This window comes from Perca fluviatilis, chromosome 11, assembly GCF_010015445.1.
Source record: "Perca fluviatilis chromosome 11, GENO_Pfluv_1.0, whole genome shotgun sequence".
NCBI classification, from domain to species: Eukaryota; Metazoa; Chordata; class Actinopteri; order Perciformes; family Percidae; genus Perca; species Perca fluviatilis.
The window spans coordinates 15,479,389-15,615,595 of record NC_053122.1 but is presented as its reverse complement, the minus strand read 5'-3'; the positions used below and the strand labels follow the sequence as shown (position 1 = coordinate 15,615,595).

Genomic DNA, 136,207 nt, shown 5'->3' with positions numbered 1-136,207 from the left:
CCAGTCTGCTGCTCAAACACCAGGGAGCTGTACGACGGGTCATAAATAAAAAGTTTATATTTAACTTGTTTATCCAAAAAGGACAAACAACAAAGACAATACAAAATACGCAACTAAGATGGAGAAAGACACATAGCAAAGGTCCCCATCTGGACACAAACCACGATTTCTTACAGTTACATGGTCATGGTCAGCGCCTTAAAAGCCTGGACCACCAGGAGGATGATCCTCCATATTACATTATTTACTGTTCAAAATTCATATAGAAAAACTGTGTGTTAGAAATACTGCAGTTACTTATTTGACATATTTGCTGGTTATGTGCCACAATAATTTCAAAATAATTTCAAAATAATTTCAAAATGCAACCAGCACCCTCTTGCTTATTTTATTCCGAGTTGCTTTGTGCAACAGTAGATTGAACAAAAGATTGTATTTCTTCATGAGAAACAAGCACCCAGTGGTCACTGTACAGCACAGCACAGTGTACATGGTCTCTTCTCCAGAGACAGAAATATGATGATAGAAACTCATGTTGGAGCAATGGGAGAGGTGAATACAAATCAAAGGAAAAGCAAAATAATCCTTTAAGATATGTGCTTTTACATTAAGTAGACTTCATGGTAATATTAATAACATCTTTAATCTTGAAGTTAAGAATTCCTGTTGTTGTGGTGTCCTCATACCTTAGGGGTTAAGATGCTGACCATGACTATAAAAGACTTTCTTTTGTCTGTTTTTGTGGTATGCCTTTTCTAAATGCATTTCTGTGGGATTTTAGCATAATGCAGCTGATCCCATTGAAGTTCTCATATTTCGAATCTAGGCTCATCTAACTGTAAATGACACTGCTTTATCATTTTGATGTACACCAAAATGACATTCATATTCATAAAGAGTGAATTGAAAAGCACTTAAAGAAGATTTACAAAATTTAAAAATACAAGCTACAATGTAAATATATTATTCAAAGTGCAGTGTTAAACAATGTTATATCCTTTATAGAACATATCCATCCTTTATATGATTCTTCTACGTAAATTTCAGAAAATTACAAGAGAGAAAAAATAAAGTGTAAACTTTGTAAGCAAGTGAAAAGTGATCGTGTGTGGCCACCAGAGGACCACAGAGGCCAACTTTTGGATCAAATTCTCAACACCTGACATGAAACTCAGGAAATTACAGAACACCAATGAAATAAATATATAATGTAATATGAAAGGTATACACATAAAAGCTATTATCAACACCATCAATGACATGTTAGACAAAAATTACAGACAGATAATGAGATTATGAGGTTTGTTCTGAGATATATATTATATTTCTCTGAACTGTTACGCTTCTACTTTGTGAACCATTTCGAATTTATATAATCTATATGGCTCTGACTCTCGCTCTACTTAACAAAGCTTTAAAAGCTGGTGGTCCAAAAACAATAGGCTCTTCTGTTGTTGCACTGTTGCTGGTCAGGGTAACGAGGAGAGTCAGAGCATCTTAAATATACATGTTTGGGATTCTTGGAGTAGGAGACTACGAGGTCTAAGGAGTAAAAGAAGTATGCAAACAATAAACTGCAGTGACCTACAACATGTACTCCATTTGACCTTTGTTCTTCTGCGCACTTTACCCCCAGAGAGCCTTAAGAACATTCCTAAATGAACATAATTACTCATATGCTATTTGCCCAAAGTTAGGCCTACTATATACACAGCTGCTCCAAGCAGAAAATACTGAAGGCATGTTTGTATGGTAATCTGCAGCACCAATGCTATTTTATGTTTAATTTGCATTCCAGCAAATGGCCCATGAAATATGAGGATATGCTGCAGTAAAACCCATTCAGAATGACACTTTTATGATCTTTGTAAAACATTTAGACGTTCAGACTAATGAAGTGCAACAACAGAAAAGCACTTAACTCAGGGGCTTCCCCCCTATTATTGGCTCTGGATCTGGACCAAACTCTAACTCAAACTGCGGTAATCAGCAGAGTGCAGCTGCCAGACATTACAGGAAAATCAATGAGCGGGTACAAAATCAGAAAAACAGAAAACTGAACTGCTGCTGCGAAAATCATTTCTGTTTTCCAGTATCGTCGGTGGCCTCTTGAATGTTACAAAAAAAAAACATCCTGAAAATCAGGGGCGATTCTAGGATCAGACCCTAATTAAAATGTGACACGGATACGTTAAACTTTACAACCGCACTCCTGCTCTCCCTCTGACAGATTAGATAGAGACTCAGCCAAACGGGCGGGTTTGAGCCCCCCTACAAACAGTCTAAAATCACCCATGCTGAAAGTACTGAATGAAGTGACGTACTCATCTACCGTCAACGCTAGAGATCAGCTTTATCTCACACTGCAGAAATCCAAACCTTGTTGTTACAATTTTACAATGACTAAAGTTACTGTAGGCTACACTGACTCTCCCTTTGGATCAAGAATGTTACCACTTTTGTATAGAGAGATATAGAAATAACTGTGTGCTACCACAGTCTGAATCGCAGTGAAGTGTTACCTATTTAAAATAATCACATAAGGGACATATAATGAAGATTTGTGTTAACTGGATAATACTGTACTGTCACCTCCCGTTTAACTGTCCATTTTTATTCAACGTTGCACTGTACAGCACCTTGTAACACTGGTTCTTCTGAAAGGTGCTTTAGAAATATAGTTGACTTACTTACTGACTTACTGTACTTAATGACATGCTGACAATACGTCTTCCACCGCTGTTTATTAGAGCAAAGTTTTCCAGTGGCCAACCAGCAGAGGTCCCCTCTCACTTGATTTTAAACTCTGTCAGTATAACCTCCTGCAGTGTGGGCAGAGATCCCCCAGTGAAAGCTGCAAAGCACAGTAGCTTCCTGATCTATTGATCCACTCTGCACTCAGTAGCTGAGACACCACAGAAGCACTGCCTGTTACCCAGAGACAGTCTGGGACCTCTTATCATATTATATTGTGAATGTGGAGCAGTTTATTGCAGTGGCCAGTTTGATTAGTCCATATGATTTTTTATGATATAAAAAAAAGAAGAACCTGTCTGTGACATATTAAATACACTATAAGAACTGCCCCTCTGTCCCACTGATGTAATTTATCTCATGTTCACCTCAGGGGTTCCACTGCTGCATACACTAGACAGAAAAGAAAACAACCTGACTGCTGACTCACTTGTCAGGATTATTACTGCGCTTTGGATATTTTGAATATATTTTCTCTTAGTAATAAGTCTTTGCTTGTGCATTTATTGCCCTGATGAGTGGAATTGATTCACACACACACACACACACACACACACAGAACAGTGCAAACAGGGACACAGATATACACCCAGGCCAGATGATCCGTGGAGCTTAACTTAATGAGATCAGCTTAACTTAGAGGTTTTTTCATTCAACTCGGCAGGAAGTCTAAATCTTTCTTGTGTGTGGCTGTGTACCAAGTATGTGTGTGTGTGTGTGTGTGTGTGTGTGTGTGTGTGTGTGTGTGTGTGTGTTTGTGTATGAACGTAATATGGATGTGTGTGCGTCAGTTCTACTTAATTAACTCTCATTGCAACTCATAGCGGTGCAGCTCACAGTTCAATAACACTTATTCAGACACAGCTGACCTGCTCCAACACCTGGATCACTTTCTGTACAAAACAGATGAGTGTCTCCATGGGAACCATGGCCTCCTCCTCCATATTTGTCAGGGGTAAACAGTGGTTTTAATGTCTCCACTCGCTGCACCTCATGAGGAAGAGGGAGACGTATGTACAGTGTGTGATGCTTGTGATGCACATATGTAATTAAAATTCTTGATAAAAGTTGATAATTATTGTCATATTGTAATCCAATGTTAAGTTAAAGTGTGCATATTATGCTTTTTGGCTTTTCCCTTTCCTTTATTGTGTTATATATCTTTTGTTGTGCATGTTATAGGTTTACAAAGTGAAAAAGCCCAAAGTCCACCCCAAAGGCACTTACCATCTCCAACAGAAAACACTGCTCCAAACAGCTCTATTGTAGTCCAGCCTTTACTTCTGTGATGAATATGCTTCACTTTGTAACACACGTTATAATGCTCGCCTAGCTGCTAGCGTGGCATGCCCTCATACTCTGCTTCTGACTGGCTAGCAGTGCTTACCTAGGTACTGCGCATGTGCGACTCCCAACAAAGATGGAACAGAAGTGAAATGCCTCACTCACACAGGATGAAAGAGAAGCTGCAGCAATGTGCAGTGAAACAAAAATATATATATATTTTTTTAATTAAATCACATAAACCTATTCAAGTCAGCAACAACAAACTCAAGGCCTTTGTAGTCGAACATTTACATGAATCTCAGTGAAGTAGAAAGTTGAGTGAGGGGTTGACCTAACTCAACTTTCAACTGCAAAACATTTTGCAAATTTCCCTCTCCTTGTTTCTCATGACTATTTGACCACATTCTCTCTCACTTTGGCAGTTGCAGATTTTGGATATCTCGTGTCTCCAAAATATCCAGTGCAGCACAGCCAAGATATGGATGTAAGTGATTTAAACACAAAGACACTGCCAGGCGTCGCTGCTCTGGCTCCCTGCCTCCTCCCATCTAATGAAGAGTGGGGATTTTTCTTTGCTCTTTTTTCGCCTTGACTTTTCTTTTTTTTCTTTTTCAACACCAATTATTTCCATTTATTATTTATTTTAAACAAACAATCCATGGCATTCATTTATCAGATTCATTGTTTTTTTTTTTGTTTTATTTGTTTTGTTTTCTTTCAATGTAAACTGTGTAATAAATAGAACTCTACCAGCATCCCAGACATAATTTGAAATTATTCGTATCCACATGTAGCATCCGGTATATTTCTTAACCACCACATATATTGTGTTCTATGTGGTGTTACTCAGTGTGAGCTCATCCCCCAGAAAGATATTGAAATGTTTCTCCCTAAGCCTTAACAAATACAGCAAACTCTCCACGTGGCGGACACATGGTTCTGATCATGAGACACGGAAAGCCAGAAAAGACATCTCTGTTACAGACACAGGCTGACTTTAGCACTCTCACTATTGTGAGCTGGTGGCTTGTGGATTTTTTTTTTTTTTTGTATTTAGTATTTCCTATAATTGCTGCTGTATTGCATATACATTTGAATAAAGTGTTCCAAATGTGCCTATTAGTCTGAATTTCTGAATATTGCAGTTAAAGGGTGGTGTGCAGGAAAAACACAGCAGAGAAGTCTAATAAATGGCAATGTTTCAAATTGTTTACATTTATCTCTTCCCTGTGTTGCTCGATGAATGTCGCTCATCCCTGTTAACTATGAGTGGATGTTACAGTAAGAGGATGCTGAAATCCATGGAATGACCCCCTAAGACATGTATGCCTGTATTCTGTCTCTGAACAGTTGACTGTAAAGTTTGATTATAAAGAAAATAAAAAGAAGTTCCAAAAAAAAAAAATTGAAAAAATAATTGGCAATGCTCAGCAGTGGGAAGCCAGCATGGGATCATGTCAACTTCCACTTAGGGGCGGCTGTTGCTTTTAGAGGTTCATAAGTGAAATAGATTAGGATATGCTCCATGCAAAACACCTGCTGTTTTCAACAACCATGTTTCCATCAGCAGCAAGCAGCAGTTTTTGATGTTTCATAAAATGCCAGAGAGTGTTGGGAGAGACAGGGGCCGCTGAGGAACTGATGGAGACTTTAAGTAAGTAAAAAACCTATTGTGGCCGTTATATGTATTGGAGGAAGAGTGTCTGTCCACACACTCATCAGGCCACAGAGGGAGTTAGGAGTGACATTTCACCCGTTTTAGAGCAGAATATTGAAAATGAAATAATAATATTAATAATAAAACATCAATTTTCCAGGAAAACTAACAATCTGAGAGCCCTAAAATGATGACAGGGGAGATGGTCTGAGGGTTAAAAGACTTGCTTTTGCAAACTGGTTACAAAACAACGTGTGTGTAACGACTTGGCCTGACCAACAGCATTACCTTGTGCTATCTGACAGTCGCTGCAACGCATTCTCATGAACAGGTTCGTATGATATCATACTAAAATGTATGCACACCAAAACATAAGAACACACACACACACACACACACACACACACACACTCCTTCATGACACTCTGGTCACAGCTGTGGCACTCACATTGAAAAAGAACTACATCAGTGTGTTACATAAACATCCTGATATAGAGGTTTCCTTTGTCACAGAAGTCTGAATCGAAGCAATTCAGTCCAGTCAAAATGCTGGATTTCCACCACTTGTTGAGTTTTAATAGATATTTAAACAGCCTATGAAGTGCTCTTGGCACTTTTGGCAATTCCTATTGTCATTCTGCCTTGAAATATGAAGGAACTCTTGACAGAAAAAGACAAGTGTGTTCCATGTGAAGAGATCTGCTCCCTGTTGCACAAGGACCTGTGAAAAAAGCAATAAAGCTCCATTGTACAAGCTGTGGTGCTGACTGTTAGTGAAATATCCTGAGAATCCCCTTAAAATTCAGTGGTGGAAGTACATTTACTCAAGTACTGTACTTAAAGGTCCAATGTGTAGGAATTTCTCCCATCTAGCGTTGAGATCATATATCGCAATCAACTCTCTCGCACCACGCAGTTCAAAGTACGTATTACAGCTACGGTAGCCTTCACGCTTCTAAAAAAAACGGTCTCTTGCTCTTTTCAATATCCTTTTTCTTTTCAAGAATCCTGTTTGGATTTTGAATACGTGTGGTCCTCCATGTTTCCCTCTTCGAACTTGCCGGGGCTGGGAAGTGACGATACCCATTAGCAGCATTAGCAGCACCTGTGAGTTTATCATGTGACAGCGAAAACACAAAAGCGGAGCAGTATGTCCTGTATGTCCCTTACCGGCTAACGTATTTCAAGATGGCGCATGAATATGGAGCGACACAGATTTTGATAATGAACAACTAAACATGTTACACACTGGACCTTTAAGTACAATTCTGAGGTACTTGTACTCTACTTGAGTATTTAGATTTTATACTGCCCAATAGTGATATGACACTACACTACACCTGAGGAAATGAACTTTTTATGAACACTACATTTATCTGACAGACTCCTACAGCATAATGAGTATATCAAATAAATTACATTGTCATACAGTAAATTGAACTAGTCAACAATATCTAAAATGAATAGTTTCATCTCAACCAGCCACAACATTAAAGTGATGCTTACAGTACATGTTAATGAACCATAATAATTATCCAATCACATAATATATAATATAAATTGTATGCTTTTAAGTACATTCTGCTGGTAATAATTGTACTTGCTGTACTTTTACGAAAGAACAATTTCGATTGTGCTTGTAATTAATAATAATGATAACCTTTGCTTATGTAAAGGATCTAATACTTCTTCAACCAGTGTAAAAAAAAAGTGACTTTAAAACTAAAAACTAATTGCTGTTTCCATTGTGCAAGCACATTGGTTGTGACATTTTAAATCTTGTCAATTACAAAAGCCATAATAGTGGAACTTACATCAGTGCTGCACAGGTCAAATAGTCATGTTCTGGCCCCTGAGAGATTAGAAGGAGGTTACAGATAATCATTCAGCTTGCGTTCCATGGAAAATTGAACAAATTACATGGTAAAGCTTAAGTAAATGCGTAATGTGGCATAAGTAAGTGTCTAAATCAATCCCTCTCGGCACTTTTGGGTGCAGGAGATGCATATATAAAGTGTAGCAAAAGCAGTTAGTAAAGCAGTAGTAAAGACAATATCAGGAGAGCAAAATTAACATCCACCAATGTTAAGAGCTAAGAGGAACACCACATGTCTAAAAGGAACAACAAAAAAGAAAACTTTGAAAAGCAGGAGGGATGTGACATGCAAAAGACCATGTCCAAATCCATGTGTAGTGAACTAAAGTGCATGTCCAAAGCTTTTAGCGTGCCAAACACAAAGAGTCCATGATCAGTGCAATGGAGGGAGCCATTACCAATTGGTAACAGTACAATAATGATTCTGGAGAGTGTTGCTTTCCAGCTCCATGACAACCTACTGGAGGGCTTTCAAGGTGTACATGAGTTCAGGAGGGTAGTTTAGGTTCAAACAAAATGGCAGGCACAAATGCAGTTATCCAAATATTGCAACACCATCTTGCCCTTGAGGACAGTTGTTCGCTGGTTTATACACTGGCATCCAGATCTTTGATGACAATAATTCCCACTGTGGTCTCCTTAATGGAGAGTCCCTGGATGAGAGCTTCATGATCTGCACCCTGTAGACTGCACATTCACATAATAAAACCCAATGAGTTAAAATAAGAAAAAATCAGGGGCAGAAAAAAAAATGTAAAAAAAAAAAAAAAAAAAAAAAAAAGGAAAAAAAAAGAAAAAAAAGGCCCCGGCAAAAAAAGGGGAAAGGGTTAAAAAATGAAGGGAGCCACTTTAAGTAATATTTTCCCTAAGCATAGCATGAAACACACTCACATGCCATACGCAGTTTGAAAGAGTCAGGGATGTGCACAGACATTTTGGGTGGCAGGTGCTCAAGCGAAAAAAAGGGCACTTTAACAGAGATTGTATCGTTTTAAACCCGTGTTATTGAAAAAGTATCAAAGCATAGATACTTGGGTGTCCAGATAGCTCAGTTGGTAGAGCGGGCGCCCACATACAGAGGTTTACTCCTCGACTCAGCGGGCCCGGGAATTTGTAAATTAACCATTCACCATCTCCTCTTTTTCAGTGTGGTCGTCTGTGAACACAGAGCCTCTAACAAGGCTGCTGCTAATGAAAAGAATTCTACAGACAAAACTATCAATTACAATTAGTTCTAAAGTAGTCACGGGAAGCTTATAACATCTCAATTCAAGCCGGGCACAGTGTGTACGCAGTGTTCCCGTCTGATTTAATTTACAAGGAACATGTGAGTGTCACTCAGAGGACAGACAGGAAATCACAGGAAGATGACAACAGGAAGCTGTGAGCACACTGCTGCTGTTACTTAAGTCTGAAATTTTCCAAAATGTTCTATCTGTATCTGAAGCTTTGATTTGACTCCATCCACCTCCAGTATGCCTCAGGGAAACTCACTTTAAAGTGTATGTCTCTAAAGACTACAGAAGATAACTTAAAAAAAAAAGAAGGAATTCAGTAAATGGAACATTTTGGAAAATACGCTTATTTATGTTCTTGACAGTTAGATGATAAGATCAATACCGCTCTCATTTATTTTTTAATCTTTTCATTGAACTTTTCCAGCATATGAATTTGCTCACATCACAACATGACACAGATCACAACACACAACACCATATCTTCCATGTACAGAATATACCACTGATCAATTGCACAAATAAGGACACTTTTTAATTTACGCCTTTATTTTTTCCTCGTTTCCAGTCTTTTTGATAGACTAAGCTAACAATTAGCTTGTGGTAGAGTGGAGTATGTATTGATCTTCTCATCTAACTCTCAAAAACAAAAGCGTAATAAGTGTATTTCCCTATTTCCCAAAATGTCTGTGAGCTCATCTGACTGTCCTAATTTGTGTTGGTTACTGGTTGCTCCTTCCGGGCTGTGGACAGGACGATCAGGGGAGACAGCTCCTGTAAACAGCATGGTGTTCGTTCCCCAGCATTGATTATGGACCCCAGAGAGCGGTGGTTGCTAAGGCTAATCTTGGCCTTTAAGCCACGTGTCACTAAGTGTTCATTCGAAAGTGATTCATCCTTTTGTGGAAACATCTAAGTGGTTGCTGCTGTGCTGGCAGCCTGTCTTGCTGGTTCTGCAGAGCCAGTGGAGATATTGCATTAGGAGACCACACACATGCAGCATGACACACTGGATGGAACTTGTGTTAAGCAATACCTGCAAGCATTAGGGGATACAAAGCCAACGGCTCACTTTGAGGGGAGATTAATGAAAATCTGTGAGCCTGTTGAGATGTGATGTCATGGTCAGTGAGACTCCCACTACTACTACTTTCTCTAACATCCAAACGCTGTCTGGATTTCTCTGTGGAAACACACACTTGCGTAAGGCTTCTTTAATAAATGCCCATAGTTTTTGGAGTCTAGTTCAGTTCAATAACTTTTTATGAGGGAGATCCTCTATAGTTAATGTTCCCCCAACATATTTTATTTTTACTTTTATGCAACAGAATAAAGGATAAGATGTTCATGCACATTCATAATTTCAAATAAGGAGACAATACATTCATTTGTATTTTATGCTGAGGACACAAAAATATTGTTTATATAAAATATAGTGCTGCCATTTTAATCTGATGCATGTTCAGAAAAACAATACCTCTACGGTTTAAACTGCTATAATAATTTTATATTAAAATGGATCAAATGACTGTGTAACTATAGCCGCTTTCCGACCGGAGGGATTTTTGCAGTTCCTAGAACATGACGTTCCTAGAACCCTTTTTTTCTCGTGTTCCGACTGGACCAATTTGGGGATTATTAAGTTGGCCACAACTTGGCCACAGTTCCTGTAACTCTTTCAGCTCCTACTTCAGGGCAGGGTCTTTTCCCTTTTATGCATAGTGGTGGTTGGATGGCTGCGTTATAATAACAAAAGGTCAGTTCCTATGGCCACTTGGACAGTGTGAATGCAAATGGCAAAACCGGTTTTGGGGGAGAGTAGTTAGTAGAACTGTTTAGAAGTGGACTGTTCCCATAACTACGTTCCTGTAACTACTTGGTCGGAAAGAGGCTATTAACACCAAACTGCTGTTCTCCTCAGCACTATGGGGCGTTTTAGCTTTTTTACGCTCATTGTTTTGGTCATACAGACCACAGCGTTACTGTTTTGGTTCATTCTTGACGCTCTCATCAGCGGCATTTCCAGCAGCAGAAGGCAGCTGTTTTCATTAAAAAATCTCTGATAAGCCAACTGTACACAACCTGCTAAGCACCAAACAGCTGACAGACACGGTTAGTGACTAGCTGGTGAGCAAATTGGAACATTAAGCAGCTAAAGAGACAGATACTTCCCGCAGGAGTTGGTAGAGACTAACAACGTCATACATCATCTACTGCAGTCTTCAATGTCAATGTCAGAGACTTTGAAGACTTAAAAATCCACCCGAGCTTGTTCTTAAGAATTAAAAGTTCAATTCTCGTCAAGAAACACATTTAGTTTGAAGATTTTATACACACCTAAAACCATAGATAACATTGAGAAAATGCAACAATGAGAGTTGATCGAGACAAATCTGCCAGGAGCCAACTAGCGCTAACTTACCACCAACACTATGCTGCAGTGCCCCCCCCCAGTTGATTCTCCCCACACCTGACACCCATTCCAAATCAGTACACCTGCCATTCATCAGCTTCATCATCTACCTTTAAAGACCAGTCTGACTTTCCTCTCCCTGCCAGAGCGTTTCTTACTACCAGTATGCTATTTCGCCAGCCTTTGTTAGTTGTTCCAAATCTAGTTTCCTGTTCTTGTTCTGACCTGTCTGCTCTGTGTTCCAGAAATAACCCATCTTCAAGATCATCTCCCAGCCCGGCCATTTTCGGACCCAGCACCTCGACTGCCAGCCCAGCCCTATTCGGACCCAGCACTCCCCACTGCCAGCTCACCCTCACTATCTCAATAAACAAGATTCTTTTGCACCAACTCCAGTCTGCGCCTGAGTTCTGTTCCCAACCCTGACAAAGTAAAGCAGTGAAATTGTTCTTTCAACCAAAAAAAACAGATGAGTTTTATGTGTAAAAACATAGCAAGTGCATGAGTGCAACAGAAACTTGAGTGTTAAGGCGTTAGCGATAAAATACTCATTGCTTTGCATGTTTGCTCAGTTGTCACGTTAGAATGCAGTAAAGCACATTGTGTCTCATTTGCTCTCTTAAGGCAGATTAGGAGCTTCAGCCTACAATCAGGTTGGACAGGATTGTCTCTATTATAACTAGGGAAGTTGCTAAAGGGGTTTGTGCATTTAAGTTTGTGTTGATTTTAGCGGCTGCTTTGGACAAAAGTGGTAGTGTTTTATTGCACCTGCTGTTGTATAGTTTTTTTCTTTATTGTGCCTTTTTTCCAACTGTATTACTGAGTTAGCGTTATGGGGAGGTTGTCTAGCTGCAATTAATGTTTTGCTCAGACAGAAAAATCATTCATTTACTATAAAAGAATAAGTTTCAGATTCATTGTTGCATTTCAAGTGTTGCATTCAGTAACTTAGCCTACTTTGGATGTCTCATGAGCTAAACTGGATAACGTTATCACTGTCTCTGTGTCACGAGCCAAAGCAATAATAGTTTGTTGTAGCAACCAACTCTTTAATAACTCAGATTAATATAGCACATTTCATGAAACCCACAGACGCTTTACACAGGTACAGGGGGACAAGGGGAGAGAAAAGAGTAGGCTAACACAAACACGGACTGAAAAGGACTAAAATGTCCACGCTAAATGGAAGGGGACGTAATTTAATGTTGGCTACTGACATACAACCACATTGCACATTGTAAAGTTATTTTATGAATGAAAGGGACATATTACATATCTGAGGGCCAATTCAGGGTGAGTTTTGAATAATTTACAATCTCGTAATTGTCTCCATCTGTTGATAGCCCGACTGAGAGTTAGAGTTTCTGAATAAATAAACAACGCAGTTAACAGGCTTCGTCCTTGTTGCATTACCGGTATTTATTAAGATAATTCTAAACAGATTTCTGTAGTTCCAACATCTCAGAATTGTAGTTGAGTACGTCAGTTATAACAGCCCATGTATTAAAATGTCAGTTTTAAATCGGGCTCGGGCTCAGAATTACAGTTAAGGTGTCGGGCCGGACCGGGCTCGTACACAACGTGCACGGGCAGGTCGGGCTTGATTTTTTGGGCCCGATCTAAGCTCTACCGAGTGTGACTCGCATTATCGCCTGTTGGCTTTCACTTTCCCCTTTTAGCATTTAGTTGTTCAATTTCCTTCTTTCCTGTGATGGCCCTGCCCCAGTATCAGCCATAACTACAACTGATAACTTCTAAATAACATTAAAATACCATAAGGCCTAAACAAAGAAATCGCCTGCTTCCTTTTACCTGGCTCAACTGGCTGGATACGCTATCACAGGCTTTTCAAGTGTTCCAAAGAAATCTGTGACCCATCAGAATGTGTTACTGTAGCGCCATCTATCTGCCGCAAATCATTCTGTGACTTCGCGGGAAAAATCAAACCCGGGCAGAGGCCTTACTAAAAAAATATATACAAATGGCGTTCTTTTCAATGTAAGTCTTGTTTGCTGTTTGTTACAGGCCATTTAAGACCATTGTATGAAAAATGATAGAGCTTCAGAAACATAAAAAGGTTACATATAGTCACTTTAATGGAGCACACCATCCACCAGAATGTATCACCTTGACAAATGTTGCAGCAATGACTTTAATGTGATCTCACACTACTGTAAACTGCATTTTCTACAGTCTCACTTTATAGATACAACCAGAACAAATGCCAGTATAATATAAAGTGTGTTTTCAACCCATCTGTCAAGCAAAGCAAGGCTAAATGTGATGGTTGCCATCCTCTCTTGTGTCCTCGCATAGGAATGTGATCTTTCAATCCACCCGCATCTCCTGGGGCAGACTGTGAACTGTGTGCGAACTGTTTGACCTGGACGAGGATCATCAGCTCTCACAAGTCTCACAGGACCCAGATCAAGAATGGACCCTCAAATAAATGTCTTAATTCCAAGCAAAAGTTATAGTTTACATCTAAAAGATTCAAAGAATTTGTTTCACCCATACCTGTTGTAAAGATAAAGTTATGTATATTTTTTTGCAAAAAAATCACATTATTACCCAAATATTCAACCCCATATTACTGTAGGAAAATAGTCATTTTAAAACACACTACATATTTAATCAATATTTGCATTTAGGAGTTACAGTAATAGATTAACACCAGAAAATGTCTGTCTGTGATGCCTTGATTCCAACCTGTGGATTCAGCAGTAAACAGTGAAGATTACAACCAGAGGCCACTTTGTATGTTATTATATTTACTTCCTCTTGTCTGTCGTCTGTGTTACTGCAACTCGTAGCAAACTGATCCAGGTGGCGGACACTGACTAGTCCTGGAAATCTGTCACCTGCAAGTGTCCAATGCAGGGCCGAGACAGCGGACCCTCCTACGACATGGCCAGTACTCAAATAACCCCTGATGATTTGTCTCATGCACGGGGCTGCCCTCTTTCACACCTCCCTGTCGCCCGTGTGAAGCAGTTGTTTACCTCTAGCTCGGGTTACACTTGTGGTTGTGCCTTGGCGAGTCTTGTGAAACCAAAGCGATGACCTGGAATTCTATTCCTTGACCCCTGTGTGAAAGGTGTGCTTGTGATGAGGCTGCACTCACATGATTGGGTTCTTTCTTTCGTTTTTTCTTAAACCCCAACCCATATATGGGCAAGGAATACATGCAAAATAAACACATATTACAAAATAAAAACACAGTATTCAATACTATAAACATCTTGTAATTAAGAGAGAAATCCTTCATTCACCACTTCAGGGCACTGCTATATTATATTTCAGGTCATACGTCTCAAACTCGATTTATCATCACAGTGTAGTCCAACCTTAAATGGTGGGAACGTGTGTCATAGTTCACACAAGGCAAACAGATTGCATATCATTCAAAAACCAGGTGGCCTGTGAGCAAAGGGTTACATCAGTAACCAAAAAATAGCCTGTTTACAGCACCACAAACAATCTGCTACATTAAGAGATTACAGATAAAACATATTTAAATTTGTATGACCACAACAGGAAAAGGGACAATTATAGCACCTTCCAATTACCTTAACGCTTTGTTTATATCAGAGTGTGCAGGAGCAATCCAGGACAGAGTGAGCTGAACAGAATGTTTAAGGTCAAACTACCTCACTGCCAGACAGTATTGATGCAACAATAAATATTTGTTCATCATTGATTTTTTAACATAAGAACATCAACTTCAAGTACATTTCATGTCACAATAAACAATAACTTAATGTGCCGTGCCTCCTAATCCACAACATTGGACCACAGCCTGCATGCTGCACAAGTTGAATTTCTTTTGGTCATGTTTACTTCATTGAGGTTTTTGGTTGCTGGGATCCAATTCTTCAAAGTGCTATGTTATCCATGGCTTCGGTCTGTTCAGATTTCCATGATTCTTTTGGACCTCACTTAGGCTTTTTTCATGCTTACATGATTGTTATTTTGGCTTACAGAAACAGTGGACTCATCACATCACTGCAAAACAACTGCAAGCCTGGAACTCTGATGATAGTTTGCTGAAAATGAATGTGTTCATGATGGTGTTACATGAAATAGTGAAATATAGAAATTGCTAAGAGGATTGAGTCTAGTGCACCACAAAATACAACATGATTAAAGGAATAGCTCCACATTTAAGGAAATACGCTTGTTGGCTTTCTTGACGGCATTTAGATAAGAAGATTGATACCCTTATTGTTGTCTACTGAATATGAAGCTACATCCAGTGCCGGCTAGCTTAGCTTAGCCTTAAGAGTGGAAACAGGGGAAACAGCTAGCATGGTTATGTACAACGGTAACAAAATCAGCCTACCAGCGCCTCTAAAGCTCACTAAATCTGTTTTCCACAAATGAATTCCGGACAATGTGCAAGGAATCAGGTCCCAACATTGTTCCGAGATCCCCTTTCACACATTTCACACAAAGAGATTTTCTGTGTCAGACGCGGTCTCATTTACTGGAAATACTCAGTTTGGTTTAGGCGAAGGGTGGTGCCGGAGAGCGTGCAGAAGGCAGGACATCATGCGGATGACACCGCATCACGTAGCCGGTTCGTAATTTGGTCATAAACAACCAAGTCTCTTGCCTTTCTTGAATTTGTCTGACGATTTTGGGGTTGACCCTTACCGAATAAAGTTCCTGAATCTTGTCGTCTTTGCAGTTAGACATTTTTATTGCACTCTTTCTTGTGTAAATCACCCTTGTTCTTAACCCTTGGATGTTTGTTTTCTTCCGGTTTTGCGCGAGCCGCCTTGAAACAGCATCACTCGCTTTGTGAATTCTTGCTTGCTGTGAATTCTTAAACTTTGGGCTCAATCGGACATTACACAGACTTTGTATTAGGGAGCTGGCAGGGTAAAACCTCATAATTCCAGGTTTGCAGTGCATGTGTGAAATGGGATTAACCAACACATTATATCTCTTTTGTTTAATCTTACAAAAACAAAGTTTGAAAACGAGACTGCTAGCCTTTGGTCTGAGCCAGGCCAGATTTTTTTCCCTGTTTCCAGTCTTTATGCTAAGCTAAGCTAAACGGCTGCTAGCTGTAGCTGTAGCCAACGTACAGACATGAGACAGAAATGGCAAAAAAGCGAATATTTCCCAAAATGTCAAAATATTCCTTCAACTGATGTGAAGAGAAAATTGCAGAGACAAATGTAAAGAGACATAGCAGTAGTAATTGCAATAAATACAAAATTGTTAACAAATTCCACTTTTCTTTCAGTATTTTATTTAAGTTGTTACATCAATAAGCTTGTAAAAAAGTCAAGCTTGGTTTTACTAAATAACATAAAAAAAAAAATATATATATATATATATATAGGCCTATAAAGCAAAACACCAGGATGGATTTACCTTTATGATCCTAGTAACCTCAATTTCATCAAGTATATATGTAAAATGCACTCAGTTTCCTCTGCAGCGCATTTCTTTAAAACAAGTTGGAAGATAAAAACACAATGGCATTCGGTGTGTAAGGAAGAATCCAAGTTCTAAAACATGAAAAGCTTCAGAGCAATATGGAAGATTAAAAGCATACCATCTGCTCTGTGAGTGACACTCCCTTTTTTCCACGTTCCACCAGCATTCCTGAGACTAACAGCACATATATTTGAACTGCCAGACAAAATAACAAACCACGTGTATCTCCCACACAACCCTGCAGAGAGGGGCAGACACCCACTGCTGGGGAATATCATATTTTCTGAGCTGCAGTTAAAAAGTTTAAAATACCCATCTGTCTGACATTAACACAGGTTATACAATAACCCGTTTTTAAAAAATACAGAACCAACGTAGCGTTCTTTTTGTTCCCTCACCTGTTTTTCGTGGCCAGATTTTTCCCTTTTAGAACATGTAATAAATCCTCAGTTGTTCGAGTGTCCAAAAAGGTTGAACCAAACAACACTCATATTCCAAATGTACTTTAGTGGGGGATAATGTACCGTCTTTGGGTAACTAAGAGACCCCCCCCCTATAATACAGTTGTCCAACATTAGCATGTGTCTGGACTGACCTCCTGGAGACATCCAATGACTGGATAGCTTGCACATTAACATCATGCAGTGATGTTGTGTGGTTTATGCTTCAAACGCAAACCCCTGCTTAAGGTCAAGGGCGGATCTGTGGCATGAACATGCATGAAATGTTTCCTCATGGTTACCAGCAGGCAGCTGAATCTGACAGCGATTTCCACAGACAGCAAGAACAGGGGAGATGTAAAAGATTATATGTGGAAATGTCAGACATTATGTTGAGGTAACACTTGGGGAACGATTGCTCCGGTTACAATGTAATTTAATTTTGTTTTTCTCTTCTTCTCAGAATTTCAAAAGAGAAGCTGATGATGGTTATGGTTATGGATATTACATTTATCATTTGTGCAATACTTCTGCATAATACCTTGTGTTGCACACTTTTTTGAATGCAGAGAGCATGTATTAAAGAGATTTATTGAAACTTTACGTTAGGGACTGTACAAAAATTATTAGGAGGGGAGAGGGGTTGAAAAAGCAGATGGGTTTCTTTTTGCTGAAGGGAGGGTTGTCTAAGTTTTTTGGGAAGAGAGGTTGTTTGGGAAAAACTCAGGAGCAGGAGTCTGGATATGTAAAGAAAGTTTGGGAGACTTTAATGACTTAAACAGAAGCATTTAAAGAAATATCGATCAAGAAGATTTAGGATTAAGCAGTACAGTTTAACTACATAGTGTCACATAGTGCCATCCCAACTCTTAAGTTCCTGTCTTTCTAAAGGAGTACTATTTTTGAACTCATGCTGGACATACACGATTAGATAAGGTCTATCTTCACTCATCTATGTGTGAAGATGCTACTGGATCTTTTACAACAACTATTCTTACCTACGTAGTCTATATCTACGACGTTTCATTTCCGGGTATTCAGGTGCCCCCTGAAATTCCGCCGGATGTCCCTCATTTTCAGCCAGATGTCCGTCACCTTCCTCTTTCTTTGTGTTGGCATTCTAAACTCTGGTGGATTTCTGAGGACTATGGTTAACTGCTCCTCAGATCTCTGCAGGCTAAATCCAGACAGCTAGACTATCTGTCGAATCTGAGTTTTCTGTTGCACGACTAACCCGCAATTTCCACCAACTGCGGAATGGCGGCGGAGTCAATAGGTTTCCATTAAAGTCAATGTGTGTATTTTCACTGACTGCAGAACGGCTGCGTTCCAACTCCGTCCCAGCTCCGGCGATCCACAGCCCTCCGGAGCAGATACGCAGAGCTTCTATTTTTGCTGGATGCCGGAGAGCTCCGCAGCAATTCAGCACACGGCAGATTGTGTGAGACAGGAAGTCCAGCACAGAAACAAAATAAAACATATGGTTAATTTTCTAAATAAAATACACCGCGCTCATGGCGGATCATATCATCAGCAGGTCAGCACAGAGTTGTTTCCCCTCTACTCTTCTGGATGGAAACAAACTGTTGTTGGTTTTGTGGTTCTGTTTATAGAAACTACATCCTGTTATATCGTGCGATCATACGTGAATTCGCGAGATCTCGTTGGGTACTGGTGACTTCAGCTGTCAGTCATGGCCGCAGCCGTTCCACAACAAATCCGAACCTGGTGGATATTGAAAGACGGCGGAGCGGAGCCAATCTGCAGCCGTTCCGCAGATGGTGGAAATTGCGGGTAAAACAACTTTTGAATGTACACACGTTCCACTAAAACAAGTTCCTTCCCTACGCTTTTTTGATTGGTTTAAAGAAATAAACCAGAGCATGTTTTTCTCCCATCCCGGGAAGGTTTTGTGGACTAGCCAGACCTACCTCTGGAACGCTGTGGAGGAAGGTCTGGTAATGCGGGACTACCTACGTAACAAGTCATGTTGTTGGTAACCCAGATCACATGCAACACATTCACCTGTGACCGTCTGGGTCAAAGAACACCTTATCCAGTGTTTTTATGTGTGCGTCACTACTGCAGTTTCTGTGTGTATGAAATGAATGTTAGGTGTGTGTGTGTGTGTGTGTGTGTATGAATCTGTGAGAGTGTGTATATAACTTCCTGCACTGACCTTGGGGGGGATGGGAGCGCTTGAGGCAGCACTGTCTTATCATACAGCTGTTACATCTCCCGTCATCTATGGAGACAGAGTTGAACTACTACTCTGCCTGAGACAAGTTATGACCTACTGCAGTTGTGACAGTAACCAGAATGAGACCAATCAATAAGATTAGTATTAAGCTTGTCAATGCATTGTCATAAAATTAACAATAAACAATATGTCACAATCATTTTTTATTGGAAGCTTGAATTTTTGAGTGGAGCTTTTTTTTCAGTACTGATACTTTTTTTACTCCTACTTTTTTTCTGATTAAAAAGGTTTCAACGCCAATGTGTCCTTTTTCATTTCAGGTTTTTTTAATGCTACATTTTCTTTTCAATGCCAAAATGTAAAGTCACTGTCCTGGCTCCTTATATTTTACGATTTGGTAACTATATGAAGATCATTATGCCATTAACATGTTAAAGTTTGAATTGGATTACACCATCATACATTATTTGCACATTTTATGTTATTAATGCAAAATGAATTGTACCAATTCAATAGTGTTATATTATCTTGAGATATTGTGTTGCAATGTTTCTCTTAATCACCCCAATAATTTCCGTACAGTTCCTTACCTAAAATTGCCTGAAGTAACATAAGTCTTTGACTGACAATAAAGGCAGAAATAGCTGTTGTATAACCTTAGCAAATCTAGAATAAAGGTTTGTTTGTCCTCGGAGCTCTGTGTTCCCACTTTTCCTCTTCTTTGGTATGCAGACTTCTGCCAACTCCATTCAGATTGTCTGCTATTTTTCACTGACGCACCAGCATGGGACAAGATGAGCCTCTGGCTTCTTCAAAGGTATCTTATTCACATATCACATCCGGATTAGCTGCTAATCAGCGTGTTGGTCATATGACAATTGCCCCAGTGGCTAAGCTATGCAGCCAGGCTACAACTAATATTATTAGCTCCTTGCTCTGAGTAAGCTCCTAACCTCAAAGGTACAATCAGCAACTTCTCTGCCTTTAACTGGATTGAGTGTGCTCACTTTTAATACAGTGGATAATGTAACATATTCATGCATAATAATAAAAATGATGTCAAAATAATACTACTTACTATTATGTGCTGTAAGTCCATGAAATCCAAATGTTTGTGAATGGGTGTAAATATTTTATATGAATGAATCACTGCACAGCAATTACTGTACGTCTCAAAGGAGGGCACCCACCAGACTTACACACAAAAAAGGACGTGTGTATTTGCAGTCTGGTGAACTTCTTCAGGGAGCAGGCACAATAAAAACATCTCAAAAATATCACAGCGGGAATACAATTTAAGCACTCCTTTGTGAAGCTTTTACAGTCCACTTTTTTGTTTTTGTCAGAGGAGCTGATTTAACGCCAGTTTTTGATACCATTGTTGGGTTTCGCTCATTCTAGATCTTATTTTATTATTAAAGGAATTCTTGTTTACACTTAGAAAATAATAAAATCCAATATAGCATCAGAACTTATGGCCTCTTGTCATGAAGCTCCATACAATGGAACATATTTAAGCTCTCCTTTTGACACGTGACCCATTTTATTATCAATTACGTCTGATATCATGTTTTAAAATACCCTTATCTAAATGAAATTATACATTTATATTGATATTGAACATAAGGCCGTACATCAACTAAATACCTTCTGCCCCTTAATTATATTTTCTCCTCATTCACAATAATTTCAACTTCTTCTTTTCCTGCAGTCCCACATTAGTGTTTCTCCTACATTGTCTTCAAAATGTTGAGCATGCATGCACAAAAACCATCAGACTGCCTGCCGACATCATCCAGAGCCACTATTTATACTTCAGTGACATTCAAACAACTGCCCACTTCAGTTGGTATTGTGCTTTTACAGTATATCTGGAAAGTAGAGAGTAAACCAAACAGGTTTTTGCCATTACAATGAGCAAACACAGCACATTGTTGAGAAAACAAAAATGCAATCAGAAGAGAGTCACAAGAAACATTTTCTAAATAGAAATAATAATCATAATGCATTGAATGTGCATGTGATTGGTTGGTTGACTGACTGCTGGCACTTCCATATTACAATATGTAGCAGATAAGGAGAGTGTATAGAGGTGGGTATGTATAAAACAGATACACACACATAAACAAACACGCACTGCAAGCATTGTTTTTGTTACTCCTTTAAAATGTGTGCAAACTTTATTATAGGAAGATTGCTAGAATAATTTTTAAATGAAGCTACAAATAACAAATTAAAACTTTTTCATGACTGAAACAGAGGCAGTCTGGACCCCCTGATCTGCATGCTTATTTCAGAAAATACACCTTTTCAGTAACATGCCATCTCCATATACTTCCACATTGATGTCTGGGAGGTACCCATTGCAACAACAGTCTTCTTCTATTACCCCGCCTGGACACTCTGCACTGTTGGCCCTGAATTTCTACTTAAACAATTTAAGTACTGTTTGTAATGTCACAGTTTGTTAGAATATTGATGATGGGATCGCCAAGATATGGCCCAAAACCTGGCTTATCCTCAACTGAACCCATTAGAAGCAGGGATCATCCTGGAAGGCAGTGTTCTCATGGATAAACCGAAGAACCCACCTCTGGCAATGTGGCCCAATTTATTAACTTTTCCTAGAGTACCCAATGTGTATCAATAACTTTTTTTTACTTTATTCAATAGGTGATAAAAAACAATGTGTGTTTTATTGCTGGTATGTCATTTTAAATATAATGTTCATACATGGACTGCATTGTGTACACATTTTGACACACTTCTGAACTTAAATATTTTACTTGACACAAAGAACACTAAATGAAACTGGAAAATGTAGTAATTGTAACTTAAAATACTGAGTTGAGCAGTCGGGCAATAAGATGATTTTCACTGCAGAATTTTAGTACAAATGATTTGGCTTTTAGTGTGGTACTTAATTTGTTACTTTCAGTCTATTAGCATTCAAGTCAGTTTACCTCAAATGCATTAGTTTCTCCATTCAGTTTTTGAAGTAAAGTCAACTTGTCTGGGTTAACAGTGTGAAGGTATTTTTGAGGTGAAAGACATCATTCCCCATTAATTGTCCTCATCCAAATTTCCCCAGCTGCTCTATTGTGAAAGTGAATTTCCAAATCTAAACCACTGGAGAGGCACACACAATCACATCAATAACGTCCCTCTTTCTCTCACATGCATACACACACACAAACATACTCTCATAACCCCCATACACACACACACACACACACACACACACACACACACACACACACACACACACACACACACACACACACACACACACACACACACACACACACACACACAGCCCTGCCCCCTCCTCATCCTCCTCTATGAGGCTTAGCTGTAAAACAACAGGGGAATCCGCAACAGTGACACGGTGTCCCCTGGTACTTTTCCACAGAGTGTTGCAATATGTTTATATTTACTTTGCACATTTATTGCCTCACATTCTATATATGTTCAATTCTTTTTAGGATAAAATAGTAGAAATTAAAGCAAATAAAGATTTAAAAGCAATCTTGTTAGGCCGGTGCTGTCAGATGAGTCTTATGGTGACAAATGTTTGTCTGTCCATTAATATATTTTCAATAAACTCGGACTACACAAGTGTGTGTTGCCCAGACAAGCCCCAGGCAGTGACACATCACTTTCCATATGTTTCAATGAACAGTGGTCCTCAGCGCTGACCTTTCCTCTGCATGTACAATCCATTTAGACACCTACAAATACAAGGATGCATTCTTTGAGGTGCAACAAAGCCACCATTCATGTATCCCCTCTGAGCATTTTATTTGAGGTCGGATCACGAGTCCATGAGTCTCTGTCCTCATGTGACCTGAAACCAGCGAGATGATCCAAAATACTGTGATTTATATTTTGGTCAGCATTGAGAAAGACTGCAAACTGGCCTGTTTTTGGTTCAGCAAGTTCTCAGGAACTCAGTGTAGAGTGGAAATGTTGAACTTAAATGATGTTTTCAATGTTATTGAATTGTCTCTGTTAATAACTTGCTTAATGTAACATAATTCACTAACTTTTGCTCTTTTTAATTCATTGCTGTTATGATCTCGATGGAACAGCAATGCTCTGCTAAAATTCACAGCGCACAACAACAAAAGCTCCAGTTTTGACAAAAAATTAAATGTGGTGAAGCCTTTTAGCAATAAAAAAAAAAAAACATACCAAAATAAACTATGATTATAAAATAAAGGATTTGTATCACAAGCACTGAGAGGCCTAATATGAAACTCCCCATCTCTGGTGCCGAGACAGGCTGTGGAAACAACAGATATGAAAGTAATGAAGAGCAGGGTTTCCTGTTTGATGTTGAAGGAGCAAACTGTACTTTTCACGAAACATAACTTCAACCCCAATACGCCACATCAGAAGACACACAGGTGTGTTCTGAAATATTGACATAGACTGAACCATGTTTCACTTGACAGAAAGCTGTCAGTCTGGTCCATCAACATTAAATCATGTTTTAATGTTGTCAACTGTATGCATGTCAGAATGCTGCCTATCTAAAATCACACTAAATTGGTGACCAAACCATAGACCAAGAAGTCATCAGGTTTTTGGAAGATCACTGATATGAGTTATTTTTACATTTTTACAGTGTCTTCAGGCAGCAATTAACAATTATTTATAATGTTATTTCCCCAATTATTTTTTAAACGAATCAATCATTTTTGGGGTTCATAAAAAGTCAGAATGTATTTAAAATAAGTTACCACCGCGCCCCCCCCCCCCCACCACGCAACAACAGCTGCTGAAAAATGACTCTAAACTTTGTGCTATAAATAAATGAGTCAGTCATTTCCATGCATCTTGTTTCACCCTTACACACTTTTATCACAAACAAGCTTCATATTATTGTTGTTTTTTTGCCTATCTGTGGCACTTTTGTGGTATGGAAAACAACATCATTATCTTGCCTTTTTTTTTCCTCTCACACATGCTGCTCCCCAAATTCAAGTGCATGCTTCTGGTTCAACAGAAATGAATACTTCCCTCTTTTTGCCCTAAGGCTATGTGTCTGCAAAGACTGACCTAGTTTTAGTTTCATATTTTACTGACGTGACCTTTGATCCCTGCCAGGCAACCATGTGCCTGGGTCTTGTTGTTGGACAGGCACGTTGATATCCGTCTGCTTCTCGGCCCCGGGTCAGCGGAGTTCATGAGAGGGGGTGGGGGAGCGCTTGTTAACACATAGCACAGCCTCTTTCGCCAGCCCGAGAAGCAGAGGAGAACGGCAACAAATTTGTTTCAGGGTCAGTTGGAAAAATCCCATGCAGTGTTGTTTTCATTACATGCATTCTTCAGATGGGCCCTGTAGAAAGTGACAAAGGACGTCTGTTTGATGTAAAGGACACAGGCACACATTATCAGAAACAAATAACGTGTTTTTTTTTGGTGATCTTTCTCCAACGTTTGTGTTTTAAAATCTTTTTAAAGGGGCATTCCACCAATGATATCACTGATATTAGTTTAATAAAGGGGCTTAATAAAACATCCATGGGCTTTCAAAAGAAAATAACCCTGATGATGTCATAGTGATGGCATCAAATTTAGAGGAAACTGTGGACTTTGAAATAAGTGAGAATTTACCTGGAAAGGAGTGTCTAACTGACTATCGAGTTGCATTATGGAAAAAATGTAGGATCCAGTATTTTTGGAACTTGACCCACAAGGGATTACAGTAAAAGCCTGGATATCTCAGCCTCTGCTGCTTTGATTTTTACCATTCTTTTTTACTTTGTCTCTTGAAAGCCCCAATACATTGTGGAAGTACAATAATAAATCACTGGAGTGGAGAGTTTAATTGACACATTTTTTTCCGCTTCCAGCAGATTGAGGTGATATATTTTTTTGTGGTCCAGAAAGAATAAGACCTTCCTTGAAAGGAAAACAACCTGGCAGACATTCATTCTGCAAATCAAACTAGAAGCACCATGTTAGTGTGATTGTGTTGATTTGAGTCTTAAATGTTTCACATCTGCTCTAGCTTATCTACTATTGCACTGCAGCTAAACCCTAATGTGACGTAAATATGCTGCATTGATATGAGCAGGGGAAAGGCTGACTGATCCTCTTGCCTGCAAATAAACAACTAAACCAGGAAGTCAAGGCTCCCCTACTGACTGAACATGTTTCGTCTCTCTTCTCATTTAGATCAGAAACCATTGCTTCTTTCAAAGGATGTGAAGATGAACAACCCACAGAAACTTGGGCCACTAAAGATAACCGCAGGGGAAAAAACATCTAGAGTGAAACCATTAACTAGAAATAGACCTCTTTGTTTCCATAGCCACCTGAACAGCTGTAATTTAGACCTGTTGAGCTGCATTGCACATTTATTTCACAGGGGAAAATTCAGTCTGAGCATTTTTCTTTTCTGCAACATATACAGTAAAAATAATGATGGGAAAGGTTGCTGTTTTTCTCCTAAAAGCTCATTTTGGACAGTTTTATGTGTGGCTGATAATTATAGCAGTAATATACTATATGTCGAAGATTTCTATGAACAATAGGCTAAACAAATATAATTAGTATTGTTACTTGTGTTTAATGTTGCTAAATATGACCTACACATTGTAAACACTTCTGGCCCTGATGATGTTTCTTGTAGGATTTTAAATTTTTTTTATTGAAACTTGAATTGGAAGCTAATTTACCAATGCATGGCTACAAACAAAGGTGTTTGCAGTGTAACTATGAGCTGTTGCAAATATGCATGCACAAGACCACTGTTGATAATAGGCATGCAGTAATATTAGCAAAGCCTCACTGCAGCTCACTGTGAGGGTGAAAGGGGATACCAACAAATTGTAATGCTAGCCTATATGTTCAAAAACACAGAAAACCCTTTTGTTTTTCACCAATAGATTAGACTGAATCAGGAAGGTAATGTGCTCGCTTGAAATGTGCTATAGTAATTCAACACAAAAGTACTTACAGAATATGTTTTCATTCAAACAAAAATTCATTTGAGAAACATAAATAATACTTCATACTTTGTTAGATACCGTATGATAACATGCACTTGGCAAAAGAAAAAGCCTGCTGGCTGAATTACCAGGTACAGTTTAACATACTGTGCAGGGTAGCTGAGGTTATATGTACATTTAAACAGGTTACAGAATAGATTAAGGTAACACTTTGCAATCCTGTGTAGTTACCAAGGAACTACTAAGGACCACACCATTTTTCTTGAAGGACACAAAAAAATAGTAAGACATATACAATAAGTACTGGTTTTGTGCCATTTAGCAGCTGCTTTGGTGTTAATCAGGAACAAGTCATTAGGAAAGTGGTCAGATATCTAGGAACATTTCATTACACACTGGTTCATTATAGCTAACATAGCAGTCTGTTCTTCATCATCTTATTATATTGGTTTACATAATTTATTACATACATTAGATGTTGGTCAGGAACGTCAGTTGTTCATTAAAGAGCAGTTAGTTCCTGATTTGTTGCCTCATTCATCAGTAAGTATACTCATATAAGCATTCTGTTACCCAGATGAATAGATATACAGCTGTGATGTTAGACAGGAAGTGGTGGGAACACAAGTGCAAGTGAGCCTTTTGGAGAATTGAGGACTTTACACACACACACAAACACACACATACACACATTGCTATCTATAACCTGCGTGACATTAAAAATAGGACGCACATACTCTCAGACGTGAGATCAATTTTAACACAAAGTTAATTGTCAGTATTGCAGAATTCCCCAGGAGGCTAATCAAATGTTTACTGTAAACGTAGGCTATATAGGCTACTTTAAGAGAACGTATTCACATAAACATGTTGCCAGGGAATGTATTACTTTTAAGTGTTCTTCTTAATCAATTTAAACAGATGAAGCATGGCTCCAGGCCAAAGCAGAAACTATACAGTTAAATCAGCATTGCAACTTTAACTGCTAAAAAATGCAGCTGTCAGAGCGAGCAACGTTTAAATCAAGCACAGACGTACTGGGGAGATGTTAAAGAAGAAAAACCTAATATGGGGGCATTCTATTTCAAATTATTAGAAGATAAGATGACTGACTTTTCTCAACTCTTTATAGCACCTCAGGTAAGTTTACACATGGGTTTTACAGCGACAACATGCTCTCATATTCCCCACGGTATTTATAACTCGGTCAGCTGACCTTGCACTTGGACCCATCCACTACAAAGGGGAGATTAACCAACTAGGATACAAACAAATAAACTGCTGAAATCTCAGACATATTCTGTACCAACCCTACAAATATGTTTAATTAAGAAGTATAATTGAGCAGCCATATATTATGCCGTACAATACTGACGCCAGTGGGTTGAAAGGACGCAGATGGCGGTGAACAGCTCCCCCGCCCAGCAGATAATGGTACGGCCCTCTGTTGAAATTCCGAGAATTGAGCTGCTCTGTTTCTTAGAACTGGATTCTCAGAACTGGTGATGCACAGAGTTTCGAGGAAACTTTTACAAGGTGACTTTTTTTCCTTCCTATTTTCTCAGCATTATGTCAGAAGTGTTGTGAAGTAGCAGATGCTCATGTGGCTGCTCCCGGCCTGGACTATTTTTTTTTTTTATATTTTGTGATAACTTTTAGCTAGAAGTGAACTAACTTTAACAGATTTGAACTATGAGAGTTAAATTTGACAGATGCACAGTCTTTGATTGTGTTTTAGACGGAAGTGCGGATTAAATTTGATCACTTGTAATGTTACATAGCTGCCGTTAGACTGAAAGCAGCAGTTTTGCGACATTAACCTTTACTGTTCGTTAAGGCAGCAGTTTTTAGTTAACGTTATAGCTCAATAATATTTAGAAATGTTATTTGTATAGCATTTGTCAAGTTACGCTACAGAAGTGGCGCAACGGGACTCTTTGGTCTGGTTCTGTCACATCAAATTTTCTCTGCGCATTTCTTATATTGAGAAACAATCTTTTCACTTCATGTCTCTAAAACAGAGCCGATGACTTTACATGCTTATTTCCAATCTAGCCAACACTTTTTAAAACACATGATTAAAGTACCGAACAGTCCCCAGACATGGCAGCTTAACACCGTTTCTAAACTTGAACGGACTTGTGCTGGCCTGCTCGGCGGTTTAGAGCCAAAGTTACGCAGCAACAAAATAAATAACCACTCCTTGGAGTCACATCCGACGAAATCATGCTGTCTCAGTTTAGTCTAATATTTGAAGTTAAGGGATAGCCTAACTCGATCAATTAGTTGAGTAGGAGGAAATACATGCTAATGGGTTAAATGAGATGAGTTCTACTTATATCGGGGAACAGGAAACCTCTCTGTGTACTGGCAACCTAATCTGAACAGCCAGGACGGAATGTGCTCAACGTCAAACACGTTTACAACCTACAGGCTGCCAGCACTTTGGTCTGCTGTTACACGCTGTGACACTGCAGCGAGCGCAGACATGAGAACATTATAGCTAGGCTACTCACATTATTTATCCTTATGTCAGCAATGTAGGATCGGGTTTGCATATAGCCTATATATGTGTATTATAATATTGTCTGTGGCTAAGATTTGTTGTCGCCTCAAAATTATGATTAGCGCCGTTTTAAATTATATACAGATGTTGACCAACTAAATAAACATCACTGTTTTCAATAATAGCATGTTTAAAATATTAATCATAGCCCATGTAATAACGCCATCATTTAAGATGTAGTGTAACTCCCTTTCACTTTTCTCTTTGCAACGGCGCCACTCTCTGATAAAATACTGTCAAGACACTTAAGGTTCAAAGCTTGTTTTTTAGTATAACCTCTGAAGGCAGATGGCTTGTATTAGAGAAGCTTATCATTTTATATAATGAGTGTTCATTGATGTATAATTTACTGACTGTTAAATAGGCCAACTATGTGAGTTAAGTTTGGCTTAACTTCTTGGGTCTTAAGATGATCATCCTCAGTGTACCAGGATTTAGCAAAGTTAAAGCCCATATAGGCTGCAAAATAAAACTTACTTGTAATGTCTTTATTACAAGTAATCCTGCACAAATGAAAGGGATCTGAGTTGGAGTTAATAACTACATAATTTTGTCATTGCATATATTATTTTTATCTATAATAAAGTAATGTGACTTAATTTATTTTTCTGAAAATCTGATTGAGTTATGCTTATATTGGTGCCAATATGCAAAACATCCACACAAAAAGTGGAACTCCATTCCATAATAAACTTCATGAGATTTGTTTTCTTTTTTCATGATGCTAACAAGGTGGTAAAAGTAGATTCAAGAATGAAATCATCAATTTTAAACTAATCAAGCAATCACAACTGTAAATTCCATATACATCTGGTGACAAATGAACAGTTATTTATGTAATGTATATACTGTTTGCATTATTGTTCACCTGCCCAGGGACAGGGGATGAAAATAGCTTTTAGCTATATCTCTTTATAATGCATCATATTTCAAGTATTGACATGTATGTTTATTATATGTGTTCCCTGTTAAATAAAAAAACGTATATAATAAGTATAATAAATACAATAAAAATACCCACATTGTTATTTTTCTACTCTGCCTACAGTATGTGCACCTCTCTTGTGTGCCTGTATTTAGCAGTGGATCAATTTTAGAGTCATCGAAATGATCTAACTATTTATTATTTTTGCCCTTGTTAAGATTGTGACAGCATGGCCACGACTGCAGATGGCTGTATTCAATTCACACGCCATGCAGGTGACGTCCTACTCAACTTTAACCGCCTCCGCAGCAGGAACATCCTGACTGACGTCGCCATACAGGTGGACGGGCAGCATTTTCATGCTCACAAGGCCATCTTGGTGGCCTGCAGGTATGCACCATCACAATATCTGACAGTTTGGCAGTATGATTACCTATAGATTTTATTTTCTTCTTTTTTTAAATTTTGCCTTTGGGACCATATTATATATAGAATACATATTTTTTTGTGAATCAAGTAAATCACGGTCCCTTACACAGCCACACCCTATAAGCTATACCTCCTACCAAATTAATATTTTTTCTCATCTGTGCAACCCTCTCTCTTATTGTCTTACAGTGGCTTCTTTTATTCTGTGTTCATGGACCCCAAAAACGCAAACCTTAGTGCCATCAGCTTAGACCCCAAAGTGGACCCCAAGGGTTTTTCCATCCTGCTGGACTTCATGTACACATCCTGTCTGGACCTTAAGGACAGTCTGGTCCTGGCCACCATGAACACAGCCATCTACCTCCAGATGGAACATGTGGTCGACACCTGCCACAGGTTCATCAAGTCCAGGTAAAGGAAAATAGAAAATGTGACAAGACACACTCTAATGTCTCGGTAAAAATGAAAGGGATCTGAGTTGGAGTTAATAACTACATAACTTTGTCATTCAAAATGTTTCTGCAGGCATCCGATTGAAGAGGTACAGATCAACTCATCACATCTGGCTGAGGAGATCCCTGCTTTGAGGCCTGTTGATGAGAAAGAGCCAGACTTTAGGAACAACCACAAGTCATCCTCATCCCCTCTCCAGGAATGCAGGAGCTACATCCCTAACGTTTTCAGGGGGATCAACACCTCTGGTTCCTATCATGTCTATGGTGACCCCCACGTCCCCGCTGGGAAGCTAGAAGATTTCCATAAGGTCAGTGACCTTCCCAGAGAAGGGGATTTGTCCCAGAAACGATGCTTGCAGGTACCCAGCGCCAACATGGCTCACAATGAGTCCACCACTATCATCTCCCACCCTGTGCCATTCCACCCAAGTTTCCCCACCACTATCATCCGACCAGATGGAGCACACAGGAGCCTTCAAAGGCCTGTCTCTCCCATGGAGGAAGATAGCATTCAGCACCCACAAACCAGCTACCTAACATTGTCTCCAGGGTTTAGCAAAGGTGTGATTTGCAGCCCTCAAAGCCCCCTCAGATCTGACTGCCAGCCCAACTCGCCCACTGAGTCTAACAGCAGCAGAAACGCCACGCTGAGCCTCAGACAGCTCTCAGACTGCGCCAAAGACGCCAAGGCCCGCAATTGGAAGAAGTACAAGTTGATCGTTATGAACCAAACTCCTGATGAGAATGAAAAGGAGGCTCGGAGTGGCAGCGCTGAAGCTATATCCATGTCGCCCTCACTGAGCCCCTGCAGGAGTGGTGTAGCAGGTGGACACAATGAGGTCCAGGGAGAAGAGGGAGTCAACGAGCATAGAGAAGAAATCCTCATGTCTCAGAGTGTCGACAGCTGCAGTAGCAGCACCTGTAGCACCATCAGGTAAAACTCCAACTCATTGTGGGATTTATTTTGGTTTTTGGACTAAATTTCTCTATCATCACTGCTCTTCTAAAACTCACGAATGATGTGTTCTCATCCTTAAAAAAAGCCAACTCATAGTCATAATTTTTATTGGCTTTTGATATGGTCGATCACTATCTCCTTCTGGATAAGCTGTACTCTATTGGTTTAAATTAAAATGCTCTCCTGTGGTTTAATGCCTATCTTAACAATAGACGCCAGTTTGTTGTTTTTCAAGGTTTTCAGTCTGAATAGCGATTGTGGAAAAGGGTGTACCACAAGGTTCCACCTTTAGACCCCTCCTTTTTTATTTTTATTAATGACTTACCTCAAATATGCTCTGTCATGTTCATCTTTAGACTAATGATACTGTTATTTACTCTGATTTATTACAAATCCAGAATTCCTTACAGTTTGACTTTAATTTGGTTCAAAACTGTTTTTATAACAATAGACTCTTATTGAATAAGAAGAAGTCCCGCAGCATGGTTTTTGGTACACGACACAATCGAACATATCCTTTTGATTTGCATATTCATTTTGATGATTGGGTCACCCCTGGATAGAGTTCATTCGTTCAAGTATCTTGGCCTTTGGATTGACCCTGAACTCTCCTTTAAGCCCCACATTGATTTTATTATTTAAAAAACATATGGCTGTCTGAGTTCACTTTATCGCTCAATTAATTGCTTTACATTTCAAGTTAGATAAAGCATAATTTCCCAGTTGATACTGCCTATTATTGATGACGCTAATAGTGTCTATCAAAACACCTCTGACACTAATGTTAGACCTCTTAATGTTGTTTTTAATTCTCTATGTAGATTTATTTTGAGGGGTCTAGAACTCAGCATTGTTTTATGTATGAATCACTGAACTGGCTACAGCCTAAATCCAGAAGGCAATTTCACTGGGTTGAGCTCATCTTTAAATGTATTTATTTCAACTGTCCTTCTTGAAATGGTTTTTGTGGGTGAGAGAGTGTGAGCAAGCTGCCTGTATCTGTGTATTTGTAGTGTACGTTTGTTATGTAACGCTGTTCTGTTTGTACGTGTTTTATAACTATGTATTTGTGTTTATAGGACCCCCTCGAAAATGAGATGCTACATCTCAAGGGGCTATCGTTTCAATAAAGTTAAACTCTGTGGTCATCTTTTTTGTGTGCAGCTATCACAGATGCTCCTCTTGTGGCTGCGACAGCCCTCAGTGCATGGAAATGGGCCACCTTTCTCCTGACTCTTACAGCCGAGATGACGCCACCAAAATGCACTCAGAGTATTCCTCCTCCAGCTGTGGTAAGTGGACTCCACAAGTGCCATACTATATTTAATTATAACAAATGATTTCACAGGATTATTTTAAACAAAACCACAGAGGTATGTTAAATTCACATTGATTTTGTTGCTTCTTTGTGCAGAAAGCACCATATACTTCTGCAACGGGTGTGACTCCAAGTTCACAGATGAAGATTCCCTGAAAGAACACATGGCCCAGGTGCACAGTGACAAGCCATACAAGTGTGACTTCTGCCAGGCTGCCTTCCGCTACAAGGGCAACCTGGCCAGCCACAAGACCGTTCACACCGGTAAGATTAAAACCTCCTTTATAAAGTACGATCAAGTTGACTTCCTGGATGTGACTGTTTTGGTCATTGCACAACCTGCTGATCTTCCTCCAGGTGCAAAGCCTTACCACTGCAACATCTGCGGCGCTCAATTCAACCGGCCAGCCAACCTCAAGACCCATACCCGCATCCACTCTGGAGAAAAGCCATACAAGTGTGAGACGTGTGGTTCCAGATTTGTCCAGGTGAGAAAAAAAAAGCTTTGCAAATGTCAAACCACTGCTTTAAGTGTATGTGTTTTAATATATGTTTTAATTCTCCTCCAGGTGGCCCATCTTCGCGCCCATGTGTTAATACACACAGGAGAGAAACCGTACCCTTGTGAGATCTGTGGAACTCACTTCCGCCACCTTCAGACGCTCAAGAGCCACATGCGCATTCATACTGGAGAGAAGCCTTATCATGTAAGCTTCCTCGTCAGTCCTTTCCTCCTTATCCACTGTGTCTGCTGGCTAAAAAGAGAGTAATCCCTTCTCCATATGCCTATCAATAGTTATAAATCCTGAGTAGTAATCCTGGATAGCTATGAACGGTGGCTGTGGGGGTTGGGGGATGAAACCGTCCCTTTAAATAGTGATTCTAAATTTTGTGTCTCTTATCCTTAGTGTGAAAAATGTGACCTCCACTTCAGACACAAGAGTCAGCTGAGGCTTCATCTGCGACAGAAGCACGGCGCAGTCACTAACACCAAGGCTCAGTATCGCAGGATTCCCAGCAACATCAACACAGGCCTGGTGAACTCCTGCTGAGCCCACTACAGTCTCGCTGTGTGTCATTTTTGTTTTCTTTTTGCATCGGCTGCCAAGTTGTCAAAAGATGTTTATATTTTTCAAAGAGAAACAAAGTTCTCTCTTCATGCATTCGTAAATGATGCACATTACTTTATGTAAGCTCTTTGGTATTTCAAAGATTGTAGAAGTTTATGCTTTCGTTGTGATTGTCTAACAACAAAATGTACATTTTGAATGTGAAAATTTGAGCAGGCATTTCTCTTTAAATGCAAATATCTTAACAGAATATCAGCATTGAAGGACAGTCCTCTCTCTTATTGGATTGTGAGTAACTGTTACAGTTTTGCTTTAGATATTGGTATGCATTTTGCCCAGTAATGTGGTCACAGTTTATGCAGTTATTTTTCATTAGTTTATTTTTTTGTAAATAAGATAATATATATTTTCAGATTGCCATCTGCTGGCAGAGTACGAATATATTTACGTTAAGTTTGTCATTAACACAAGGGCTTGTTATTTTTGCCATTTCATAGTTTGTGGTACGTATTGTAATATGTACATATTGTCATTCATTTTAAAAAATTGCTATGTAGATATTTTCTTTATTTCAATCATTTCTAGCCTGATGGTATTTTGCACATATTCATAATGCTGTAATTCATATATTTTCATACTTTTCATTCAAATATTTTTACTTAAAATGTTCTTGACATGTTGAAAATGTTTGTTAGAACCCATGCACAGCACTTGCCATTCTTTTATTTATATTCTACATTTTTCTTTGCTGTATTCTATTACCTTTTGGTGCTGCAATGATGCATGTCAGCTGGATCATTAAAGTTTGACCGTATTTTATTTAACTATATGTATAGTATGTATAGTTGTATAGTGTGCACTCATACAAACCAGTGTATTAATAGTGCCTTACATTCATACTCCTCTATTTGTTACCTTCCCAGACAAACTATTAATGTGTTATAACTTGAACTATATGAAAGCCCCAGTAGTTATAAACTGCTGTTGTGCTGCATTTCACATTTGGTACATTGCTCTGTTTTCAAGTGCACGCATGTCTGGTACTGTTTTGGAAGCTGATTATCTGTTGAGTGTAGCTCTTAAAATGCAGATTCACCAGGCCTCAGGCTATAAAAAAACACTCAGGAATATTAATGTGTAAGGAAATATCTTACTGCAGATGACATACGGTGTGTGTATATATATATATATATACACACACACACAAATTAAACATAAGTTACGTAGCACTTGTTGCTATAAATGTGTTCATTATTTTCAAGGAAGATGTGTCCCGACTTGACTTAGCATTAGCATTTGGAGAAGCACCGATGGTTTAGTCAGCCAATCGATTAGATTCTATTTGTGTGTGTGTGGGGGCGGCGGAGTGGTAAAACTATAATATAATAAAACTAATATGCCTTATTCATCAATAAATACATAATTAAATAATACATTAACACTGTATACACAAATATATGAACTAAATAGCATTCTAAATATATGAATAAATGCTGCCATAAATACAGAAATGCTTCACTTCCTTATACAGTCAATATTTATTTCAGCATTCATTTACTTGTTTACTGAGGAGTCATTTTCCATCCTCTGTAAAAAGAATCCAACTGACAGTTTTTGAAGAAAAAAAAACTAAGACAAATGTGCTCGCATTATATGGTGATGTCTAGCGCCCCCTGCTGGCTAATAACGTTGAAAGCTACCAAGTGCATGGGGTTTTGTGAATTTGTAAATTCTTGCGTAGCAATTAATAACTTGATCCAAATCTTTGTAAGTACTGGACTGCAGAATAATACTACACAAATAACAAAAAAGCACATAATATATAAATATACAACACATAAATAAACAAATGTTTTAGATTAATTGAGCAAGACAAAGGAAAAAAATATTTTTTACTTTTGAGGTTTTTTTTTTTCTTTATGTTTTCTCTCTGATTAGTCCCAAGTGTCATAGCTCTGATGGAGCATGTCGAGACGTTCAGGTACAAAGTCAAATATGCATTGAAGAATGGGGCATCTACCACAGAAATATATACCGGATAACTCTAAATAGCACAAAAGCAACAGCCCCTGTAGTACTGTCCATTAAACATGAGACAGATGTTTTATGCATTTTATTTGGAGGTTATTGGATGTTCAGTCAGTCTTAAATCAATCCCAGCCGGCCGTCATCAGGTCAAACTATTTGGTCTGAAGCATTATGGCAGCTTCCAATGACATGATACTCTGAAGACATTAGTGATACGCTATATACCATTTTTTTTTTTTTAAAGCTACTTCCACTACTAGAAGTGATACAATTTGTTCCTATGCAAAGGCCTCAAACTATGATGAAAGAATGCAGACGAGCTGTGAGCTCTTCTGAACATGGCATGTTGATCTCAAGTAGCTGCTAGGCAACACTACTTCTCATCCATACCAATACATATTGTACACATATTCACAAACAAACAGTGCAACATTTTACAAAAGAGATGGAAAACAAAAAAAATTAACCTAAAGTAAAAACGTATTATAGTGTACTGGCAGTTGATAAAAAGAAAACTAAAAAAGGGTAAATGAATGCAGTTGGCAGCCGGAAAAACTCAACCTTCTTTGTCTAGAATGGCTTTCACATCAGCAAACACCTGAAAGACAAACATAAGTGTACTCAAACAAAGTCGGTATTTGAACTAACCAAAGTAAGCTGAAGTGCTGCCTATATTACGAACTTTGATCACAAGTAAAACACATAGAAAAGGATTTGAACATTTTATTCCGGGCACCATTCTGATTAGTTATAACATATCAACTTCACTGGTGAGATTTTGGAATGAGTTGACACGGCTATAAAAGTTGTCATATCATCAGATAGATTTTAAATTCTCATTTGACAGTTACAGCCCCATTTTAAGTAGGGCTGTAACTAAAGATTCATTTCATTAAGAATTCTGATGATTTGATTTATCATTAAGTTTATAAAAGATGATGTTTATGGACCGATTGCTTTATTTGACAAACTAAAATATATTCAATTTACAAAAAATACCAGAGAACCAGTGAATGTTTGGCACTCTTGCCTGATAATAAAAGCAATTAATAAATTACCAAAATAGTTGCAAATGGATTTTCTGTCAATTGACAGCTAAATCAATAGTTTCAGCTCTAATCTGAAGTATGTGTCTGGAAGTGAAAAACAAGTTCAAAAGCCCAGAATGTCACCATCATCCTTTGTCACACACCACTAAAAGTGTGGAAGCTAATGTTAAACCAGAACGTTTTCCTACTAAATCTGATGGACGTTTACAACTATGAAGTTGGGTAATCATATAAGTATCTGCCTTTATCGTGTCTTGTGTTTTTTTGTCCATGTTATAGGTTTACAAAGTGAAAAAGCCCAAAGTTCACCCCAAAGGGACTTACCATCTCCAACAGAAAACACTGTTCACAAACTGCTCCAAACAGCTCTGTTGTAGTCCAGCCTTTACCTCAGAGACCAACGTGCGTCACTTTGTAACACACGTTATAATGCTCGCCTAGCTGCTAGCGTGGCACGCCCTCATACTCTGCTTCTGACTGGCTAGTAGTCCTTACCTAGCTACTGCGCATGTGTGACTCCCAACAAAGATTGAACAGAAGAGAGATGCCTCACTCTGTAGCTAAAACAGAGAGCTCAACACACAGGGTGAAAAGAGGAGCTGCAGCAATGTGCAGTACAACAAAAATATGGTGTTTTTTGAAAATTAAACCATGTAAACCTATTTTGGTACAACCTCTAAATACAATTATGAACCTGAAAATGAGCATAATATGAGCACTATAAAATAAAATGATAATGTGGATTTGTTTAAAGACCTCCTCCAGACAAGTTTTAATACAATATAATAGCTTTTTTCACAAAAAGGTTTGATTACCAAATTAAAAATGTCATCCACTCCTTTTTCATTTCAGAAGTTTACCTAGACACAAGATGTCTCCTACTTCAGTAAGTTGCACATTGGACCGCGATTGGCTTCGGAATTAGTTACTAACCAGTCACAAAATCAGCTGGTCCACACACATCTTAAACTCAGATTTAAGGTGAGCACATAACTTAGCATAACATCTAGGGCTGCACGATTATGGCCAAAATGATAATCACGATTATTTTGATCAATATTGAGATCACGATTAATTATCACGATTATTTGTTGATTTTAGCCAAAACAAAGTTTTATTGTCACATAATTATATAATTATAACTGCTTTTACATCCATATTGTGCTACATTCCTACTAATACATCCATATTGTGCTACATTCCTCCTTTATTGAAGGATACTGTGAAGGAGTATGCCATTTCAGCTGTTGTGCGACCGCTTTCCACACATGCATGTTTGCCGTGAAAGATACAGGCAACGCAATTTTCTGTTCACGTTAACGGCACATGTAGTGCCTGGTATCTACCGGACGAAATAGCAACGCGGATTTTGGTGGCTCATTACACTGCCACTTACATGTCTGCGTTGCGCTCTGATGCTCCGAAACCCACGTTAGAGGCAACATAAACATCGCTGAATGTCACGCTAGTAAACACTAATAACACGTTACACAGCAGGTAACGTTAGCCTACCGTTAGCCACAGTAGTAACTGGATTAAACACGGCTAAAATGCTGACTGCTAAACAGTGTAGTGTATCTGTATTTCACTGTAGGTTTCCAACAGCGGGACGTCCAACAGTCTGCTGCTAAAGCTATGAGCTAAAAGACACAAACTAGCACTGGTCACTGCTGTTGTCTGAAAAACAAAAACAGACGGGACAAAACGTTGCGTTTACTGGTAAACTGGTAAACGTCGTGACCGGCTTATGATGACCGACTGCTACCTGTTGTGGAATTTTCCTCCCGTTACTCTGTCCTCTGTGACTGTCTACATCTAGAAACTAATCTGCGCGGTGCAGGCAGGGAACAGCTCTGATTGGCTCATGGAGACATGTGATCAAACAGTGGTTTATGGAGCGCTAGATTGGCTTTGCAAAAACTGTTCTATGAACGGAATGACGCATTTTAAATATCGCTCGATCACGCAAATTTGATCGTGGGAAGCCAAAATCGTGATCGTGATTAAAATTCGATTAATTGTGCAGCCCTAATAACATCCAGGTTATAAAAAACCTTTAAACAAACATAATCAAACGTCCCAAATGTCCCTTCTGAAATCTATGGGTAGCACTCATAGAATGCTTTCCTACAGGCGATGCCATTTACTCACCTTATCCACAGAGCGAGAGGCGTCTACAGTGCGCACCTTTCCGTGTTTCTCATACAGTTTAATGATTGGCTGCGTGGACTGCAGGTAGGTTTGGATTCTGCAAGAAAAATATGCCTGGTTATTGGGGTCAGATGACACAGGAGACTCAAGTGAGACACAAATGAGGTTAAAAACATGTGCAGGCACCCAACAGTCAGCTATATGGGTCAGATAAATCTATACTGATCAGATATGCTTGTTGTACTTTGTTACAGACAGAAATCAGTTCATGAAATCAATTAATGGTTAGCAGCAGTGCATACTTCTGGGGTTTAGTACTGTTAAAGTCTAAAGTGACATATTTTGTTTATGATGCAGGATGGTACCTTTTCTCCAAGCTTTCTCTGTTGTCATCAGTGCGTCCACTGTTTTTCCCTCTTTCTAGACATCTGTCGATGCAAACCTGTGGACAAAAAAGACAGAGATTGTGTGCTTGGTGTAACATGTCTCTGAGGATATCAGCTCAGTTCTCTGTTCTCTGCTCTAAAAACAGCTAGTTTCCATGACGCACCTCATTGCCGCAGTCAAAGAAAAGCACAAATTTGACATCTGCTTTGCCATCCATGACATTGTTCCACCCCTGAAGGTTGTCCTCGTTGCGGGGGAAACCGTCTATGAGGAAACGGAACTTCTTCTCATCTTTCTGCATGGTCTCTTCCATTGCCTTAAGAAAGAGAACAACAACACAGAAATATTTTACTCCTAATGTGAATTCATTGAAATAGCCGTTTATAAAAGACACAGACCAATCAAAATACACAATGACACACAATATCTACTCTATTTGCTAGCATTTCAAAACACAATAGAAATTTCAACATTAGCAAGTATCCATGTCAGACATGGTCTTGGATTGCTACCAATAAAATATTATTTTGTCCAAAAACAAAAATAGAGCTGCATCTACTGATTTTTTTTTGTTATTCATTGGTAAGTCTTTCATGTTAAAAATAATGACAATTGACAATCACAAGTTACCAGTTCCTAAAGTTGTCTTTAAATTACTTATGTCTAACCAACAGTCCAAAAAACAAAACATTTCAATCTAAAGTATATGAAACAGGAAAAAACACTAACAAGGATAGGAGAAGCAAATGTTTTGTGTATTTAATTAATAAATGACTTAAAAAAATGTGTTGATTGTCGCTGTTTAATATCCAGTGAATTCACAAATCGCCTTGGTTGTTTCGGCACTAAACAAGAGAAGTGCTGCCCAGATATATTGGCATGAATAGATAAGAGAGTAGAATCAAATTCAAAACACTTCTTTTGTTAAAATATAATATAATATAATATATATATATATATATATAAGAGTTACAGATTTGTCCTGTATATCCAAAACCAAAAGATGAGTTGCGTTGAATTGTAAACAGGTCCTGAATAAAAGTGTCTGACCCCAGGCTGACTGATTCAAATTTGTCTCTTGCCAGGCAAACACAAACCTGATTTACAGCCTGTATTTGGTGCATACCTTCTTGAGTAAGTTGATGGTGATCTCCACAGGGACAATTTTGCCCTCCTTGATGTAGTTGCCAATGAGCTGTCCAAACTCTGACCCCTCTCTAGCCCGCTCTGCTCTCAGCAAGTCCCCAGCTGACAAATGGGTGTAATTGTAGCTCTGAGAGACAAACATTTTTTTCATGGGATGAAAATGGTATTTCAAAGCAAAGCACTTCACAGCTAGTAATCAAGAATTTCTGGGGAGGAGAAAGAGCAGATTGTCATTTAAAAACAAAAAAGTTTGTGTGTGTGTGTGTGTGTGTGTGTGTGTGTGTGTGTGTGTGTGTATGTATGTATGTATGTATGTATGTATGTATGTCTGTCTGTCTATCTATCTATCTATCCATCCATCTATTCTAAAAATCTGCATTTGAGAAGACAGCCTTTACGGACAGGCTAACATCTTCTCACTCAGAGGCTTGGAAGAAGTCAGACCTTGTGTAGTTAATGAAAGGAGCCTCTATGCGTTCAGGCCTCAGCACCATACTTAAAGCACGGCAGCCAACACTCACAGTAACAGCAGTAAACAGAAGTAGTTATAAAGTCTCTCTTATAGAAGCTCTATAAGTGAGACTTATTGGCCGCCCAGTAGAGCTGCAGCTTTCATGAGTTTGACTTTCAGACAAAAATCAAAGTAGCATCCTTAAGTAGAGGTCTGGCTTTTCAAACTTTTTGGGTGGCTTGTTAAAAATAACTTTTGTCAGACCCAGACCATTGGACTAATGACTCAGCCTGTACATGTCTACGTCACCATCTGTTTCTGTTTGTTCAAAGTCGACGGTGGAGTGACCAAACCTACTCCACACGTATACTGACCATTACATAACTTCAACTGCATAGAGGAGTCAAGGCAAATGTCAATAGGGTATGTCTCCTGCTGGCTCCATTCATACTGCAGCGAATTAGCAGACATTAATTAAGCGTTTAACTGTAACGTTACAACATTAAACAGTTGGCTAAAATACATTGCATTGTTTACTGTTTTGACTGAGTACTAAGAAATGAATACTGGAGAGTTTCTGAATATTTTAATAATAATATTTTATATTTAAAATGGTAATTTGTAGTTTCTGTATTCCAGCACATAAACTGTATACCCTGTGTGGCTAACCAGCTAACGTTAGCTGGCTACACAGGTTCATTTTAGAGGACAACCGGAAGTCACTGAAATGTAGACATTACCTCATACGAAAAGGCTCTATTAAAAGGCACAACCATCCAAAAATCAACTAAATACCATTTTCACCACGACATGCTAAATCCTAACCATCAAAGTCGGTAGGTTTAATTGTCCTTTCTTTTGCCATCTCTCATACCTCCACGATTTTGGAGCATTGGGTCCCTTTGCCGGCGCCAGGCCCGCCCAGCACAAACACAACCTGCGGCTTCATCATTAGCGACACCCGGTACAGCAAGCTCGGCACCCTCTGTGACACGTTACCGAACAAACGACCGATCATAAAACAGCACCAGCAGCTACAGACGTGAACCGGCGGGGTGGCGACAAAAAATAATAAGCCAAGTTGGCCGGTGAATGCGTGTCAATCGGAGGGTAGGAAGTGGATGAGCAAAATGACACCACTTCCGCTGTTGACTTCAGCGACCAATGGGGTTTCACATAGGAGTGATGCCTCATGTAGCCACGCCCACTTGCACTTGTTTTTTCTCAATGCAGAGGTCGGGTGACGCCCCTCCCCTGCCTCTCTAGCATCAGCACCTCCGAACAAGGCGACCCGCGGCTGGAAAAGGATGCTCTACGGTCCGCGATGCACACCAGCTCGAGGAGACATAACGATGAGACGACTAACCGAGAGACGCTCGAGCGGCTGGGTATAGTCACTGTTTTCTGCACGTTTATGCTGCCTCGCTGCCTCCATTCATGATGCACCATTAATTTATCCCCAAGTATGGAAGCACATCGCGAGGAAAACGTTAAAATAGCCTGTTGTAGCCCTGTTCTGTCGCCTTTATTAGACACATCCTCGCTTATTTCATGAAGCTTCTTTTCATGTAGGTCAAGGTGATGAAGACCCAGCTTTTGTCTTTTGAGGGCGCCGCGCGAATGTAGGGCTACAGGAAAGCCAAGCAAACAAAAGGCATCCAGCCCCCTCCCCCCTCCTCTGACGCACCTGGCTGCCCTGTCGCCACTTGACATGACAGCGCAGAGCCGGGAGCAGAGCAGCAGGATCAAGGGGCACCGACGTGCAGCCGGGCGTGTGGACTCGACAAGGAATAGAGGAGCCTCCGGACGCACGGCGGAGAAGCAGCAGCAGCCCAGGGGAGGTCGGATTGCAGTTTCTGGGGACGAGCGCCAAGGGCAGTGCGGCAGTCAGCAGGCAGACCGGGGGGAGGAGGCTGCGGAGATCTGTGATACTTCCCCCCCAGGCCCCACTGCGCGCTCACCCCCATATCATCCTGAAAATATGACGGTGGACGCTTTTATGTTTGAGCAATGGTGACTGTAAAACTCCCCATCACTTTCTGTCCTTTTTTTCCTCCCCAACCAATCAGTGATGATGGGCAATTAAAAGATTAGATCTGCTCTTCAGGCAAGGGTGGACCCCGGAGGGGACTGATGTGCATACTGGCCAGGTATCATTTGCTCCCTTCTTCTCTGGTTTTGCTCATTTTGCTTGTCGCCTGCACTATGGGCTGTATTCAGAGCATCGCATGCAAGCCCCGCATCAGACGGGAGAACATTGTGGTGTACGAGGTGTCAGCCTCTATTGACCAGTGTCCTACCATCATTGAGGAGAACTCACCGATTGTGCTCCGTTACAAGACGCCTTACTTTAGGGCCTCAGCAGGTGTTGTGATGCCACCAGTGCCCCGCAATGAAACCTGGGTGGTGGGCTGGATCCAGGCTTGTACCCAGATGGAGTTCTACAACACCTATGGTGATATTGGCATGTAAGTGTATCTATAAGACATAACCGTTATGCCACTGAATGAGCTCAGTGTGTGTGTGTGTGTGTGTTCAGGTGGGTATAGTGTTTGCATGTGCACACCTCTCTCTACTTATATCACACACTGAGGACATCTAGACCACAACCCTGCACCTGCCACTGCCAAAAAAAAGCCTCTCATCTCATCCTCTCACTATGTCCTCTTCCGTCCACTGCCACAGGTCCAGCTGGGAGTTACCGGAGCTTCGAGAGGGCCGGGTCAAGGCCATCAGCGACTCAGATGGCGTCAGCTACCCCTGGTATGGCAACACCACCGAGACAGTCACACTGACCGGACCTACGTCCAAACCGTCCCGTCTGACGGTCAGCATGAATGACAACTTCTACCCCAGCGTGACCTGGGCAGTACCCATCAGCAACAGCAACACGCCCATGCTGACCCACATCACCAGGGACCAGAGCTTCATCACCTGGCTGGTGGCCATGAACTCCGTCACCAAGGTAGGACAAAAACACAGAGAGCAGCCTGACATTGGAGATGAAACTGTTTGTTCCCACATGCATCAAATTAATATCTTATTGTTTTCCAGTGTTTTCACAGTCACAGATATGTTTTGCCCAGTTTAAATGAAGAACATTGGATATACATCTTTAGACACTGCTCTTGCATTACACACACACTGACTGTGATGTAATAATCTTCCCCTGCCCTTTTCGTTTCTGCTGTAAAGTTACAAGTACCTCATCATTGCCTTCAAATCTGCTGAATAAAGTCCCTGCAATGACCCATCCAGAGTCAGTCAAGCTTAAAATGTGTATCTAAATGCTTACAGTATTCATGTATTGGCATGTTTTGAGTTAATTTCTTTTTAGGTTATTATAGAGAAGGTTGTCAGGCTTGTTTTCTTAATTGTTGGTTAATAAGTTAAGAGCAGAAGAAGAGCATACCTATCTGAGCATTAAAATTATGTATCTACGTCAAACTTTCTTCCGTGTCAGTTAAGATCAAACTATTTTTAACAAAGCCAAAGTAACACACCATTTATTAGGATGCACATTAACTACACTCTATAAGCAGTATAGGACATGATACACAATCAACTTAAGCTTCAAAAAACTCTCCTAATGTACTTAAAATAGAAGACTGCACCATGCATACACATACACATATATACAGTATCGACCATGTTAACATTGCTGTCCTCTTCCAGGAGCGCATCGTGTTGCAGACGGTGCGGTGGCGGATGCGGGTGGACATTGCTGTGGACCCTGACATGCCTCTGGGCTCTCGGGCCTCGTTGGTGGGTCGTCCCTACCAGGAGCAACCGCACATCCTCAACTACCAAGAGCCCATCCCTCCCAACGCGCTGGGAAGGCCGAATGCCAACGACGCCCAAGTGCTAATGTGGAGGCCACGGAGAGGGGCGCCACTAGTGGTCATACCGCCAAAATAAGAGGGTCAAATGGTTGCACAGACAAAAGTATACATTTTCCCTCTTGCAGAAAAAGGGGATATGAAGGTGATGAAGTCATGAAGCCTATCAGAGAAGAGAGAACCGATGGTTTCCCTGCGCTCAAGATGCCAGTGGCTCATTATCCCTGAAAGATTTAAGTGGACCAGTATAACAAGCCAGAGTGGATATTACATCTGGGATCTGACACAGCACGGTGTCAGAATGGAAGTCTACAACAAACTAGTGTCAAGGGCCCAGGTTGCATCAAGGCTTTTTTGGCCCACACCACGTTTTGGACTGCGTTAAAGAGTTCTGCCTGCTTTTAGCGAAGAAGGAACGCTGTTTTTAGAACCACAGAGGTATTAGACCACAACGAGAACTGCATCCTGCATCCTTATGTAGATCTTATTGCATGAGAGAGTGAGAGAGACACAAGAAAAAACTGTCCTTGAGAAGTTTAAAGTTAGCATTTGTTTTGTATAACTTGATACCTGAAGACATTTTGATTGAAAAGCCAGCCAAAAGAATCCCTGCGGGCTGGTTAAACCTCGATAGTGCCAACAAAGGCCTTCAGCACACTCAGTACCAGAGTTAAAGGATGTATTCAGAGAATTTAAAAGAGACAAAGTATTATATGAATCTTTTTAAGTTAAGATAAACTCATGCATCAATCAGATTGTATTAAGAGCACCCACCTTGCATAAAAGTCTGGAAGAAAAACTGTTGTAGTTTTCACTGGAGTTTTGCTAATACACCAGATTTTTTTTCTTTTATTTTCAACTCCCTCGACCTCCGTTGTGCAGCAGGTATTTTATTAAGATGGGTGACAAACTATTAGAGAAAGGAGTTGGATCTGTTAATAGATTAAATAAATAATGTCAGCTATGCTTTCAATAAGTGTAATGACTTGGAAAAGTGCCATACAACACATTTAAAACAAGAGGGTGATAGCTGGAATGGGGCCAAATTGTACTCAGACCTAAAGTAGATTTGATGTGACACTAATCAGGCCATGTTGCACTACCAAGTTACATAAATCTCCCTACAATCAGGGAATCCTAAATCTTCTCTTAATAGTTCCCTTGGTGTGGAATTAAACCAGACTGCATTTTGAAAATGATTGAGTTGAATTAGTGCCATTATTTAACACTGGATGTACTGTATATCACAGCTTCTCCTCATATCGTTAACATATATTATTTTGCAGTAGGCTTCTGCAGATAATCACAGATGAAGGTTTCCTGTGTCATGGCTATGGTCTGTCCTGTGGCTCATCCTGGGCTCACTCCAAGACTCTGCCTGCCACTTCACACAGGACTCACGACTCATCCTCCATCTGTGCTTCTCTCCAGGTTCACACCTCACCTTCCCAATCTGCCTGCTCATTTTTTCCCTGTGTCTGTCCACATCATCACACACATAATCTCTATTCATTTACACTCATTTGCTCTGAAATCCACAACTATGCAAAGATTATCTGTGACTGTAAACAAATCAGAAGGAAAAAAACTGGCATAATAGGAAAGATGTGTATTTTTGCTCATCTGCCTCGATCTCTTTCGTTTGCCAGGGTCATTGTTGAATAAAAATGGTTATTGTAAATGTAAAGTACTCAAAGAGGTTAAAATAGGTTATATTAATACAGTGTGTCTTCATTTGTCGCGGCACCGCAGCTCATTCAGCCATCTGTTGCTATAGAGACTGGTTTGGTTTTTCAGATTGCACTGCAACTGGAGCTGAAAAGAAGCCTAGCTCTGTGTGAATGTATTAGTGTGTGTGTGTGTGTGTGTGTGTGTGTGTGTGTGTGTGTGTGTGTGTGTGTGTGTGTGTGTGTGTGTGTGTGTGTGTGTGTGCATGTGTGTGTGAGAGAGAGTGTGCAAATGTACACACTTAGAGCTCCAATGTAGCCATTCATTTCACTTTGAAGTAAGAAAAAAGATCAAGGCAGAGCTGGTTGTTAAAAAATGCCTTCATTTATGAATTAGTTCTTTCATAAAGACCTTCATTTTGCATTTAAATAACAGTAGAATGAGTGTTTTTGATATAAATACTTAGACTGTCAGCAGCAAGGTCAAAGCAGTTATTCCCATCTTATCTGATCTCATATAAAAAAAAAATGACATTCAGCATCTTTGACCAAAGATAACACCTCCTCTCTGCGGCAAGTTTGCACCTCATTCCACCACTAGATGGAAGCTCGAGGATTTTGCTCTCTTTGAGGCAGGCGCCCTCACACCATAAATGCCTTTTTTGTATTGTAAGTACACCCCTTTCTGCATATCTTACATAAATAAACATAGGCATACAGTATATTAAACTGTTTTAAAATATTTATGAGGCCATTCATCATAATCTCCCCCTTATCCCTGTAAATTGCACTCACAGTACGTTTCAATGGGATAATTCAGTCAACAATGTCTGTTGATGTAGAAAGTTAGCTCCACTGTACTCATGTACTTTATAAAAACACCTTAAAAAATACAAAGTAAACGTATTTCATATTATTGACCCCCATCTTTTGTACAAAGCAGCATTTCTCCAGAGGAGTAATGGTGAACATTCAGCCTCAACAGCCTTCAGCTGTTGTTGTTGTTTGGCAGTAACAGATTAAATCACATCCAAATTTCCCGCATTTCTAATTTCCGCATGCCAAACTCACTGCCAAAGTTCATAGAGTCTTGCTCGGTCTATGTTGATTGCCTGTCATCACTTCTGTCAGGGAGCCCGATTCACAGAGGTCTCTGTTTATACTTTGATGGCGCTGCTACTGGCAGGTTTGCGCTCATTGCTGTAGAGAAATGTGGCAGCAATAACCAGCACTGCCCCTAGGAAGAATACACTGTGAGAAAGGCAGGAACAGGAAACAAAAGAGAGAAAATAACGAGGCGTTAAAAGTGAATTCAATAAACAAACAATTTTGTACTCAGCTCATATCATGTAAACAAGTCTACAACCATGCTAATGGGCTCCGTGAGGCTGTGCTTAGACACTTTGAGCTAAACACTAACGCCAGCGTGCTAACATGTTCACAATGACAATTCTTACATGGCATACATTTCATGTTAATGTTTACCATCTTAGTTTAGCATTTTAGCATGCTAACATTAGCTAATTAACACTAAACACAAAGTACAGCTGAGGCTGATGGGAAATCGTTTTTTCCAAATGTCGTCTGGACCGAAAAAACCTACAAAAAGTATCAACTCGTACAAGAAACAATTTGACCACCTCACGGAAAAGGCAGTCCAGAAATATTGTCTGTTTCCCCAAGATGCTAAATCGTGGTATGGATAGACAATGGGGTCACCTAGGAACCACAAGCGTCCGTACAAAATTCAATGGCAATCAATTCAATAGTTGTTGAGATATTTCAGTCGCTACCGAAGTGGTGGACCAACGAACAGACTGACATTGCTATCCATAGAGCCACGCCGCTAGCCTGGTTTAAAAATAGTAATTATTATTAATAACTAATTATTCACAAACCAAAATTAAGCCGTGTGGGGGTGTACATGAGCATGTATGTGTTTACCCTGTAGGGTTAAAGTCCTCCAACAGGTAATATGAAATGAGTGTGGACACGATGATGGACAGAGAGGTAGCGAATCCTTTGAGGATGTTGTCTGCATATTTAATGACTACTGCTATGACCAAGCCGCCCAGAGCCTGCAGACAAAGTTGGAAAGTATTAAGACAAACACACAAAACATGAAGACAACCCATACAACAAAAACAAGTATAAGAGCGTGTACACCAAATGCATTTCATTGACAATTGGCAAATATCAGAATGAAGAGAAACATAATGATCAAACCTGTAAGGCAACAACTGTGCAGGTGATTGTGTTGTAGCCCTGAAACATTCCCGACTGTCTGACCCTCTGGCCATCATACACTATCATTCCTACAAAGCCAAACACAAAGCCAAACAAACCTGGAGGACACAAGGAGAGACAGAGAAGTGAGGTAATGGTTTAACCAATCTTGTTGAAAGGACAGGAAACTAGAGTTCAGGGACTTGTTATCTTTAACCACATTGTTGTCCTAAGAAGTTGTTTCACTACACCTAACTGCCACTAGAGGTCACCCAAATAACAGGTCATCTAGTGCCCTTTATATACACTCACCTAAAGGATTATTAGGAACACCCTACTAAGACTGTGTTTGACCCCCTTTCACCTTCAGAACTGCCTTAATTCTTCATGGCACTGATTCCACAAGGTGCTGGAAGCATTCTTTAGAAATGTTGGCCCATATTGAGAGGATAGCATCTTGCAGTTGATGGAGATTTGTGGGATGCACATCCAGGACACGAAGCTCCCGTTCCACCACATCCCAAAGATGTTCTTTTGGGTTGAGATCTGGTGACTGTGGGGGCCATTTTAGTACAGTGAACTAATTGTCATGTTCAAGAAACCAATTTGAAATGATTCGAGCTTTGTGACATGGTGCATTATCCTGCTGGAAGTAGCCATCAGAGGATGGGTACATGGTGGTCATAAAGGGATGGACATGGTCAGAAACAAAGCTCAGGTAGGCTGTGGCATTTAAACAATGCCCAATTGGTACTAAGGGGCCTAAAATGTGCCAAGAAAACATTCCCCACACCATTACACCACCAGCAGCAGCCTGCCCAGGGGTAACAAGGCATGACGGATACATGTTCTCATTCTGTTTACGCCAAATTCTGACTCTACCATCTGAATGTCTCAACAGACATCGAGACTCATCAGACCAGGCAACATTTTTTTCCAGTCTTCAACTGTCCAATTTTGGTGAGCTTGTGCAAATTGTAGCCCCTTTTTCCTATTTTTAGTGGAGATGAGTGGTACCCGGTGAGGTCTTCTGATGGTGTAGCCCATCTGCCTCAAGGTTGTGCGTGTTGTGGCTTCACAAATGCTTTGCTGCATACCTCGGTTGTAACGAGTGGTTATTTGTGTCAAAGTGGATCTTCTATCATCTGGAATCAGTCTGCCCATTCTCCTCGGACCTCCAGCATCAACAAGGCATTTTCGCCCCCCAGCACTGCAGCATACTGGATGTTTTTCCTTTTTCAGATCATTCTTTGTAAACCCTAGAAATGGTTGTGCGTGAAAATCCCAGCAACTGAGCAGATTGGGAAATACTCAAACCAGCCCGTCTGGCACCAACAACCGTGCCACGCTCAAAGTTGCTTAGATCACCTTTCTTTCCCATTCTGACATTCAGTTTGGAGTTCAGGAGATTGTCTAGACCTGGGCCACACCCCTAAATGCATTGAAGCAGCTGCCAAGTGATTGGTTGATTAGATAATTGCATTAACGAGAAATCTTACAGGTGTTCCTAATAACCATTAAGGTGAGTGTACATATATATATATATATATATATATATATATAAAGGGCACTAAGGTCATCTAAGGAAGTGTGCAACTAATCTGGCTTGTGAGGCTACGAAAAAATAGGCAATGACACTGAAATAAAATTTCAATAAATTATTTCAAAATTATTTTGTCAGCAAATGAGCCATTGTAAACTATGTCACACATTTCAAACGTATTATTGATTAGTGCCATGTAAGAATTGGATCTCATTAAACGTACAATATGTAACTTTCTGCCGCTAGGGGTCTCTCAACCAAAACAATGGATTGTAAACACAGACGTTTGATGACCTTGGGAAGTTGCGTGGAATTATGGGAGTTTTTATTGCTAAACAATATCATTAAACTGCCGTTAGCGTCGTAAGCACCCGGCACCGGCTTGGGCTAATGGTAACTAGCTATTGCTACATGTCCCGGCTGTGTTGTCAGCTGTCATCCCGAATGAAGTCTCTTTGTGCCGGGGGAGTGAGGCAGGCAGACTGGAGTGTGCTAGCTGGCTAAATTAGCATTAGATTAATCGTCTATCTATACAGCTAACGTTAACGTTACTAGTGAACTTATTCGTGGGTTAGCACAGAGCTGCTTTTATCCATGGTCCAAACAATCATACTACTAATAACTTTATGAGCGTGTTGAATGATGTTGTTATCCACCAAGCATTAGCTAGCATTAACGTTAGCTACTTGTCAACCAGCACTTACATTGTATTAACATTAAGATGGATTAATATTGATATGTATCAATAAATAAGGTTTCTGCTGTATTACTGTGTTGCAAGGTGGCATGTAATTAATCACAAAATGATGCCTTTTGGCAGAAAAAGCAGTGTTACCAGTATTTTTTTCTGTGACATTGTATGATTTACAATTACTCTCAAGCGTAGCATCTGGGTGCCCGTGTTTTGACGGAAGTTACGAGTAACTAGATGGTGAAAGGTTATATGACGCCACTGACTGAAACGTGATGTGTCTGAAAATAAAATAACAGATTTCTCTGGGTTTGCCATTTGATGGAAACATTTGGGATAGAACTACACAACTCAAAAATATATATAACATAGGTATGGTCGTTTTTAAAAGTTACATATTGTACCTTTAATTGGTTGGTGTTCATGTGTAAACAGTATGTTTGCCACTTGAGTATTAATGTATTTGGTGAACTTTTTTTTTTTCCTACTGTGTGACTCTTATAGCAGTAAGTCTTTTAGTTTCACACAAACCCTCCCGCAATACATAGAATGTAAAGCACATGAAGCAGTAACATCCAAAACAACATGAACAATAACAAGAGATAGCCATATTTACATAACAAACAATAAATAACAAATGTACGCACACACACACACACACAAACACACACACACACACACACACACACACACACACATCATCGTCTCACCTTTCCAAACCAGGAGAGGCTATAGTTACTCACCCAGTTGTATGTTACGGACCCACACACTCTGTTTAGTCTCCTTGAGGATTTTCTCAAAGTAAACTCCAGCAAAGCCACTGGACACACAGGCCATCAGCACAGCCATCAGTCCAACAAACTGAGAGCTTGCAGACAAGATCTTCTGCTCAGAGTCACCTTCAGACTCTGTGGGCCACTGTGGAGTTTAAGACACCGATTAAAGGAGTGCATTTTCTGTTGACCGCAAACGCAACTGCAACTTTCACTGCAAACGCAAACTTCACCACATCCACGTTCATATACACGCAATATTTTTCATGCTACTGGATTTTGTCATTTTAGTTTTTTCTTGTTTTGAAATGGACAATAAATCTTTATACGCATATCACGGAGTGGTACTGGATTATTCAAACAGCGCGTCATACAGGTGTTGATTGTTCCCTGACTCAGCCTTTCAATGGCTTATATATTTTGTATTTTATATATTGGCTTATATACTTTCAAAGAAGATCATCACACGCACGGACAGGCACAGGACTAAAAATCTGTCAATTAGAGTAATACAGAACTAAAACATCTGATGAGCCAATTAAGTTATATTCCACATTCGTGCAGCAGATAAACCTGTGTATTTGTAAATTGCTCAGGGACTTTGCAGGAGCAGTGTCTGCTGGTACCTGCACTAGAGTGACTCCGGCCATGAGGAAGAGCAGTGAGAGCCACTGGTAGATGCCCAACCTCTTCCCCAGCATGGAGACAGAAAACAGTGCTGTGGTGAGGATCTTTAACTGGTACGTGACCTGTGTAAAGCACAACACAAACACACCACTAAGACAGAAAGTAAGATAGTAGTAGATATCAGGCCCGCCAGGCTAGTTAGCTTCAGCTTTTTTTTCTCTCTGAAAATCTGAAAGCTCTCTGATAAATGGGCATCGTAAAATGCCTCACCTCATTTTAAACAAGATTTTTTTAATTATTGTAAGGAAGGCTACACATTATGGCAAATGCCAAACCACACAGACATCAGTTTAATTACAGTGGATTGTCTGGACACACACACACACACACACACACACACCCAGTGAACTTGAACCCGCACATTCATGTGTCACCTGATAGGTGGCTGCGTCCAGGTTGGATAAGGCAACATAGAGCAGATTGTTCTGCAGTGTGTAGATCACTGCTGGAATAGCCAACTTCATGGTCTCCACGGGCTTGTTCACAATCTCCTCCTTGAGCAGTTGCACACTGAAATCTGGCAGAAACAGTGTGGTGTCAGTAATTTAATCAAAGGACCACACATGGAGTAAAGAGACAAAGAGAAGAAACAGAGAGGATCAGTCTGGTATTAAGAAGATTGGGGGCCATTTATATGAGATCTTGTACCCTGTAGCACCAAATCTATCTTCAAATAGACTAAGAAGAGAAAGAATAACACAGAAAAAAAGCTTCCTGTCACACCCCCACTCTTCCTACTCACTGTTCTCAATGAAGACGAGGAGGGTGCAGGCGAAGATCTTGAGCACCTCGGCCGACACCACAGCGGATGAGGCCAGGTAGCGGGGTCCATCTTCCTTCAGGGTGCGGGAGTAGCGCATGGTGAGCACCAGGGAGGTGGTCTGCAACACCAGCACCCCCAGAGACAGATACTTCAGCCTGGAGGAGTGTGGCGAGGACAGCACCATCGTGGTGGACTCTGTGCCCGAGTCAGAAGACAGCCAAGGAGTCTTTGGGATGGACGGAAAGAAAAAGAGAGATAATGAATGAGTGAGTCTGGTTCAGCAGAGAAATGAGGCATACCCCTGCAGCTCCTACCAATCTCAGGGATTAATAAAGAAGCCCTTGAGCAAGAAACCAATTTCTGTATACTATCACAAAACTAAGAATAAAACTATGGAGGGATCATGAAAGTCAAATGCAACGGAGAATAATGGAGACGGTCTCTAAAGAGTCAGAGAGAGGAGAAATTGAGTGTAGAACAAGCAGGAAGGCTGGTCAGTAGTTAAGTTAAAGGGTAGTTAAACAGATAGTCCAGCTTGACGCAGTGTCGGGCATTCCTGTGACCAGCCTGCAGTCCTGAAGCACATAAACAAAGATCAGAACAGAAATAAGAATAATGGGGACAGGGGGAAATATGTGTATTGCAGTACAACTCAAAGCTCAAAACAGCTGTCATCTTCTCTATACTATAGTGTAGAACTCTGACCTCCACCAACAGAAACAAACTGCTGCTTCAGGAAGGGATTGGTGAATCATTGGTGAAGCTAAAACTTCAAGTGACCAGCAAATACCCCAGCCCAACTGTTATATTGCATTTGTTATCTGATTACAGTTTTTCTCAATTGCTAAAACACTAAAACCCATTGGCTGAACAAAGTTCTCAGTTGCCTGAACTCATTTAGCTAATTGTGCAGTCTGTTGTCAATACCTTAAACCATTTCACATGGTAAAACACAATTTGCAGATCTCACTTAGACTAACACATTCTCATTCTCAAAACACATTCTGCACTCTAATGCAAATGTCATCCATACTGGTCAACACAAGTGGCAACAATCAAATACAAATAGAGAACACATGTCATTGATTGAGCACAACCACTCATAATTGATTTCACGTGTTTCAAATGATGTGACACAACCAATATACGCCCAACAGAAGCACATTGGTCACATGTTTACTCCTTTGATTTGCATTTGATTGCATTGTAGGCTGTAAACGGTACAATGAACAAATTGTATGGCCCTGAACATTGTGCTTTCCATTTGTTACTTTAACAGTACTGACCTGACTCCTCAATAGATTTTGACTGGTTGCAGGTTCATATCAACAAAGAACAAGAATTACAGTATTTATTTTTTAAGGGAAGGTTCACTGAGAGGCATCCTCTCTTTTGCAGGAACGCCCTGATCACATTCACACCTGGAATCTGATCCACTGAGCAGCGCCACTGGAGTGGTTGGGGTTAAGGGCCTTGCTCAAGGACACCTCAGTGGTGGTAATGAGGAGGGGGACAAGCGCTGCTCTTTCACTTTCCCCCCCCAGATTTTATCCTGTCGGTCTGGGGATTGAACAAACGACCTCCCGGTCACAAGCTCACTTCTCTAACCTTTAAGCTAGCACTGCCCGAAGTATCACAGAGACAAAGGACAAGTTTGTGAGATGCAGGGTACAGTACTGTAAAAAAAAGGGGTACAAGGAGGATGAAGAACAACAAAAATTGCAAAGAGCAAAGCAGAGTAGTAATTTCTGATCAATTTTGAGCTACTATGATAGAACATGTTTTCGTTCATCAAAAGACAATGACGGAAAAATATGAAATTTGTTTTGAGATTAAAAATGTACTTCTCCCTGAGAACTACTGTATATGTTTTGAAGAATGTGTTTTCTATTTTTTGGTGTATTGTTTACTGACTGCTTGATAGTGCATATCCATTTGATCACTCCGTTTATGATTTGAGAGCAGTATTTCATTTTGAACACAGGTAAAACTGTTTTGAGGCGAAAGTTTCATTTTGGGAGAGGAGTCAGAGGTTTTGTAAATAGTGCTTGAAGATGAGGTTTTGTGTTTAATGTTTTCAGAAAATGGAGCAAGGTTTCAGAAATTGTGTTTTAGCAATTGAGAAAAACTGCAATGATATACCATTGTAATCTAGTTCTGCATATTTTAATGTTCGGAGATTTTTGTGTACTTGTGTTTATGTGCTTTCTTATATCCATTTAAGGTGAATTTGTTCTCTGAGGCAATACAAGTGAACTACATTTTAGTATCTCATAAAAATATGTATTTATAGAAAAAGACTGGCTGCAATTTGTAGAAGTACTCGCTGAGTATTCATAGCTACTATTTTACATTATATATATATATATATATATATATATGGTGTTTTGCCTTTGACTGTTGAAACAGGATGAAATGTTAATTTAGAAGAGGAAAAACAGATCTGTCCCATGTGTTGTTTGAATGATATAGAGAATGAGCTCCATTTTGTTTTCTACTGTCCTTTTTATTGTGAACAGCGTGAGTTTTTTGTTTCGTAAGATAAAAGCTGAGATTGATTTGGTAAATATGGATGATGCTCAAAGACTGAGATGGCTTTTCACATATGAAACATAAATTAGCCAGTTATCTCGAGAAAGCTTGGGAGAAGAGGAAAAAAGTTCGTTATCGAGATGAATTATAGATGAGGATTTGTTGTTTGTATGTACTGTGTGTGTGTGTGTGTGTGTTTGTGTATATATATATATATATGTATTTGTATTTGTATTCATGTATTTCTCCGAATTATTTGTAGCCTATGCGACAGGAAGACGTTTGCTAAATAAGTAAGTTTGTGGTGTCTTGTACTCCCATGTGGGATGGGCCAAAATGTTTGGCATGACACAGAAAGAAAAGATAACTAACTAACTATATATATATATAATAACATTTGAGTATGGCTATCATTGGTGTACAGACCAGTGATGGAAGAAGTACTCAGATAAGTATCATTACAAGTAAAAACCCTGCATTTACAATCCTACTCAAGTACAGAAGTATTATACATATTTTACAGAAGTAAAATAATCCAATATTTCACAAAAAAGCAAAGATGACAGAAAAGTACAAACAACTTTTTGTAACAGAACACATTGTTACGGAGCCCCCCTGGTCCCACTTTGTCAAAAAAAATCTCGTGGCCAATGTAATGTAATAATACCACTCCACTAAACCATTCAGCCTCTTTTTTCTTATGTTAAACAGCTATTTTGTAAATACTTGTTGCTGTATTTATTGTTTATTTCATATTAATGTTTAATAAGTTTGTTATGCACCAACCATCCATCCATCTTCATCGGTGTCGGGTCGCGGGGGGAGCAGCTCCAGCAGGGGACCCCAAACTTCCCTTTCCCGAGCAACATTAACCAGCTCTGACTGGGGGATCCCAAGGCGTTCCCAGGCCAGGTTGGAGATATAATCCCTCCACCTAGTCCTGGGTCTTCCCCGAGGCCTCCTCCCAGCTGGACGTGCCTGGAACACCTCCCTAGGGAGGCGCCCAGGGGGCATCCTTACTAGATGCCCGAACCACCTCAACTGGCCCTTTCCCTGGCGGAGCAGCGGCTCTACTCCGAGCTCCTCACGGATGACTGAGCTTCTCACCCTGTCTCTAAGGGAGACGCCAGCCACCCTCCTGAGGAAACCCATTTCAGCCGCTTGTACCCTGGATCTCGTTCTTTTGGTCATGACCCAGCCTTAATGACCATAGGTGAGGGTAGGAACGAAAACTGACCGGTAGATCGAGAGCTTTGCCTTCTGGCTCAGCTCTCTTTTCGTCACAACGGTGCGATAGATTGAATGTAATACCGCACCCGCTGCGCCGATTCTCCGACCAATCTCCCGCTCCATTGTCCCCTCACTCGCGAACAAAACCCCAAGGTAGGCTACTTGAACTCCTTCACTTGGGGTAAGGACTCATTCCCTACCTGGAGTAGGCACTCCATCGGTTTCCTGCTGAGAACCATGGCCTCAGATTTAGAGGTGCTGATCCTCATCCCAACCGCTTCACTCTCGGCTGCGAACCGATCCAGTGAGTGCTGAAGGTCGCAGGCCGATGATGCCATCAGGACCACATCATCTGCAAAGAGCAGCGATGAGATCCCCAGCCCACCGAACTGCAACCCCTCCCCACCCCGACTACGCCTCGATATCCTGTCCATAAATGTTACAAACAGGATTGGTGACAAAGCGCAGCCCTGGCGGAGGCCAACCCTCACCTGAAATGAGTCCGACTTACTGCCGAGAACCCGGACACAGCTCTCCCTTTGGTCGTACAGAGATTGGATGGCCCTGAGAAGAGACCCCCTCACCCCATACTCCCGCAGCACCTCCCACAGTATCTCCCGGGGGACCCGGTCATACGCCTTCTCCAGATCCACAAAACACATGTAGACTGGTTGGGCATACTCCCAGGCTCCCTCCAGGATCCTTGCGAGAGTGAAGAGCTGGTCCGTTGTTCCACGACCAGGACGGAACCGCGATTGTTCCTCCTCAACCCGGAGGTTCGACTATCGGGCCGAACCCTCCTTTCCAGCACCTTGGAGTAGACTTTACCAGGGAGGCTGAGAAGTGTGATACCCCTGTAATTGGCACACACCCTCTGGTCCCCCTTTTTAAAAAGGGGAACCACCACCCCAGTCTGCCACTCCTTTGGCACTGTTCCAGACTTCCACGCAATGTTGAAGAGGCGTGTCAACCAGGACAGCCCCTCCACACCCAGAGCCTTGAGCATTTCTGGACGGATCTCATCAATCCCAGGGGCTTTGCCACTGTGGAGTTGTTTGACTACATCAGTGACTTCCGCCTGGGAAATCAACGACAATCCCCCGTCATCCTCCAGCTCTGCCTCTAACATAGAGGGCGTATTAGTCGGATTCAGGAGTTCCTCAAAGTGCTCCTTCCACCACCCTATTACCTCCTCAGTTGAGGTCAACAGTGTCCCATCCTTACTGTACACAGCTTGGATGGTTCCCCGCTTCCCCCTCCTGAGGTGGCGAACAGTTTTCCAGAAGCACTTTGGTGCCGACCGAAAGTCCTTCTCCATGTCTTCTCCAAACTTCTCCCACACCCGCTGCTTTGCCTCTTTCACTGCAGAGGCTGCCAACCACCAAGGCACATTCCCTGTAAGTGTTACTCATGTTTTTTAATACTTTAAATATATTTACTGATAATATTTAAACCCTTTAACTTAACATTGAATGCTGGACTTTTACGTTGACGTAATAGAGCATTATTGCACTGTTGTATTTGTACTTTTACTTAAGTAACGGTTTGTATCTAATCTATTAGCCCTCAACAAAGCATGCTGCCAAGTGTTTAGTGTCTAGTTGTTATTCATAACCTATCATGCATTAAAAATGTTAGGTTGAGAGGAATTAGTTAATTATTACCAGTCTTGTAACTACAGTGTCCTGGAGGCTTAAAGATGGACATTCTTCACTCTTTTGCCTTACATTTCCTGACTGAAGCATCTCTTCTCTGAACAGCCACTTCCACTTCCCCGCAGAAGGCTGAATATGAGAGGTAAACCATACTAAACTTCTGCAGCAATGTCACTTCTAGAGTTAGTCTGCTTCAGCCCCCTTCAAGTGGTGGGAAGAACTGAGGGACCTTATCATTTCTACTATGTGAGGCTATGCATCCCGCTTTAGTAGAAAGAGCATGTACAACAAGCCATGAAGGCCTAAGACGTGTTGACAGAAAAAGAGGTGTGGTGTGTTCAACACACTGACCTCCTTATGCAGCAGTGCTGCTTAGCAGAGGGGCACGGCTGCACAATCCCTCTCTGTTTGTGTGTGTGTGTGTGTGTGTGTGTGTGTGTGTGTGTGTGTGTGTGTGTGTGTGTGTGTGTGTGTGTGTGTGTGTGTGTGTGTGTGTGTGTGTGTGTGTGTGTGTGTAAATTAGTGTGAAGATCCTTGCATGGCTGGCAACTGAAAATGAAAGTCAATACTGTTCTTAAAATGTGCTTAGAGAGAGTAAGAAGGGAGTTTGCTGTGTGTGTCTACAAGGACACACACACACACACACTAAAGCGGGATTTTCACCTTCATTTACACTGAGACAGCTGCAAGAATATTGAATATTTAAGCGCTTAACAAGCTATTCAATAACTGTATATATATAGTATATAAGTATAGCTTGTGCTTGAGTATTTCCATTTTCTGCTACTTTATACTTCTACCCTACGTTTCAGAGGGGAAATATTGTAATTTTTACTCTTCTTCATTTATTTGACAGCTGTAGTTACTACTACTAATACCTCTTTACTTTTAGATTGAGGTATTGCTACTGTTAACTAAGTAAAGGACCTAAGTACATCTTCCAACACTGCCACCGAGTATTTTACGCACAAAGTGCACACAGAAAGAAAGAGCATGTTGACATACTGAAGTTACCCTGTCGCCTGGGGGGTGCTATTATATGTTGATTGAAAACAAATTGTATTGTCTGCACGTCTTGCACTGTTTTATCTTATGGCGTGTGGCAGATGTAACATCATATAGAAAACAGATATGTGGTGGGCTCAGGTCAAAGAAAGCAATGTCTGAGGTAGAGATGGTCCGATACCATTTTTTGCTTCCCGATACCGATTCTGATACCTGAAATTGCGTATCGGCCGATACTGAGTACTGATCTGATACCAGTGTGTCATATATTTTATTATGTTTTAACAACTGTATACTACTATCCCTGTATTGATGTGATATGATTTATATCTTTGTTGTCGGTCTGGCTCTCATGAGAAAACATAAACAATGAATGACAGAACTTTCTTTTTTTTTTTTCTTTTTTCAGTTATAACAGAAAAATAACATAAATAAACTACTTCAATGTAGATTTTCTTTAGGGCTTTATTACGTGGTATCGGATCAGTGCATAAACTCCACTACTTCCCAATACCGATACCAGCGTTTTAGGCAGTATCGGAGTCAATACTGATACTGGTATCGATATCGGAACATCTCTAGTCTGAGGTCTGCTCCACCTTTGGGACATTTGAGACCAGTATACTCTTCTGATAATTTAGCATGCATGATAACGTAACACAACATTACTGAGATAAACAGGTCAAGCTGCAAAAATGCTTCAGGACTAAACTGAAATGCTGAGATTTTGGACAGGTGCTAGAAAGGAATTCATTCACCAGCCAGCCTACAACTGGTGACGTGGATGTGTATATTAAGAGCAGAGATTGATTGGCTGCCACCGCCGGGAGACCTTATATATTTGTTTTAGTGGGAGTTGACCTGAACAAATATTGAACATCACAACAGCATGCAGGATGTGGATCCGTCAGGAGAAAAAGTGGGAAGGAGAAGCGTGAGTGAGTGAGTGAGTGAGTGAGCGAATGAGCGAATGACTGAACGTAAGTAAGTGAATGAATGTATTAAAGCAACAGCTTTTCCTACAAGCCCACATACATGCCTCTGCAGACAGGATAAGATCATTTAGGATCTCATCTGCTTCTTCTTCCCTCCATGCCTGAAAGAGCCCCTTCCCAAACTCTCCATAATACAGTAGGCTAACTTACCTGTCGGACTGGATCTCAGCTGGGTAGGGGGATGAGGTGTCCGGACACTCATTTGCTGGATAGTCTTCTTCTTTAAAACTCCGACCGCTACAGACAACTCTCTCACACGCTGCAAGTTGGAAAATGTTGCGGTAGGCATGTACCCTGAGTAGACATAGAGTCGGGACGGAGTCTCCCTCTCTCTGCTGAATGAAAAAAAAAATCGACATATGCTGACAACATACTCCAAACGTTTGGTGACTCCTGCTGGACAGGAAAATAAGTAACTATTGTTATCTAGGGTGTAATTTCCACTGGGGACAGGGGGGGGGGACCCCACTTTTTAAAATCCCGTTTGTTCCCCGGCCTTATATTATCGGCAATCGGCCCCTATATTAAAGAAATAAAGAAAGTAAGAAATATTTGTATTATACATAGTACTATTTTTTCCTGGCAGAATATATAATTATGATCCACTTAATTATTTCCTGGATTTTGTATCATCATAGTCCCTAAATGTATGTAAGGTAAGGAAATGGGATTCAAATAGAAAAAAAATTCTAGCGGAGATCCCCCCAGACAGTTCCCCAGATCCCCTGTTTTGTTATTGTTATTGAGTTCTTGTGTTGTAGATGGCGCTGTAGCTCACATTGACTTCACGTTCGACCTTAAACGGACGCCGAAGAAGAAGAACACGTGTTTCCTGTGTTTCCTCTTCCCCCTGCATGGACAGGAGCATAGGAGTCTGCATTGTAAATAAATTGCATTCAGCCAGCGAAAGGTTTAAAAAATGGTGCGTAAATTAAAGCACCATGAACAGAAATTGTTGAAGAAGGTGGACTTCATCAACTGGGAGGTGGACAACAACCTGCACGAGGTCAAAGTGTTGCGGAAGTATCGCATCGAAAAAAGAGAGGACTACACCAAGTAAGCAACAGCGGCTGGTTACTGTCACTAAACCTTATTGTTCTGCTGTGTTTAAGCGTGAATGTGTTAGCCAGGTTACCATGAAATACACGTTAAACACTTAATTATTTATTTCATGTTTTTACTTAGTTATAGCTAGCTACACTAACGTTACATGGAATTTACAAATACTACATATCAGAGCTTATAAAGCCTAAAGACTGGTTTAAACAGTCAGGATTTTTAAACCTTTATTTTAATTGCATAATTTGAGTGAACCAGCCCTTTAAATATTGTATGTCAAAATTCTACTTGTTTTAAGGGTAGCAGCCTCTTTATATCAGAGTCAGAAAAGGATTTATTGCCAAGTAGGTCACACAAAGAATTGCCTTGGTGGTTGGTGCATACATAAACATAATAAACGTTTACATGAAGTAAACGATAAATACAGAAACAAATATATACAAAATAGCTGTTTAACACTAAAAAGAGAGGCTAAATGGTGGAGGATGTGCAAAAATGTTTAGGATATACATGGGCAGGTATAGGATGTAGGTCAATGCAAAGTCTACGTATACACTGTCTAATATACAGTCAGTGGTGGCAGCTGACAAGTGAATAGTACATAGAAAAGCAAATTAATTGTTATTGTAGTGTATTATAGTAATAGTGTTTATTTCTCCTCTGTCTCAGGTACAACAAGTTGAGTCGTAACATCAGAGATCTCGCCCAGAAAATCAGAGACCTGGATGAGAAAGATGGCTTCAGAGCTCAGAGCACACATCAACTACTGGAAAAACTGTGAGTTTCTCGGTGTGATATTGCCTTGACAGAATTGCCTATCTAATAACTTTCAGTCAACATCTGGGGCCTGTGTCACGAAGCGAGATGAGTGGGTTATCCAGCTCCCTTTGGGCTTAACTCTGGTTTTTGCTGTTTGTCGAAGATGGCTCACTTTTAACCAGGGTAAATCACCATGGTAACTACTTTTCACCTCGTTGAATATCACTTAATGTTGTCGCTATAAACAAATTTCCATGCAGGTATCACTTCTTCATCTCCTATCCTATTAAGTGCCCCCCTCATGGCTCTGATGTTGTCACTTTAAATGAACAACTCTTTCACACGACTGGTAGCTGAACAGGAAATCCCAGAGTTAAAAGACCCGGTTGATAACCAGCTTCATGATAACTGCTATTGTGGATCCCCAATGTTAACCCAAAGAGAGCTAGAGTTGAACTTGCTTCATAATACAGGCTCCTGTACGGTCATACAGTGGTGTTTGTTTTCCTTTGTTGTTTTGGACAGTCTTGGTTTATCTGTTTAATATCACAATATCCCACTGATCATATTTTTGTTTCTTCACATAAGGTACAGTATCGGTCTCATGCCCACCAAACAGAATCTGTCCCTCACAGAGAAAGTCACAGCTTCGTCATTCTGCAGGTAAATCATCCCAAAAAAAACAGCATCTTATACTCTAATTATTACACCGCGTTGTTGAGTTCTCAGTTCTGATTGGTCAATCACGGCATTCTACGGTTTGTTATTTTGTTAGTAAGTAGCCTTTTAATAAGCGGGATAATGTAGTGAGAGCTGATCATTACTAGAAATTGAACCCTTTCAGGCTGATTCAGTCCTGCATCACCCTGTCGGGGTTCTAATTCGCAATAATGACCAGCTCGCTTTACATCGTCTTGAACTGCTGTCATCAGGGAGAAGATTCCGTGTGCCGAGATGTAAAACAAACAGGCTTAAGCTATCGTTTATTCCAACGTCTATCAAGCTGCTGAACTCGCAACAGTAAATCTAAGCACAACAGAGCAAAAGTGCAATAAATACACCAGCACTTTTTGCACTTTGCTTATTTAAGTTTCTATTTAAGATGTCTGTACAGTCATATGTGTCCTTCTTTTGTGTCCTCAGATGTTTTGTAGATCTTATGTTTTTATGTTGATTTTAAAATGTTTTTTTCGGCTACATGTTTGTGTTGTGAAGCAACAGATTGTAGCACTATGCCTAAGACAAATGTCCCCTCGGGGACAATAAAGTGTATTCTATTCCATTCCATACATTATCCCTTACTGGAGCCCTTGGATGTAATTATATATCATTGAATTTACCCATGTGACCCCTGCAGGAGGAGGCTGCCCAGCATCATGCTGAAACTCCGGATGGCTCAGAACCTGAAGACGGCCATCACCTTCATCGAACAAGGACGTATCCTTCATTACTGCATTATTGCAAGAGTTTGTTTGGGAGTGATGTCTTGAATTTCCTTTGAGAAATTGGTTCATTTTGTCTACGTAAAAGTGCAGAAAGTGTTTTGCAGTATTGACCTTGACTCAGTATCAGATGTGCGTGTTGGCCCAGACATAGTCACAGACCCAGCTTTTCTCGTCACAAGGTTAGATTTCACTTTGTTTTGTCTTCTCATAATTAGTTTGAACCACTTTATGCCGCAGAGGGCCTTTTCACACAAACTGTCCGTTCTGCAGAAACAGAAATTGGCAGTATAGATGCATGTGAAAAGCATCTTAACCCTTGTGTTGTCCTTCGGGTCCCAGTGACCCGAAGGACAACACAAGGATTATGTACTTCCCTTTACTTTGTTGAGAATTGCTCTCTAAACAAGGGCTAATACAGCACCTTAGTTCTTGTTTGTACAGCATTTTGGTCAGCTTAAACTGTGTTTAAATGTGTTCTAGAAATAAACTTTACTTACTTACTTTACAAGAAACAGGGTTTAGAGAGCAATTCTCAACAAAGTAAAGGGAAGTACATAATCCTTGTGTGGTCCTTCGGGTCACTGGGACCCGAAGGACCACACAAGGGTTAAGTGATCAAATATTGACACTGTTACTGTGACTTTTTCCAGAAATATGGAAGATTTTGTTACTTGGGTGGACTCCTCCAAGATCAAGCAGCATGTCATGAATTATAATGATGAGGTGAGTGAGTTTTCAGGATCCGCTTATATATCTGCTGTAACTGTTTTGTTTCAATGCAAATGATCATCTGGTGTTGGGAGTCCTGTAACCTACTAGTGTCATTGATCATTTTTCTGGGCTAAAACATAATGCTAATGTTATACTACCATTGTGTTTCTTTTGCAGAGGGACGACTTTGATCTGGTGGCATAAGACTTTTGTCTTACATCCATTCATCACCCTGGAGGATAGGAAAGGGACCGTACTCTGCTCTTGTAACTATGGCGCGAATAACTCTACAACCCAGGAGTCAACAGTTCAAATCTCTTATCAACTTGGAAATTGTGGCAAGAAAATAAGTGCTTTCGCCTTCTTAACAAAAACTAACTGAGCAAGGACAAAGGAACACACTTCCAGGATTCACATTGTCACCAAACACCTCTTTTGTCAAAACTAAAATCGGATCTATTGACAGTTAACCATCCAAAATATGTTATCTATTCTCCTATGCCTCCTTGTTGTTTGCGCTGCATAATGTGTTCTTTGTGTGAACATGAGCTGGCTTCACAGGGTATATATGGGACCATGGAAATGCTGGTGTAGGCCCCGATGATTTTGCTGTGAAGTTAAATGACGTCTGGTGTTTTTTCCGCTCCGAGTTAGTTTTTTCAACTCAAGGCGTTCAGGACGCTTCTGCCGCAACCAAAAAGCTTCTCTCTCATTGAAAACCATTCAAAAAAAGCTGCCCCTGGCTGTTAAAACGCCCTCTCTTATCTGGGCCTTATAAGTGTGTGTATATACAATGAAGAGGACTGTTGCTGTCTGTTCATATTAACATAACTTGTCATAAATACAGTTGTAAAATAGAAACTATAATTCGATAAATATTTAATATTTTCAGTAAGACTTTGTTACAGTGTAAACTTTGTCAACAATAAACATTCTTTTATCACAGTTAAGACTTTCTCCTTAATGCTGAAACTCCTATTTCCAGGTTATAAATGTATCTACACCCTGCTCTTAATATTCCAGTAAACAGAGTTACATGAACTCACCATGAAGCATTTGCTTCCATACATAAAGAAGTCCCATCGCAGAGCTATGGCTCAGTTTATAGTGTATACATGGCATAAGTCAAAGCTGGATAAAGCATAGGAAGAATTTCTACCTTCAATAGGGATAGGCTGTCTATGACCCCTTTAAGGCACCCTGGCATACAACAGTAATGTAACAGGATCAGTTTAAATTCTTGTTTTTTCAAATGAAACACCCTCTCTCTTATGTTAAAGTCCATGTTTAAAGGAACACGCCGACTTAATGGGAATTTAGCTTATTCACCGTAACCCCCAGAGTTAGACAAGTCCATACATACCGTTCTCACCTCAGTGCATGCTGTAAGGCTGTCTGACGGCTCCAGCGGCATCAGCCCAGCACAGAACAGGCAGGTGAATGGTTCCAGTAATCCTACTGCTCCGAATAAGTGACAAAATAACGCCAACATGTTCCTATTACATGTTGTGATTTGTAGAGTCACAGTGTGTACAAAAAACAACGTAACATGAGACACAGCCATCTTCTAACCGTAAACAAACCAGAAACTATATTCTCAGGCGGAAGAATACAGTACTTGGGCGGAGTGATATGCTCGCAGCAAGCCTGTCTGAGAATATAGTTCCCGGTTTGTTTACGGATAGAAGACGGCTGTGTCTCATGTTACGTTGTTTTTTGTACACGCTGTGACTCTACAAATCACAACATGTAAACAGGAACATGTTGGCGTTTTTAGGATTACTGGAACCAGTTACCTGCAGGATCTGTGCAGGGCTAAGCCAATGCTGGAGCCGTCAGACAGAGTTACAGCATGCACGGAGATGAGAAGGGTATGTATGGACTTGTCTAACTCTGGGGGTTACGGTGAATAAGCTAAATTCCCAATAAGTCGGCGTGTTCCTTTAAGAGTCCATCAGAGCCACCAGAAACGCACATAGATGATGAGTGTGATGAAGAACACTGACACGGCAGCCACCTTGGCATATGCGGAGCGGGTGTTGAGGTATTTGGCATCGCTGCGGTACTTCTTCGACAGACCGGACAGATTGCTGGCTTTTGTGTCTAGAGCTGAGGGAAATAAAAGTATCGAGATGTGATGAACTGGACATTTAAATAAATGACATCAAGTTGTGTAACTACTGACTACAAAGGGGTAACAAAATTGACTAAATACAATCAACTCCTCTTCATATAGGCAGTAGTAACCACAACATTTTATTTGATTTAGGTGTTTCTTTGTATTTTGTCCCTTGTGTTTTGTGCAGGTACCCTGGCCAGGACAGATTTTTTTTTTTATGGCTACTTACCAGAAAGAGATTCTCCTCTTTGCAGAACTTCCTCAATATTTGCCACCATAATTCTCTGGACATCCTGGAGCTCTGTGTTAATACTGCCAAGGTTCCTCCTGGACCTGTTGTCAATGTATGACTTCTTTGTTTTCTGGATATAAGTGTCTGGAACAATGTATGTATGACATAAGCTCAGTGAAGGATTTTGTTCTTTCAACAGAAAGACAACATTTCTTGAATCTACCATGTCACAAATAGTCTTACCAAACTCGATGAAGGAGTACGGTCTCGTTACTGTGGGTACTCTTCTTCCATACTGGTCATAGAACTCACTGTGGAGGTCTTCAAGGTATGCAAACACCATCTTTTTGGGAAATGAAGCCTCACAGAGGAAAAGGTAGCAAACACCCTGTGCTATTAAATAGCTAAAAACAAAAAAAACAAGTTAAATCCAAATCAGTGGTTATTACTAATAAATTGTTTTTTCCTAGTAATATTTCTTATACAGTCTAGGGTAACGTGTAACAAAATAAACCACCAAACTAACTGTGCAATATTACGGTCCAATATAAAGGTCCCATGACATGGTGCTCTTTGGATGCTTTTATATAGACCTTAGTGGTCCCCTAATACTGTATCTGAAGTCTCTTTCATGAAATTCAGCCTTGGTGCAGAATTACAGCCACTAGAGCCAGTCCCAAAATTAGCTTTCCTTAGTATGTGCCATTTCTGTCTGTAGCTATTGAGGAGGTGGGGGTGTAGCCTTGACCAACTACCACTTTGCTCGTTTGAAAGCCATGATGTCTCTCTCTCTCATGGGTGGGCCAAATTCTCTGGGCAGGCAAAACAGAGAAAGGGGAGGTAATCTTGCTCCTTATGACCTCATAAGGAGAAGATTCCAGATCGGCCCATCTGAGCTTTCATTTTCTCAAAGGCAGAGCAGGATACCCAGGGCTCGGTTTACACCTATCACCATTTCTAGCCACTGGGGGACCATAGGCAGGCTGGGGGAACTCATATGAATGTTAAAAAACCTCATAAAGTGAAATTTCCATGCCATGGGACCTTTAATGAATAAGAGTACTTGGTGCTTGTGGTAACTTACTGGAAGTTCATGTCCCCGGCCTCCAGGGTACAGCGGTCCGGACTTTGTGCATTCAATTTACGGCACAGCTGCTTGGCTTGGCTCTGGTACTGCTGGAGGTCTCTACCTGACTGACAAAGGTAAGCAAAAACAGGTTGTAAACAGAAGTGCAAGTACAATTGTATGGCAGTTGTAAAACAATCTCATATCAAGACTCAAAACTATGCTTATTGGTAGTGGACAGCAGAAAGTTAACTACGTACATTGTTATCTGACCATATTCCAAAAAAATTATAATTATATAGCTACCAAATGTCCCAATACTACCAATAATGAAAACGTATTTCTTCTTGTTTTGAGGTCTTACGTTACACTTTTGCGGATAAGCCAACAGTCAGCAAACATCACATTTTTTAATGGAGTTTGGCGTGTAGTCGTCGTTTAGAGAAGCTAGCTTTCATTTCACCTGTTCATCCTCCTGTATGGACGCAGCGAGCGGTAGTCCGTCCGCTACACGAGCGATGATCGTTAGTGAAGTCATTATTGATGGAGGTCAATAATCGGCGGCGTCAACTGTCGGCTTTTTGTCAGAGACGGTGAACTTTAAAAACTTTGTATGTTTTTGATTTCAACTTTAATGATGCAGAAGGGAAGGAATGAGCTGGACGGAAGTTCCTAGTGCGCCGGTGAATTAGGTCCGACTGGCAACTGATGAAATGCAACTTCGTAGTCAAATTTCCATCGGATAAAGAGGTAGCTGCTTCTAAAAATCGTATGGGAAATTAAGTGGATTGTTGTGTTTTGCGCTGAATAACAATAATAGTTTATGAAAAAATATATATTTTCGAAATTTGCATTAGCTGTTGTTTGATTTGCTGCTTTATTTTCCAATCGGGTCGGCGCTATTTCATCACTTTCAGTATCAGGCCATGAGCTACCAGACAGCTGCAGACGGACTGACTACATCTCGACTGCTGATGCCTGTGTTGAACCGAGAGGTGCAGATGCGGTCTGTCTGGGTCCTCCGTCTGGAGTGAAGACTCTCTAAACTAAACCCAGAGGAACCATGGACAAACCAGAGAGGTAATTTTGCCCCATTGCTGTACATTTATTTTGCTATTGTTTGTTTACTTGGTTCCGTATTTGCGATATATATCATCACAGCGTTTCCTGCTTGCCGTTGGATGCCAGCTTTTTCGCACCTTCTTTTGTTATTAGGCTAGTTGTCCTGAATCCATGATTTGAACCCTGATCGTTATCCCCTCACTCCGATGTTGTGAAATGAGGCGACGATGGTTGAAATTTTGCAGCAAGGGAATGCATTTTCTGCTAACATCCCTTGTTTCTTATATTTGCTTGCCTAAAATGGTATGATGGCACAGCGATGCACCGTTATGGGCTGCAGCTGCAGCTTCTATCTATATACATGTACAAATGTAAGCTAATGAGGAGGATATGAGTGATGTGTGCGGAGCAGCTGACTGCAGCTGGACTCAGCTGTGTGGCCAGTGCGTTTAGGATCAACCATACCTTATGGGTTCAACAACTCAGCATTTTGACCGAGTGATTTGTTAAATCACATCGTTATCCTTTAGCCATATTGCTGCGGCTCTGAGAAGCCGATATAACTGCGGAGACACTTGTCCGCGGCCTCAGTTAATCCTCTGAGCGCAACAGAAAACCCCCATTCGCTAATAGAAATGACCCGGCGGCTTGGCACCGTGGCATCCTAGCTTGAGAGGGCCTTATTGTTGCAGTGCAGCTGGCACCGCCGTGCGCACGTTCTGATTGGTGTTTCCCCACACTGGCATGTGCATGATCCACAACCCGGCTAGACCGTCTATTTTACGGTCTTTTCAAGAATAGATTGTGATGCCGGCGTGTTTTAATTCTAGGGTGGGGCGCTTCATGACTAATTGATTATGGAAAAAAAAAATAGTGATTCCAAAGCTGGAGTTCATGGGAATTCTTCCCTTGCGAAATGAAGGCTATTTCCTACTTCCTTTTCTTGAAGAGGTTAGCTCTTTTGGTAATGCTGTTTACAGAGACCAAACTCTCCACTCGATGTCTCTAATAAAGGCTGATGCTCCTGAGAAGAGTCCCACAGAGACAAAACCTTAATCAACATGCCTGTCTGTGATCTGAGGCTTTCTGCTTGTCTTTGCTCACATAAAAATAAGTTTGTGAACTCCGGATCTACACACATCCCTCTCTCCTATCTGCCCCCCACCAGGTGTTCCTGTGATGCTCAGGGGTGAGGAGGAGAGCAGCTGAGGAGGAGGAGATGGGCTGCACCTCTGCCAAGCAGGTGTCTGCTGTGCCCAACGGCGAGGAGGGCCAGAGTAAAGCCTACAGCAACGGGGACCTCCTCTCTGGTCAGTCTGTTTACCGTACACACTGATCACAGTTCCCAAGCACCTCTAAGTGCCAGGTGGTATCCACGTCCGTATCCTTGCTTTAATTTTTGGTTACGCTGGCCTTTTGGTAAATATGAGGTATTTGCCACCATTCATCGATGTGATTCACTGCTGACATGGAAGTTCCTTTATGACATAGCCTGAATCTTTAAAGATTAGGCCACATTCATATCAATATGGGTATTTAAAATAATAATAATAATAATCCAGATTATACCTTAATTTTTCAAGAGTTTTGAAAATGGTTAGCAGTATTGAATAGGGACCCTGATGCTCTCAGATAATGACAACATTAATTAGTGCTTTATTAAAGGCAGGTTCACACGAAAGGTCAGTTAGAGCTGTATAGGTGCTACCATCATTTTAAAACCAAATCTTGTCTAGGGCTGCAACTAACAATTCATTTCACTATCAATTAATGCGGAACATTTGACTAATTGTTTGGTCTATGAAATGCTAGAAAATTGTGACAAATGCCTCAGAGCCTAAGATGTCATCTTCAAATTTCTGTTTTTCAAATAGTTTTATCTGACCAAGAGTCAAGAACAAACATTTATGTTAAAAAGCTACTAAATCTCACATTGGAAGCTGAAACCAGTAATTGTTTGGCATCTTTGCTTGGAAAAAAATCACTAAAAACTATTTATTGTCAACGTTATTGCCATAATATTTTCATGTCTGCTCTCTTAATAAATACATTTATATATAAATACAATATGTTATTTATATATATATAATTTTTTATTTTTAAACACAATTTTTCTTTTTACAAAAAAGCGCACAATGAGTAGTATGGCTGGGTATCGGTACACAATACCAAAATAAACCAGTACAGAATAGTATCCAAACTTCTGTAGTCAAATGAACATTCAATCCTTTTTGAACCCAGATCTAGAAAAAAAAATACTGTGTAACGGTTTTTCTCACAGCCATTCACCACATTTTTGTGATTTAATGCAACATGTGGTTGGTCCACTACCGCAGCAGCAAGTGGTGGAGTGGTGGTGGCATTTCACGCAACTGAATGCTTCAGTTCACATGATGGGTATCGAATTAAGTCGGAGGGGAAAAAGGTATCAAATTAAGTACTTTATTGATATCACTTTAAGGGTACTGGTATTGGTACTGGTATCATACTTTTTAAACAATACCCATCCCTAATGAGCAAGCATTAGTTCCTGGGATGTAAAAAAAAATAATAAATGATAATTAAATGATTAATAATAATCACCTTACACTGTCAACATGCAGTAAGAGTATTTCACAGATTTCATTTCAATTGCACACAAACGGTCAAACCGTGGCACCTGTTCATGGGGCTACCATCATCTGAAAGACAAATGTCTGTTATTGTCATAGTTGTTAAAGCTGCTACGGAGGAATGATCAACTGCAACTATCTGTGAGCTACAATAATAACTTGCACAGCATTAATCTGATGTGTTATAATTGTATGAGTCCATCAGGCCGTTATTACTCTGGTTTCGTAACTGTATTTTCATTTCCTCCTTTCTAAATGCGTGGGAGTGAGATGGAGGAGGAGGCTGTGCATGTGTGAGAGAAAACATGGAGAGGCAGAGAAAAGAGGAGAATCAGGCTGACAGCTCGTGTGTTTGCAGCTTTCCAACCATTGTTACGAGAGGATTTAGTCTGGAGCGTGAGAACTCAAGCACATAATTACTTTGCCAAGTACTGAACTGTGAGAACAAGTAACCCAGAGGATGGCTCCGATCAGAGCGGCTGTGTGTGGGTCATCCTCTGCTGTTGTGTATTAATAAGAGATTCAATTTCAATTCAATTTTATTTATAGTATCAAATCATAACATAAGTTATCTCGAGACACTTTACAGATAGAGTAGGTCTAGACCACACTCTATAATTTACAAAGCCCCAACAATTCCAACAATTCCAGTAATTCCCTCAAGAGCAAGCAGTGCGACAGTGGCGAGGAAAAACTCCCTCTTGGGAAGAAACCACGGACAGACCCAGGCTCTTGGTAGGCGGTGTCTGACGAGCCGGTTGGGGTGTGATGAACAGTGGCGATAGTAGTCACATTAATAATGGAACAGTGACTGGATGTAGCGGGAAGCTGCAGGGTTCAGCAGGACGCAACATGACATTGCAGGGCATCGCTGAGCTCAGCAGGGAGTGCAGCAGGACCACGGCGACAGCTGCAACCAGGGTCTTGGTGCCAACGTCTCCAAGGAAATACGCTTGGGGAAAAAGCATAAGGACTCGGGAGTAAACCCCCAGAAGCTAGGATTAGTAACAAGCATTTCTGGGACGGGCTGCACACAAATAGTAATAGTAATAGTAACAGTAATAGAAACAGTAATAGAAAGGGAGAGGAGAGAGCAGCTCAGTGTGTCAAAGGAAGGAAGTCCCCCGTAGTCTAGGACTATAACAGCGTAACTATAACAGGTAACTAAGAGAGACAGGTCATAAGGAGAGGTAGCTTTTCTTGCTTAGAACTCTCCCCCGCCGGATCTGGCTTGGCTGGCCTGCCTCCCTCTACTTTGTTATGTATTATTAATCTAACAATTATGAAGAGAAGCAGTTGGGCCAGTTAGGTGAACACTGCAACTCCTCACTCCCTAACTATAAGCTTTATCAAATAGGAGAGTTTTAAGTTCATTCTTGAATGAGGTGACAGTTTCTGCCCCCAACCCAGATCGGGAGCTGGTTCCATAGGAGAGGAGCCTGATAACTAGAGCCTCTAGCTCCCATTCTACTTTTAGAGACTCTAGGTACCACCAGTAACTCTGCATTCTGGGAGCCGCAGTGTTCTAGTGGGACAATAGGGTATTAGGAGCTCTTCTAGATATGATGGTGCTAGACCATTTAGAGCTTTGTAGGTCAAGAGAAGGACTTTAAACTCAATCCTGATTCAACAGGAAGCCAATGCAGAGAAGCTAATACAGGAGAAATATGATCTCTTTTCTTAGTTCTTGTGAGAACACGCTGCAGCATTCTGATCAGCTGGAGAGTCTTAAGAGACTTATTTGAGCAACCTGACAGTAGGGAATTACAATAGTCCAGCCTGGAAGTAACAAATGCATGGACTAGTTTTTCAGCGTCGGTTTGAGACAGGATATTCCTAATTTTGGCAATGTTACTAAGATGAAAAAGGCTGTTCTTGAGGTTTGTTTTAGATTGGCATTAAAGGATATATCCTGATCAAAGATAACTCCTAAATTTAACAGTGGTGCTGGAGGCCAGGGCAACAATCCAGAGTAGCTATATCTCTAGATAATGAAGTTCGGAGGTGTTTAGGCCCAGCACAATAACTTCAGTTTTGTTAGGGTTTAACATCAGAAAATTATAGGTCATCCAGGATTTTATATCCTTAATGCACTCTTGAAATTTTGCTAGCTGACTGGTTTCGTCTGGTTTGATTGACAAGTATAATTGGGTGTCATCCGCATAACAGTGAAAGTTAATTGAGTGTTTCTGAGATGTGCTCCTCTCTTTCTCCCACTCTGTCACAGATGAGTACAAGATGAAAGGAGTGGAGAAGGTCAAGTACATCAGTGGAGAAGAGGGAGTCGGGGATGGCCAGGACAGCACAGTGCGTGATTCTTTTGTACTCTTTGTATTCTTTTTTTATGAATAGAATGGGACATTTACTCTATATTAAGATGGCTTCTGTTTATCCCTTACAAATAGTCACTGCATAATCTAAAATGAGTCATGAAGTAAACTTTGTATTCAGACACATTTGATCAGATTTTGGAGCACCGTGCTGCATACATCTGCATATTAATGAGGAAAAAACAGAATATCTTGGTATTAATGCCACACAATATTGTGTGCTTGGATATCCTGCAGGAGAAAAGTGCTCTCCTTGGTAAAGGTCAACACATGGATGAGACGGGGTCAAACGGAAATGGAAAGATTCTGTAAGTGTCACGGACTGATGCTGCTACAATATCACAAACATGTTTTTATATGTTGTGTATTAGACTAAACTAGTTTGTCTATTTTGTTGATCATCTAAACTCTTCTTCATGTCCCAAGTTATACTGCAAGGCTCTAATCTGCCCTACCGCTTTCCTTTGCAGGAGCATCCACTCCTCAGAGAGTCAGCAAGAATTCTTCAGGATGTTGGATGAGAAAATTGAAAAAGTAAGAAATGACAACCCATCATTGGCGCATTACTTTTTGTTTTTTAGTATTTTGCAAAAAGCTCCTGCTAAATGACATAATGGATGTTAATCTTATTACTGCAGCACTGCATCTGTAGCAAGTGAGGATACAGCAGAGATGACATAATGATACCTTAAAAAAGAAAAGCCTCAATCTGTTGTGTCCTGTGCTTTCCAATTGTAGGGTTATTTAAAGTAGTATTGTTGAAAACATGTTTTACTGAGTGCTGCAGTGTGCCTAGATCTGGTCGGAAGTGGTTTAGTTAAACTGGGCCTCTTTATGAGTTGTATTGTTTTATGGCATACAGGGGAAATTAAGTGATATCCTGTGAATAAGGCTTGCATTGTTCTATACTTTTCTCATTGTCAACAAATGCCTTGAAAAAACAAATGACAACAATGAATTGATTATACTAAAACGTAATATGTGTATCTAAAGCCTGATATACAGTAGCTTATTCCCATGTGACATAAAGCTCTATTGTTAAAACACACCAATGAGCCACACTGTTCCACTGGGTGACATGTTCCTTCATTATATTGAGCACAGGCACTGCTTTGCTGCCGGACTCTCTAGTGCACCAAATGTGTATTTATCCACTGCTAAAAATAGTCCCTAAGAAATGCACTATTTACTCCTGATTTAATAATGTTTGCTAAAACCAACAGTGGCCAGCTGTTTAGGGACATTATTTAGTCTTTTTTTACATTTTTTTTATTATTGTTGTTTTGTGTGTGTGTGTGTGTGTGTGTGTGTGGAGAGCGGAGCTAACGGTGACAGAGCAACATTTGTCTAATTTAGATAGAAATGACTTAATTTTTTTTTTTTTTTTTTTTTTTTATTTTTTTTTTTTTTTTTTTTTTTTTTTTTTTTTATTTTTTTTTTTTTTTTTTTTTTTTTTTATTTTTATAATATATTATTTTTTTTTTTTTTTTTTAAAATTTTTTTTATTTAAAATTTTTTTTTTTTTTTTTTTTTTTTTTTTTATTTTTTTTAATTTTTTTATTAATTGTTATTTTTTTTTTTTAATAATTAAAAAAAAAAAAAATATTTTAAAAAAATTAAAAATTTTTAAAAAAAAAAAAAAAAAAAAAAAAAAAAATAATGTTAAGCTCAGAATGTACAATGTCTTGTAGCTGCATTTGAGGCTACTAATGGTCAGTAATTGGCCTCTTACACAAGGAATCTGTCTCTGTATAATTGTTCAACATCTGTGTGATGTGGTGAGCTCAGAAAGAACACCTTGATCTTTACAACAAAGATCATAATGGAAATTAGTCTTTGAGTTGATTGTTTCATCATCAACATTTTGTAGTTGTGTGATGTAATGTCCTCCCTCTAAAAATGATTTGATCCGAAGTGTTTGATTTGTTTTGATTTCGATTTTTGAGTTTATTTTCTCTTATTAAACTTGCTGTGCTGCTTTCAGTGCCACGTTACAGTATTGTTCTCTATTGTATCGAGACTTACATATTCCATATGTACGGGGGGACTGACCCACTGGGGCAGTCAATGTGGATATCACTTTAAGACACACCACTACGTGGCCCATGCTTGGGCATAAAAGGCCCAGATGTGCATGGGTTCACTGATTTACATTGATTGGAACGGTAACCAAGCGGCCTTGCCCTGGAGAGATAGTCTCTTCACTCAGAGAACCAAGGTTACCTTTTAACCGAACATTATATGTTCATATTTTTCAAAATGGTTTTGTTTTACGCATTTTGGTCTGATGTAAAGCATCACAGTGGAGCCTAGTTAATTTCATTCGTTATTAATGTTACTATGAATGGGATTTTAACTAGATTTGCCCTAGCATGATATATATCCATATTGTGATACTAATTTAATTGGGCTAAGCCTTAGGAATACAAAATACAGACCATCAAATAATACTAAAAAGGCACCGTACACTAACATCTCTGTTTTGTTTACAGGGCCAGGACTACTGCTCAGAGGAGGACGATATGACATAGCACTGTGGTCGTGTATCTATCGGTCCCAATATGAAAGAACTGTCATCGCAGTGTTACGGATGGGCCGTACCATGTGTTACCATTTGGGGGTTGTACCTTGTATGTACACGCCTGAGAAAAATGGATTACTGACTTGAATCAAGCACCTTTTGCCCTCTTGCTCACAACCTTAGCCCCTGCTCATATATCAACCAAGAGAGAAAGGACCACCAAAATCAAAGAGGGTTTAGTATTTTTAAGTTTTCATGGTTCTCCAAAAGGAGAGAACATTTGTTTTTACTTCCTTAATGAAGCCATTACAGGATGACAGAGAGCTTTGGATTTTACTTGCTTTTCTTTCCCTCCTTGGATGAGTCCTGGAAGGTCAATACACACATGGCTGTCACTGAGACTTCCTATAGACATTTGAAACATTCAGGCTGTTGCACATATACATTTTCAACAGCAGAAGCAACCAGTGCTCTCGTGGACACTCAAAGTGAAAATAGTGTCTCTATCTGCATCATATTTGAATATTTCATCCTTTAATGCCTCCCTGAAACGTCAACAGATTGGAAACTTCCTGCATTCCAAGACACAGTTTGAACCTCTTTTCTACAGTACGTTGGTCAGTACATTGTGTTTGTCTGTCCATGTCTGTTTCTGCTATGATTATAGAGTATTTATGTTGAATAAGGCTCAGGGTTAAAGTGTTGTAATCTTTGTCTCATGTAGTCAAGTCCTTCCTCTCATTTTAAACACTGTTGCACCATTAAAAAGACACTAACGCACTCACAGCAGGGCTATCGATGTCCCCTGCTTCAGTATCTGTCCCGTGCTAAACCCACAGGGTGGACGCTGCTACGTCACATAGTAGTCCGATTGTGTATTTCGCACACCAGTGTTATGTTGTTGTGTTCAGTTTTCCATGTTGAATTTTTGTTTTTCTAGAAAAATAAAGTGTTTTCAGTAAGCTATCCACACAGCTGACAACATTGTGTTACTTTAAAGAAAAGCCGACAGAACAACCTGCCGGATGATTAATTTAGTCAACAGTATACTCACTGCAGGTCAGCCACTTGTATGATTCAAATTAATACATTAATACAATTACTGCGTTAACAAATTGTATTAAATATGCTGCACCACATACTAATTCATAATAAAACTTGTATCAGCAACGGAGCTCATGAAAACGTGAATTGGGTGATAAGATTATTAATAGAAAGTTAGGAATTAGAGCCCAAGTGACACACTGGTGTGGCTGATATTATCAGACAATGTTTAGCTTATAGAGATATTAAAGGGATAGTTTAGATATTTTGAAGTTGTATGAGGTACTTATCCATAGTCAGTGTATTACCTACAGTAAATTGTGGTCAGTTTGGAGAAAGCTAAGCAATGTACGGCTGTGGCCGGGGGCAGCAGCAAAACGTATTTTAGCCACCTAAAAAAGGCCGATATATCAGTTTAAGTCTACGCTATATTTAGAACATTTTCACCACTTTACCTTGTTGTCAAACAGCCCTTTCTGACGGGGAACTGGAGCCATTATATCTATCTATTTGCTATTCAAAGCCACCAGACTCCTTCGACAAAAACAGTACTTTTACCTCGCAGTACAAGGGAGATGCTGGTCTACCACTGCCTCGATCGGTTAGTTAGTTAGTGTTATTGTGTGACTTTGGTGTTTTAAAGGGTTAGCCAGGATTCACCAAAGGCACACATTAACACAATGTTTTTATCAAATCGGCTTTAAATGAATCAAACCACTTGATAATCTAAAACTCTATTTTTCGATCAACATGCATTTGCATCACCGCCATTTTTATCAACTAATATTTGTTACTTCCAACCCTCAAACCGTTGCAGCCATTACCACAGAGCGTTCCCCCACTCGTCAAATACCGAGGCTTTCTAGCGGCCCTCTGCGTCCAATACCGACGCACAAGGCACTCACATGCACGTGCATATTATATATATATATATATAAAAGAAAGAACAGAGAAGCTCGGATTACAACACACACGGAGGTAGTGTGACTTCATTCTCTGCTCAGGATGCCTTTACTCCACTATATTTTTCCATAGAAAATATTTGTTTACTGCTATAACAACATGCTGGATATCGAGTACAGCGCCTTTAAAGGAATTAACAAAATAAAATACAAAAAATCTTTATGATAATAAAAAGTATGTCTTAATAATCAATACATTTTTTGAACTTCCAAATACCAATATTTGTATCAGCCTAAAAAAAAAAATCAAGAATCAGTCAGGCTCTAGTAGTGATGTATCCAAAACAAATTGTTTATGCCTTGGGATCCAACTCATCAGGTCCAGCACGAAGGTTTTGAGGAAAGCATGTAACCACATACTGGGTCAAAAGTTTTAAGGAGTCACAAGCCAAAACATTGGGAACCACTGAACTCGACTTCACTGGTTGGATGCAGCTGGTTGTTTCTTACTGAGAGCACCTAGAAGGGCACTGTGGTTCGGACCATTTGCACCTGCTGCGATGTTCTCAGTACACCTTTGTATTTTTATTTTTTTTAGGAGCGGCTTACACAGACAGACCCGACTGCCTGTCCCATCCTGCTCTTCTATGTTTCACCAACAACACCAAGGTGTCTTCTCATTCCAGCTGGTCAGTGCTTCTGCCGTCTCTTCCGGTGCTGCCGGCGTCCCAAATCCTGGAAGGGGCCAGCGGGAGGGTCCGGTGTCACCAACCCATCTGTCATCCTCTGGTAGACAAGGGTGGAGTCAGAAGCTACTGCACACAACAGCATGGGAAAGCCTCTGTCCAGAACCTGACGTATGCTGCACAGCAGAGAGGAAGAAGCTATAAGTTTGGGAAGACAATGTGTGATATTAAACGTCTTTAAACCAAAAGAAGGAGGGTAGCAGAACATTTGAGCGCTTCTCCGGTGCCCCCTTACCTTTTGTGGCTCAGAGATCGGTGAGCAGGCAGTGGAAGAACTGTCTGGACAGGTGCTCCTTCCTTCTCCCTCCCTTCCAGCAAAACCACCTGCAGCTCAGGACTCTTGACACAAGACACCTCTTTCCATTGACGCACTGCGGAGCACAAGAAACACAGTGTAAGAGTGAGAGAGTGGTAGCCTAGCTGAGTCTATGACTAACTGTAGTGGGACCTTCAAAAGGTTATTACAGGTATGTAGGACTTTGACTGATTCACCTTTTATTGTTTAGAACAGGTGTTTACCTTTTTCTCTCTGGCGAGACACAAATTAGAGGATTACAGAAAATTTAGTAAGTTACTTATGTGCGTTAATAAGTCACACTCATTGATTACATGGATGATAAAGGGTTAAGTACAATACATATCTGCTAATCTGTATTTTAAAAAAGTAAAGAAAAACGAATTCCTTTATCTTAAAATGCCTCACTTGATTTGATCTTGTTATTTATTTGTGGGAGTAGATATGAGATGACACCTTTATAATTCATACAGCAAATTTCATCTCCTTTGGACTTGACATACAACATATTTAACTTTTGAAAGTTTAAAGACAAATATAATGAGTTACGATAGACTAGAAGATTTGATCAATTACATTGAAAGTAATGAATTTCTCATTTCTTCATCATAATGATCTATTAAGTGTTGAAGCAGCATTTAAACCATAACGATGGGAGATAAAAATGTACAGTAAACACAGTTGATCGTTCTTAAAGCACAATTGATTCATATAAAAATAAATAATAAATAAATACATTCAGGCTATTGCCATGTTAGATGACCCCCGTCTCTTCATGACACACAAACAGAAAAAAAAAAAAAAAAAAGTAATAACTCATGCTAAACTCTTAAAAAAATCTTGTCAAACTCACCTTCGGTAAGATCCATGTACACGAGGAAAGCTACGTGTACTTGTGCACTGTCCTCAACCTCCAGACTCTTCATGTGCTGATACTGAAACAAGAAGGAAACATTGCGTTGCATGATTAACATCAGACCTGTGAAGGCAGCGCAGAGGTGCTCTCACACTCACTGTTGGGTGCTGAAGGATCCAGTTCGGAGGCGGAGGTTTCTCTGACACATCTGCTCTGTTTGACTCTTCTGACATGTTAACTAGTGAACGTGTCTACAGACTACTGTCTCATTAACCACTTTCTAATGCCAGGACATTTCGCTGCTGCTGTCACGGCCATATGTGTGAGTTGTGTTTTCAGGTTTGCCGGCGTGCTACAGTATAAGTCGTCCGGGTGGAAAATGTTCTTGTTTTCAGCGAAATGCCAGACTGGGGCACAGCCGAAAAAGCAACAAAAGAACAAAAAATACACAAAACACGTATGTTATTAAATTGATTTACGTTCTCTCCTTTTAAGGTAATAATAATAATAATAATAATAATAATAATAATAATAATAATAAATAATCATCATCATCATCATCATCATCATTTTAAATAAAAGCAATTATGAAAAATATATAAATATAAAATATGGTTACGTTAGACATAAACAAATAACAATATCAATTATAAAACAAAACAAGATTATAAAAACTTCTAATATCTGTGTAGGCTTTCTTCAATCTCTCTCTCTCCCCTCCCTCCCTCCCTCTACCTCTGCTGTGAGCCTCTTTCTCTCTCTCTCTCTCTCTCTCTCTCTCTCTCTCTCTCTCTCTCTCTCTCTCTCTCTCTCTCTCTCCCCCTCACTTGCACCAGTCTGAGGCTACGGAGACATCAAGGTGCCCTGTTGGAAATATGCCTCCTGGATTTGTGGGATTCAAATTATATTTTGTGATTTTAGCAGGAAAGCTCTTCCTGTACACCAGCACAGAGGAGCTGCCAGCTGATCATCTCCTCCAACCAGCCCTGCAGGAGTCCTCTGTGCTGAAGCCCACAGTGCTGATCACCATCCTCGCACGCAACTCACAACACAGCCTCCCTTACTTCTTAGGATGCATAGACCGATTGGACTATCCAAAGGACCGCATTGCCATCTGGTAAAATTACATTTATTTATTTATTGCATTAATCATTTGATAAAAAAATTTGTTCATATTTCTGGAAAAAGCAGGAAAAATTGCACTTGAGTTTTGGTTTATAAAAGACTTTCTCTCTGTAAGAATCACAGAATTACTGATGAAGAGGTGCTGGTTTGATTCAGAGAGCTAACACAAAACAATAAGCAAAAGTGTCAATAGATAGGATTTAGCAATGAAGACGTTAGCATACATTTTTGGCCAGTTCTGTGTAAATGTCATTCCTCACATTCTGCAATACTGTTCACCAGCAAACAAGTGAGAAAGCACAGATAAGTGGAAACAAAGAGGTGAAGTCAGTGTTTAGTAATGTTCTTTATCGTCTCAGGGCTGCCTCTGACCACAGTGTGGACAACAGCACAGCCATGCTTCAGCAGTGGCTCAGAGGAGTTCAACACCTGTACCACTCGGTGGAGTGGAGGCCTATGGAGCAACCCGGGTGAATCACCTGAGGCCAAAACTTCATTTATTATTCACCACCCTGATACTGTTTAATCATAGATTTAACAGAGGCGTAGTAAACCTGATATTCTCTGATCCTAAAATGTTCATATAATTATTCTGTCCCTCTTTCTTTCAGCTCCTATGCAGATGAGCAGTCTCCCAAACACTGGCCCGACTCTCGGTTCACCCATGTGATGAAGTTAAAGCAGGCAGCACTCAGAACTGCCAGACGACTGTGGACTGACTACATTCTGGTGAGACAGTAAAAGACCATAAGGCACAAAGAATGAAATATCCTATTGTTCAGAGGAATCATCCATTATTACAGTATCTTATGTATCATATTCACTCTGTCATCTATTGATTGATGATATTGATTGTTTCCTCTTTGTCCCTCAGTTTGTGGACAGTGACAACTTGCTGACAAACCGCCAGGTGCTATCTGACATGATAGCAGAGAATCTGACAATTGTGGCACCCATGTTGGAATCAAAAGGCCTTTATTCCAACTTCTGGTGTGGCGTGACTCCTCAGGTAGGATTTTTTGGAGACCAAAACAGAAAATGTATATTTATTGTGCAAAATATGAACTAAAAACTGCAGGAAAGTGATTGTTCTGGGTCTCCTAATACACATAGGGCTACTACAGGCGAACCCCAGAGTATATTCCCATCCGTAAATGGAAGCAGCAGGGCTGCTTTGCAGCCCCCATGGTGCACTCCACCTACCTGCTGGACCTGAGGCGCAGAGCTAGCCAAGCATTGGCCTTCCACCCTCCTCACCCCCAATACCCCTACCACTTGGATGACATCATGGCCTTCGCTTTCTCTTCACGGCAAGCAGGTCGGACCTTTGGCAAATTGTGTCCTAATTTAAGTTGCACCTCACACAATTATTTTCCTGTGTGATTTAGATGATAGTCATTTAGTTGGCAGTCGTTAGCAAGCAGTGTGTTTGTTACTGTGACGTATTTTTCTTATCTGAAAAAGACTTAGCTGACACCAGCTGTGCAGGCAACAAGTATGAAAGCTTTGCTAAACTGGATATAAATAACTGGGAATGGGAATTATATCACTGAAAGAGTGGTCTTATTTTTATGTCAAAGCACACATGAACTTTATTTTCACTAATAACAGATCCCTTTCTCACCACTCTCCCTAATAATAGCATAATGACTTTATAACATGTGGCCATACTAGGAATTTATTACTACCTCATTTTCTTGTCATATTATATGCTATGCTAACCATGTCAAATAAAGAAAAGATGTTTGCACTGAGCCCTGATCCATCTTCTCTGCTGCAGGGATTCAGATGTATGTTTGCAACAAGGACCATTATGGATATTTACCAGTGCCCCTTAGACAAGACCAGACACTGGAAGAAGAAGAGGAGAGTTTTACCCACACACTGACAGAGGCACTCAGTAAGCACCTCCTCTAATTGTCTATATAATGTAGTTCACTCTATACTTTTTATGAATAACTACAGACTCTATATCTTCAGTCTTTGCTCACTATTTCCTCCTGTGTGAGCATATTTGGCCCTTTTTGCTCTCACAGTCCTGACACATGTCTCACTCCTCTGTCAAAGCCCACTGCCTCTCATTTCCTGTTCTCCCCCTCTTATTTGACCGTTTCACAGCAGTTAGATATTGAACAGATCCAACGAATTCCCTTGAAACCAAAAGAGCCAGATTTACTATACTTCATGTGAAATGTGAATGTGTAACTTTACTTTCCAGTTGCCCACACCATGGAGCCTTCACAGTATATGCACATTGTGCCTAAAGAACCAGGAAAGATGGGATTTGATGAGGTACAGAATCATTTATAATACATAATATAATATAAATATCTTCCAGTTATAGTGTTGTTTGAGTGAACAGTAATTTTATTCTCCTCCACTTCTAGATCTTTCTGATCAATCTGAAGCGCCGCTCAGATCGGCGGGACAGGATGTTGAGTTCTTTGGCTGTCCTTGGCATTAACACTACACTGACAGAAGCCGTGGACGGCAAGTACGACATCATTATAAAGTGGTGGAAGACGCGTTTAGATACTTTACTATTTAAGCAGAAATAGAATTACCACAATACTCCATTACAAGTAAAGGTCCAGCAGTCAAGTTTTTACCTACATAAAAGTATAAAAGTTCATTAAAAAAACAAATTATCAAATAAAAGTAGTGATATTATTTTGAAGTTATTTATATCATATTAATGGATTATATTAATATGCAGTAGCCTAAAATGGATCTAGTAGTAGTCAAAATTGTACAGTACTAGAATGTGCTAAGTTATTTTCTACCACTCTCATTATGCTCTTTACATGATAAAATACCCGCTATTGTCAATTGAAATGTACAGATTTATTAGTAGCCTGAATTAGAAAACACACAAATAGAACATTCAAGTAACTTGATGCTGCAATTTAAGATTTAATTGGTGTGTTTAGCATTATGGCTGTGGAACTTGACAGTGGGAATGAGGCTGTCCCAGAATTTGTTTTAAATGTCTTATAGCTGACTGTGGAATATGAGGAAATATGTTTCCTTGTGTTGTTGTCACAGAGCCTTGAACTCCTCTCAGCTGCAGGCCATGGGTATAGACATGCTGCCCGGGTACAGAGACCCATATTCAGAGCGCGTGCTGACTAGAGGGGAGATTGGCTGCTTCCTCAGCCACCACAAGATCTGGAAACAGGTATATCCTTGCTCTGTGAATGTTTCAAACGAGACTTACCTAGTGCAGTGAAGCTGATGTGGCAGTATGATGAGGTGTGACAGTATATGGAGAGGTTTAGTTGTTCGGTGTTAATTGCTGTTATGTGTCTCCCCCTAGGTGGTGCAGCAGGAACTGCAGCAGGTGCTTGTGATGGAGGATGATGTGAGATTTGAGCCCCGCTTTTGCAGCAGGCTGGTGACTATCATGGAGAATGTACAAAGAGTGGGACTTGAATGGGACCTCATGTTAGTGACTTAATGCAGTTTTCATCTCGTTTTTTCATCACTTTGTATACCTTGCATACTCAAATTACGTTTCTAAAGTTTTATTCAAGGCACCACGGATCTGTCACTCACTTGTTTGTCCTCATAAAGTTATGTAGGCCGTAAGCGGCTGCAGGTGAAGGAGCCAGAGAAGTGGGTGAAGGGAGTCAGTAACCTTGTACACCCAGGCTACTCCTACTGGACCTTGGGTTATGTCCTGTCACTGAATGGGGCCCAGAAGCTCCTGCAGGCCAAACCCCTTAACAAAATGCTGCCTGTTGATGAGTTCCTACCTATCATGTTCAACAAGCACCCCAAGTGAGTCTCACCCATTGTATGCATATCCAAATGTTATGCTTTTAATACTAGTTAGAGCCTTTTGGATTCAGTATAAAGTCATTATGTCAACCTCTCTCTGCCCCTTCAGAGACGAGTACATGCAGTATTACAAGCAGAGGGACCTGAGAGCGTTTTCAGTGGAGCCTCTACTGCTCTTCCCTACACACTACACTGGCGAGCCTGGCTACTTCAGCGACACAGAGACCTCCACCATCTGGGACGACGAGGCCGTGGAAACGGACTGGGACCGAGACGGAGCCAAACACACGCGGGACCGGGAAACTGAGGAAGTAGGGTTGCGGCCTGTGGCTCCTCACTCAGCTCGCGGTGGCGTGCCTCGTCTCTCTGCCGGAAACAGAGATGAACTCTGAGGGGGACTTATGTCATGTTACACACCATGGCCAGTTTAACATCCCCAGGGTGGCCCTGGGGCACACATTAGCAACTGGGCCCCTATTAAGCTTGAATCCCCCCTCCCTCCCCTCCCCTCTCTGTGCAATGTGTACAGTTTTTCCTAAGATGGAACAGATCTTCTGCGTTGATTTGATTACTTGTGCATAAAACTGAAATAATTAAGGTATAAAAACTACATTTGAGCACAAAGACCCTCTCCAAGACTCACTTTAAAGCCCTAATCATCTCAGTTGATATTAGGCTTTGGTGGATTTTTAAACACATTTTCAATTAAATTAGCACAAAACTATTAAGCCACAGTAGGTTTAGAGCTTTTGGGGCCCCTAGAGCTGTCAAGTCCCAGAGCAGTTGCCTTGGTGGTAATCCACCCTTCCACACACCAGGACCACCTGTCGAGACCAAGACTGGCAAATAACAGTGTATGTGTCTCTGCAAAACTAAAATGTCTTCAGGAATAATAGATTCCATGTAATTATGTTACCACAACACCAATCTGACTTAAAGTAATAAAAGCCCATAAATACACCTGCTTCATAACTCTTTCAACAATGGCAACATGTTATTTAAATCCATTTGTTTAGGATTATGACCTACAATTGAGATTCAGCTACTGCACTTAGTACTCATCAAATAAAATTATTTCTGTGCATTTTACTAAGGATAAATGAATGAATGAATGCTGTTTATACTGTATTGTCTATTCTATATGCCTGTTTGTGCTAAAAGGGCAATCTCATTGAGCAGAAAAAAAAAACATTAAAACATCAATCAATTTAAGGATTTTTATTCTTTAAAAAAAGCACTGGTATTTTCATGTCAAGCAAACAATGCAAGCATTTAACCATTTAATAGGACAAACAAAATTTGTTATGAAAAGAATAATGAATTAAACCACACAAAATGATATTTTTTGGGAATAAATTAATCAGCATAAGAAAAGAAATAAAACATGCTTGTACTGAGGTGTTGCACAGGAAAGATTGAAACTCCAATGCTCAAAATGTTAAGACACCTGAGAATATAAATATCAAAACAGCTTGATTTTTTAAATTACATTAATGTAAAAACTAGGCATCAATTTAAAAAAAACATCCATTTCTGTACAATGTGCATATCTGAATTAGTGTGGTGACAAGAGAAATTGTCGCATTTTCTTTCTCAGCGAGGCAGCAAAAATTAAATCCAAAGTGGATAACTCTCATCTGTCATCAAGCCACATTCAGTGATATGAACAAATAGATTTGGACTGAGCTCTTTTAATTGAAATCTGCAGTGAAGTGACAGTCTACAGGTCATTTTTCTTTACATTTTAATACCCCTTTTAAGCCTCTGCCTGAGGCAGCAGTGAGTCTCTCTTCACTCCTGCTGGGCTTTAATGACAGAGCCTGGATTTATCCCAGAGATTCATTTGCTACGGTCTATTAACAACAGAAGATCATTGAGGCATGGAAAAGGAAATTCTGCTGCTACACAGGTAGTAGTGATGTTGCATATAAAGACAAGATAAGGACAAGGGTACATAACAGGTCATCTAGCTGATAACTAATTTCTGAAATCCAAGGCTGGATGGCTTTATGGGACTTTCTGAAAGACAGGTTGGATGGATTTTGGAAAGACACCGATAAAAGACAAAATCAGTTAGGTATGTTCTTATTGTGATATTATAGCTTTGAGACCCGGACAGAGTCAGTGTGAGAGGCCACTCCCATCAGTGAGAGGTAAGTAAATGGTTCCATTTATAGACATAAAATACAAGTATATTGTGTGTGTTCCTTTGTTAAACAGTCCATGTGTTTGTGGTTACTGCCAGCAGAAACCAAACTGTCAACAGATCGAACTTCTGTAGAAGGAATGTGTAAAAAACTTCAAAGCATTGCATTAATGAGTGCAGCTCCCATGGAAATGAGATCAACAGTGAATTGGTACATAGATGGTTTGACATATGTATAAGGAAGACATCTGTAATCTTAGTGTGAAGAAGACAAAGTCGACAGATGTGGAATCACCAATGAAGCGTGTTCCAAAAATACAAATTCTACAACAAGAAAGGGTCTGGATGACTAAGCAAACACTTAAAAAAAAAAAAAAGAACAGAAACAAAACTACCCACTTCTTGTATCACGCTTTCTAAAGCACTTGGACAAAAAGGCAGTATTACAAACCACTGGTTATCAACAAGTTCCACAGTGCTTGCTTGTAGAAGCATATACAGTGCAAGCCATTACACTATTCAGCCATATACACCTGTAAGAAAAAAGTGCCATATTGCATGAGGAGTATCTGTGATGAGCCCACAGGAGGGCACATATACCTATACAATGATCCAACTGTAAACATGGTGCAAAGTAGATATGACATAGTTTAAGGCTTTAAGTGTTGTTCACTGAGATAAAGAATATGTCCATGAGCTGGACAAACAGTGTGGAAACATTAAAAATAAAAAATAAAAAAAGATTCTACCTCTATTATCAGACCTGGATACTGTATGTACTCAAATAGATTTGAAATATCTAAATTACTCGAGGCTTCCTCATGTATATTTTTCCTGAAATGCATGGGGATTATTCACTTATTTTGGCATATAGGAATATTTAGGTGCCCATTGACATAACAGGTTCTTAACAAATCCACATTTGTACATAGTATTGTTTCTTTACCAGTGGACATGTTGACTTGTCAAACACAAGTGTAACAAATAACATTTACAAGTGCCTGCTGGTTCAATGACACCAACCTCATAGAAAATAGCCATCTTTAACTCAACTTGCACCTGTGCTGTTGCTGCTTTGACAAGTCAAAATGTGCACCTCAATAAAGGTCTAAAGCTTTCCTGAATGGGAGCAGAGTAGTAGCAGTTGTTTTTAGACCAATTCCCCACACACACACACACACACACACACACACACACACACACACACACACACACACACACACACACACACACACACACACACACACACACACACACACACACACACACACACACACACACACACACACACACACACACACACACACACACAACGGATTTTCTTTTCAACACTACATGTTAGAGACCTGGTTTATCTGCTGCTGAAAGTCAAACCGTCTACAGAAACACCTGGCACACCTGATCCTGAAATGCGCTCTGCCGTATGGCTCCACCCCCCCCGATGAGTGGGATGAACGCTTTTACTTTGAAGGCAACAGGCTGAAAGTCAAGCTCATCTCATGCCATCTTTTTTTTACCTCTCAAAATATTTTTATATCGCATACTTTCCCCAGTTCTGTCGCTAACAAAAATGTAAATAAAAACACATACACACCGACACTTATAGGCAATGCTAACCTATCAAGAATATACTGTTACCCCTAATATAAGGACTAAAATTCATGACATTTATTAATTCTGCAGCTAGTAGCATTACCATTTATCTACATTAAAAGCTTCTATACATTTGCATCAGTATTAGACATAATACGAGTACTGTGTATTATGTGTCAGCATTTATGGGGGATAACTGATCTAGACTTAAGGATGGTGTGCAAACAGCTCTTCTACAGTGAAGCTTGATCCACTTACTGGCAAAATCAATATTTGATATATAGTTAAACTGGATATAAAGAAAACATTACAAAATCACCTCAATGATGGTTACCAATGCAATAAAAATGAAGGAATGTGTCACCACTAAAACTTATATGGAGTCAGCAAAGCTATAAAAAAAAAAAAAAAAGCTTAAAAGGCTTCTAGTCACTGCCTCGCTACCAAACATCACAATTTTGTGCTACTTATGGTAAATAAATGGTACTGAAGAGCACAACAACAATCTACAAATTAACCACAAGAAACCAGAGTTTTGGCTGATGACGAATGTGCAGATTTTTACAGAAAATGTGAAAAATCCCTGCAATTTGTGAAAGTGTCTGAGAAAATGAGGTTATTGTTTAGGGTTGGGTTCATTTTATCCATTCAAATCTGCTTAACGATTCCCATTCTAATCGAATCCTGAGTAAAAAAAAAGAAACCAAAGTATGTTTAAAGTAAAAAACATTTATTTATTTAAGCTTTAGGCTGCGTCGAAGAATTTTTTGGGGATTAAAAACAAAAGAAAAATAAATATTCTCTCTTGTGCTATGTTAAAGTTGAATGGTTTTACATTTGATTATGCTTTCAAAAGCATTAAAGGCTGGGTCTATTTTATGACATAATTGTTTTACAGAATCTTGCATCAATGTGATGAAGTACCTTGATTAGCCCTGTATTTAATTGAGTGGATTAACCAAAAACAGACAATCCTATCTGGTTATTTGATCTATAAAAAGTGTCATTTAATGGCACTATGTCATGATACAGGACATTAAAAAAATGCATTCTTTTACATTCTGAAGTGTGTTGTCACATTAGACTGATTTTCTTTCCTTGCATGTATTTATTTTCATGCAGTGATTACATTTCACTGCATCATTACTGTCTTCTGTGAAGCATAGCTAAACTTGTGAAAGCTAGCTCCAGTCCGTCATATTGTAAACATTATACACATACTTCGATACATGTGTAACCGGCAATGTAAATGAAGTGCAGTAGGTCCAAACTTTGCTTTCAGGAAACGATAAATGGAATCGAAAAGCACATTTCTTAACGAATCCCCACTTATAGATTTGGAGTGTTCTACCAACCCTAGTTATGTCGAGTAGGTGGATAGTGGTCACGACTCATCTGTGTTGATGGAGGGATGAAGCTGCTCCCCCCCCTCACAGCCAACTCTGTGCGGATTGTGTTGTATGTATGTATGTGTTATTATGTGCACATTTTGGAGTACAACACAGCAATGCTAAATCCTAATCAGTGGCTCTGACTGTAGCTGGTTAACTTGAAACCACTGTGACCTTCTGTGCTCCTGCCAGGAAACCCCCCCAACCCAAACCATCCTAATGGTGCACGGCTGGACTGGGAGTGGTGGACGTGCCCTTGTAGCGGCCCAACATTGAGGGCTGGAAGTCAGGATGGCGGCGGGCGTGCTTGATCAGGTGGTCGCTGCGCATGAAGCGCTTATCGCACAGTGGACACAGGAAGCGCTTTTCCCCTGTGTGGGTGCGGGTGTGGCGGGCGAGCTCATCAGAGCGGGCAAACTTCTTCTCACAGTCAGGCCAGGTGCATGGGAAGGGCCTTTCACCTGCAGCGTGGAGACAGAGAAAAGAGGGAAGAACCATTTACCACCATATACAGCCTCTTTTTCTTAATGTTAAACAGCTATATGTACATATTTGTTTCTGTAGTTATTGTTTGTTTATTTCATATGAATGTTTAATATGTTAAGTATGCACGAACAACCAAGGGAAATTCCTTGTAAGTGTTACTTACTTGGCAATAAATCCTTCTGTGATTCTGGTTCCAACACTTGGGAGAGAATTACTTATTCCCATTCTAAACAACTATTACAGCTAACCAGGCAGGGCTCAACCGCTAACTTTTTAACGTGGTTGCCGGCTTGGCAACCAGACATCAGCTTTTGGTTGCTGACATTGACAATACGGTTGCCATGTTTTAAACTGCCTATATTTGGATCAAGTCATTTCTTCTTAACTATACCACACATTTTAATAATGAAACAATGAGATAATGGCTTGCAATGTAATTTCCCTTCCCTCTCAAATAGGGGTGCAACGGATTACAAAACTCACGGATCGGATCACTGTTTTGAGTCACGGATCGGCTCAACTTTTGGATCTGCACCAAAAAGGGGGGAATTTAAATGATTATTAAAAATGTAATAACAATAACTTAACAATAATTACTTCTTTAACCAGTAAATTGCTGTTAAAAGAAACAAACAGATGAGAAAAGGGTATTTTACAATAACTTTGTTGTTTGTGTCTTTTAGCTCATAGCTTTAGTGGCAGACTGTTGTATGTCCCGCTGTTGAAATCTTCTACAGTGAAATACAGTCACACTTTTGCACCTTTTAAAAAGGTGCAGTAGGTAAGACTTATAAAACTAACTTTGTCATATTTGCTGAAACCGACCCTATGTTCCAGTAGAACTACATGAAACAGGTAATTAAAAGTAGGCACCACCTACAGCCTGTAGTGTGATTTGCAAAAGTCCACCGCTCCCTGTTCAGATGCTCCAATCAGGGCCGGGGTCAACTGCACGTCAATAACTGCTCATGCACACGCATTCATTCTCCCTTGTGGGAGGAGGGGCTTAGGAGACCGTTTTGGGCTTTAGCAGAAAAGGGGGGTGGGACTGAGAAGTTATCAATGGTAAAAAAATTTGGCCAAGTCCTGCATCTTCACAAGCCTACCTACGGCACCTTTAACGGTCAGCATTTTAACTGTGTTTAATCCAGTTACCACTGTAGCTAACAGTAGGCTAACGTTACCTGCTGTGTAAGATGTTATTAGTGTTTACTAGCGTGACATGCAAAGATTCTGCTGCCTCAAACGTGGGTTTCGGAGCATCAGAGAGCAGCGCAGACATGTTAGTGGCACCGTAATGAGGCACCAAAATCTGCGTTGCTATTTCATCCGGTAGATACCGGGCACTGGTGTCATATTAGCACCGGAATGTAAAATGCGGCGTTAACGTGAAATTTTAAATACCTGATTGTGTCTGTTAATTTAGTAATTAATTATTTAACTCATGTTTGATTCATTTTCTTCTACCAACTAATCAATTAGCCTACTCGTTTCATCTTCAATATGTGCAATTTATGCACAACAAATGCAGCCCTTTATTATTTAAGCTTTCATACATCAAAGCCTACCGGAAATAAATAAATAAAACATATTAATAACATGGTCTTAGGCATTTTATAGTCAGTGTGTGTTTTAATATCTTCCTTAAAAGATAAATAAGCATCTGCTTTCATATTAACACTATGGTGCCTAGAGCGAAATTAAGTTTCAGATGAGCACATTAAATAACAAGATACTGACACAAATAGACAGCCTGCATTACTTGTGGTTTAGACAAAAATAGTAATCTCTACATAGTTAAATACGTGACAAAACCATATCTAGGTTTTAGATAATCTAGATTACCTAAAATACCACTAGCCTTAATCTCTTGCAGGCAATGTGAGCAAACCCAGGATAGGAGATTAGGATGCTCGGTGCCATTTTCAAGATCACAAAGCCAGGCCACGTTGTTGTTGCTGAACTCTTTGTGGGCGTTCCCACCAGTTTCTTTGAGCCGTTTCCTGTCCTTAATCCGTTTGCGCCTGCTCAGTGACCCTGAACAAACCGACTCGCGATTCCCCTCATTTTGTGAAAAATCTGCATGCACGTTTTAACTCAGTAGCTAGTAGAGCCCTGTTTTCACCCTGACTGGTGGTTTTTTACAGTGTGACAACACACAGTTGAGAATTTAAGTTATAAAGCGGATTGTGAAGTGAGGCGCTACTGAACTAACGATTTTCCTCAGCAAACAATCCAAAAAGAAATGAAAATTTGTCCATTCAGACATAGGGGGATCCATTATCGGACGCGCCTCCTGCAGCTCTTTTTAAAACGTTTATCAATAATTAACACATTGCAGAGAAAAACGATTTTTACTCGACAGAGGACGCCAGGGAGGAGGAGGAGGAGGAGGGGGAGAAAAACTTCAGCCAAAACACCACTTGCTGCTGCCATCAGCAGGACAGACTATGCCCGACGGTGAACTTTCTGCTCTCGACGTTAAGGTTTCGTCTTACGTTCATTTCATATGCAAATCCAGCCTGGAAGAAGATCTTCGTCACATTTTTAACGTCCAGCCCAGTTCTTTTGTTAGTTTACTTCTTTGTCAGATCTCCGAGGGGAGTTTTCCTGTCGTTCCCTCTTTGTTTGGCCACGTTATTGTACCAAGTCGGGGGTAAATTGGAAAACATTTGCCACCACCACGCTACTAGCTAATCCCATAAAGTAAAAAGGAGCACAACACTTCTAATATTCCTCAGACTATTACAATATTAAAGACAATAACAACATGGCCGTGCATGTTACCGACAAAGCAGAAGTTGGATGACAAAGTCTAGCTATATGCAGAAAATTAGCTAGCTGTGTATGTACACATGTGGACTGCTGATACAACCAAACTGTTGTTGTCTCCGTACCTGTGTGTGTCCGGATGTGTGCCTTCAGGTGGGACGATTTCCCGTAAACTCTGTCGCAACCGTCAAAAGTGCACTGATGTCGCTTCACCGGGGACCGCGGGGCCCCCACGCCTCCCTCCTCCCCCCCTCAGCTGCTGTTGTCCGGGGACCGGGGTGGCGGAGGGCGTCATGGTAGGGGTGGTCGGGTCGGACAACGTGGTGTAACCGCTCTCCCCACCACACGAGGAGTTGCTGCTCTCAGAGTAGGCCGACATGGGGCGGAACTTGCCGTGCAGGTCGGTGAGGATACCGGCCACCGCCATCATGTTCGCCCCCTCCAGCCTCAGTGTCTCCCGCACTTCCCTGTCCTCACTCGACCCGTCGGGGTCTCCGGGAGAAGGCCCACCGTGGCCGACTGGGTGGCAGGGGCGACTGGGGTGGGTCTGTGCAGGACAGGACCGCTGGATATCGACACCAGACACTCGGCAGCGAAGTAATCAGACGAAGCAGTCAACGACATTGTTATCTGCCTTGTTTTGTGGTCTTTATCTAGAAAAAATAACGAAACAAAATCCGCCAGGAGGGGCTAACTTAACGGTAGTCTGAGCCTGACCTCGTTTTCACCAAACTCGACGAACCAACCGTTTCCAGCTGAGCCTTGTTACCGCCATATAGCGTATCAGTATTTTGAAATTGATTAAATTCATCAAAGAAAAGGCACAGATGAGAAAAATAATGTTCTAAAACCGTGCTAATACTTTCGGCTTACCATGCGTACCCCTCACCATCTGACGGTTCATTGTGTCTGAGCCTCCGCGAAGCCGGTCAAACCTACGCCCCCTGGTCCGGACTAAGGATGCGTTCAGGACCTGTCGGTTAAAACTTGTTGGAGGTGTTTGTGTGTTTTATCGATTTAAATCATAGACTGTATATGGCTATATAAAGGTCGCACTGGTACTTTTACTTTGTCTCTACATTTACGTCAATATCGATTTGATAAGTGAAACATTTAACTCGCCATCCTAAAGCAAAACACAAATCGTAGTAATAAACATAAACGGAAAATCTAGCTCTATCTAATTGTGTTCTTCAAGTTTATTTTATATTATCACTAAATCACAAGTATAATTTTATTTTAGCACACTAACGTATATTCGATTCAACAAACTTCTACAAACCTATTTCATGACCTAAAAGTTGGGGTGAAAGCGGGTTAAACGGGGTTAACGGTATTTTTCAGAGGATTGTCTTAAATACCATTTTCCCTATGTGTTTGAACGCAGCGTCAACTAGCAACACGCAGTGACTGACGTCGCAGCACGGGCGTGGACCGCGGCGGGTGCGCATCGTCGTGGAAAGTAGGTGGCAGGCAGCTTGGGTAATGATGGGGGAAGGCGGTGGGAATGAAATGCGTGACGGGTAATTTAGTTTTAGCACACTCGGACTCTGAAGAACGTGGCTGTGTGGTGCAGGGCTTTTATTTCACATTTCTGGCAAATATAGTTTGGCTATATCAAGAGCCACCATATCCCCATAAATCTTTACTTTTCCAACTGTTTTTATCCACAAGACGTCTCTCTTCTCTCATGCTTACCTCTCTGCTCTGAAGTTGTTTGTCTTCAGAGAAACTTCTGAATCAGCTTTTAATTAAAGTCCACACTGGTTGTGAGGTTTATTGATGTGGGTTAAGTATGTATGGTCATATTGACAGTTTGTAGGAGTGTGTCCTCAAATAATCTCTAAGCAAATCTATTGTAAGCTATTGTTGAAGATGTGCAGCAGCAAACACACTTAGGGGAGAGTGGGGGCAGTTGCAACACTTCTTACATTTCCTTCAGTTTCTCATAAACCGTTTGTATTAGAAAGACAAAACAAATATATTTTAAACCCATATATGTCACCTATCTGCCCATACTGCTTACATATTAGATGTAATAAAACTCATAGTTCGGCATAATTATTCAAATATTTTTTTAGTTTATTTGAGACCAGAGTTATTAAACCACAGAATTGCCTTTTATGTCAATTTTATCTAATTGTTATTATTATTATCATGAGGGACAGTTGCAACACCATGTGTGGACAGTTGCATATGGGGACAATGCAACTGCCCCTCCCCCCAAAAGCCATCTTAAAACTAGTGATGCTAGCCTAACACATTAGCTTTAACACATGGTACTTAAGTCTGTTAAGAGCTAAGAAACTGCACATTCAAACTATATAACGATAAAGATCAATACTTAAACAGTTTAGACAGTATGACAAAAAATCTGGTCGTAATAAAAGTTACTTTTTCACCTTGAATTTCAGTTCTCCCATAAGGAACATGTGGCTGTTAACTTCCAGATAGATGGAGGGGCCTACTGAGCATGTGCATTAGGAGTTTCATGACTCTAGCTCATTCCTGATTGGAGAAATCAGCAATGTTGCAACTGCCACACGTTGTAACCGTCCCCACTCTCCCCCATACTTATTATTACATGTTTGGTTTTGTAGTACTGTTATTTTGTCCTAGGCTATCACTGCAGATAACTAGGCTATCAGATGGGATATTATACTACCCGTCTGCCAGCTTTCAAACTGTTTAACTTTCCTGCAATAAACTGAATTTTCCCTCTCTATGTGGCTCATGTCTTATGTCTGTCCAAGTTAATGGGAAAACATAAGAAAACCAAATTCTTTTGTGAGGCCCAGTGATGTGTCAAGTGATTGGCTCAGTGAGTGTTTGTAGCTCCAACTTGGAAGGCATTTCCTGATTGGTCGCTGTGGAAGCCCACGTACAAGCGTGGCCTTTCAGTGGCTGTGAACAGTGCTTGGTTTTCATCTCGCTTACATGTGGAGGCTTGGAGGCAGCCAGACCTGCAGTGACTTAGGGTTGCTATGGCTATGTCCTTGTTACTTCCCAACTGTCTGCATGTTACACTAATTTTTCTCCTGCTACATGGTGAGTTTTATGGCTTTTGTTCTATAATGTATTTATTTTTGGTGTGTATTTTAATTTACCATTGAATTCAGAGTTGACATGCCTTTGTGTGTTCAGTATAGAGGTTTGGCAGGCATTGATTGAGAATTTGTTTTGACCTGATTTTCTATGCAGTAGGTAATTGCTTTCAGACGGAACCAAAACTCTGTGATTCAAGTTGTGCTGGTGAGAATCTAGTTTGTTGCTTATATCAAATATGATGCATGCTCACTGAATAGATTAGTTACATAATAAGATTTCTTTCATGCAAGACATTATGTTATTTGAACTTCAAGATTTGCTATAGTAAAACACTTATTTTCTTTTAATCTTGTGGTTATTAATCATGTCTATAGGGCGTTCTACCCCTGACTTGTTCTATCAGAGAGGGGTGAGGTATACCTACAGGTATAGCACGACAATTACCACAACCCTTCATGGCTCCAATGCTGGCAGGAATGGACTGGCTTTGGACTGTGTGGTTGATATCGATGTGGTTTCAAAGTGTCACCTTATGATGCAGGTCAGCTTTGATAAAGTGTTTGTGAAAAAAAAAAGTTTTTGCAGTACTTTATTTATATATATATATATATATATATATATATACTGCAAAAAGTCAATGATTTATGCACATGCTTGTCCAACAGATTAGGAATCCACAGATAAAGCGACTTTCCCCTCAGAAGGAGCACTCTGTTCAGCGTTTAAAGAGCTTGAGGTAATACTCTGTAGATTTTATAGAATAGTATGTGGTTTCTATAAAAGATAGTGAATGAATTAATGTTATTTTGCATACATGCATGTGGTTCTGTCTGTTCTCTGGCCTTTAGCATTTAAAGTGTAAGTCCAGATCATTTTGGAATGCTACAACTGTTTTTCCTATGAATGTGATACTCTGTTCAGATGCTCCACTTGTCTGTGTTCTTGGGTCTCTTGGGGCTCATCTGGTGTTTTTATTTCCCAGGGACTCACTGGAGAGAACGCGCCTCAAGTTCTCCCTCCAGGGGGGAAAGGTCACAGCCCTCTGTCTCCAGGAGGGGGAGCAGGTGTGGGCCCTCAACATTAAAAGGGCTCTACTGAGCATGCTCCAGACCTCCCGCGTGGGATCAAAACAGGAATTAGAAAAGGAGGTGAGGGCTATGTTCTGTTTGACACACGCCAAATTTGCAAGATGTGTACACACAGCAGTTCTTCAGATTTTTTTATGTAGATTTCGAAATAAAACGAACATACTTCTTCTAGTCTGACAAATATCACGTCTACTCCAGCTTCAAACAATAACCGTCATTACCATCATCTTGCAATAATATAGTGCATTCACATGGTGATTATCTGACTTTTCTTTAACACCTCTTTCTCAGACCGATGTGTATGGGACGTGCACCAGCAGGTATGAGAGGAGAGGACCTGTTCTGCTGAAGAGCAGGGATCTGATGCAATGCCAACAGTCCAGGCTGGCAAACTTCTGGCCCCATTCAGTATCTTTAACTGAAGATACAGTGAGTTTCCCTCTCTTCTGTCTTTGTTAAAAACATGGCTACCAATGTGGACACTGAAACCAACTGTTTGTGTTTTGTTTTTTTTTGGGGGGGGGGGTTAGCAACTTGAGGGGAGTTTACATTCTACTGTCACTTTTCTGCACCACTGAATAGGAGAATGTCCTTTTTAGCCCACTACTATCAATACGACATCAGACATTTGGTTCAACAGCATTTATTCACACTTTTATGATCAGAGGTTTGTTTTCTTGTGTTTTTGCTAGTCAGTGCAGTCAGAGTTGCACTGTGTTCAGAGGCATGGGTTGCATGGAGTGATGGAAGAGGTCAACTGTACCGAAGCCATTTCCATGGCAACATGGTCCACGACTGCAGGGCTGGTGAAGACCCAAACAGTGTCCACCCTGCTTCTGCTCAGAGCCCAGCCAGGGACCCCTTCAGGAGCAGGTCAGGAGTGATACTTTTGCAGTTGTGCTTAGTATTAGTATTATACTAACACTGTTTTACAGACATGCTTGATGCCTGTTCTCCTTAATGTTCATGCAGATTCCTTGGGTCCTGGTGTGCTAACTGACCTGCAATTTGAGGACGAGGGGGCTGCAAGGCCCGAAAAAGCCAGAGCGTCAACACTTCAGCAAGCCAGTCAAACTGTCAGGATTTTATGTAGCCTCACCTCAGACCCACAACTGGTAGGACTCAACAGGTTCCAGTCAGCTTTTGACTGTATATACACACTTATTGTATGTTTCAGTTTACCTGCCGTACACTTATATGCTGCAGTCCTTTTCATCAAATCAATATTAATCACTTTTAAATAGCCCGTACCCTGCCAGACCACTGTTGGCTTGTTTGTGTTTGCATTTGCGAGTTGGCTTCCCCTGAAGATTTGTTGTGTATCATTTTAATGCCCACCATACACAGGAGGCCAGTCAAGCCTAATCTGGCAACCTTCATCATAGTCTGTTTACATGGGAGGTGTTTCAAAGAGGCCGTCAGACCCAGAGCCACTCCACGATATAATTACTGTATGGGGGATCAGGTGATTGATGGGATGAAAAAGTGTGTTCACAGTTCTGCAGTAGGGGATTGGTTCTGCTTGAGCAGGAATAGTTTTGAAAAAACTGGAGAGTAAATTTTCTTAATTTTATGAAGCCTATAACGTAAGTCCATATTTGTCTTTGGTTTTGCTCCTAGGCATCACAAGAGTTCCTTCAACTGGCTTTCCAGCTGAGAGATCTGACTCTCTCTCAACTCAAGACACTTTGGCAGGAAGCATCTTTCAAGTGCCGTAATGACTGGTCAGTATTTCCTCAGTGTTTTATAATGGAGTACCTTAGTAATTTAGTTCTTCATTAATTTCTCCCCATGTCGGATATTTGGACATTTCCAAACTTGTCCTAGTTAATATAATATCTTGTGCTACTAGTAAATTGGATTAAAGCTGAATGCAAGGGTCCTTAGTCCTAAGTATTGTCTATCACAGAATATAGCAATTAGCAAATATACCTTTATCATAGTGGACATTTTGACTTGTCAGTCAAAGGTGTAACTGATAACATAGTTAACAATAGCCTCGTTTCAGTTAGGTGTGGCATTCCCTCATCTTGTGGATTATTGTTTATTGCATGACTCACTGGCACATAACCACTCTCATGTCTGTGTGCTGAATATGAAGCTACAGCTAGCAGTTGGTTAGCCTAGCATAAATACTGGAAACAGGATAACAGCAGCCATTTTTATAACACCACGTATGACACAGGTTGCATACATTGAGCAGAGGTTCATACTGATGTTGAATAACTGGTTGGACAGGCAGCCATTGTTGGATGCATTACCAGCCTGTGGATCTGAAAACTGCATCATACTACTGACTGACCTAATGAGGAACAAAGAGCTGGAGGAGGAGCAGGCTTACGCTTTTCTCACCACCATAGCCCTCATCCCTCATCCATCGCCACAGATCATCGACTCCATCAATGTAGGAACCTCTACGTGACATAAATGTGACCTAAACCTCTGATCAATACTACTTTCTGTATTCACTCCTGAGATATATTAGTCATATTGATGTAAGAGATATATAGAAATGTGTAAGATTATTAGCTTCTGCATCTATCCGTGCAAGTAAACATCCTCATAATTTCTTATAGCTCTTGGGAAAGAAATATTAAGGCCTAGAGGCTCTGCACATACTGTATCTTTGCTGTCTGTATTAGGCCTTACTGGAGGTCCAAGAGGTGCGGTCCAAGGCGCTGTTAGCTGGATCATCTCTGGTCTATCAACTGTGCCAAAGGTCTCAAGCCTCCTGTAGTGAACTTCCGCAGGTACAGACCTTTATACAGACGCTTAAGGAAACCCTGAAGGAGGGCTGCGAGGGAGAACAACCCACCCGAGTGAAGGTGCTTTCAGATGCACACAAGGTGCATTTCCCATCATGAAACCTGAAACATGAACATGAAACCTGGTGATTTGATGTAACTGTCTAAAGCATGACTGTTTTGAAACTAATGCATAATAGGCACAAATCTTGTCATCAACCAGCTTATTTATGCACTGAAATCGGTGGGAAACACCGGTCTGTCTGCTCCGGTCTTCATTCCTCTGCTAAACCACTTCATGCTCGGCCACTCAACTACACTGGAGCTGAGACTTGCTGCCATCCAAGCATTCAGACGCTTTCCCTGCTCAGCTGATGTGAGTTGATTCTGAAACTAATATATCATTCATTTGCAACAATAACATCAGGAAATGTCTTTTGCACATTCTTTCACATATTGTTGTGTTGAATATGTGAGGTAAAAAGCTTAGCCTGAGGGAACTCTACATAACTCAAAATAGGACACTGGTCCCGTACCTATATAGTAATTAATTATAAGCCAACATTCACTTTTAAGAGAAGATTTAGTCACTCAAATGTAAATATAATAAGGCTTCATATCACAAAGGCTAACTTTCTAATTGATTCATGATGAGTTGGGGTGTAGGTGAAGAGGCGATCGGCAGGCTAACATCAGTGACTGACAGCAGTTTCCTTCCTCCAGAGATCTGTGCTGTTGCAGCTGTACCGCTTCTCCCAGGAGGATCCTGAGGTCAGAATCGCTGCATACCAGCAGCTCATGCACTGCCCCGATCAGGATATGTTTGAAGTGGTGAAGACGACGCTGAGGAACGAGACCTCCAGCCAAGGTCTGATTGAAACCTCTGTGGTTTGTAGAGGGGATGCTCGTAGCAGCTTCTCCCAGTGAAAATGAGTCCTCTCCTGTTAATGATCATAGCTCTGCTCTGCTTTCATTGTCAAACATTGTTTATTGCAGCCACTTTTACTTGTATTTTCTTGATCTGTGAGTAGTGGTGTTGTACCACTAGACTTAAAGGTCCCACATCATGCTCATTTTTAGGTTCATACTTGTATTTTGGGTTTCTACTAGAACATATTTACATGCTTTCATTTAAAAAAAAAAAAAAAACACATTATTTTTTCTCATATTGTCTTAATATACAGTACCTGTATTCACCCTCTGTCTAAAATGCTGAGTTTTAGTGCCTGTCTTTTTAAGCTTCCCTCCCAAAAAAGCCAAGTCTGCTCTGATTGGTATTGATGCTCTTTGCATCTCTGTACCATCATTGAAGCCGGGGTATGACTGTAACGGCCCTTTCTACATATTTATAGTATTTCCATACGGAAGTGCTGACAACTCATTTAAAGGCACTGTTTTTGAATATGGCTGTCTGCATTTCTCTGTAGATTGAGCTTTTTATACTGTCACAGTATTTATATAGCACATGGACATGCTTTTTAATCTCACGTTTTTACAATATGGGGCCTTTGTAATTGGCTTTTATAATTTATAAGTATCAAATTTCTGTATCTATTTAAAGCATTTGCTACAGTGAATCACAACATTATATTACGTAAACTGCAGAAATATGCTTTTCCCTAAAGAACAATTGTATGGCTAAAAAAATTATATTTGTCAAAGCCCTTTCTCTTCTGCTTCTCTAGTGGGCTCATATGTGTGGAGTCACCTGACTAATGTCCTAAGGAGTGAGGACCCCATGAAGCAGGCCCTAATCGAGTCACTGCCTGACAACATTATCAGCAGAGACTTTGAAGCTGAGTTTTTGAAATTCTCCTCCTATTCAGACTACACAGTTTCATCAGGTAATAATGGCTTCACTTCAGCTTCAAATTGTCTGAATTTTCCATGACTGGAAAACTAACTCTATCATGCATATGCACACCAAGTTGAGATAAACTGAATCATTTGTAATACTTGAATAGGAGGTGGTGGTGCATTTAAAGGTGTCGCTTGTGCCCACAGCTCTGTTTTGTTTCTGCTCCTTTGTCTCAGGCATGGGAATTACAAATGTGGAAACATCTTTGGTTTTCTCTCCCAAATCATTTCTACCAAGATCTGCCACTGCCAACCTGAAGCTTTATTTTCATGGCCGAGTCCACAACCTTCTGGAAGTGAGTTTGATATCCATTGGATTGCTAAAAATATATTAAAGTCTTTTTTAACTGTGTTAAATGCATGCATTTTGTTTCCCAATTAAGGTGGACCTTCACGTCGAAAATGCTGAACCACTTTTGAAGAACGTTTTCGGTCACCAGACCCACGACTCTGATGAAGAGTCTATGGCTCGAAGTCGAAAGTCGCAGTCCAAAGAGGCTAGGAGGACAAGAAGAAAAACAGACAATGGCCATAGTGCAGAAAAAGAAATGTGTTTATCCAGTACAAACAGTTATCTGAACCAAGCCAGGGCCATGGTGAGGTCACTGTGATTGTTGTAAGATGTCATCTCTCTTTTGTACGAGGTGGGGAGGTTTTTGCCGCAGACTAGTAGCCATTTACATTGCATTTTAGATTTCAGACTTGTTGTGGTCAATACTGTTATTTTGACAGTGCATTTGTAAAATACTGATATAGTTAAAGTAAATGCCTAGATTAGGGCTGCAACTAACGATTTTATTTATTTTTTGTCTGATAGACAGCCCCAAACCCAAAGATATTCCATTTACAAGAATTGAAAGACAAGAAAAAGCAGAAAATTCTCACATTTGAGAAGCCGGAATCATCAATATTTGGCATTTTTGCTTGAAAAATTACTTAATCGATTAATCAATCAGCAAAACAATTGGCGATTCATTTTCTGCAGATCAACTAATTGATTCATTGACTAATCGCTTCAGCTCTAACCTTAATAACCAGCATTTCAAGCAACAAAGAGTAAATAGAGCAACAACAAAAAAGACTCTGACAAGAAAAGTAATAAGACAGTTGTTAAGATAAAATACAAGATTTACAATCCAAGGAAGATTATTACGTGAATTAAATGAGTGTGCTAATCAGTCTGCAACATGTATTTGTGCTTTGTCTTTTCCAGTTGTTTGGGAGGTGGAGAACCGAGGAGAATAGGCCCAAGTGTTGGGTCGGCGTGAAGGTGTTTGGCAATGAGCTCAGCTTGTTCACATGTAAAGATCTCTACAATCAAATTGAGCAGCTGTCGCTGAGCGTGGCAGGACTAACCGTCAAACTGCTTAAGGTACGCTGGAGGTAGATTGTTCTCACAGTTGCTATGTCTCGTCTCTGTCTATTAACACCCCCCCCTTTTCATTTTCACACACACACACACACACACACACACACACACACACACACACACACACACACACACACACACACACACACACACACACACACACACACACACACACTGCTGTCTTCTCTCTCAATCTGCCTTCCTTCCTCTTTGTCCTCCAGGGTCATGAGGTTCAGCTGGACCATAGGGCCGTGCTGATGACAGACGAGCTGGTTTTACCGTCTCTGTCTGGTTTGCCCTTCAAACTGGGCATCAACATGACCTCCCTCCTGTCGCTGCGTCTGAAGGGCAACGTCAACTACAGGGATACTTCTCTCTTCTCCTTGACTGGATACATCAAACCCAAGTACGTCCATATAACCAAAAGTAACAGGAGCTACAGCTCTGACCTGTGGTTTCAAAGTCTAACTGCTGTTTCTCTATTCTCAGTGCCTACGTGGGGCTGTCTGCCAGGATGGGGGTTGATGGTGCTTTGGGTCAGGCTGCAGTGGAGTGGGTCTCTGAGCTGACAAGCTCTACCAGTCTGGATGGCAGTGTTCAGCTGCAGGAGGGGCGGGATGTCAGGGTCACACTTAACACACCGGAGGACGTCATGGACGTCATCTCTCTCAAGTAAGTGAGGGCATATATTGCAAGGATTAAGAGAGGGTTCACATGTGTTATGTGGGCCAAAAACGGGAGAAGGTTGGACAGAAGTGCATGTTTTAGCCTCTCAGATCATGTTGGCTTATCAACTGCATTAACATTCAACATGAATTATCATGTACAGGACTTAAATTAGTTTGCCTCTTGAAAAGTCCTCCAGTGTGTCTGTTCATATATGTTTACAGGTTGCACTATCTTGGAATGACAAGTATAGCGATAATAAAGTGTAACTGAATTCAACAACAACAACAAAAGGTTTGAATGATGGTTTCCTTAAGAGTGTGTTTTTTTGTGTTCACCAGCTCCAGAGTGTTTCAGCTCAGTGGAGACCACAGAGAGGAGATAAAGGGGCCAAAGAGTCGAGTCCAGAAAACCACCTGCACACCAAAGACATGTAAGTCCTTAAACTCTCTGTATGGCATTATACATGACACACAGAAGTTGTTGGAAAGTTTGTTGCAAATTGAGATCTGATTGAATTTTTTTTAAAATACCATACACATTGCCATTTTACTTTTTTAGTTATACTGACACACTTATTCCTGTAAGTGTGTGTGTATTTGCATGTATGTGTGTAAGTGTAATGGCAGGATTTTAAATATGTGATTATGATCAATTTAATTCCATTTTGTTCTCTTTTCTGGCATAAAACCATGTAATCATGCATCAGAACATTTATCTCATACAGTGTCAGCTGTAATCTTTTGATTGATCGGCTGACTTCCTGTGATGGTCACAATGTAATAGTTAGATTCTTTACCAAACACTGATCTCTGCTTCCTCACAGGGTCCAAGATGGTAGGCTGGCAGCTGTGCTCCAATGCCTCTTACCCATTAGCTTCCACAGGTGTTTCCCTTCCCGCTCCAGGACCTGTCCAACTCTCCCTTAGGCTGCTGAAGCTGGACAGAGGCCTCCATTACTACCTGCTGGAGGCTGCCTACTCACTGCTCCCTCAGGTGCAAAGAAATACGAAGATCTACGGATGAGTTTAATCTTTGAGATGATTTTCTCTGTGTATGTCCCTGTGGGAGATCTCTTTATTTAGTCCCACAGTGGCTAACAACTGTCCCAACTTATGTTCCAGAGAGGCACCTGGCTCCCCAGAGAGGCCTCCATTCACCTTCTCCTGGCCACACCTCAGTCCTCCATCCCGAGAGACATGTCTGTGGACTTAACATTCAACCCTCACAGACTGCTGCTAAGGATCACCCACCCTCTGAAAACCATCCACATACAAGGTTGGTCATAGAGAAGCCCCATAACAAACACAACATCCCAACTTCTGTAAGGGTTTAATCCTGAAAATGTGTTGTTTTCTCAGGGCAGCTTGAACAAGAGAGGAACATAAAATCAGGAAAGCTGGAGCTGTTGATTGATGGTGTTCATTATTATATCATGGTAAGTGTTAAAATATTCTGTAACGTGATTTCTTCTGTAGGATATATTTACTCTTAAGATTTTCCAGTCATGAAAGTTTGGAATTTTTAGGGTTTGGTCGACATTCAGACCCTCCTGTCAGAGCAGAGAACGCGGTATCACCTTGAAGCCAAAATGGCCGCTAATGGACATCCCATGATCCTCTCTGCTAATGTTACTCGTGGACTGGGTAGGAAGACAAGCTTCTCTGCCACAGTGAAGAATGTGTTCAGAGAAACTGCATCACTGTCAGGTATCCAACAAACATAACCAAAAGATATGCGTTTATTATCTTTGAAAGCATGAGTTTTATATTGAAAAAGTAATTTTGCTGTATTCATCATTACCGACATCAGTGGCCCTGGAGCGCAGACAGGATGGCAGAAGTAGGCAGTACTCTGTGGAGGCGGAGCTTCTGTTACCCAGTGTGGTCGGCACCAGGGTGCTGGGACTGATGGAGCAGAAGGGCTCACTGTGGAGCTCCGCACTCAGGCTCAAATATGGTCTGGGAGGTGAGCGAATGGAAAAATATTACAGTGTGTTGCCTATCTTGCCATTAGGATCCGCCAATACGCTTGAAGAAATGGAGCAGTTTTGCAGCGTCTCACTTTCAGGAAGAATATGTAGTTAACAAATATTTCCACAACATCAGTTCATCCTGACCTTTGACCCCTATACAGGTGATGCCCGGTATCTGCGTCAGGAGTGCTACACGTCTCAGAGACTAAGGAGTGAGAGGGACTCAAACCTTACATACATCATTAGAGCAGATCACGAATTCTCCTGCTCCAACACAGCTCCTATCAACCACAAGGTACCTGGATATAATGAACCCCACTGTGTGTTTATGTCACACAAGCTGTTAATATGAATCTTAATGTAATACTTATTGAGTGATAAGTGAGAGTGAGTGGTTCTTCCATGCATGCGTATGCTGCTGATTTCCAGCTTCTCAGACTGATTAATTCCTAGTTGGGTGAAACAGGTAACTGAACAGCAGAGGTTCTTTCCGTGGTTTCTCTTTTCTGTGCCTCCACAGATCCACCTCAGGCATGAGGAAAGCCCCAGCCACATTAAATCAGCCCTGGATATGAGCTACGGCAAACACTGGGATGAGATCAACAACAAACGCACACTTCTTCTGAGCCAGTCCTTCAAAAACCAATCCACACAAAATCACACCAGCTACACACTGGAGGTAAACAGACCTCTGTGATGCCTCCAAAAGCTTTTTTATTCCAATCATCACACATATAAATTTATAAATGCACTGCCCTCTGTGAAGTAATCCTTGGATGGACATTTTCTTAGCATTTAATGCATATTTTCTCTCTCCGAAATACAATAAAATATTCCCCTATCATGTTATTCCAGTTCAGTCTCCAGGTGCCAGAGAAGAATTTAAATTACAGGACTCAGCTTCTGCACTCCCACCTGAGACAGCTCGGGTCGGAGAGCAGCACTCACCTCAAAGTCAATTACAACAACTTGATGCCGCTGGTGGCTGGATTACACTGGAAAAGCCCTCCCAAAGACACCCCGCAGAAAAAATGGGAAGGTAAAATGGCTATAATTAATCATATGAATTTTTAAGTTTTTAAGTTATTATTGGAGTCTATACCAGCAGTGAGGCACTGGTCAGCATCATGTCTCGCTTACTATCGTCCAGGCACATTTAACATGGACACGCCGTGGCTGTATATCTACACTGCCCACAAACTGAGCCAGCACCAGCACCACACGCTCCAGCTCACCTCAGAGCTGACAGCCAGCAAGTGGCTGACCATCCCTAACCTCATGCTGGAGGGTTTCTACAGGGACAGAGGCAGAGAGAGGGAGACCCGTCTGGAGCTCTACACATCAGCTGCCACCTACATCCAAGTAAGGAGAGGAGAGGCTGCTCCAGCTGAACAGTCAAAGTGTCAGTGTTTTTTAGTATTTGACTCAGAAAGAAAAAAAAGTCATAATGAGAATTTTATTTGTTAGCACCAACTAGGAAAACTGTACTGCAAAATCTGCATTGCCTTTTGCCCCTCCAACTCCTCCTCAGGCAGGTGGTTGGGTCATGGTGGGGAAGCGAAGTGTGAAGGCGTCTGGCTCATTGAGCTCGTTTTGGACTTCACCTTTGAGAGGAAACGTCTCTCTGGAGACTTTTAAGTTCAGCCACACCCTGCAGATGGCCTCCACCTATGGCAAGCACAACGTCAGCCTCGCTGCCGCCCTGAACACTGTGGATAAGGTGGGTGGCGACACTGGGCCACGTCTGTGGAATGGGTGTTAAATATCATTTTTCATGTATTTATTTATTTATAAGGACATAAACGCACATTCATTAACATTTCTGTAAAAGTACCAGTGTTAACCAGCTGGCTAATTTTCAACTGTAGTCCTTTGGCCAGATGTTATGAGAACCATCAGGAGTGGAAGTAACAAATATTAATTGAGAAAAATGAAGGAGATGAAAATGCATGTGAATTGAAAAATAGAGTGCTACATTATCAAGTGATTTGATTTATTTAAAGCTGATGTGATTGAAAAAAGTCATAATATAATGAAAACAGAGCCACATTTCATACTTTTCCCCATCTTACATTCATCATTCATCACACAACACAGAATTGCCGGGAAGTGGCCTCAAGTGGCCTCAAGGGAGCAAGTAACATAAAGTAATTAACAAATTAACAAGTCGCAATTGAGGGTTAAAATCTTTTTTTTCCTCCAGATTTTAACGAATCTTGGTATGTTGGTTCAGGTGTTTTTGCTAGATGTCCACTGTGTGGAGTGGGTGTGGTTTTTGATTGACATTTTGGGCTGAAGTAACAAAAAAATGCTTTCTGTAAACTATACATTCAATGCATGTAAGATGAGGAAAATTCTGAAGCATGGCCCTGTTTTCACTATATCATGATACATCAAAACATTTTATCACTCTATTTTTCAATTCACATGCATTTTCATCACCTCCATTTTTATCAATAATTGTTGTTACTTTCACCCCTCATAGTTAAATCCTTTTAGGCATAATATAATAACTATCTACTAACTTCTTTAAGAATTTGAAAAAGAAGCAAGCGATACTGAAGATGACTTTCTCAAAGCCGAAGAGTCCATCCACAGAACTGGAGTTTGAGGGAGTAGTAGAGGAGCTGAGGAAGGACAAGAAGATGTATCAGAAAACAGCAATGATCCAGCTCAGGTCTGTGTCTCAATCTGATTTATTTGGAATGAATCTGTTGATGTTATTTTAGGTTTTTTGTGATTTTATTATGATAAAACAATGGCAGCGAGAACACTGCTGACTTTAATAGCGACGCCATATCGCACAGACAGCCCTTCCAGGCCTTTCCTCAGGCTCTCCTCCTGCGGGAGACTTTCACCATCGACCTCCTCAAAGGCCTCTACATCCTGGAGTCGAAAGCTGGTTTCCATGGCAACAGAGAGGTCATCCACACCCTCACCTTCTGCTACCGACCACCAAGCCCTTTTGTAAGTTTAGCCCATGTTGATTTATTAACTCAACACATGAAAGTTAGGGAGTATTTAATCACTTTATTGAGAGATTTCTCTTTTTTTGTGGCTCTCCTTGATATTTAGGTTTGTTCTGCACTCATCCATCCTTTCAGCTCTGACACTATTCCTTCAGACTCGGAAATCTGTGTGACCATAACCAGCAACCAGGTAAACGTGTAAATTACAAACTGAATTACAGAAAAATATGTACAAAATCATACATAAAACATGCAATTTCATGAGAATTTAATGTACAGTCAGAGCCATTAAAATGTTGGATTTTAATATTTAATTCTCAGGTAAGTGTGACCTAACTTCAGTGAAATACTTGTTGATGTTGATCTCAAAACGTGGCCAATGCATTTAAATGCAAATTCATCTAAATTATATACTGTAGGTGGAAAATCTATGGAAATATTGGCAACATTTGTGTATTAAATAATATATGTTTTAAATATGGCACCCTCCTTCTCAGACCCAGAAAGACATACAAGGGAGATTACAGGTCGGGAGCAAGGAGAGACTGACTTTCTTTGGACAAGTTCAGTTGAACCCTTTGCACTCAAGTCACCAAGCGATTAAAGTTAGAGCCAACTTCACCCATCAGCTCCAGGTAAATTGACCTCTCTACTCAGGAAAACAACTTTTTACTGATAAACAGTTGGCAAGTGCTGATTTGTATGATGTATGGTGATTGCAGTGAGAATTGTAACAAGTGATGTAAGTCCACCTCCAACAGCGTACAGTATAGTTTACAGTAGAAAAGGCCAAACTTGTGACCAGTTCACTGTGATTACTGTTACAGCTGCAGCTCCCCTCCTCCGCTATAGTGGAGGGAAATGTATTTTGGAACCCCAAAAACAACAGTGACTTTGATTATCAGGCCAGAGGGAAAGTGAGAATAGAGCGACAGGAGTGCCAAGTGAGTAAATCCAACTCAGCATTTTAATTATTGTTTAATCGGCAGCGTGTTGTGATGAATTTGTTGGTGTTTTTTTTTAGCTTTCTGTACAGCTCAATGGAACGTCAGGAAGAGTTGGTCTTTATTCCTCTCTCAGCCATCCTTTCAAATCAAAGATTCCCAAAACATTAGAGGTGGGCCGCTTTTGTGTTTAGACAAATTATTTCATTCTGTGGTCCCAAAATAGTCAAATAAAAAAAAAAGTCTTGATTTGATTTTATAAAAAAACAAAAATGGTCTGCTTTTACCATCTGAGCTATCTTCTCATTATGTTGTTTTTCCTGTTAAGGTAAATGCCACTGCAGACATGTTTGCAGTGGCTGGTACAGGAAGTAGCTCAGTACATGTGAGGGCTGATGGAAAAGACAGGGTGAAGCTGGATGCCCAGATGTCCCACTCCTTCCTGAGGGGAGACACGGCCGTTGGACTGAGGTTGAATGTATCCCAGAGCCTGCTGCCTTCTGCCACTGACCTGCATGTAAACCTGGCTGCCAACATGTCCTCAGACAGGTGTGTGCATCCACCTGTATTTTATCACACTGTCTAAATTTATCATTTTGTCTTTATCAGATATACAGTGATGATCATATATGTAATAAACAATGCTGAATGTCTCTTGGACTCATGGACTTTTGAACTCATTGCATCACTGTTCCCTGTCTCCTGCAGCGTGTCTCTACATGGCTCCTATACACAGGGGCATGAGGCTCTGCTGGCTCAGGTCAAAGGGTCGCTAAAAGACACCCGGGGTCTCCAGCTGGCTGTGTCCGGGGACCTGAGGCACTCCATGGCTAACTTCGCTATTTTGCCTCCAGTCCTGGGGTTGGAAGGGGTGCTGGGACGGTCTGACACCCTCATTGAAGGTGGGGGTTTATTTGATACAATTACTAATTTAATATTACATGAAAGCGTTTAGTTTGGACATTATCTTTACTTGAAAAACATCCTGAGGAATAATTTTTACTTCATATAATTGTAGGACAGCTGAGAGTTAGAGTGATGGAGACCTTGTACAGTGCGGAGCTGAGGCATCAGGAGGATCCCGGAGATTCTACAGACGGTGAAGATAAAGAGGGCATGATGGGAAAGAAATTCCATGTGGCCCATGATTGGCTGTGTGTTTGGTTAGGGGCGGAGAATTTGTGTGTGAATGTGAGCCGCCGACTGGGGGGTCAAAGGACGGGCGAGGTCTACACCAGACTGTCTCACTCCTTCCACCTGTTCAATGCCACAGGTAAATCATTACTTCATACATAACATATTTTACATTTTAAACATTATGATCTCTCCTGGTGTCTCAGTCTCTTTGTCTTCTGAATACAGGTGTACCTGCCAGCAGTAATGCCCAGGTGAGGTGGGCCCAGGATGGTGGTCGACTGTCAGTCCTTGCAGAGCTTCAGGCTGGACCTGAACATCTAAAAGCTGAGTTTAATGGAGGCAAGACAGACCAGCTTACCCCACGATGGGAGTACTTCTCCAGGCTGCAGCATCAAGTCAAAGCCCTGCTGAAAAGAGGTGTATCAAGCTCTATACAAGCCAAAGCACATTACCAGGTGCAGGACTATTTTCTATTTTTCTAACCCTTGCAAGTTCATGTTTTATTAATGACCTTAGGTGCATCAATGTTTTATCTTGAATATGTACACATGCCTATTTGTCTTTCCTGTATTTTGTTAGTTAGAAACAGAAGGTCTGGACACAGGCTTGGTCCTTCACATGGAAGATGAGAGAATGATTGACATCCTTTTTAACGTTGGATCGAAAAACAGCGCAGCTATGTTGGCATTGTCTCTATGGCAACAGATGAAGCTACTCCAGGGAGTCATACCCTCCTCTTTACAGGTACATTTTACATAACTTACACACTATTATTTGCAGATTTCTATGACTGAAAAAGAGAAGTTTGAATGTCTTTATTAATCTTTAGCCATGATCTTTACATAGTTTTGGAGCATTGTGTACATTGAGTGAATCAGTTAATCCATAGACCATATATCACTTGTAGGAATCAGAATCAGAATACTTTATTGATCCCCTCAGGAAAATTGTTAAGTTGCAGTTGCTCACAGTCAAATTTAAGGCAAAAAAAGAGTAAGAAAAAACTAGTCTATAAGTGCATAAACTAGCATAGCTAAAGAAAAAATAAAAAGATTAGGTTAAAAAGATTATGTTGCTATTAAATGGATTGTACAAATGCTATTGGAGTACAGTGTGAACATAAGTAGCAGCAGTGAACAAGTGACTGAAACATGTACATGAACAGGCTATAATAATGTCAGGTATTGCATATATAACTAATAAATTATTGCAACGAGCAATTATTTCACATAATTGTCCAAGAATATATACATGATAGAGATGTGATATGGAAATATGATTGTGTAGTTCAGTTTTGACACTCCAATTGTGTAACTCTCAGAGGGAGGAGTTATATAGTTTGACAGCCACAGGCAAGAACGACCTCCAGTGGCACTCTTTGGTGTATTCTGTGAGTTGAGAAGAGCTATAAATCTGTGTCACCAGTATCACTATGATAAAAATATTTGCTTTTCCAGTCCAAATATATGATTTGAATAAAGACGGCACAAAGATTGATCCCTGAGGGACACCGCACATGACTCCACTGTTACATCCCCAAATTGAAACAGCAATATTTGTACCTTGCATGTAGGAACTAAACCAGTTAAAGGAATTCTGCAACATTGTAACATTGGCAAATACAATTAATTGGAGGTGCTTGTATTTTGTTACCTTTGAACAGAGCCAGGCTAACTTTTTCCCCCTGGTTCCAGTCTTCATGGTAAGCTAAGCTAACAGGCTGTAGCTTCATATTTACTGTACATACATGAGAGTGTTATCAATCTTCTCATTTAACTTACGACAAGAAAGAGAATAAGCATATTTCCCAAAATATTCCTTTAAAGTAGTTGACCCACTATTCCAGCAGCACACTGTGATCAGTAGTATCAAATGAGCTGCTAAGAATAAAACAGAAATACTATTTCAACATAAACATGTGTTGTCTCCTAATAAGGGCTCAGATTAGCATTTTGGTATACCACAAAATTGTATGTGGCTGTTCTAAAGTTCAGTAATCCTCAGAAATTCTACTGTCTCCTCCTTCAGTTTCTTCTTTGAAAAACAAACTTTACCAACAGGGGTTTTTGTTTTCACAGATGTACTGCACAGGGGACGCCACTGCAGACCGACTCTCAGCCCAGTGCAATGGAAATGTGGCGGGTCGCCCTGTGGAGGTACGAGTCTTTCGCTCCTATAGACCACACAAAAGGCTCTGCTATGGCCTGTTGCTCGCTCACTTTAGCCTCAGTGCTCAAGCTAAAGGCTGTTACAGTTCCAACGGTCAGAAGGAGCTCAGAGCTAACCTCACTCATTCTTCTGTGCTACTGCTGACGTATCTGGGCGTGCCGACTAAATCTAGTCTCAGGCTCCTGCTCCGGCCTGGGCCTCAGAGGTGGGCACTGGGAATCGGGTTGGTTGTTGGCCCTTGGAGAATGGACTTAAATGTGGCACTGAGGTTGGAGAGGGCTGGGCTATATGGCTGGCACGGGCTGCTTGAGTTTGGGACCCGCAGTGTTAAGCATAAGGCAGAGATGACAGGTCGGCTGAGGCTGGAAAGCTGGTGTCACATCTGGGCAGATGTCAGTGTGGCATGGGACTCAATCTCCTCAAGTCTGTTCCTGTCTCTCCGGTGTAAAGGGGTGGGGAGACTGGTGTGGGTGCAGGTTAGGAGAGTTGAGAGGGGTGTACCACATAAAACCTCTTTAACTGTACATGGGCAAGCAGGGAAAGATGGACTTAAAGGTTCTTTGGGATTAGAAAATGAGCAGGACTTCTGTCAGTGCCTCTTGTCTGTCCTGCTGAATGACCAAAAGGCTGAAGTAGGCTGGACCCTCCAGCATCACTGGGCCTCTCTTGCCTCCATCATCCCAAACAGAGTAGACCTCCAGGGGTCAGGTCAGCTCAGTGACACCTCCCTATCTGGAAGTGCACGGGTCTCTTTAAACACCCACTCTGCTCTGATAGACTTGACTGCTGCCTGGGAGCCCTCCACCTCCTTGAGAGTCACGCTTCAGCAAAACCTGGCCTCCACTGCTGTACCAGGGGAGTTCACTGTTAGCATGTTGACCACGGCTGGTCAAGCTGAATTGGTGGTGGAAAGCGATGTGTGCTCCATGCTTCTCCTGGCAAATCAACACAGGGGAGGGGAGGACAGACGGACCAGCTGGAACATTTTTGTCCACCAGCGATGTGTCTTACTGAAGGTTAGAAAGGAAACAAGAAAAAGTGCCAGGAAACTTGTTTCCCAGCAGAAGGAAAACCAAAGAAACATCTGCAACTTGGAGATGATTCTTGTCTTTCCATTACATTACAAGTTGCATTGATAACACCAATACTGCATAAAAAAGTATCAGCAAGACCATGGTTAAAATGAGCATTAAGCGCCTAATGGATTTTAGCTACACTTCTGGCATAGCTTTAGGGATGTCTGTTGGTATATCCACCACTTTGGTCCAGACTGAAACATCGCAACAACTATTGGATGGATTGCCATGAATTTTGGTATACAACATTCATGTTCCCCACAAGATAAATTGAAATAACTTTGGTGATCCTCCTTCTTTTCCCCGAGCACCATCATCAAGTAGAAACTTTAATTTGTCCCGTACTTTGGTTTATGACCAAGTACCTGCAAAACTAATGACATCATAGTTTTGCATCCCATAATCTCAACAATATTAAACCTTTTTGCTTTATGTAAAATGTAATGCAGTGAATCCTTTTAGCAATGGTCTCGTTTGTGTATTTCAGTATATTTGTTTAAAATAGATGTGTTGATGATTAATGAATGTTATAAAGTTATATATCCATAGCGCTGTACATGTTACTGCTTGTTCATTTTTTGACAACACAACTTTATAAAGACAGTACTTGTATCTAATTTGTTTCGAAGGAGTGAAGAATAGTCCTGGTTCTAATCTTTACTTTTTAATTTGTCCTCTATAGACTCTCCTGCCATCGCAGACTTCAGCCAACATCTCCATCACCCGTTCTGGCTGCTCAACTAATCTCAGTACCGTGTTCCAGGTAGAGGGGGAACAGAAAGGCAGCCTTAGTCTGTATTTAACTTGTCACCCCCACATTGGTCTGAAAGCATCTGTACAGCACACTATAGAGCAACTACAGATGCTGGGATTTCCTGCCTACGGAGCATTAATCCTGAATGTTTTAACTGCACATCTGCCTTGTGTGGAGGTTGGCCTGGAGCTGGGACGTTGTTATTTTAGGGGTAATTTGGGGAAGATCAAGGCTTCACAGACAGAGGAGGAGCAGTCTTCCTACGCTGTAAATGTGACCAACTACTGTCCTGCTCTACAGGTCAGACAATCAATCAGTTCTGTGTTATATAGTTTGTGGAAACCTAAATAAAATGTGTTTAAGTTATAAATATTACTGTTAACTCTAACTGTGACAATACATTGTCATTTCTTTCATCACAGTTAGAAGAACTTGGGTTTCTTATATGATTCACACCTGTCCATGTTAACACAGTTTCCTTTGAAATACAGTTTCCAGCTCATTAGGTCAAGCCACAGCTCATTTATTATAGCAGCAGAGCAAAACAACACAACAGATGATACAGCTGCTAGATTACTATCACCCCTGTTTGATTTGTTACCTCTGTGGAGAGAGTCACAGAGTCAACTCTCCTTCCACCAGTAGGCAATCTGAGTCTCTCAACACCACTTAACTTCCTCCATGTATGTGTGTGCCACAGGGAACGGTCCTCCCAGTGTCCCTGGCTCTCCAGGCCCTCCTCTCAGTCATCCCCTGCCAGCTTACCATGACCTCATCTCTGAGGGCAGACAGCCAGGACCTTTCCCTGGAGCTGAGTCAGTCCTGCAGGCCTCCACGTCTCTCTGGTACCCTCACACACTCCTTCCTTGGGCTGAGGATCCAAGGTGTACCCCAGATAATCACCATAGAGGCCAGTGCTCCTAGAGGCCCTGAGCAGGCTGGGGCCTTGTTTATTAAGGCTGGGACATGTTACATTAAAGCTGATAGAGTCATAGAGGCCAAAGGAAGGACACAGAGGCTCTGGGCTCTGGAGTCAAAGTGCCCAATGTTACAGGTACTGTATGTTTTTGTGGATGATTACTAAAGCTTTGACTGTTGAAAGTTGTATTCACCTGGGTCTCTGCCTGTATGTCCATCACATTAATAATTTGGGATTTTTGTAATGTGTGCCAGTCAAACAGGTTGACGTGATGAGGTTGTTTTGATTATAGCCTACAGTTAATGGTCTGAATGAAGTTAAATATGCTGAAAAGATCAAACTACTTACAAACGTTAATGATTTCCTGAGGCACTAAGGTAGACTTTTTCACTGCAGACATATTGACATGTTAGGAAAAGCCCAGGTGTATTTAATACAATAATCTTATACAGTAAGTTACACCTGTTATTTTCCTGCAACGGTCTATCTATTATAGGTAAATGCTTCACCACTTGGAGGTGTGGAATAATGAGGCATCTTCAGTCAGTGTTTTTGTAAGATAAGATATTTATTTTTAGGCTCATTTGAATGGATCAGTGCGGCAGGACCTTCCTGGTATCTGGACAGCGACTGTGGACACCCACGTGGAGGGCAAAAGGGGTTTTCTGAGGCTGAATGCAAGGTCCTGGCCGGAGATGAGTGTGGAGGGCGAGCTCAGTCATAACCTTCCTGCTCTCAAAGGTTTACCGGAGCACAGCAGACTGAGAGTCACCTGTAGGGCTGGAAAAACCCGATATGACACCGAAGCCCTCATTCAGATGGAGGAGTGTGCAGTTGGATTGGGGGGGGGGGGGGGGGGTGGGGCGGGCGGGGGGGGGGGGGGGGGGGGAGAAAAAAAAAAAAAAGGAAGGGGGTTGTTTTAGAAAAAAAAAAAAAAAATTACTTTTTTTTTTTATTAAAAAAATTTTTTTTTTTTTTTTTTTTTTTTTTTTTGGGGGGGGGGGTGGGGAAGGGGGGGGTTTTTTTGTTTTTTTTTTTTTTTCCCCTTTTTGCTTGTCTCATGGTGATAGATGATACAGAGTTAAAGACTTCAGTGGCTCTTAAGAAAACTAAGGTGTGCAAATACATACATTTGTATACATTAAAATCCAATGGAATTCACATTTCCCTTGTAATACAAAGATGTAGCCTTAATTGATCTATTTTCATCTATTTTATTTGTGTTTTCAGGATATAATTGAAGCATCGCTCAATCTAAACCACTCTGTGCCCCTATTGAAAAAGCTGGGTCTCCCTATTAATGCTGCATTGACAATGAATTCTGGGATTCATGGCAATGGCTCATACTATTACCTACTACACAGCAGTACAGGAAGCCAAAGGGTAGGAGGCAACACTGTATAAAACATCTTCTTGGAATGAAATGCTCTTTTTAAGTCACACAAGCCTGAAGTCTAGGATGATATACTGTTTATGCATTTATAACCATACCAACCTTCTACTGTATGTAACAGCTGCTGCAGTTGATACTCAGAATGTTTTACAGCTAACTCAAGAGATGACGGTTTCAAAGATGTCCGAAACAGTCAGAGTGAAGATTCATTTTATACACACAGTGAATTATCTAAAGAAACTGGGAGTCCCTGCAAACAACAGCATCCAGGTTAGAATCCATCAACCATTAAGAAGTGACAGTTGATTGGCCTAAACAGTGCACTTTAATGAAGGTCTACAATCTCTCAGATGCTTGATATCACAGTGACTGTGTGTGCAGGTAGAGCTCGGCTCCGCTGAGGGGAAGGCCTTGACATTACAGTCCCAGTTTGGAGATCAGCAAGCGGGAGTGAGACTTAAGATGAAATATCTCCTGACGACCAAAGAGATCAGAGGAAGCATGTGGCACAGCTGGCTGTGGCTACGGGAGCGAGAAGTGCCACTCAATATAGAGGTATTGTAATGTTTTGCTTCTTTGCATTATATTGGTTTATTGCACTGGTATTCATAAGCATAGATACAAAAACTTATCTTAAAAACCTCTCTTTTTATTTTCTTCTCCAAGGGCCTGTGTTCCATCCAGGGAGTCTTTTCTCAGCTTCAGTCCAGGGCTCGGCTCACTGTGGACGGACACAAGCTGCTCGCCTCCGGCTTGAATATCAGTGTGGCCGATGGACGTCTAGCACTGCTGCTCTCCTACTCTCCACCAGCTTCTAATCAGACAGGGACACAGCACAGTACACAGCACAGTTTGGACACTACCCTGACCGCTCAGTTCAAAGGTCAGATTGTATTAAAAACTGGATTTCATATTTGTGTTTTAATGTTGTTTTCTGAAGTTTGGGATGAGTAAATGCTGCTTTGGTTGTTTTTCAGTACCTTTTTCAGTTTCTCTTTGCAAAAGAAAAAAAAAATGGTTGGTTTAGACAATGTTTTCTCAAGATGGGTATGAGGGTCTATTTTAAGTATTATGGTGTTTATCTTTAAGAACAGTATTGATCTTCTCTGCAGGTCCTCTGCGGAGCGCTGCAGTAGACGTTCACTGTCAGGATTGGAGAGTCCGAGTGGTGGGGGATGTGGGAGGCTGGGGTGCACATGGAGGGTCCAAGGAGGCCAGAGTAACCCTAAAACACACTGTGCAGGGACAAACTAGCCCTGCCTTACAGGTGAGAGTCACATCCAATTCAAATTCCCACAACTTTGCTTCTCTGTGCTAACCATCTATGTGACTGCCGATGTAGGTGGAGGCCTGGGGAAGACTTACTGAGTCACAGCTGAGGTGCTCCATGGCTGTGAACCCTGAACTCAGCTCCTCACTGGCACTCATTATCCAGGGACACCATCTGCCTCATAGGTACACATACTGAAACCTCATCAGTCACACTGCCGACATTTAGAAAGTCTTCTGTCAATCAAACACGTGCACATACTATAAGTGACGAGTTTCTTTTGTCCAGCAAGGACCTGATGGTGAAGGTGGTCCACAATATTCCCAGGATGTTGGTTTACCTGCCTTCTCAGCTCAATGTCCGCTCTCAGGTGGTTTCTTATTCTCAAAGGCGCTCTTATTATTAAATCCCAATAAAACGAGAGTGACGTAACAGTGCTATGCAACATTCTTTTCTATGCATTTGTTCTAGTAATTAAAGAGTTTTAGGGGCACGGCATGTCACAACAGCAGTCAACATCTCTCTTCCCTCTCTTCAGCTGAACCAGTCTCAGTCCAGTGTTGCAGGTTTGGTGGAGGTGTTGTCGGGCAGGAGGAGGCTGTGGGCTCTGGGGGACCTGGCAGCTATAGAGAGTGGATGGAAACAAGTTCTAGAGCTCAAACACTCATACCCACAGGTATTTCATAGCTAACATATCTCTTGACTATGAATATAGTAAATATATAGGCCTATATATTATATTATATTTACATTTAAGACTATTGGCAATATTGCACTTTAATTCTGGTGTCAAGGATGACCAAACACAATGGTCAGACCTAAAGAAAAGTGCACTTGATCAATCTTTAATAGACATTTGTGTCTTTCCACACCCTGAGCATCATGCCGTACCCACATCGATAATGTTTCAGTGATCATCTTTGTTCTGTAGTTAAAGCCACTTCCCAGGACTGTCGCAGTGAGGACGGTGTATGAGGCCAGGAACTGGAGCTACCAAGTTCAACATGGAGCTGTGTGGGGCAGCCAGGAGTTGATCTTGTCTGGTCTCTACTCTGCACCTCCAGCACTGGAGATGGGGAACCAGAGCCTGAAGGGTAAACTATTGCAGACCAACTCTGCAGAGCGTTACAACCACCACAGGGACGTTTGTCCATTTTTATCACATCTAACAGGATTCCTACATCAGGGTGGCTGACTACAGGTTGTTGATGTCTTTCTCTTGTTCTTGACTTCAGTTCAGATCAACTGCATTCCCCGTTGGACTAGTTTGGAGGTGACTCTCGAGCGTTCCTTATATGGCTGTCTGGACAGTGTTTTAGTGGGCTGGACGAGGCATGGCCGACTGGAGCAGGTCAGACTGTACAACGTGTGTCATGATCCTGAAAATGCGAAAAGCTTCATTCAAATTTTTTTGTCTCCTTTTTTTGTCCGCTAAGAAATGGTCATCTTCAAAATGTAATGACGTGCACCATGAATCGTGTCCAGTTTAATGTAAACACGTGTCTTGACGTTTTTATTAAAAGTCTCTTTCGCTTTCTGTGGTTTGTTTATCTCAAGGTCAGAGCTCTGAGCTCGTGGAGTCGATCAGAGGAGACGAATGAGACCAAACTGGAGCTGAAACAGCCCTTCTCGTCCACTCTAAGCCAGATGTCCCTTCACACGCTGTCACACAGCTCACAGAAGGAACAGCGCAGCAGCCACCATGTATGCTGCCACACATTTACCTCGTCATTTTACGCTCTTAAAATATATGTGTGTGTGTGTGTGTGTGTGTGTGTGTATTTATCTCAGCTAGTCATTTGATCCAGAAATGAGTCTCGCCATTTTTGTCAATTGGACACAGCTCAGGCTCTCAAAACATTTGAAACAGTATTCTTTACCTCTATTTCTTTTAGCTGAAATGGAGCATATTTTTCAGCTTCTAATATTACAGCCATTTAATGCATACATCACCAAATCACAGTTTCAGTCTGTCAGGATTTATTTTTTTGAACATGTTATACATATGTCTACTGCATTGGACATCATGCATAATGTTGTTTACTGAAACAAAACTAAATTTAGAATATTTCTGATAATTTTGCATAGTGTAATGTGTAATTTAATTTGAGTTTTATTGTAAATTTATTAATATTATTATAATGTTTTTTTATTGTGCAGACCCATCTGTCATGGGACAGCACCACAGTCCCTGTCAATATCTCTATCAATCTGAACAAACAGTGGCAGAACAACTCCAGCAGGGGGCAGGCGTGTGCTCTATTCTCAATGCAACAGGTTGGTGGACTCTCTTCAAATTTAAAACTCCTCATACTGTATGTTTTGTATACTTGTGTATAATAAGTCTTTATTGAGTGTGCAATTACTTAATTATATATATATATTTCTTCTCTCAATGTTTTTTCAAGGTGTTATTGGCATGACATTTGTGGTTTTTTACTGTAATCTAGCTACGGTATGTAAGGTTTGTGATTAAGCAATTACATTTCTTTAATAGCACTCTTATTATATTATGATATACATATATATGATATAAGAGGAAGTGCCCCCCTGTCTCTATCTCACTTTGCGTGCAGTGACCACAGACTCTTTCCTCTGTTGGTAGCCAGGACTTCTTGTGTCGTCCTTTCTCTGTGGCTAGACCGTGGTCACTGCGTCTGTATTTGGTCAGGATCTGTCTCTGCTTTGTATCTTTGACAGTAAAGAGATAATCTGCAAATTTATATTCATGGTATAGGGCCAGATAGCAATTCAGTTTGTTTTGAGTCTTGGTTTGATTCATCCAGTGTTTTGTTAATCTGATAAGTGGTTGGAAAGCAGTGCTGGTCTGAGGTTGAACAGTATTGGGTGTTATTCGATCATTAAGTCTCAGGACCAGCTGATAGAAGGGACTAATTTGGGCTCAGCTCCTGGGTTTGTAGTGCCTGAAATTTTAGGGTGTCTTGGGGGCTCAATTTGAGATGTAACCAAAATGTAAGTGTCCTTTTCTTAATGTTAATAATCATGGGGAAGCGGCCTAATTCTGTGATGCATGCATTGGTTGGTGATTTCCTTCGGGTGTTCAATATGGACCTAATGGACAGAATTCTGCATGCAGCGCCTCTATGGGATGCTTGTCCCATCTAGAGTGGTCCTGATGGCTAAGTGATCCCCAAACTTCACTACAATAAAGGGTGATTGGTTGGATTGCACTGTTACACATTTGAGTCTAAATTCTAATTGCATAGCATGTGTTATATCCTTTTTGTTTCAGTGCATTCACTGCCAGACCAAAGTTCCCTAAGGCACTGATTTTAAGTCCCATCATCATAATACAGGGTGTGATCTAGATGAGGGTTTCCTAATTTGAATTAAAATTTGGTTTCCTGAGATCTGGGCTTCTGTTAGAAGATCCTGATTTTAGATTTGTTAAAGTTGACGGGGCCTAGTTCTGACCGTACTGCTCCTGGAGGTCCAGGAGTAGTCCTTGACTCCTGCTGTAGTCCTTGATGTGTGGGTGACAGCAACAAAGGATCATCAACATAACACATACATTTAACTTCCTTATTGTTAAGGGTAAGGCCAATGCAGATGTTAAATAGAGTTTGAAACAAGCTGTTGCCCTGAAAGACGCCTCTCCCTTTGAGTGAAGAGGTCTGTAGTTTTATTACTGACATACATTGTATCTGTGTGTGTGTGTGTGGCGCGCGCATGTGTGTGTGCGCGTGTATGCATGTGTGCGTGTAGATGTCAATGTCTTCTGTCAAAGGTTGTGTGTCAGTGGGTCAGGAGGGAAACTCGTATTCACAGAATGCAGAGCTGAGATGGGACAACAGGAGCGTCAAGCAAAGCATGAAGTACCAGGTACTCTGAAAGCTAAAACCTTTTAATTGCTAGGACGTACTCTCTCTTCATGTGATTGCAGATGGCTGATGTTTGTGTTTTCTGTGTTGTTCCTAGAGAGGTCCACGGGGAATGCACAGCCTTCAGATGAATGTTGGCCTAGACAAAGTGTCTCCTGCACCCTGTCCGTCACACACACTCCTGACTAGGATTCAGACCAACCTCAGGGATCGCCTGGAGCACACAGTGCTGCTTGGCCTCTGCCCCCCACAGCCAGTGAGTTCACACATCTGCATCTTTTATTTCTCACTGCTTTCATTCTCATGCAATGATTTATAGTTTGGGGTTTCAGTTTGGAGTGTGGTTGTACCGTGATAAACGTGCACAGTCCCTGGGAGAAAGTATTTTTCACAATATACGTGAATGTCTTGTTATGTATTCCAACTTTCAGGATGCTGCTGTGCTTATTTCTTTTCTTCAGCTGTTGTTTTTTCTCACTGTGTGTCTCTCAGACTTTGTCGTGGTCAGGATCCCACAGAGTGAACTCAGGAGAGGAGCTGTTTTACACACAGTCTCGTCTATCGGTGACAGGACGGCCCCACCAGTGCAGCCTCACCTTCGCCTTGATCAACTCCTCTACTGCTCAGGGCTCCAACATGTCTCTGTTCTCTGAGGTGAACAACCCTCTGAGGATTAATTACCAATAATGTGTCTCAGTTATAACTTTAGTTAAACATGGCATGTCATGTCACTTTTATATTATTGGGTATGATGGTTTTATTACATCGCTGCCAGGACTTTATCGTAATATGGCATTATCAGAATTGGATTAAATAGCACTCTGTACACATGTGGCTGTTATCGCGGCTTCTCTGTGTGTGAGCTTTTGTATTTCTGTCTTTGTGAGGACCGATTTAAGTTTACAGTCTGGAGTGGGAGGACACTTTTGGAAAATAAAGAGTCGATCCTTACTCTTCAAAGGTTAACATAAGAAGTTAACATTTCTAGAGGTAGATGAGAGGGTCGATACCACTCTCATGTTTGTCAGTTAATATTAAGCTACAGCTGATTAGCTTAGCTTAGCACCAGCTAGCCTGGCTGTGTCCAAAAGGAACAGAATCCACATACCAGCACTTCTAAAACTCACTGATTAACAAATTATAGCTCGTTAGTTTAATCTGTACAAAAATAAGTGTAAGTGTGGAAGGACCAGTTGTGGTTTTACGGAAGGTTATGTGCCAGACTATTTCTTGGCTATTCAGTCTCAGGCTGATTGCCTGGCAACCTCATGGTGACAACAAGACTGCCAAGAAGTTAAGGCTCCAAGCCAAGAAATAGTCTGACACATAACCCCCATAAAAACACAATTATGTTTTTAATAATTATTTGTGAGGGTCTTTACAAACATACATGTACAAACGTGTGTGTATGTGTGTGTGTGTGTGTGTGTGTGTGTGTGTACACTTCATAGTCTAGGATTGGTAATTGGAGTGTGGAGGTGGGGAGCAGTGCCCTGTGGTGGCCCCAGGGGTCTGGTCTCCAGGTGCAGGCCAGACTGGACCGCAGAGAGAAGATCTGGCTGAACTGGACGGCAGAGGGACGATGTCTTCAGACCACGGCAGGTTACACGAACGGTAAATACAGAATTATGTCTGCTAAACTTCCAAAAAAATGACAAAAATATTAAAACTAGGATTATGAAGAATTCAATCTGTTTGTGTCCAGGTCCAGGTCTGAACGAGGACGTCACTATGGTGGCATGTGTGGGAACAAATCGCAGTTTGATGCTGGATGTGCAGAAAAGAGACAGCAGCAGCAAACCTGAAACTCTGGGCAGTGTGTCTGTGGGATCAGCCAATCAGAGGCTGATGCTGAGAGCAAATGGCTGTTTGGAAAGTCTAACTGCATTGGAGGTATCACCAAAACAACAAAAGTTGCCACATTTTGGGCACCCAGATAACTCAGTTGGTAGAGCGGACACCCATATATAGAGGTTTACTCCTCGACGCAGTGGGCCTGGGTTCGACTCCGACCTGCGGCCCTTTGCTGCATGTCATTCCCTCTCTCTCTCTCTCTCTCTCCCCTTTCATTTCTTCAGCTGTCCTTTCAATAAAGGCCTAAAAATGCCCAAAAGAATCTTTTAAAAAGTTGCCACATTTTTACATTAAAGCATGACACCTTGAAATACTGTATGTTGTTGTTTTCACAGGCCCGGATTCAGTACTTGAGCTGCCAGTTACAGAATAAGCTGCTGGAGAGAATCAAGACATTACAGTACCACCTTGTTGAATTCAGACGTCAGGTAACCAAACTACTGGATACTACAGAATACTTAAATATTTAGTGGTTTAGGCTCAGCCAATACTGTAGGGATCTAACTTTAAAGCTTAAATGTACTTTTCTTATGTGGCTTGTCTTTATAACCTTCTCTGCAGTCCAGGGACAGTGAGTTGCTCCAGGAGCTGAGTGCTGTACCCCTTCGTGTTTCCCAGCAAGCAGAGGCTCTGCTGGAGCACAGAGATGGAGGTTTGTTGGCTCTGTGGCAGAGCGGCCCCTTGCGTCACATTGTGGCCGACAGCATGCCTCGCTTTCTCAGTCTGCTGCAGCACGCCTCTCTGCTGGGACAACAGGAACTGAGGAGTGAGTCCAGAGAGATGTCGCTAATCATTCATGTCGGCCGCTGCCTTGACCAGCAAAGCAATCAGAAATCTTGATGAGGTCACTGAAAGAAAAGGGTAGAATCAGAAACACTGAGAAAGCAGATATAGAAGATGGCACCATCTCCTACTGTCTTGTTTGGCCAGTACCTTTATTTCTAATTTCATAAAAAAAACTTCTTGAAAATAACTTGTTTACAGATGTCTGTCTGTTAGGTCCACAGGCACATGAGCTACAATGACAGAATGATGTATTGTGGTTGTGTATGCACAGTAAATTTGGTTGCTGTAATAGGCATGCCCTTAAGTTTTTTTCCTCACAGGCAGAAATCTAATTTCTTCAAGAAACTCAAAACTAATCCTCTCTTCCTTTAAGTCATTATCTGATGCATGAAAAGCATCTCTTCTGTCTCATGTTATTTATTTATTTTCTTACACAATCACAGACTTTTTGTTTAGTCACTTCTTGTGAGTCTCGTAACTTCAATGTGAGAAAAACTTTTATGTGCTGTTGCTCTCATAACGGAGCCATCTTAATGCACAAAGTGTGAAAAAGTGTTGTGCTCCATCCTCAGGGCCCCTAGCCACTCTGGCAGGTGTGTACCAAGATGTGAAGGGCCAGAGGCTGGAGGCGTTGTGGAGGGAGGCTGTTTCTTTGTGGACTGACCAGTTGGTGGAGGTCCTACCTGTGCTGTTGGAGAACCCTCAGCTGAGGCCACTGGCTCAGGCCAGTGTCGCCACGCTCAGCGTCGCCCTGGATGTGGTGAGAAAGCTGACACGCTGCTGCCTTTTTCTTTTGTGTTAGACAATAGGTAGTCTATATCCACTATGTTCCACTTCCGGGATTGCTCCGTTGCTGCCGGGAATTCCGCCGGATATGAGGTCTATGGTTAACTGCTCCCCAGGGGCCTCATGTATATAAGACTGCGCAGCTTTCATACCAGAAGATGGCGTACGGCCAAAACTTGAAAAGTACCTACGCACAGAAATATTCACATGTATAAGACTGGTTGTACGCCAGGTCCTGCGCACCTTTCCTTTATACATGACAATCCACGTGAAATTGAGCGCACATGAATGAGTGACTGACCCCGCCTTGCCTACTCCCATAAATGAATATGGAAATTACTATAAATGCGCCCCCGACGTCATTCTTTGTCCAATCACAACGGGTTATCCTGCTGCAGACGGAAAAAAAAAGAAAAACTTCACTGACTGAGGTGCTGATCTCGGAGGTGGAGGCGAGATAAAATGTTCTGTTTGGAGGTTTGTCATCTTGGATAAGCAATTAAAGAAAATGCCCAGAATGGCAAATGGTGACCGGGCGGTGAATGCACCGAACCATGGCAGAATAATAAAAAAATAAAGTTTAATGTCGAAGTGGAAAGCAAGAGAATAGTGGCAGTGCCACACCACTTACAGAACAACATACATCTCAGTGTCAGTCCAAATTACGCATAATAAGCAGTTTGAACTCACTGATGTAATGCCATTTATTTTTTTTATTAAGTGTTAGTAGCTCAGTGAAACTGAGTCCAGCGCGAGGGAGACCTGACTCAGAGGAGGAGATGTTAGTGAGGCCAGCGTCTCCACAGCAGGTGACGTGCGCACAGATCCGCTGTGCCACGCATGGATGAAATAATGAAATAGTAAATAGGACTACAGTAACAGAAATATGTGCAGAATTAAGACAGTCAAGACGGCCCATTGTTTGGTGGACCGGGTACACCTTGTTCACTTTATAGCCTACAAATCATCCACGGGATTAATGACGCATCACATGAGTTAGTCCCCTCGACACAGCGTTTGTTCCTGGGGAGATGGATCCGTGCGTCCCGCCTCCTGTGCGCCATGGATGTCTGAGCCTCAGCAACTAAAGACTCACAGACACTATTGCATTTTCCGTGTAACTTTCCGCGAGTAAGATATTTCATCTATGGGAAATACAGAGGATGACTGAAAGTATTTTCTAAGTGGATTTATCAATCATTTTCCGTCCTCATGTTTAACAGAGATTAAGTAGCCTGCAAATTAAACAGTTGTGTGAAAGATGTGAAACATTATCCACATAAATGATCAAACTTTTATGGAGTATCAGCGGATATAAGTTTTTTTTTTTTCATAGACAACGTTACAGACGTATGCCAGTAACTGTAGTGGAAACTTTATTTTGCAATGTTTAGTGATTTTCGGCACTTTTCAGTTAGAATTCGCTACGTTACAGAGCCAGAAAAGACTTTGCGGACGGCCCGCACATTCTCACGACTGCTCAACAGTTTGCGTGACGGCCCGCACATTCTCACGTCAAGTAAATTTTTTTATACATCACAAAGTGACCGTGAAAACCAGCGTACGCAAGCTTTTCGTGCGTACGCAACGTTTATACATGAGGCCCCAGATCTCTGCAGGGTAAATCAAGACAGCTAGCTAGACTATGTGTCAGGGTCGTTTCCAATCTGAGTTTTCTGTTGCACGACCTTAAACAAGTTTTGAATTTACACATGTTCCACCAAAACAAGTTCCTTCCCGAGGCTATTTTGCAGTGGAACCGCGGTTCCGTGCGGAGCTTAGCGCCGCCCAAGACGATTATGATTGGTTTAAAGAAATGCCAATAAACCAGAGCACGTTTGATTCCCATCCCGGAATGCTGTGTGGACTAGCCAGACCCTCCTCTGCAGCGCTGCGGAGGAAGGTCTGGCAATTATTATTATTATTATTAGTAGTAGTAGTAGTAGTAGTAGTAGTAGTAGTAATAATTTCTCTTCGGCTAATTTAAAGCACATTGTAGATATTTTTACAGTGTGTGCATGTCTAATTCTGTAAAATTGAGTGTGTTTACATGCATACTAGTATCCCAGTTATGATCGGGTTTTTGGAGTATCCTGTTTATGTTTACTGCATGTAAATATCCTGGTCAAATTGTGGATGAGCTCTTATTCTGGATTTAATAAAACCTGGATATGCTAGAAGCTGCTGTTTCTGATCATTGTCTTCTATGTGTCCAGGTGCAGAATTGACTCAAGTTACGTAGTAATTAGTCAGTAAAACATGAAATATGATGATAAACCGAGTAAAATGTACAGTAATTATCACCAACATGCTGGAAAAAAAGAAAGTCTGACTTTGGACATGCAGAGTAGACGGAGAGGGAGTAATGTTGAGGTAACTCAGTCAGACAAGACAAATCCAAGATAAGACTCAAACCCGGCATACTAATATGCATGCAAACTCATTAGTGTGCATTTCTGGTTGGTGTTCTGTGTGCACCAGGCAGGACAGCATACCTACCACTGGGCGGAGACCAGGTTGGCAATGGCTCTGTCTGGAATCAGGAAACGACTGGCCTCTGTCTACAAATTCTCCCCCAGGTACTGCACATGTCTGAGACACATGAAGACAAACTCTCTCCGACCCTTTTTTTCATTTGTTTATTTATTTATTCATTCATCTATTCTTTCATCCACTCAAATACGTAAAGATGTCTGAGGAGGGACAAATCCTTCATTGTATAATAGTATGCCAATCCTTCCCATAAGAACAAAGGTCACAGGGTATCTCGGTAACACCTGGGCTCACTTTGGTTGAGGCATGCAGGGTTACAGTGGCTTGAAAAAGTATTCATACCCCTTGAACTTTTCCACATTTTGTCACATTACAACCACAAATGTAAATGTATTTCATTGGGATTTTATGTGATAGACCAACACAAAGTGGCACATAATTGTGAAGTGGAAGGAAAATTCTAAAAAAAAATTTTTTGCAAATAAAAAACTTAAAAGTGTGGTGTGCGGAACAAAAGAGATGTAAGAAAATTAGTCCAGTAAGATATTATGAATCGTGTGTGTTCTTGGTTTTTGAAGTGAGTGTTTAGTGGTTGCATCAGTGGCGCTGCCACCGCTGCCCTGGTCCAGGGTGTCTGAGGCTGGACTGGTGGAGATCCTTCTGGAGGAGTGGCTCCTGAGGCCCCTGCTGACCCTCACCTCCGTCAGGCCCACAGCTGAGCTTTACCGCCTTAAGAGGAAGATCATGGACAGCCCATTTATACGTAAGACTACCGTTTTCTAGCAATATACGTACAGTTTAATGCAACTTTACTGGAGGACTTAATCAAGGTTGCAATGCTGTCTTTCTTCTTTCTCTCTCTAAGACCAAGCTCTGTTGGTGGCAGATCAGTTTGTGGTGACATTTGACGGTCACCTGTATGAGCTCCCGGGCTCCTGCCCACTGCTCCTCGCTCAAGACGTCAGCGCTGAGAGTTCATTCACGCTGCTGCGCACTTCAGACTTCCTTCTGTTAGAAATGAATAACAGCACAGTCAACATTCAGCACAATGGACAGGTATGTATTAATGTAGGTGAAAACGTGGCTGGTGAGAGTAGAGTGTTGTGATTTCCAGCAGCAGACTAGTCAGAGAACAAAATGAACACTGCTGCAGTAAATGGCTTATCTCAACGTGTTTGAAGAAATATATATTTGTGTCACAGGTGAAGGCCAACTGCAACAATGCTGTAACACACACATTCCACAGTGACAGTGGAGTGGCTGTCAGGAGAGGGTCAAACATTGTGCAGGTGTCCAATCACAATGGCGTGTCAGTGTCATGTGAACTCTCGCTTGAGGTGTGCAGCTTCACTCTCAATGGATGGTTGCATGGTAGGAATAAAACTGAAGATTTAACAAGAGTTAGAGAATAAACAAGTCCATGGTCATAAGTGTTGATCCTTAGTATTGGTAACGACATGTTTTTTTTTTATCTACACAGGCACGTCCATAGGTCTGTTGGGGACTAATGACAATGAAGCAGGGAACGATTTTCCTTTGCCCGATGGATCTCAGGCTGAAAACTTGGAGGAATTTTTCTATAGTTGGCAGGTAGGACAAGTGACAGTGGCAGTGTTTGTATATCAAGAAGAAAATCCTAAAATCTTCTGTCTGCATATTCATGTTGGCAGAGTTTTGTCGACAAAAAATTATCCAGTTCTCACCTGCAGTTTGATCATTTGTCTGTCTTCAGATGAAACCGGAGTGTATTAAATCGCCAGGTGTAACAGAGCACTCTCCGAAAGCAGCCACAAGCCCTGTAAGCTGTGACTTCCTGTTTTCCTCTCCTGATTCTCCGCTGAGTTCCTGTTTCAGGGTGGTGAGTAGAAAAACACCTGTGCGAATGAACAATTTTGTACCTAGCGTTACGTAATTCATGAGCTTCTAAGACACTGTGAAAACATGTATCTGGCACGGCGCTCACCAGACAGCCTTGTCCTAATTGATTTCCATGGCCAAGATAAGATAAGAAATTCATTAGCTGGATGTGATGAGAAACGTTTTCAAAAACATACATGACCTTCTGCACTCATAAATTTCCCTCATGGATTAGATGAAGCAAAAACTTCTTTTTTACAATATGTTTTTGTTGCCAGGTGGATCCTGGTCAGTTCTTGTTGGTGTGTGAGTTGAGCTCCTCCAGAGCACCGTGTAGATTAGCATCTGCTTTTGTTCATCTCTGCAAGCAGAACTACATACCTCTGGACGTCCCTGTCCAGTGCTGTAAGTTTAGCCATTACATAACCAAGGAAGGCATGCATGTTTAGACTCGTACTGTGTTCTGATCTATGATACTGTAGTGTCATGATATTTTAGATGATATTTGTTTTACAATTTTCTTTTTGTTTTAGTGAAAGTATGAAGGGAGGACAAGCTGATGAAGAGCAAAGATGTGTGATATATGACCTGTTAGCTGCTAAAACTGACACATTTACACTTTTATACCACTTATATTTTGTATTACGTTTTGTACTCTGTTGTATAGTTACACATTGTTATACCTCATTTAATGTACACCTTGGCCCTGTTTAGACATGCAGATATTGTGCCAGTAATGTGAATGTGAACACGCTAACTATAGCAAGTAGTTTATTCTTAATCATAAGGCCTCATTTTTGTATTTTCTGTGCTCTGTAGTGCAAACACTGAAAATATTTGTGACTGACTTTAGCGCAACCCTAGCAACTAATCCTCACAACCAAACTTGGATCATAAAGAGATCAACAAATGTGTTTTTGATAAAGTGCATTTATTACCTTGTTGTATGCAACTGTATGTTAAATATAGGTATGTATTTGTCTTTATTGCTCAGTTAAGTTGGAAGATGGGTATGTAGTTGTGTATCTTGGACTTCTGTCTCTGTGTGACACACTCAGCGATCCAGACAATGTTGCGACTCTCCTGCTCCTTCAGTTTGATGTAGGAGTAAAATACTCCGAAGTGGAATTGCTGCAGGAAAGCAAGTGTGTTCAGCTTCACCTGAGAAAAGATTAAGGATGAAAGTTGAAGCCACTCAGAAAGACAGGTTTACATACAATTATGATAAAACAGTTTACACATGAATCATGTTTAGAATATGTTTGCATTGTGTTTGCACTGTTTGCTGTTTTAGCTCTTCAGAAATGTTAAAAAAAAAAATCCACCGACTGGTTGACTTACTAATTGTACTTTTAACTTTTAAGTTTACAGTACCTCTTGTTCAAAGAATCTGTCTTCCAGAGTCTTAAAACCTGATCCTGGCTCAGGGTCATCAAAAATGATTTTATATGCCTGCAGGGAGGTTAAGTTATATGTTAACCCAATGCACAGTATGACTTAAGTTAATTGCAGTAACGACACAGTAGCCATGTGATTAGACTCACTGGGTAACAGTTTGCCACTGCTTTGACCTGCTCGTGGTCCTCTGCCCTGGCCAGCAGGCACAGCCCTTCAGGGTAAAGTTTGCCACAAGATGGATACAATGCACTCCTGTCTGTACAGCTGAGATCTGTCCCGAAGGAGTTCACTGTAATGATGAAGGCCCGTCTATCTGCTTCAAACTGCAGCACACATACACACAGAGCTTTTTCACAAAATGATCTTATATAAATAAAAAAAAATATATATATATGTAAAACAACAAATTCAGCCCAGTGGAAAGTGTCACAGTACCTCGAGGACAGGACACATGATATCTTTTGTGTCACCACCAATGGTCTTGCAGAAAGAGTGGAAAGACTCTAAATATGCCTTTGAAGAAAAAACATATTGATCATACCATGAAAAGGGCTTTAGGGTCTGTCACATTGGTTAAAACCCCTAACCTCAACCAAAAAGGGAAAGACTGTAAAACTTATGTCACAGTAGTAAACTCTACAGTCCAGAATGTATGAGCTCACACACACACACACACACACACACACACACACACACACACACACACACACACACACACACACACACACACACACACACACACACTCTAACTCACACGCACGCACTAACACAGGCATCATGGTAAATTATGATAGTCATGCCATCTTATGTCACCCTGTAGTCACCTTAAACAGTTTGCTTCTGAGGATCTCCGCTTCCATTTCATCCAGGTTGCTCTCAGACACAGCATCCTGGAAAAACTGAGCTATGACACAACAGTGGGCATCAGTCTGTATCATTAGTCTGATATTATATATAACTTTTCTTATTTACCAGAACTTCAATATGAATGATAAAAATAAAAACATGGAATGTAAGTCAAATATTCTGACTTACTAAAGGCCTAGACAGACAAGTTTTAAAATAACTTCTAATCGAAACTTAACTGACGGTAACTTGGCTATTTAAGATTGGCTTGTTTGTGCAGGATGTTGCACGCTCGTGGCGGTTCTCCCTGACCAATCAGTGGTGTGCAGTGTTCACCTTCTAGTATCGGCTCAGCTCGATTGGAATCTCGACCGCGGTGGTACCAAAAAAAGTACCAGGTACTAGCCAGAACTTCTGCTTATGGAAAACCAAAAAAGAAGTCGAGTTGAGTGGAGCCATGCCATACGATGAAGTGGGAATTCAAGTTAGAAAGATTGTGAGCTCTGAGAGAGTTTTTCCTCTTGGGGTACAACTCTGAGAACAAAATGCAAGGAGGGAAGTAAAAAGCCCAGGAAAATAGAAAGACGCTCAGAGAGCTATTGTAGCTGACGAGCGCTAACCTGGTTGATTAGTATTTAGCGGGATAGCTGGCCAGTTACATTCAAGATTAAAAATACATTTAGTTTACTTTGAAAAAGATTTAGTTTTTCATTTTCTAGTTTACCCTACTTACATTAAAACAAAATGCTGTTCCTCCCAGCCCACAGCAGTGCAACAAGAAAGGATTCTAAGATTTGAGTTTGTAAATTGACTAACTATTAGCATATTTTTTTTCTCCATTTTTTGTCTTTATTTTCCCTCACCAAGAGGAAATGGGTTTTCAGAGATGTTTCCTCCCCACCATAAAACAGTACAATATGTAAACAGGTTATTGTTAATTATCTCTAGTGACCTGCAATTACTTTGTGCCTGAAGGGATATTACACCAACTCACACACCAAAAGATGGTCAACTTTAGTGTAGTATCAGTACTACACAAAAGTTGACCATCTTTTGGTGTTCAACACAGATTATCTGATGAATCTACCTAGTGGTGTGTCCACCAGTATGGCTGAGTAGAGCTCAGTTGGGGTACGAGCGATGCCCACTGCTGCCATTTGGTCAAAGGCTCCCAGTGGGTGACACCGCGGGAGGAGCTCTGCCACATCTCTCTGTTTCAGGGCACCAGTGATCAGCATCACCACATTGTCAATCATGTAGCTGTAGCTGTAACACAGAACAGAGTAAATGGATTCTCCTGCATGGCATTGTATATTACATCCCCTTTATTTTTTAGAAACTATGAAACTGGTTGCACATACAGTAAGTTTAGTGAAATTAGATTTATTTTAATGTAATGGACTGCTTTCATAATAGAGGGAAGAACATGTATATTTACCTAAACATCAGTCTTTTGAAGATAAGCAAGAAAAATTGAAAGATACGGGAAATGTGACATTTGTATAATTTATAATATAGCACATGTAGCATACGTTATGTAGTCAAGGAAGGTAGATAGTGGAGGCAGGGCGTTGGAGCGAAGGCAGCTGAATTCAGTCAGCAGGTTCTCCCTCAGCTTGCTATCCACCATAGACACAGTCAGGTCCTCTTCAGACGAAGACAACATCTTACCGTAGTCTGTGGTCTGCAGATGCAGCTTCATGTCTGAGAAGAGTAGAAGGAAAACATTACATTATGTTTTCCCACAGCCTCCTGTAAGGTTGGAGTTACAAAAAAACAGGAAGAGGTGAATCACCTATATAATTCACACACATAGCTGTACTTGTTAAATACATTACATCTGATGATGACTAATTATATCACAGACAACACAAACACAGATGGTGTATAATAAATAAACTGCAATTTAGGAGTTTCAAACAGTTTTTCCAAGAACTACTTGCCACAGTGTGGAGAAACTAACAACGACTGATGAGTGGAAGAGTAAACAGTCCTGAAAAAAGATACAGTGCTGTAGTTCAAACGTTCATTTGTCGAATCTGCACTGACTTGAACTGTATACGTCTCTCAGAAAGGAATGCCTGGTTCTGGTTATCTCCTTGAAAAATGGGCTCAAGGTTAGATAAGTTGATCCCTGTTAACTCCACTGCAGCGGAAATCTTTAAAAAGATACAATTTTGGCACAGCTCAATTCGCATACTATGACTTTTTATGACATTTTTATGACAAACTAAGACTTTTTTACGACAAAAAAATCTTTCCAAAAATGACAGTGTGATACAATATTCCTACCTTCAAGTGTGTCACACTGGGCCAGATTGTGATAGTCGGTGCGAGTCAGGATTCCGGCCTTCATTCCGCGAACCAGACCCTCCAGATAACCATGATTCACGTTGAAACTGAGCTCTGCCATGATGCCAAAATGAGCTATCAACAAGCCTGGGTGCAGTTGAAGTGATGTTTTGCCGTCCAAATGGGTCTGTCTTTGTTTTTTACAGTAACTTCTGCATTATTTCCTCTCTGACTAACATTCATGCAGTTATTTTCCCTTCCTCTTTGACACCAAGAAATTCCATAGCTGCACCTTTTTTTTTTTTTTTTTTTTTTTTTTTTTTTTTTTTTGGTTTTTTTTTTTTTTTTTTTTTTTCTGTGTACTCTACTCTTTACCTAGGAAGAAGAATATCTCCTTATTTATTTATTTTTATGATTATTTTTGGGGCTTTTTATTCTTTTTTTTTATAAAATAGTGGGGGGGGGGGGGGAGGGGGGGGGGGGGGGAAGAAAGGCCCGGGGTCATTTGTGTCATAACAAATCCGTCAGGATGCGCCAAGGATGCAGGTGCTCCAAACCACCTACATGGAGTCACCCCAGAAAAATTTCTCTTTTTAACAGATAGTAGATAAAAAGAGACCCCCAACTGCTTGGAGCGCCGACTATGTGGCAGCCCCGTCGCTCTGACACCTCTCTATTAATGCATGTCTATGGATCCTGTGTGTGTGCATGTGTGTGTATTTTAGGCCTATGTGAGTGATGTAACAACAACAGAGTGTGAACATTGAATTCCCCCATTAAGGGATAAATAAGGGTTGTTCTTCTTATCT

General features: G+C 40.8%; 12 protein-coding genes across 16 annotated transcripts; 6 read left to right on the top strand and 6 right to left on the bottom strand.

Moving 5' to 3' along the window:
• Window positions 1–27,711: 27,711 nt before the first annotated feature.
• bcl6ab (BCL6A transcription repressor b) lies at window positions 27,712–34,820 on the top strand. 2 transcript variants are annotated; one of them, XM_039815271.1, is made up of 9 exons: window positions 27,712–27,811; window positions 29,985–30,156; window positions 30,385–30,606; window positions 30,721–31,584; window positions 32,773–32,900; window positions 33,023–33,190; window positions 33,284–33,414; window positions 33,496–33,633; window positions 33,835–33,978. In XM_039815271.1, exons 1-9 carry the CDS (start codon window positions 27,781–27,783, stop codon window positions 33,976–33,978), a joined length of 1,998 nt encoding a protein of 665 aa, XP_039671205.1. In that variant the 5' UTR covers window positions 27,712–27,780. The 2 variants fall into 2 exon arrangements, with proteins under 2 accessions (XP_039671205.1, XP_039671206.1); XM_039815272.1 differs by lacking the exon at window positions 27,712–27,811 and having other exon boundaries at window positions 27,889–30,156; window positions 33,835–34,820.
• Window positions 34,821–36,071: 1,251 nt separating this feature from the next.
• On the bottom strand, window positions 36,072–42,345 carry cmpk (cytidylate kinase). Its single transcript, XM_039815274.1, has 6 exons — window positions 42,083–42,345; window positions 40,738–40,884; window positions 39,775–39,927; window positions 39,590–39,666; window positions 39,225–39,321; window positions 36,072–36,622 (listed from the first exon to the last, which is right to left on the bottom strand). Exons 1-6 carry the CDS (start codon window positions 42,224–42,226, stop codon window positions 36,581–36,583), a joined length of 660 nt encoding a protein of 219 aa, XP_039671208.1. The 5' UTR covers window positions 42,227–42,345; the 3' UTR covers window positions 36,072–36,580.
• Window positions 42,346–42,455: 110 nt separating this feature from the next.
• On the top strand, window positions 42,456–46,766 carry fam78ba (family with sequence similarity 78 member Ba). Its single transcript, XM_039815273.1, has 4 exons — window positions 42,456–42,596; window positions 42,781–43,676; window positions 43,894–44,173; window positions 44,884–46,766. The coding sequence occupies exons 2-4, from the start codon at window positions 43,342–43,344 to the stop codon at window positions 45,124–45,126; spliced, it is 858 nt and encodes a 285-aa protein (XP_039671207.1). The 5' UTR covers window positions 42,456–42,596; window positions 42,781–43,341; the 3' UTR covers window positions 45,127–46,766.
• Window positions 46,767–47,726: 960 nt separating this feature from the next.
• slc35a3b (solute carrier family 35 member A3b) lies at window positions 47,727–61,125 on the bottom strand. Its single transcript, XM_039814631.1, has 8 exons — window positions 60,965–61,125; window positions 53,377–53,623; window positions 53,009–53,151; window positions 52,574–52,696; window positions 51,918–52,092; window positions 48,941–49,059; window positions 48,659–48,792; window positions 47,727–47,965 (listed from the first exon to the last, which is right to left on the bottom strand). Exons 2-8 carry the CDS (start codon window positions 53,579–53,581, stop codon window positions 47,872–47,874), a joined length of 993 nt encoding a protein of 330 aa, XP_039670565.1. The 5' UTR covers window positions 53,582–53,623; window positions 60,965–61,125; the 3' UTR covers window positions 47,727–47,871.
• Window positions 61,126–61,626: 501 nt separating this feature from the next.
• imp3 (IMP U3 small nucleolar ribonucleoprotein 3) lies at window positions 61,627–65,736 on the top strand. Its single transcript, XM_039816860.1, has 7 exons — window positions 61,627–61,870; window positions 62,543–62,650; window positions 63,221–63,295; window positions 63,990–64,069; window positions 64,205–64,256; window positions 64,728–64,800; window positions 64,966–65,736. Exons 1-7 carry the CDS (start codon window positions 61,734–61,736, stop codon window positions 64,990–64,992), a joined length of 552 nt encoding a protein of 183 aa, XP_039672794.1. The 5' UTR covers window positions 61,627–61,733; the 3' UTR covers window positions 64,993–65,736.
• Window positions 65,737–66,675: 939 nt separating this feature from the next.
• Window positions 66,676–68,807, bottom strand: sec22ba (SEC22 homolog B, vesicle trafficking protein a). The gene is made up of 5 exons (XM_039816217.1): window positions 68,669–68,807; window positions 68,224–68,333; window positions 67,383–67,543; window positions 67,137–67,283; window positions 66,676–66,897 (listed from the first exon to the last, which is right to left on the bottom strand). The coding sequence occupies exons 1-5, from the start codon at window positions 68,741–68,743 to the stop codon at window positions 66,743–66,745; spliced, it is 648 nt and encodes a 215-aa protein (XP_039672151.1). The 5' UTR covers window positions 68,744–68,807; the 3' UTR covers window positions 66,676–66,742.
• zgc:55943 (uncharacterized protein LOC406337 homolog) lies at window positions 68,239–77,700 on the top strand. Of its 3 annotated transcripts, none has more exons than XM_039816221.1 (7): window positions 68,239–68,342; window positions 69,123–69,285; window positions 70,436–70,577; window positions 74,107–74,186; window positions 74,447–74,517; window positions 74,680–74,743; window positions 76,702–77,700. In XM_039816221.1, the coding sequence occupies exons 3-7, from the start codon at window positions 70,487–70,489 to the stop codon at window positions 76,738–76,740; spliced, it is 345 nt and encodes a 114-aa protein (XP_039672155.1). In that variant the 5' UTR covers window positions 68,239–68,342; window positions 69,123–69,285; window positions 70,436–70,486; the 3' UTR covers window positions 76,741–77,700. The 3 variants fall into 3 exon arrangements, with proteins under 3 accessions (XP_039672155.1, XP_039672154.1, XP_039672153.1); XM_039816220.1 differs by lacking the exon at window positions 68,239–68,342 and adding an exon at window positions 68,859–68,955; XM_039816219.1 differs by lacking the exon at window positions 68,239–68,342 and having other exon boundaries at window positions 68,967–69,285.
• Window positions 77,701–78,745: 1,045 nt separating this feature from the next.
• tsen15 (TSEN15 tRNA splicing endonuclease subunit) lies at window positions 78,746–80,939 on the bottom strand. Its single transcript, XM_039816218.1, has 4 exons — window positions 80,732–80,939; window positions 80,571–80,652; window positions 79,658–79,793; window positions 78,746–79,538 (listed from the first exon to the last, which is right to left on the bottom strand). Exons 1-4 carry the CDS (start codon window positions 80,804–80,806, stop codon window positions 79,367–79,369), a joined length of 465 nt encoding a protein of 154 aa, XP_039672152.1. The 5' UTR covers window positions 80,807–80,939; the 3' UTR covers window positions 78,746–79,366.
• si:ch211-13f8.2 (procollagen galactosyltransferase 2) lies at window positions 79,793–86,438 on the top strand. 2 transcript variants are annotated; one of them, XM_039816216.1, is made up of 13 exons: window positions 79,793–79,816; window positions 81,495–81,690; window positions 82,058–82,168; window positions 82,310–82,427; window positions 82,573–82,707; window positions 82,812–83,016; window positions 83,479–83,598; window positions 83,917–83,990; window positions 84,086–84,192; window positions 84,744–84,876; window positions 85,015–85,142; window positions 85,272–85,478; window positions 85,588–86,438. In XM_039816216.1, exons 3-13 carry the CDS (start codon window positions 82,095–82,097, stop codon window positions 85,868–85,870), a joined length of 1,584 nt encoding a protein of 527 aa, XP_039672150.1. In that variant the 5' UTR covers window positions 79,793–79,816; window positions 81,495–81,690; window positions 82,058–82,094; the 3' UTR covers window positions 85,871–86,438. The 2 variants fall into 2 exon arrangements, with proteins under 2 accessions (XP_039672150.1, XP_039672149.1); XM_039816215.1 differs by lacking the exon at window positions 79,793–79,816 and having other exon boundaries at window positions 81,409–81,690.
• Window positions 86,439–87,153: 715 nt separating this feature from the next.
• Window positions 87,154–94,814, bottom strand: zgc:153115 (uncharacterized protein LOC768186 homolog). The gene is given in 4 exon segments (XM_039815637.1): window positions 87,154–91,069; window positions 93,992–94,103; window positions 94,105–94,367; window positions 94,370–94,814. Coding segments are annotated over 4 exon segments (741 nt in total). The 5' UTR covers window positions 94,491–94,814; the 3' UTR covers window positions 87,154–90,824.
• A 1,853-nt stretch (window positions 94,815–96,667) lies between these two features.
• On the top strand, window positions 96,668–131,406 carry LOC120568593. Its single transcript, XM_039816203.1, has 71 exons — window positions 96,668–96,914; window positions 97,068–97,118; window positions 97,289–97,455; window positions 97,580–97,650; window positions 97,897–98,062; window positions 98,294–98,431; window positions 98,695–98,875; window positions 98,975–99,117; window positions 99,623–99,726; window positions 100,241–100,406; window positions 100,645–100,848; window positions 100,970–101,122; window positions 101,470–101,614; window positions 102,432–102,590; window positions 102,781–102,899; window positions 102,987–103,199; window positions 103,817–103,975; window positions 104,194–104,378; window positions 104,462–104,644; window positions 104,980–105,071; window positions 105,465–105,634; window positions 105,763–105,916; window positions 106,000–106,076; window positions 106,167–106,347; window positions 106,451–106,606; window positions 106,775–106,908; window positions 107,134–107,292; window positions 107,469–107,652; window positions 107,764–107,975; window positions 108,145–108,333; window positions 109,148–109,290; window positions 109,421–109,580; window positions 109,689–109,772; window positions 110,080–110,217; window positions 110,410–110,526; window positions 110,607–110,699; window positions 110,855–111,075; window positions 111,235–111,428; window positions 111,545–111,799; window positions 111,889–112,118; window positions 112,243–112,407; window positions 113,742–113,819; window positions 115,591–115,962; window positions 116,363–116,716; window positions 117,160–117,414; window positions 118,356–118,529; window positions 118,641–118,857; window positions 119,087–119,193; window positions 119,317–119,429; window positions 119,533–119,614; window positions 119,783–119,920; window positions 120,176–120,338; window positions 120,480–120,595; window positions 120,802–120,948; window positions 121,405–121,521; window positions 122,971–123,087; window positions 123,184–123,342; window positions 123,579–123,740; window positions 124,610–124,700; window positions 124,792–124,979; window positions 125,276–125,368; window positions 125,502–125,706; window positions 126,299–126,486; window positions 128,994–129,091; window positions 129,584–129,768; window positions 129,871–130,061; window positions 130,208–130,376; window positions 130,486–130,595; window positions 130,738–130,863; window positions 131,141–131,267; window positions 131,396–131,406. Exons 1-71 carry the CDS (start codon window positions 96,851–96,853, stop codon window positions 131,404–131,406), a joined length of 10,932 nt encoding a protein of 3,643 aa, XP_039672137.1. The 5' UTR covers window positions 96,668–96,850.
• Window positions 131,407–131,826: 420 nt separating this feature from the next.
• Window positions 131,827–135,568, bottom strand: LOC120568251 (V-type proton ATPase subunit d 1-like). Its single transcript, XM_039815636.1, has 8 exons — window positions 135,399–135,568; window positions 134,639–134,810; window positions 134,194–134,372; window positions 133,085–133,164; window positions 132,696–132,773; window positions 132,407–132,583; window positions 132,237–132,314; window positions 131,827–132,023 (listed from the first exon to the last, which is right to left on the bottom strand). Exons 1-8 carry the CDS (start codon window positions 135,517–135,519, stop codon window positions 131,853–131,855), a joined length of 1,056 nt encoding a protein of 351 aa, XP_039671570.1. The 5' UTR covers window positions 135,520–135,568; the 3' UTR covers window positions 131,827–131,852.
• Window positions 135,569–136,207: the final 639 nt, after the last annotated feature.

What these genes read in the sequence shown, in the direction of transcription:
- tsen15 (XM_039816218.1), bottom strand. Translation starts at nt 80,806, where the DNA reads ATGTCAGAAGAGTCAAACAGAGCAGATGTGTCAGAGAAACCTCCGCCT. An exon ending in GGATCCTTCAGCACCCAACA is followed by an intron (nt 80,653 to 80,731) that starts GTGAGTGTGAGA and finishes TTCTTGTTTCAG; the next exon opens with TATCAGCACATGAAGAGTCT. An exon ending in CGATCTCTGAGCCACAAAAG is followed by an intron (nt 79,539 to 79,657) that starts GTAAGGGGGCAC and finishes TCTGCTGTGCAG; the next exon opens with CATACGTCAGGTTCTGGACA.
- si:ch211-13f8.2 (XM_039816215.1), top strand. Translation starts at nt 81,449, where the DNA reads ATGCCTCCTGGATTTGTGGGATTCAAATTATATTTTGTGATTTTAGCA. An exon ending in TGTGGACTGACTACATTCTG is followed by an intron (nt 82,428 to 82,572) that starts GTGAGACAGTAA and finishes TTTGTCCCTCAG; the next exon opens with TTTGTGGACAGTGACAACTT. An exon ending in GGTGTGGCGTGACTCCTCAG is followed by an intron (nt 82,708 to 82,811) that starts GTAGGATTTTTT and finishes TAATACACATAG; the next exon opens with GGCTACTACAGGCGAACCCC.
- zgc:55943 (XM_039816221.1), top strand. Translation starts at nt 70,487, where the DNA reads ATGGGCTGCACCTCTGCCAAGCAGGTGTCTGCTGTGCCCAACGGCGAG. An exon ending in CAACGGGGACCTCCTCTCTG is followed by an intron (nt 70,578 to 74,106) that starts GTCAGTCTGTTT and finishes ACTCTGTCACAG; the next exon opens with ATGAGTACAAGATGAAAGGA. An exon ending in GGGATGGCCAGGACAGCACA is followed by an intron (nt 74,187 to 74,446) that starts GTGCGTGATTCT and finishes GATATCCTGCAG; the next exon opens with GAGAAAAGTGCTCTCCTTGG.
- LOC120568251 (XM_039815636.1), bottom strand. Translation starts at nt 135,519, where the DNA reads ATGGCAGAGCTCAGTTTCAACGTGAATCATGGTTATCTGGAGGGTCTG. An exon ending in CCAGTGTGACACACTTGAAG is followed by an intron (nt 134,811 to 135,398) that starts GTAGGAATATTG and finishes TACTCTTCTCAG; the next exon opens with ACATGAAGCTGCATCTGCAG. An exon ending in CAGTGGCAAACTGTTACCCA is followed by an intron (nt 132,315 to 132,406) that starts GTGAGTCTAATC and finishes ACCTCCCTGCAG; the next exon opens with GCATATAAAATCATTTTTGA.
- imp3 (XM_039816860.1), top strand. Translation starts at nt 61,734, where the DNA reads ATGGTGCGTAAATTAAAGCACCATGAACAGAAATTGTTGAAGAAGGTG. An exon ending in CACCTTCATCGAACAAGGAC is followed by an intron (nt 64,070 to 64,204) that starts GTATCCTTCATT and finishes ACTCAGTATCAG; the next exon opens with ATGTGCGTGTTGGCCCAGAC. An exon ending in CCAGCTTTTCTCGTCACAAG is followed by an intron (nt 64,257 to 64,727) that starts GTTAGATTTCAC and finishes GACTTTTTCCAG; the next exon opens with AAATATGGAAGATTTTGTTA.
- LOC120568593 (XM_039816203.1), top strand. Translation starts at nt 96,851, where the DNA reads ATGGCTATGTCCTTGTTACTTCCCAACTGTCTGCATGTTACACTAATT. An exon ending in TGAACCAAGCCAGGGCCATG is followed by an intron (nt 103,200 to 103,816) that starts GTGAGGTCACTG and finishes TGTCTTTTCCAG; the next exon opens with TTGTTTGGGAGGTGGAGAAC. An exon ending in CAAAGTGCCCAATGTTACAG is followed by an intron (nt 116,717 to 117,159) that starts GTACTGTATGTT and finishes ATTTATTTTTAG; the next exon opens with GCTCATTTGAATGGATCAGT.
- bcl6ab (XM_039815271.1), top strand. Translation starts at nt 27,781, where the DNA reads ATGCACAGAGTTTCGAGGAAACTTTTACAAG. An exon ending in GCCATCTTGGTGGCCTGCAG is followed by an intron (nt 30,157 to 30,384) that starts GTATGCACCATC and finishes ATTGTCTTACAG; the next exon opens with TGGCTTCTTTTATTCTGTGT. An exon ending in GTGGTTCCAGATTTGTCCAG is followed by an intron (nt 33,415 to 33,495) that starts GTGAGAAAAAAA and finishes ATTCTCCTCCAG; the next exon opens with GTGGCCCATCTTCGCGCCCA.
- sec22ba (XM_039816217.1), bottom strand. Translation starts at nt 68,743, where the DNA reads ATGACTTCACTAACGATCATCGCTCGTGTAGCGGACGGACTACCGCTC. An exon ending in CCATACAGGAGGATGAACAG is followed by an intron (nt 68,334 to 68,668) that starts GTGAAATGAAAG and finishes TACCTTTGTCAG; the next exon opens with TCAGGTAGAGACCTCCAGCA. An exon ending in AAGAGGAGAATCTCTTTCTG is followed by an intron (nt 66,898 to 67,136) that starts GTAAGTAGCCAT and finishes TATTTCCCTCAG; the next exon opens with CTCTAGACACAAAAGCCAGC.
- slc35a3b (XM_039814631.1), bottom strand. Translation starts at nt 53,581, where the DNA reads ATGGTGCTGTCCTCGCCACACTCCTCCAGGCTGAAGTATCTGTCTCTG. An exon ending in CCTCGTCTTCATTGAGAACA is followed by an intron (nt 53,152 to 53,376) that starts GTGAGTAGGAAG and finishes TGTTTCTGCCAG; the next exon opens with ATTTCAGTGTGCAACTGCTC. An exon ending in GAGGACTTTAACCCTACAGG is followed by an intron (nt 47,966 to 48,658) that starts GTAAACACATAC and finishes CCTTTCTCACAG; the next exon opens with TGTATTCTTCCTAGGGGCAG.
- cmpk (XM_039815274.1), bottom strand. Translation starts at nt 42,226, where the DNA reads ATGATCGGTCGTTTGTTCGGTAACGTGTCACAGAGGGTGCCGAGCTTG. An exon ending in TCTTTGACTGCGGCAATGAG is followed by an intron (nt 39,667 to 39,774) that starts GTGCGTCATGGA and finishes TTTTGTCCACAG; the next exon opens with GTTTGCATCGACAGATGTCT. An exon ending in CCTCTCGCTCTGTGGATAAG is followed by an intron (nt 36,623 to 39,224) that starts GTGAGTAAATGG and finishes TTTGTCTTTCAG; the next exon opens with GTGTTTGCTGATGTGAAAGC.
- fam78ba (XM_039815273.1), top strand. Translation starts at nt 43,342, where the DNA reads ATGTGCATACTGGCCAGGTATCATTTGCTCCCTTCTTCTCTGGTTTTG. An exon ending in ACCTATGGTGATATTGGCAT is followed by an intron (nt 43,677 to 43,893) that starts GTAAGTGTATCT and finishes CCACTGCCACAG; the next exon opens with GTCCAGCTGGGAGTTACCGG. An exon ending in CCATGAACTCCGTCACCAAG is followed by an intron (nt 44,174 to 44,883) that starts GTAGGACAAAAA and finishes GTCCTCTTCCAG; the next exon opens with GAGCGCATCGTGTTGCAGAC.